This window comes from Haemorhous mexicanus, chromosome 4 (assembly GCF_027477595.1).
Source record: "Haemorhous mexicanus isolate bHaeMex1 chromosome 4, bHaeMex1.pri, whole genome shotgun sequence".
NCBI lineage: Eukaryota > Metazoa > Chordata > Aves > Passeriformes > Fringillidae > Haemorhous > Haemorhous mexicanus.
The window spans coordinates 75,425,136-75,545,316 of NC_082344.1; the positions used below are offsets into that span (position 1 = coordinate 75,425,136).

General features: G+C 44.2%; 1 protein-coding gene and 1 long non-coding RNA gene across 2 annotated transcripts; both read right to left on the minus strand.

Moving 5' to 3' along the window:
• Positions 1-24,559: 24,559 nt before the first annotated feature.
• LOC132326799 (uncharacterized) lies at positions 24,560-28,023 on the minus strand. The gene is made up of 3 exons (XR_009486342.1): positions 27,855-28,023; positions 27,267-27,363; positions 24,560-25,572 (listed from the first exon to the last, which is right to left on the minus strand). It is a non-coding gene; the product is annotated as an uncharacterized LOC132326799 (long non-coding RNA).
• Positions 28,024-40,163: 12,140 nt separating this feature from the next.
• Positions 40,164-113,288, minus strand: DNAAF9 (dynein axonemal assembly factor 9). The gene is given in 38 exon segments (XM_059845471.1): positions 40,164-46,684; positions 48,064-48,157; positions 48,467-48,532; positions 50,122-50,324; positions 50,780-50,854; positions 51,539-51,645; positions 53,046-53,132; positions 53,480-53,615; positions 58,470-58,507; positions 60,478-60,603; positions 62,398-62,574; positions 64,548-64,636; positions 65,439-65,556; positions 65,813-65,908; positions 66,140-66,228; positions 68,789-68,935; positions 71,490-71,593; positions 73,704-73,791; positions 74,540-74,590; positions 75,347-75,417; positions 76,287-76,398; positions 76,680-76,725; positions 77,254-77,298; positions 77,563-77,639; positions 78,075-78,162; positions 80,747-80,783; positions 81,758-81,839; positions 83,787-83,922; positions 85,000-85,040; positions 85,042-85,068; positions 85,809-85,907; positions 87,083-87,160; positions 90,726-90,832; positions 92,528-92,624; positions 95,844-95,968; positions 96,766-96,885; positions 103,391-103,470; positions 113,175-113,288. Coding segments are annotated over 38 exon segments (3,555 nt in total). The 5' UTR covers positions 113,258-113,288; the 3' UTR covers positions 40,164-46,571.
• Positions 113,289-120,181: the final 6,893 nt, after the last annotated feature.

The following is a 120,181-nucleotide window of genomic DNA, read 5'->3' on the forward strand; positions in this document are numbered from 1 at the left end:
CACAGACAGGGATGTAATTAGCAGGGATTTAATTAGGAGCTTGCACTGAGAGGAGTGAGGATCCTCAGCTGCCCTCCAAAGCTCAGTGGCTGTGGCATCACCTGGTTTAGGAGCTGGGGAAGGGTCTGGAGCACCAGGAGCAGCTGAGGGGGCTGGAAAGGGGCTCGGCCTGGAGAAAAGGGGGATCAGGGGGGACCTGGTGGCTCAGAAGAGCATCAAGGAGTGAGCTTTGGCTGGAGAGGAGCTGCCAGAGCATCCCAACTCAGACAGACACTGGAGATCCCTCTGTTTCTTTTCCTCCTGCCAGGAAAGACAGATGTGCAAAAGGGGAACTCTGTGGAAAAAAAATAAAACAAACCAAAAACTGAGAAGAACTGCTCCCAGCTAGAATAATCCATTTGGGAAGCAGTTCCCACAGGCAGAAGCAGAGCAGAGGACTCCACAGGAAAGGCCATGAGATAGCTCCCTAGGAGTGGCAGGGAAGAGAGATTACAGAGATTTCCTCTGTTTGTTATTCAAACAATGTGAGGAGACTCGGTTCCACTGGGAGCAGCAGCACCACTGCCCTCTCTTCGTGTGCTCCCTGCTGTCCCCCTGTCCCCGAGTGTCCCACGGGACAGCAGGGAGCAGAGGTGAGGATGGAGATGGACTGGGGGGGCTCCAGGGTGGTTTGTGAGCTCTGCAGAGGGACACCCAGGGTGATCCCACACAAACTCTGCTCTCTGCTCTGGGACAGGGACAGCAGCCAGGGAAGGGCTGGAGCTGGGTCAGGGCAGGTTTGGTTTGGGTAGCAGGGAAAGGTTCCTCATCCACAGGGTGCCCCCAGGCTCCCCAGGGAATGGGCACAGCCCCAAATCTCCAGAGCTCCAGGAGAGTTTGGATAACCCAGGGATGCCCAGGGTGGGATTGCTGGGGGTCTGTGCAGGGCCAGGAGCTGGATCAATGATCCTGGTGGGTCCCTTCCAGCTCAGGATCATCTGTGATCCCATGAAACTGTCTGTGTCAGACCTGGGGTGTCACCCTGCTCTTCTAAGTTCTTCCAAGCCTTTTTGTAATGGAGTTTCTCAAGCACTTTTTTGTCAATAATTATTGGGTTTGCATTCCTCTCTAGAGGAGGAGAAATTTGATGGACGGTTGGTTTGTCCAGTGCCATTGGAGAGGTGGCAATTTCATCCTCCAGTCCACTGTCACTTTTGAAAGTCTATAAGTGTTGGAGTCAGGAAATAAATTATTCCTCTTCTTCTTCTTCTTCTTCTTTTTCTTTTTTTCTTTTTCTTTTTTTCTTTTTCTTTTTCTTCTCCTTCTTCTTCTCTTTTTTTCTTTTTTCTTTTTTCTTTTTTCTTTTTTCTTTTTTCATTTTTCTTTTTTCTTTTTCTTTTTCTTTTTCTTTTTCTTTTTCTTTTTCTTTTTCTTTTTCTTTTTCTTTTTCTTTTTCTCCTTCTTTTTCTTTTTCTTTTTCTCCTTCTTTTTCTTTTTCTCCTTCTTCTTTTTCTCCTTCTTCTTCTTCTTCTTTTTCTTCTTCTTCTTCTCCTTTTCTTCTTCTCCTTCTTCTTCTCCTTCTTCTTCTCCTTCTTCTTCTCCTTCTTCTTCTCCTTCTTCTTCTCCTTCTTCTTCTCCTTCTTCTTCTCCTTCTTCTTCTTATTTTTCTTTTTCTTTTTCTTCTTCTTCTTCTCCTTCTTCTTCTCTTTTTTCTTTTTTCTTTTTTCTTTTTTCTTTTTCTTTTTCTTTTTCTTTTTCTTTTTCTTTTTCTTTTTCTTTTTCTTTTTCTTTTTCTTTTTCTTTTTCTTTTTCTTTTTTTTTTTCTTTTTCTTCTCGTTTCTCCTTCTCCTTTTCCTTCTCTCCTTTTCCTTCTCTCCTTTTCCTTCTCTCCTTTTCCTTCTCTCCTTTTCCTTCTCTCCTTCTCTCCTTCTCTCCTTCTCTCCTCTCCTTCTCTCCTTCTCTCCTTCTCTCCTTCTCTCCTTCTCTCCTTCTCTCCTTCTCTCCTTCTCTCCTTCTCTCCTTCTCTCCTTCTCTCCTTCTCCTTCTTTTCTTCTCCTTCTCCTCCTCCTTCTTCTCCTTCTTCTTCTTCTTACCTTGGAGTTCCAGTGTCCACATCATTTTATTTCATTGGGGGACTCTAAAAACACCACCTGAGGGAAGGAAGGAGGAAAGCTCTTCCCCTCCCACAGGGAGAGCTCTCCAGTTTCTCCCACGACCTCCAGCCGAGTCAAACACCTCTGTGCAGATCCCTCCTGCCTTTTTGTTTCACCCCACCTGTGGTGCCAACCCCCCCCTGACCCTCACTGCCCTGCACAGGCAGCTACAAACAGTCACAGGCTGGAGCAGAGCAGGAATCCCCACAAATTCTCTGTCAGAAAGCCTCCAGGAAAAAAAGGAAATAGTAGGAAGGGGGTCAGGCTGTGGGAGAGCCTCTGACCCCTACCAAAATCCACAGTCACACCCCCAACCCAACCCATGGCCACATCTGGAGCCCTCACTGGACACCAAGGCTCAAAAGCAGAGCAGAGGTTCAAGTCCAGCTTAGCAAAACCTCCCTGGAGGGTTTAAAAGCCCTGTGGATGTGGCACCTGGGGACATGGGGCAGTGGTGGCCTCGGCAGTGCTGGGGGATGGCTGGGGTGGATGATCTCAGGGGGGTTTTCCAGCCTAAACAAATCTTCAATTCCATGTTTCCCAGGCATTGTCCACAGCTGTAAGTGTCCTTCTGAGGCTGAGGTCCTGGTTCTCACCTCAGGGGCTGCCTGCAAGACCTGGAGATGCAGTCCTGGGCCAGGTTCAGGAGTGCCTTGGAGCCTCTGCTCATTTTCTTTTCCATGGGGAGGAATGCTGCTTCACACATTTACAGAATTCTGGAATGGCTTGGGTGGCAAGGGACACTGAAGATCATCTCATTCCACCCCTGCCATGGCAGGGACACCTTCCACTGTCCCAGGGTGCTCCCAGCCCTGCCCAGCCTGGCCTTGGGCACTTCCAGGGATCCACAGGAGCATCCACAGCTTCTCTGGGCACCCTATGCCTCCCCACCCTCACATCCAGGAATTTATTCCTATTTCTCCCATGTTCCTACATTAATTATTCTTGTTTTCATCCCTGGCAATGATTTTATGGACTTAAGCTGAGATTTTTTCAAAGCAGAGGTTGTCCTCTGAATATTTTCAAAGCTCCTGCTCCACAGGAGGAGCTGCAGCTCCTACAAGCCAGTGATTAAACATGGATCAATCACAGGATCATGGAATGGTTTGGCTTAGAAGGGACCTTAAAGACCAACCTGTGGCTCCAACCCCCTGAGGAAGGGACTCAGTCACTCCTGGGCCCTTTCTTTGGCTGAAAAATGGCAGAAAATGGATTGTTTGATCTCCTGGGGGTGTGCCTGAACCTCCCAGCACAGGTTCCATGGGTGCTGCAGGTTTATCACAACTGCAGTTTCTCAGGAAAAAAAAATGAAGTTTTGGCAAGACTGAAAATTTCTCTTGGAAATCAATCAATTTTACAGGAAAAAAAAATATAATAAAAAGATTTTAAAAAAACAATTGCACCTAACAATCTGCCTGGGACAACAGCTGGGTGCCAACTTCACCTAGGATTTCTCCTGCTTGCCTCCCACTCCAGCTCCTCATTTTTCTGCTTTTCTTTTCTCCTGCTATCAATTTTCCACAATATTGCAAGCAGCTCCTGCTCTAATGAAACATCTTATCTGCTTGTTTGAGGTGTGTCTCGCTGCTGGGAGTTGTTTGACATTTTGAATTAGATGGGTAAAGAAGCTGTTTCACTCGATGTTAATTAGACCAGCAGCTGGTTGTGCTGGGTTTTTTTTAACACAACACTAAGAGTAAATTAAAAGAAAAATAGTCTGGTCTCCCTTAGAGCAGCTCAAGGTGAAATAGCTGAGAAAAGGAGTGCTGGTGTTTTATTTCAGTAGTCCTGTTTTCCTAAGATTTGGTAATTCTGAATCACTGTTTTCCAGAGAACTGAACTTTCCAGTAAAAAGGAATGTCTGAGTTTTGCCTGGTGGTAGTTACAGGCACTGCTATTAATTTTCTTATCCTCCAGGGACCCTAGAGATTACAATGGGGTTTAATGGGTCTGTGGGGACCCATGAAGAAGAAGAGTTATGATCACAGAGCTGCTGGTTACACCAGCAAGGATAATCAATCCAATAAAACCTGGGCTGAGGACGTGGATCCACAGCTGAGCCAGCCAGGATCACATCAGACCTTTCCTTTGAAGCATCCAGAGCTCACCCAGCCCTGCTAAATGGGGCAAACCCCTTGGAAAACAGCATCCATGGGCACCCACAAATCCTGCCTGATCCAGTGTTAGATATTAGGGATGTAGTATTGTCCACAGGGGTCCCAGGATGAGGGAAGAGATGAGAAAGTTGACTCCATGTATCAGAAGGCTGATTTATTATTTTATGATAGATAATATATTAAAACTGTACTAAAAGAACAGAAGAAGGGATTTCATCAGAAGGCTGGCTAAGGATAGAAAAGGAATGAATCACAAAGGTTTGTCTCTGACAGAGACAGTCTGCACAGGTGATCTGGGATTGGCCATTAAATAGAAACAACCAGATGAGACCAATCCCAGATCCACCTGCTGCATCCCACAGCAGCAGATAATCATTGTTTACAGTTTGTTCCTGAGGCCTCTCAGCTTCTCAGGAGGGAAAAATCCTAAGGAAGGGATTTTTCATAGAACATGTCTGTGACATGGGGAAATTCTTCCTCGGGCAAGGGATGGAGAGACAGGACAAGGGAATGGCTTCCCAGTGCCAGAGGGCAGGGATGGATGGGAGTTTGTGAAGGAATTCTCCCCTGTGAGGGTGGGGAGGCCCTGGAATGGAATTCCCAGAGCAGCATGGCTGCCCCTGGATCCCTGGAAGTGCCCAAGGCCAGGCTGGACAGGGCTGGGAGCACCCTGGGACAGTGGAAGATGTCCCTGCCCTTGGCAGCTTTAAGGTCCCTTCCAGCCCAAACCATTCCATGATTCCATGGTGATTCCATGGTCACAGCCCAAGCACAGCCAGTGCCTGCTGTGCTGATGGCCAGGCCCCTGTGGAAGAGGCTCCTTCCTCTTTAACCCTGGCAGAAGGCCTGGCTGCTTCTCCCAGAGCTTTCTCCTGCCTGGCTTTCTCTTCTCCTGGCTGTGCCAGGATGAAAATCTCCCATTTTTGTGGTGGTGTTTGAGCATCCCCAGGATGAGGGAAGAGAGGAGAATCTTGACTCCATCTTTCAGAAGGCTGATTTATTATTTAAGCTATATGTTATATTAAAAGGAAATGATACATTAAAACTATACTAGAAGAATAGAAGAAAATATTTCATCAGAAGGCTTGAGAGGAAAGGAATGGAATGATAATAAAATCTTGTGACTGACCAGGGTCCCAACACAGCTGGACTGGGATTGGTTATCAAGTAGAAACAACTCACATGGACCAATCAAAGATGCATCTGTTGCATTCCACAGCAGCAGATAATTATTGTTTTTCTTTTCCTCTGAGACTTCGCAGCTTCTCAGCAAAAAATATGTCCCTGACACATTTTCCTTATAAAATCACCTCTGAGCCCAGTCATGCTTTAAAATCCAGGCTTGCTGCTTTTCAAGCCTGATCTTGCCTTAAAATCCTGTTTGCTTCTTCCCTCCCTTCCAATCTGCAAGGACAGATCATTTGCTCTTCCCACACAAAGCAGGGATGGGTAAAAATAAATAGCAGCACATTTCTGTGCTTGCAGCCTGCCCTGGCTGCTCTGAGTCAGGGAGGGTGAAAAGGAGACAGGAACCAGCAGAAAACCAGCAGGCACCACGGGGTGACACAGCCAGTGCAAGCTGGAGGTGCCTTTGTCATCTGTGGGAAGCTGCTTCTTGTTGGTGGAGTGACAAAATCATCCTTTGTCTCTTAAAAAAGGAAAAAAGGCCAGAAGTTTCTCTCCTCAATAAAAACACACCTCATAGGACCTGGGGGACTTCACCTCAAACTTAAGGATGGCCAATGGGACAGGAGACTAAAAGTCCCACCTGAGCAATTCACTAGAAAAAGAAGAGAACAAAAGGAAATAATCACTTTTGTGAGGTGTTTTACCTGGAGCAAGAACCTCTTGCCCTGGCTCAGGTTTTCTCTGTAAAGAACTTTGTTATTTTGCCTTTTATTAATTTTTTTTTTGTTTCCAACACTGCCACAGAAGCCATCCTGCTGATTTTAGGCCATCTGAGGTGGCTGAGGTACCTTGGGTGTGATATAAACCTCCAAGACTGAGAAGAGACCCTTACATCAGTCATCCCACTCCTGGTGGTGCTCACACCTTAGCTCCAGGTCTGGGAACCTGATGTGGGATCCACATGGATCCCTTGGACTCTCTGCCTTTGGCAAACAGACCTCAAGGAACTGAAGGTTTGGTCAACAATTTTTTCACCCCAGAAGTTGCATTTGGAAATTTTCCCAGCACTAAGAGCCTTGCTGGACATCCAGCACCTCTCATTTCTTCTGGGATACAGCATAAAAAGACATTAATGGCCTTAAATTAAATTAGGTTTTAGCTGTTTAGATTAGAAATTAGGAAGGAATTCCTCCCTGAGAGGGTGGGGAGGCCCTGGCAGAGGTTTCCCAGAGAAGCTGGGGCTGCCACATTCCTGGAAATGTCCAAAGCCAGCTTGGAGCAACCTGGGGTAGTGGAAAGTGTCCCTGCCCTCAAGATGATCTTCAGAGTCCCTTCCATACCTCATGGCACAGGGTATAAAATCATGGAAAAGCCTCAGGAATCCCATTTTCTCTAATTCTCTAGTTCTTCCCACTGCTCCAACATCCTCCAAACAAAAAGGTCACTCCCATTGCTCCTTCCCTTTGTTCTGACAGCTCCAGCAGGGTGACACGGGCCAGCTCAGTGATGTCAATTAAACAGGGTGACACTGGAGCCAGGAGCAGGGGACAGCTCTTTGCAGAGCCCTTAGGAGCTGCTCAGACACATCCTCCTCGTGGTGTGGTGCCAGCCCTGAGCTCAGAAAGCAGAATGAGCCCAGTCTCTGCGGGACATTTCGTGCTTTTGATCCAAAAAAAAAAAAAAAAATAAAATAAAAAGAAGAAGTTGATTCATTTCTGGTTCAAGAATTCACCTGAAAGAAATGGCAAAACAAAGCAAAGGCAAATAAAGGAAATGGTGACTGAGGGGAAGCGTCACAGGCGCTGTGTCCCTCCTCACTTGGCAACACATAACTGCTCATTGAGAGAAAGCTCTTGAGAAAGGTCACCAAAGACAGTGAGGCATGAGATGGGGCAACCTGGTGACAGAGGTGGCTGATTTGCTATTCCTTTGTTGCTCTTTGAGTTCCTTGGCCCCACAGCAGCTCCTGGTGCAGAGGGGTGAGCTGGACCCACCACAGCCAACATCTGGTTGGAGTGGCCAAACCCCTGGGCAGATCTTGCTGTGGCCTTCCAGGGCCTGAAGGGGCTCCAGGAGAGCTGGAGAGGGGCTGGGGACAAGGGATGGGGGCACAGGACACAGGGAGTGGCTCCCTGTTGCTACAGGACATGAAATAACATGGGCAGACACACAGCTTTCTGATGGTGAAAAGAGAATTTTTAATTTCTGACTCCAACATTTACAGATTTCCAAAAGTGACAGTGGGTTGGAGGGTGACAGTGCCACCTCTCCAATGACACTGGACAAACCAACAGCCCACCCAATTTCTCCTCCTCCACAAAAGAATGCAAACCAAGGAGTTATTGACATAAAGTGTGTGAGAAAGTTCCTTACAAGAATGCAAACAGCAGAAGGCTTTGAAAAACTTAAAAAATCAGGGAGACAGCTTCCCACTGGGAATGGGGAGATTTGGGTGGGATCTTGGGAAGGAATTCCTGGCTGGGGGGGTGGGGAGGGGCTGGGCTGGAATTCCCAGAGCAGCTGGGGCTGCCCCTGGATCCCTGGCAGTGCCCAAGGCCAGGCTGGATGGATTTGGATCCACCTGGGATGGTGGGAGGTGTCCCTGGTGGGGCTGGATGGGATTTAAGGTCTCTTCCCATCCAAACCATTCCAGGATTGTGGAGCCTCTCTGCTCTGGGAGAGCTGGGAATGTTCCCCTGGAGAGGAAAATGCTCTAAAGAATCCTCAGAGCCCCTTCCAGAGCCTGGAGGGGCTCCAGGAGAGCTGGAGAGAGACTGGGGACAAGGGACAGAGGGACAGGAGGCAGGGAATGGCTGCCACTGGGAAAGGGGAGGTTGGGCTGGGACCTTGGGAAGGAATTGCTGGCTGGGGGGGTGGGCAGGGGCTGGGCTGGAATTCCCAGAGCAGCTGGGGCTGCCCCTGGATCCCTGGCAGTGCCCAAGGCTGGACACTGGCATTGGAGCCACCTGGGGTGGTGGAAGGTGTCCCTGCACATGGCAGGGGCTGGAATTAGAGGTCTTTAAGGTCCCTTCCCACCCAAACCATTCCATGAGTCCATGATCCAAGATGACCTTACAGCCTCAGGTGGAAAAGCAGAAATCCCAGCTTTCAAATTTTGATTTCATGAACAACATTAAAAAACCCTTCAAAATACAATGTTACACAGACCTCCAAATGAACACATCATGGGGCATCACTTACTCATCTCTTCTTTGTTGCTTGTTTGTTTTTTGCTTATTCTTTTTTTTACATTTCCTGCTTTCAAATACAGCCCCAGGACACAAATCCTTCCCCAGCTGGGATTTCTGGAAACACAGACAGGAGCAGCATCCCTCAGACACTGACCCCAGCCCCGCAGGTGTGGTGCAAACAGCACACCAAGGTGACCCTGACCCACAAACCTGCACATTTTCACAGAACATTTTCACAGAATCAGTCAGTCAGGCATAGCCCAGTGCTGGTTTTCCAGCTCTGGATTTCCCTGCTTGGATCTGCCAGGTGAGGAAAGCTTGCAAAGCCATCCCACAGCTGCTTTAGGTGTGAAGGTGCTTATCTGGAGGGTTTTAAAACACTGGGTTTGATTTATTTCCATTTATTCCTCCCCTCTTTCCAGGGAAATTCACTGCAAGAGTGGCTTGCTGCCAGTGTCTGAAGGGTGAGCAATTCTCTCGTCTCTTAAATTCTGGATTCCTGCTGAGCTCTTTATATAAATAAACACCAAAAAAAAAAAAAAAAAAAAAAAAAAAAAAAGAAAAAACCAGCTCCCAGCTTTGGAGCCAAGAGATTCCCTGAGTCTGGAAGGATGTAAAAGTCAAAGAAAATACTGCAATGAAAATGCTGCAGGACCAGGATCCACAGCCTGGCTTGGGAGCCCACAGCTGGGCACGAGCTGGAATCCCAAGTTTCTCTTGGCTCTGCAGTGTTTGTCTGCCTGAAATTCCTCCTTGCTCTGCAGGATGAGCCAAGCTCTGGCTCTGGGATGGGGATATCCAACCCAAGAGGGCATTTTTATCCTGTTCCATGCCCTGGAACCAAGGTGGGCTCAGCACAGCTCTGTTTATGCCAGCCTGATCTCCAAACACCCACCTACAGCTCCACCTGAAGGGAGAAATTCCCTTTCCTGTGGATAAGGAGGATGAAACCCACAGCAGCCTCAGCTGGTGTGGGCAGGTTTTCTTCCATCCCTTCATCCTTGCCCCTGGAATTCCAAGGCTCTGCCCTCCCAGCAGCTCATCAGGGCTCCTGTTCTGCACGGGGTCACTGCCACAGCCTCTCCTCTGGGCTCCTCTGGTGGAAATTTGCCTCAGTTCCTCTCTGCAAGGGGGTTTGTGGTGGTCAGGTCAAGGCTGGTGTGTCCTGGCCCCCTGAGAGAGGAGGGAAGAAGGGACTGGTGGCTGTTCTCTAAAGCCTCTGTGTCCCCTCCTGTCTCACCTCAGGTCCCACCTCCATCTCCAGGCTCCTGCTCCATCCTCTGTGAGCTGCTGCATCTAGAACAAGGGATTGATTTTGTGCTGCTTTCCTGTCTGGCTTTGTGCTGAGGAAAGCCCCCAAACACAAGCACAGCAGCACCTTCTCCCTCTGTTTTAAACCCTCCTTGACAATTCACCTTTTCCTGCCACCCCCTCTGCCTCTCCTGGGTGCTCAGCAGAGCTGCCCAGCCCCTCTTGGCTCATCACCTTTTGGTGAAGCCCTCGGTCAGTCTGCTGTGGGTTTTCCCTTCAATTTCCATGGCAAAAGCTTTAATTCACCCTTCAAACACCATGGAATCATGGAATGGTGGGAGTTGGAAGGAACCTTAGTGATCATCCCGTTCCACCCCTGCCATGGTGGCTCCAAGCCCCATCCAACCTGGCCTTGGAACTTCCAGGGATCCAGGGGCAGACACAGCTTCTCTGGGCACCCTGTGCCAGGGCTCAGCACTCTCCCAGGGAGGAATTTCTTCCTAATTTCCAATCTAAATCTCTTTTACTCATCTGGTAAAAGAGCTGCTCAGCAAGGACAGAGACAACTTCCTGTGCATCAGAGTTCATCCTCACCTGGTTCTTTGGAGAGCATGGATAAGCCAAATCATGGAATCACAGAGTTGTTTAAGCTGGAAAATCCCTCTAAAATCATTGAACCCAACCATTCCCCCAGCACTGCCAAGGCCACCACTGCCTCAGGATCAGGCAATACAGATTTCAATGTCAGAGGTCTTTAAAGGTGACATTAAGTTGTTTCCTTTGATGGCAGCAATGGAAAAGGCAAAGTGGATGCTTACATTTCAATGCAAGTATTTCTCACAACTTTATACTCACTAGAAATGGTCACTGCTTTTACTTATTAAAAACAAAAACCTTATTAAGCACCTAGAAATTCTAGCTGTGTTCCCATAGTTGTGTGGAATAACACTAGCTAAGACCCTGCAATTGGCTGTGTGTATTTCTTTTAGAACTGATGAGCATGGATAAGCCACATCAGGGAATCACAGAGTTGTTTAAGCTGGAAAGTCCCTCTAAGATTGAGTCCAGCCTTTCCCCCAGCACTGCCAAGGCCACCACTGCCCCACGTCCCCAAGTGCCACATCCACATGGCTTCTAAATCCCTCCAGGGATGGGGACTCCACTGATGCCTTGGGGTTTCAGTATTTCTGTTCTGTTCTGGTGTGCAGCTTTAGCTTTGTATTAAATGTTACTGGGATCTTGTCACAGGGGGGTGAAGACAGAACAATCCTGTTCCAGCTGGAGACTCAAGGACAAGCTCTTCAAACTTCAGGCCCAAAGCACAAACAGCATGAAAAGAGGAGGGTGGGCAAGCAAGGAGGATGAAACTTCATCATCTGAAGCTATTAACTGGGCAGTTAACTCCTATATGCAAATGGACTAAAACTTACAGAAATGTGAGATCTTGTGACCAGTCTCTCTTTTGCTTCCACCTTGGAGCCATCCAGGCTCTGGTACTGCCAGGGTGGGGCCTTTGAAGGGAAATAAATCAATAAATATCAATAAATATCCACTGTATTCCTCTTAACTCCCTCCAGCCTCTGTTCCAGCTCCTTAAGGCATCACCACCACTGCCCTGGGCAGCTGTGCCAGGTCTGGACAACCCTTCCCAGGAAGAAATTATCCCTAATATCCAACCTAACCCTCCCCTGGTGCAGTTTGAAGGGTTTTCCTCTCTTCTTTTCCTCTCTTCCTTTGCTCCAGAACCTCTGCAGTGTTTCCTTGGCCCTCTGGACTGGGCAGAGACCAGCACAGGGTCACTCACTTCAAACCAGACCCATCCCTGCCCACACATGACTGGAAACATCTTGGAGCTCTGGAATCTCATTCCCTCTCCCCAGAGGCTCTCCCTTTGGCAGCCTCTCACTGCCAAAACCCACTGGCTGTGAAAATTTCATTTTGAAAACATTCTCTGCAAATGAGAAAGGTCTCAGGGCAGGGGCCTGAATGACACAGTGGCTGCTGGACCCAGGACAGAGCCAGCCCTGCACTGGGGGAACCTGAAGGGTCAGGAGCCACACCCCAGGCAAAAGGAGCAAGCCAGGAGGGGGCTTTAAATGAAATGTTTCTCTTTTTTATCCCAAGGCAATTGTTTCTCCTTTTTTTTCAGTCAGAAACTGGGAAAAAATTCCTCAAAAAACACATTTCCCTTCAACTGGCAAAGATTTTTCCTCCCTTGATAAAGAAAATTCTCAATATTTGGAGACAGAGTTAAGATGAGGGAATAGAAACAAGGGATATGATGCCACTTAGTGGAACATGAATAATAATAAAGAACAATATTCCAACATCCATGGTGCAAATTTTTGGTCACCTCTATGAGACTGTGCTCCTAATCCTGATGAGCAGTGGGGACTTCCCAGAGTACAGGGCTTTCAAAGCAGCTTGAGCTGTCAAAACCAGAAAAAAGTCTTCCCTGCAATCCTGCAGGTGCAGCCTGATGGCACTGGGGATTTTGCAGAGGAGTGGGAAAGTCAGGGATGCAATAAATTCAGGGATTGCAATGATGAGTTGCTCCAGGGGCATCCCACTAGACATCAAGATCTTTCCAAGCAGTTCTAATGAGAGGGAGAAAGGACAATCACACCAGCTCATGGCTTTCCTCAAATCCCTACCAGGGCAAAGCCAGGATGATGGAACTCAAATCACTGTAAAAACACAGTGAGAGATGCTCAGAAATTAAACCAAGGCAGGAGGAGCCCTGCAGAAATACCCAAACTGGCTGCTTAGGCAGCTGCCCTCCCCAGGCAGGGGGCATGGGCATGAGCCAGCCAGGCTGTCCTGCCAAAAACCTGGCCACTGATAAGGGAAAACCTCTTATCTCCCCCCAGACCCCCTGCAAATACAGCCCTGTGCTCAGCACAAGTGCCAGGGCTGCAGAGCTCTGCTTGGCAGCAGCTCTCTTGGCACATCCCTCCATGCTTTACAGCATTTTCAGCCCTCCTGACATGAGCAAGGCACAAAAAAAGGAAGAGAGGTTTGGTTTGGCACCTGTATAAAAGGGACAGAGGCTGGCAGGGGTCTCCTGCCTTCTGCTCCAGCCAGGGAGCCAGGGCAGTGTCAGGAGCAGGGGGAGGAGGAACATCCTCCTTTTCCAAAGGCTTTGCTGGCTCTGCCACTCTGGATCTCCCCAGGGTCTCCTGCCAGCTCACAGACCCTCTGGGGACCATCTCCCAGGGGTTTGTCACCCCTCTGCAGTTATTCCCTGGGCTCCATCCACTTCATTCCCTGTGCCACAGCAGGAAAAATGTCACATCCCCGTGTGGAGTGGGATCCAGCCTGGCTCTGCTTTGGCTTTGGTGCTCTCTTTATCCCAGAATCACAGAATTACAGAACCACAGAGTCACAGAAATCAGAGGATCACAGAATTCCCAGAATGACTGGGTTGGAAGAGACCTTCAAGATCACCCAGTCCAGCCCAGCACCAACACCCCAACTCAACCCTGGCACCTAGTGCCACATCCAGGCTTTGTTAAACACCCCCAGGGATGGGGACTCCACCACCTCCCTGGGCAGAACATTCCAGAACTTTATCACTCTTTCTGTTAAAAACTTTTTCCTGCTATCCAGCCTGTATTTCCCTTGGCACAGCTTGAGGCTGTGAGCTCTGGTTGTGTCAGTGCTGCTGGAGAAAGAGCCCAGCCCACGATGGTTTGTGTTTGAAGGGACCTTAAAGATCATCTCCTTCCCATCACAGCTCCTGACCTCCTCCACCTTCCTTGCCCCAAATCCTCTGCACCCCAGCAGGTTTTTTTGCCAGCTCAGCCCTTCCCAAGCCTTCCCCTTTTCCCTCTCCACCTCTTTCCAGGCTGGCTCCCACAGCAGGGATGCTGCAGGGATGTCAGATGGCCTCTTCCTCTCATCTTGGGGGGGTTTTCCACTTGATCCACTTTACCTCTGAGCTGCTGCCATTCCAGCCCACAAAAGGCAAAGCAATTCCTGTGCTCCTGACACTGCCAGCACACAGGGCTGCCACGATGAGTGCTGCCCAGGGTGCTTTAAAATTGCATTTATCTGCTCTGAGCAGACTGGAATGCTGTCTGGGATTGTGAGTCAAGAGCCTGCTGATAGCACAAGTGTCCCTGGGATGGCACCTGTCCTCTCCAGCCACAGATTAAATTTGTGGGGAGAGGAAGGAATCAGCAGTCCCCTGCTATCCTCAGCTCACTGTTGGCAAGCAGTGATTTAGGGATTTCTCAGCCAGAGGCTGTGTGTGGAGCACGAGGGGGAAGTCTTCAGGCTGATACCAAAGTGGTGCTTCTGCCTGAATTCCTTTGGGAGCCACAGATGCAGAAGCAACGTGGAACTGAATTGAAATATTAGTTCAAACCCAAGGAGAAGTGCTCAGATTAAAGGATAGAACCAGGCAAAAAAGTGAGGATTTTCACATTTTTCAGTCAGCAGAGAGAGCACAGGTTTTCCAATATTTCTGAGATGGGCTAAGTGCTGTGGGGGCATCTTCCACCCTGGTCCCAAATTGCTTATCCCAAATGCCACGAGGGAAGGCAGGACAGAATCTTGTGCTCATAAAGCACAGCTGTGAAAAAAATTTGGCTTGAAACCTCCAAATTCCTCAAACAGAGAGTAAAACTCTGTGATTGTCCTGCAAAGAAAACCATCCCATGCACTCAGGATGGATCCAGGACACATCCTGCCACTGGGGCACCCTCTGGGTGCAGAATCATGGAATCACAAAGCTTGGAAGAGACCTCCAAGAGCATCAAATCCAAAGTTTGACTGCTCAGGAAGTGAACCTGAGCATCCAGCGTGGATTAACCCTTTGGAGCTGTTGGAACCCTCTCAACATTTGAATGTTTGAGTGAGTGTTAATAACTGATGCCTTGGGAAGGCTGACCTAGGACAGAGGCTGGACAGAGTTAAAGAATAAAGCAGGGATTTATTAAAAGGCCACAATGGATGCACCTTGGGCAGCACAGGAGCCCAGCCAGGGCTGCACCCAAGATGAACCAAAATGGTCCCAAAATGGACACCTGGTCATGGGGTCTCTCCCTGGGATCAGTTCTGCTCCATTTGCACCTTGCAGTTCATTGTCCCATCCCAGCTTTAGCCCAGGCAGTCCCATCCTGCTTGTTTTTCTCTCTCCAGCCCACAGGGTTTGTGCTCCTGGGCTGAGATTTGGATCATTTGTCCTTGGTCCCAGCTGGAGCAGGAATTGTTTTGTCTCCCTGCTCTGTGCACAGACCTCACCATCCCCGAATGTGAACCCAGACCCACACACTAAAGCAGCACAGAACCTGAAAAATATAAAAGCCAAAACCTGAGGCATCATAACAAAAAAAAAAAAACTGGCCAAGCCTGGACAGCCACAACCTCTTATCCCTCCTGGACAAGGCTGTGGAAGCCTGCATCCCAAGCAGGGTGGTGCAGAGAGGGATGAGTGACACCGCGCTTTCCTGGAAGAGCGCGGCCGGCGCCCCAGTGCAGCTGTTGAAAACCCAGCATGGGAGAGGCTGGATGAATGTGGAGAGTGACATTTCTGGGCTCTGCTAAGTGGCTCACAGCAGGCTCTGCTATTTGCATTGCACAAATAGTCATTTTATGATTAAAAACAACAACAGCAAATAGAAGCGAAACCGAGATAAAACTGGCGAGCGCCGTGCAGAGGTTGAGGGGGTGCAAGGGCTGGCTCTGCCCACAGCTTTAACCCCTCACTGATCCTGAATTGAACCTTCCCTTCCACTGTTTCATGTGTTTTCCCCTGCAAGCTTCTCGCCCAGCACACCCACATTTCAAGGGCGAAGAAATAATGCCAAAATGATCAGGTTTTTTCTGCCTGAGTGGCAGAAGTGGATCAGAGCAAAACAGAAACATACAGGAGGGGAGGGAGGTGGGATTTCTCCTGAGAGACAGATTTTCACAGAAACCCAGAATCCCTGAGGCTGGAAAAGGCCTTCAAGATCACCAAACCCATCCTGTGACCAGTCCTCACCTTGTCACCAGCCCAGAGCACTGAGTGCCACATCCAGGAGTTCCTTGGACACCTCCAGGGGTGAGGACTCCAAACTCCCTGGGCAGAAGTTCCCTGTCACTGTGAGAAGTTGCTCTCCAGCCCTCCATGATGAAGAAGGGTTTGGCAGCTTGGGAGAAGAGAAACAGGCTAAAAATTCCCAGAGGAAGAGCAGGAGGGATTTCTGCTGTGACTGGAAGTTTTTAAGCCATGTAGACACCTGCTGTCCTCCACATGGGCCAGCATGGATGTCCTGGTGTCACTCAGCAGGAGCAGAGATGGTGCCACCAGCAGACACAGTCGCTGAATCATTAAAGGTGGAAAAATCCCCAAAGATCATCCAACCATTCCCCCAGCACTGCCAAGGCCACCACTAACATGTCCCCAAGTGCCACATCCACATGGCTTCTAAATCCTTCCAGGGATGGGGACTCCAACACGTGACCACCTTTTCCATGAAGAAATTTTCCCCAAATATCCAGTTTAAACCTCCTCTGGCATAACTTGAGGCTGTTCCCTCTCCTCCTGTCCCTGTTCCCTGGAGCAGAGCCTGACCCCCCCCAGCTGTCCCCTCCTGGCAGGAGCTGTGCAGAGCCACAAGGTCCCCCCTGAGCCTTCTCTGCTCCAGGCTGAGACCCCAGTTCAGATGGAGAGCTGGTTTCATCACACACAGGAATCTTCCAGGGTCCCAGACAGGATTGCTGGGGCTGGAGGAATCCTGGAAAACCTTCCAGAAAACTGCAAGAAGGAGAGGGAAGGAAGGAACACAGAGCTCAGGATACCCCGAGGCAGCACAGGCTGTGATTTTCCAGTGTCCTTGCTCCATAAAAACCCCACGGATCCAGCAACAACCCCTTCATCTCTTTTGCAGCCCAAATCCTGTTTTTCCTCGAGGAGGAAGCATTGGCTGTGTCCTTTCAGGCTCTCTGTCCTTACGTGATGCTCCCGCTTTCAGGATGCTCGGGAGCCCGGAGAGAGGGAGCTGGATCCTGTAATTCCTCCTCATTCCCCGACCCAGGCATTGTCCGTGTAATCTCTGCCCCGGGGTCAGCACAACCTCCTGAGCAGCAAACGCTGAACCTCTGCAGCTCCCGTGTCAGCTCATTAGCGACAGCCGAGAGGCACAAGGGCTAATTGTGCTCTCCCTTCTTGTCAAACCTGCAATTTGTACCTCGCCCGAGGCCAAATATCCCTCGGGGAAGAAGGATGCTTGAGGATTTCAGAGTCTACCTAGTCTATTAAAAAGAGAAGAGAGAGGAGGAGGGATTGGGAAGATAGGAACCAGAGGGTAACAAACAACCAAAACGTCCAATAAACAACCAAAAATACCTCCAGGGCAGCGGGGAGTCATGGGAACAAGTTGTTTCCCTGTTTATTCAAAGCTCCAGCTGCACTGAAACCTGGAGCACTTTGGAGTTATTGGAGCCAAGAGCAGCAGTGGAGGAGTTTACTGACCACCCACGAGTGGGGCATTGCACCTCTGCTGCCTGGCTCTGGTGCTGTGGGGCACGGGATTGTCCCCTGTCCCCACCAAGCTCTGCTGCCACTGCCCAGGGTGCTGGAGGGAGAGCCCCGGGCAGTGCAGGTGCAGAAGGGGCTGGGCTCTGTCTCCAGCAGCACTGACAGAACCAGAGCTCACAGCCTCAGGCTGCACCAAGGGAAATACAGGTGGGAAATCAGGAAAAAGTGTTTTACAGAAAGGGTGATAAAGTTCTGGAATGTTCTGCCCGGGGAGGTGGTGGAGTCCCCATCCCTGGGGGTGTTTAACAAAGCCTGGATGTGGCACTGGGTGCCAGGGTTCAGTTGAGGTGTTGGGGCTGGGCTGGACTCAATGATCTTGGAGGTCTCTTCCAACCTGGTCACTCTGGGAATTCTGTGAAAGCTGAACCTGTTTCTTGGCCATCTGGGAGTAGTTTCCAGGCTGCTTGCAGCCATCCATCCATCCTGACCATGGGAAGGGTTTCAGCAGGATCATTCCTGGGTGGTTTTGGAGGAAACTGCTCCATCCTTCAACTCCACACACTGGACCAGCAGCTACTGCAGCACAGAATGCTCTGCCCCATTTCTTCAGGATCTTCCAAGTCCACCTTCTAGTGGAAGATGCCCCTGCCCATGCCAAGGAGGTGGATCTGGATGACCTTTCGGGTCCCTTCCAACCTAAACCCTTCTGTGATTCCATGATAATCAAGGCTGGGATTACTTGGGAATATTGCAGCTCTCACCTCAAACCTACTCCTCACCACCAGCATCTGAAACAAAGAACAGCCCAGACTGGGGATCAGTTTGAGATGTTCAGACAGGCAAGGAGGCAGATATTGCCTGGCTGAGTAATAGATTTTTTCCTTGGGAATAACTATTATTATTTGTTTGCCTAGCAGCTGCCAGCTGTGCCACAAGAGCCTCATGACAGAATCGTGGATGAGCAGCAGGAGCATCATCATTTAGGCACAGGTGCTCTCCTGGCTGCATTAATTCCTTTCAAAACCCACATCCCAAGGAAAATCTTCGGCCATTACAACACCAACATTTCCCAGAAGCTAAAAAGAAAGGAATTTCCATCTGTGTGAAACTATCTTACAGGTGGTTGTGACAGGAAAGTCTTTGAGGAATGAAATAGCAGAGGCAGGACATTGGAGGAATGAGCTGGACTAAATTTAACCCAGGGAAAGAAAAGCCTGCTGCTAAAATTGCTTGTGCTATCACAAAGGAGGGAAGAGCCCAGAAATGGGAATGTTTGAATGGGAGGAAGGGGCAGGAAGGCTTTCTTTGGGTTTTTAAAAAGTGAAATTTTAGTGGTAGGGCAAAAAAAATCCCTTTCCACTCAGTTTGGTGCATGGGTTTGAGTGAGGTTTCACAGCCTCAAAAAAAAAAAAATTAAAATAAAAAACAACTGAGCCACCAGCCTGGTTCTCTTCTGCATAAACACAAGGAGATGATAATTGGGGAAGGGCTGGAAGCCTTCTGGCACTGCTTGAGTGTTGCAAAGTAGCTCCAGTGGAGAGATCCATGTGCAGGACAAGCTATTCTGGGCCAGAGGACACGCTGGAGGGACAGAGAGGGCAGCAGAGCAATGGCACTGCCAGTCCCAGCCAGCTGATCCAAAGGAGTGGGAAATGCCACCTTCATCTCCTCCAGTCTGCACCCCCAGCCCTGAGGCTTTATAAAACCAGGCCTAGAAAAAGGGGGGAAACACCCCATTCTGCCATAAATTGTACTTTTCAATTTAAATTCAAAGTGTGGAGGGGAAAAAAATGCAGGTTTGGGGGTTTTGTGGTGTGCATTGTTTTTCCAGCAAATCCAACCCATGGAACAGTCACCCACCCACCCTGTTCCCTTTGACTCACCCATCCTCCCCTCTTCAGGTGAAGTCTGGGTGTTCCAGGTTGTCCATCCAGGCCACCATCATCCCACTGATCCCACATCCCAGAGAGAGATGGTGTGGGCAGTATGGTCCATGGTTTTGTCAGCAGGAAATGTCCCTTTTGTCATGACCCACCTCCTGGGTTCAGGCTCTTCGTGTCCTGCATGGAATCATTTAGGCTGGGACAGACTTTTAGGATCCAATCCGAACAGGGAGAGCAGAACAATCCCTACAGTATTCCTGCTGCAGATGTGAATTGTAACGTCCCCCTCTCGAATTCAGGGAAATGCCTGGAGCAGGGATTGATTCCCACCATGGAACAACCATGATTGCAGCCCTCAGGTGAGCCCAGACCCCCAGAGACACCAGCAAAGCCCCCCTGCTGCCCCCTCAGTGCACTGGGGGTCGTTTTCCTGATAGTGGGAATGCAGCAGGGCTGGCAGCAGTCATCTGGGGACACGGGAATGGCAGCACAATGCCAGCTTTGTGTCCTTCACCCTATGACATCCATGTGTGGCAGACAATGCCAGTGTCCTGTGCTCCCCTGAATGGGGCAGGGCTTGTTCACATGGGATCTCAGCAGCCCCAGGGCCTTGGCAGCTCTTTGCTCCTTGAGTTATGATGGATGAAAGAGCTCTCGTGGCTTCCAGGGTGGGTAGGCACAGAAATAGGGCTGGGCAGAAAGAACGGGATCGTTTTGGGAATAATAGGCTTTATGTTGGCCTGAAATTGAGTGGTGTTTTCCCTTTCCTAGAATATGATGTGGATGGAATCTTGGGTCTCTCTCCCAGAAGATCCACACATCACAACAGGCCCTGCAAACCTCTGTGCTCTGGGTGTGTCCATTTTTGCCAGGAGATGTGCAGGTAAAGCTCACCTCAGGCTTTCCCCTCCAGGCCCTTGAAGGTCTGAGGAGGGGACACACATCTGACATTCTGTGTGGCATTTGCCACACAGCCAGAATAATTTCAACTGGCAGAGGGCAGGTTTGGGGTTAGATATTGGGATGAAATTCTGCCCTGTGAGGGTGGCACAGGGTGCCCAGAGCAGCTGTGGATGCCCCTGGATCCCTGGAAGTGTCCAAGGCCACTTTGGATGGGGCTTGGAGCAACCTGGGCTAGTAGGTGTCCCTGCCCATGGCAGGGTGGCACTGGATGATCTTTAAGGTCCCTTCCAACCCAACCCATTCTGTGATTTTCTGGACCCACCATTTCCTTGGGCAAAGCAGCTGCCTCCCTCTTCCTCCTCCTCCTCCTCCTCCTCCTCATGGATGGAGGAGCCCATCTGGCTCTGAGAGGTTAACCAGAAGCAGGAACAGGAGGGATGAGGGTTGGGAGTCACTGTGGGGACAGAAGGACCAGAGCTGAGCTCGTCCAAGAGCACGAGCGGGGTCGTGGCTGTAAGGAGGAGGAGGAGCTGTGCTCACCATGAAGGTTGGGTTGCTCTCCAAGAAAGCAAGAACAGAGCAGGGTTTGGCCTGCATTTGTGTCCCCTGCTGGCTCTGATGGAGCTGTGTGGAGGTCCCAGGGTCGGGCTGGAGCCCAGGCTCCCGTGGGGACGGGGGGTGCCAGCAGCAGGACAGCAGGACATCTGGAACGCCACGGAGCCTCCTGGTGACACCCCTGCAGGGTCCCCAGCACACATGGACAAGCTCATCCTGACTTTGGACACATCCCAGAGTGTCCATCCCAACCCTTCCAACACCCTCTGGAATCACCTGGAGACCCAGTTTTCAGGGAAACCTCCAAGAAGATCCATGGAGTTATTCTGCTCATCCTCAGCTGTGGTGGAGACTCATGGAAACATGGATCATCTCCATGGAAACATCACCATTCCTGGGGCAGGAACTTTCCAGATGATGACCTTCCCCCTGCAACTTGTTTTTAATCTGTGGTGAGTGTCACTTACAAAGTGACAAATCCTCATTTTCACAGCAGCTCTGCTCTGATGTGGCTCCCTATGTAATTGCCTGGGATTCCTCAGCCCATGTTCAGCAAATAATGACTCTCATGGAAGTTATTTGTAGAACTTAATAATTTCCATTAACTGCATGATGGGATTGCATTTTTAATTTTTTTTTTTCTCTCTCTGTAATAATACATAATGAAATAATTGTGGAATTTCTAATAGGTAATTATCTTGCTGAGAGCAGTTTAAAACACCAGTGAGTGTGGGTTGTTTTTAGCTGAGCATGGGGAAAAGAGAAGCAGAATGAAACATCACCTAGAGCAAGAGGCAGAGAGAACAGCTCTCCGTGGGTCCAACAGTGTCCTCAAAACTTCAGGTCAACAGGACTGCACAGGATGAACCCCAGAATCCATGGGGTTGGAAAAGACCTCCAAGATCACCAAGTCCAACCTGTGACCAACCCCACCTTGTCACCAGCCCAGAGCACTGAGAGCCACATCCAGGTGTTCCTTGGACACCTCCAGGGATGGGCACTCCCTGGGCAGCCCCTGCCAATGTCTGACCATGCTTTCCACGAGGAAATTCTTCCTGATATCCAGCCTGAACCTCCCCTGGCACAGCCTGAGGCCCTTCCCTCTCTTCCTGTCCCTGTCCCCTGGGAGCAGAGCTGACCCTCTCCTGGCAGGGAGTTGTGGACAGCCAGAAGGTGTGAAAAGTCAGGCATAAATTGAAATCTAGAGAGCTTTTGATTATTAAATCACACATAAATTCTTGGAAGAGCTTTAAACCGGGATCAGATGGAATATTGGAATATGTCCTCAGTGAAAGGCCTGGGTAGGGGAAGCACTCCATAAAATTATCTCCTCTGCAGGTCATCCCAACAGGCTGCTGGAGAGAGCTGGGAACTGCAGTCTCTGGGCATCTCCATAAGAAAAACACAGGGAAAAACAAGGGCAGGAGAAAATGAGGGGCCAAATAGGAGCTCAGTCCTCCTTTGCTGAAGCTGGTGAAGCTCTATGCAGTGGAGGAAGCTCCCCTCCCTTTCCATCCTTCCCTCAGGACCCCTCGGGATGCTGAGGGTTTTCCTGCTCCTTCCATGGTGCCTTCTCCTCTCACCCTGCAGGAATGATGATTTTTTTTTCTCCCTTTCTGACCCTGAGCTCTTCACTGAGACCCAGTGTCCCTGAGAGCCCTCACTGGCAGCTCCCCCAGCCCTTCATGACATAGAAAACTTTGAGCAGAGAGTTTTTAAAACATCAGAGCCCTCCAGACTTCAGCTCTGCCTCCCTTCTCCAGAAGCAGGTAAGTGAAACACAAGGGCTACATTGGACTGATACAAAATCTCATTTGGAAAACATTTCTCCCTCCAAAATGGCCCATCTGCCTATTTTTATGCACATGTTTAACATCGAGCAGAGCAGAGGCACATATTTAAGCAATTTCTGAAATCAGGGCCATTGTGTGATACTCAGATTAGTAAACTGGGAATTAGGGTTCATAAATTATAGCTAATTGAACCAAATCACTTGAGCCCTTTTGTGCCTGACTTTTCCCATCTAAATTCACCACCAGTAGCAAAATAGCTCCGACATACCTGGGACACAATCCTCATTGTGTTCCCAAGCTGGGAAGGGAGACTCCCAGATAAACCATGGCCTGAAACATTCCTGCTCCAGTTTTTTAAAATGAAAGGAGGGGGGTGGAGTTGGTTTTCTGCGACTGCAGCTTTATAATGATTTTTCAGATGAAATCAGCACAATATTCATTTTCCCCAGGCACCCTTTGTACATCCACTCCCCTGGATTCTCCTGGGAGTATATGGATTTTTCCTGTAATTTATTTCAGCAAGAGAGCAAAGTGGGAGATAAAGCAATCTCAGGTTGAGGGGAGTCATCTGCCTTATAGAAAATAAATGTACAGCAGACAAAGCACCCTGGCAAGCTTTTGACTGAGGGAGGTTATCACTTAGCCAGAAATCAAACTGCTCCAGTATTTCCAGGAGGCCAAGATGGGCTGTGACAGAGCTTTTGAGCAGAGAGTGGCCCGTGCAAATCAAATTAAATTTGGAATGGCTGAGAAGTCAATTCTGCCTTTTGTGTCAAGTTCTGGTGGTGCTTCTCCACCTCAGAGCATCCCAGGGAGGGGATTCCACCTCTCACCCAAGGTCACCTCTGTGGCAAAAGCAGGAGACCTGGAGAAGCTCCTTCCAGGCCCAGGTCTCCAGGGAAGATCCCAGGCAAAAAAAAAACAAACAACACAATGTCTGTGACCTCAGAGGGAAAAGAGGAGACCAGGAGTGCAGCCAGTCCCTCCAGCCGGGTGCCAAAGTGATAAATTGCAAAACTCAGACTCTCACCCGCTGCCATTGGTGGTGCCTCAAAAGCCTGAAGGGAAGAACGAGGGAAGAGAAGTATTTTGTTATTCTGTCCCCTCCCTCCTGTGGGTTTTGATACTCAAAGGACACAGAGATGGAGCCCAGGGGCAGCTGAAGGCTTTGGGTCCTTGCTGGCTGCAAGAGATGCCAGGGGAGCAAACCTGCCTGGCACATCCCAACCTCATCATTCCTTGGAACCCCTTTGGCTGGAGCAGTGTCCCTCAACTACAAAATTCACTGGGCAGCAGGCACAGTTTCCTTTCTCCCCCCAAAACTGAGGTGAAAGGAGATTGTTCCATTAGAAGCAGGAAAAAAGATAAATTCAACTTTGTTTCCCTTTCTCCTTGTGAATTTCTTACCTTGTGGAGGGAAAGAACTGTAATTCCTGGACTTAACCTGAGCTGTTTCACCACTGCAAGCAGCCTCAACAGTCTGCCCCATACCAGAAATTTGCTTTAAAGAACAAATTGCAAACTCAGACTGAGGAAAAAACACCCCAGATGTCTACACCAAACCCCATATCAGAAATGTGCTTTAAAGAACAAATTGCAAACTCAGACTGAGAAAAAAACACCCCAGTTGTCTACACCAAACCAGTTGTTGATCCAAAATTATGGTTATATTGATCTAGGCTGATGGGAGCAAGATATCACCTCACAGGGCACACTTGAAAAATCTCAGTCTAAAAACTCTTGAGATCTTCAGTGCAAAATCAGCCTGGTTTTCCTCTTTGACTACTGTGGATCAATTCCTGCTCTGTTAAATTTGAGCAGTTCCCATTTGCTTCAAGTGCTTCCAAACTATCAGCCAAGATTCTTCCCACAAATCACCCTCTGATGGGACCTGGAGCTGGGACACCTCGAAGAGGGACCTGATTTTCAGGAAATACCTGGCACCCACCTGCTGGATGCTCAAACCTTTTCATTTTTAACACGGCCTGGGCAATTAGGGTTGGGAGCTGCAGCAATGCAGGCATTCAGTCATGAGATTAAGATATTTATTTTGTATAGAAAGGCTGTCATTGGCGGCGTGCTGTCCATACAATAGCTGGGATGGGAAAAGGGAAGAGTTTAAACAAGGCTCTGAGAAATTAGAAACATGCCTCTACTTTAATGGTGGTTTTTCTCCCCCCACAAACAATTAATGCAACATACATTAACCTCCCACAGCCCTGGACGTGCTGACATGGGAAGACATGCCCAGCTTCACCTGGAAACCAGGAATCTCCAAGGGATGGCTCGAATTAACTCAATAAACCAAACAAATGTTTGTTTTAAAACGTAGCAATTAATTATGTCCTTGGGTCTCCTTCCCCAGTGCTGGCTTCCCCATCACCTCATCGCTGGCTGTGCTGCAGACAATGTTCTGTTCCTTTCTTTCTTCCTAAAGATCCTAATGGGATGCAGCCGGCCGGGCCAGCAGCTTCGGAAACAAGCACAGAGCGAATTTAATAACAAGCAAACCTGCACTTAATAAAGTCTGTCATCAGTAATGTCTCCACTGAACACTTGCCAGGAGAGAATTGTTTGCACTTACTGTGTGAGCCAAGTCACAGCTTTAAGAGGCAAGGCACAAATAAAACCCAGCCTTTCCCATTCTTTTCGCATCTCTGTTTCAACCTACCAACAGAAACTCCGGGGCAAACAATGAAAAAATCCAGATTCGAGCAGGGGAAAAAAAATTAACATAAGCCAAGGTCCCCCCCGCCATTATTCATTACATTATGAAACACATTTCATAATCTAATAATTAGCAAGGGGACAATTTTGTTCGGCATGAATCTGGAGTCTTTTGTCATTTGGTGTTAGCACCCAGAACAAATGGACATTGTGCAGAGCGCGGGTGCCGGCCCGGCCGAGGGCTCCCTCCTCCCCTCTCTCCAGCAAAACCGTGGTGAGGATGGGAGGATGCAGAGCAGCCACACGCTGGATGTGGGACAATCCATCCCTGGGCACCGGGGGAGCCAAGGGAATGCAGGGCAGGCTTCATCTGCACGGGGTCGGGGCACGCGGCTCAGCCCTGTGCCACTGCCAGGCTCTGCTGAGCCCAAAGGACTCCAGGCCTTGCTCTCTGTGCCTGTTTTCCCCATGGGTTTGGTTATGCCTGGAAATAAAGAGGTCAAAAATATCATTTAACAATGGTTTTCTTGCCAGGCTGCCCCATACCTGTGGCTTCGTGTGGGATATGGAGCTCATGAGGTGTTCGACCTCACCTTCTTCAGGGCTTGTGAAAGCTTTCCCTGTCCCCATTGCAAATTCAGCCAGGTATCCCTCCTGCCCAGGAGCTGAGGGAAATCCCTTGAGAAGGCTCTCTGCACCCAAAACTGGTCCCTTGTACTGCAGGGTGGGTTTGTGGGGAGCAGGACACGGCACACGGAGGGTTGGGGTGAAACCAAGGCCCCCACAACACTTCCCCTCCACGGTGACATCCCCACAGGTTCTTTGTTTCTGCTGGGAAGGTGGGTCCAGGGTGGCTTTAAAGCCTGGAGGAGCAGAGTGAGCTGCTGCTGGTGACCGTGGGGTGGTGAGTGGTGACCCTGAGCTGGAGGTTTGATTTTGTCCACCCAAGGAGCAAAAATCTTTGGGAAAGAGCCCCAGCATTGCTGTGCCACCAGCTCCTCTCCTTTGGACCTCCTGCTCTCCCCTCGTCCCTGGGCAGCACACACACCCCCAGCCAGAACCCCTTGTGGGTTTCTGTGACTTGGGGAGGCCAAAATTTAGAAAAAAATTACTTTAATAACACTGCTAATGATAATAGCAGGGAAATTAAATTAATTCCTAAAACATGGCAGTGATTTGGGATCTCCTACGAGCAAGGAACAGGGTTCACCTCCAGCTCTCCAAAATCCAGGACACCACAAGTGGTGGAGAGGATGTTCATGGGATGGTGATGGTGAACAAGTGACCATCGAGGTGACTCTCCCAGCCAAGGGCCTGTTTGACCTCATGGCTCCCAGGACAACAGCTGGGTGTGCTTCTACCAGATCCAATATCTGAAGCCCCAAAACAGAGAAAACTTGCCCAAAACCCCTTTTAATTTCTGGGGTTTTCACTGAAATTTGAGAGATTTTGGCATCAAGGAGAACAGCCCAAAGGGGAACTTTGCTCCTGACTCTCCAGATTTCCTGACCTTTTTCTGGCCATGTCTGAGCTGGTTAATAAAGATTCAGATGCTGCTCCGAGCAAGAACTGCCCGAGGAGCTCTGGCCTCTCCAGGGTCACTCCCAGCTCTCCGTGTTTGTGCAGGATTTAGGAGGCACCACATCCAGGAACGTGGCCAATTTCCTCACTCCTTGTTTGGGACCCGTCAACCAGAAGAGGCTCTTCCCTTGTGGGCTGAGCCTGGACTGCAGGAGTGGGATCAGCTCCAGGAGCCACAGCCTTTCCAACCAGCCATTCTGCCCCCAGTGTCATCTTCCACGTGTCCCCAGTGCCAAGGTGGCCACCAGCTCAAGCAAGGACAAACCACAGCCACTCTGCCCCCATTGTCACCTTCCACATGTCCCCAATATCAAGGTGGCCACCAGTTTGAGCAAGGACAAACCACAGCCACTCTGCCCCAGTGTCACCTTCCACATGTCCCCAGTGCCAAGGTGGCCACCAGCTCCAGCAAGGACAAACCACAGCCACTCTGCCCCATTGTCACCTTCCACATGTCCCCAGTGCCAAGGTGGCCACCAGCTCCAGCAAGGACAAACCACAGCCACTCTGCCCCGTGTCACCTTCCACATGTCCCCAGTGCCAAGGTGGCCACCAGCTCCAGCAAGGACAAACCACAGCCACTCTGCCCAGTGTCACCTTCCACATGTCCCCAGTGCCAAGTTGGCCACCAGCTCCAGCAAGGACAACACCACCAGTGCCAGCTTCACCTGGAGAGGCCCATCCTTGTCACCACCTGAGGAGGAAAGTCAGGGTGAGCTTTGTGCTCCCACATTTGGGCATCTAGAAATTGGGAGAAGGCCAATTTTTAGAAGGAAAATAAGGAGTTAGAGGAGAAGGAAAATGAGGAGTTTAGAAGGAAAAGAAGGAGTTGGTTGAGATCTGTGACTGTTATCTGCTGCTTCTCCCAGCCCAGGTGGGATCCCTTCCCCAGGGAATACAGCCCATGGAGGAGAGGGGGTGTTGCTGGAACAGAAATGGGAAGAGGACGTGTTCACACATCCAACTGGTCAAACTGGGAGCCAGTGCTGCTCCTCCCTGGAGGCCATCCTGGAGCTGGAGGTGAGGGATGGCTCACCTGCCTCCCTGAGGGACAACCTGGATATGCTGGGAAGGATCAAAAACCCCAGGGAAGGAAGCAAATGCTCTCAAAAGTGGAGGATGTTGAGGAGACAGGGACAAAAGTCCCAGATTTTTTTTTTCAGGGGCAGTCAGGGTGTTACCCACAGAGCTTTTCTTCCCACAGGATATCCAGATCCTCACGGGGTCCCTCTCGGAGATGCTGCCGCCGTTCAAATCAGCACCAACATATGGAAGGCTCCTCATGTTGTGCTTCTGTCAGAGGAAACCATTGTTCAGCTTCTCGACAGGAAGGATGTCTCACTGCTTATTACCAGCCTGAATAATTGTTTGGAATGTTTTATTTGACATTTATTCAAGGAACTTGGAAACCCGCGCGGTTTCTTTCTCTCCAGAGGATAACAACAACAACAACAAAAATGAATTAAAAAGAAAAAAAAAACACCCAAGAAAGCCCAAACTGGAGCCAGCAGCTTCAGATGGCAGCAAGATTTTTTTAAATGTAAATATATAGTAAAAGGAGTAAAGCCTTCTTGTTTGGGCAGAGGAAAAGGGAAAGAAAGTGGAGATACAGTATTTTATCATCTGTATCTTTAAAATATCTCCCAAGCCTTCATTATCAAGGATGGTGTGTAAATCTTGAGGATTCATATAAAAAGGATTGAAACAAAGAGAGGGAACAGGCAAGGAAGCAAAACCTCCCATGACTGGATAGAAATCACAGGCAACTCTGCCCTTAAACTCTGACCACCCCCAAATTCCTGAAAGACAGCCCCATGTTCCTACTTTGGTGGGTTAAAAGATGCACAGAGGGAACACTGCTCCATACCTGGCCTGGATTGATGCTTCAAAGGGGGATTCTGGTTGCAGTGAAGGAAAAAACATTGGGCTGTCTTTGGATGCTGCACCAAAGGTAGTGGGAGCACATGGTTTGCTCTCTCCAGGTCTGGCAATTTAAATTTGAGTTGTAGCTAAAGCTCAGGTAGGTTTGAACCTTTTTTGGGTCAGGAAATAATTATTACAGGTAAAATAGCAGGATCCACATTGGACATGGAACCTGCTGGGGCCACTGTGGCTGCTGTGTTGGAAGATTCCCCTGAAGAACAAAGTACAAGGACCAGTTTCAACCAGGGGAAGAGCTTGTACCAGCCAGGATGAGCTGAACTCCTGCCTGTGGTGCTGGAGAAATCAAGAAGTTCCCCAGATCTTTCTCTTCTCAGCCATGTTCTCAATATTCCATATCAGAATAAGGGATAAGGGAAGGAGGAGCACAGTGGGACTTCAGACCCCGTGTGTTTCTTTCAGAATCAGACTCACAGAATCCTTTATTCCATCATTCCACTCAGATCCCTGAGTCCATCTATTCCCCCAGCACTGCCAAGGCCACCACTGACCATGTCCCCAAGTGTCACATCCACAAGGTTTTAAATCCCTCCAGGGATGGGGACTCCACCACTGCCCTGGGCAGCTGTGCCAGGGATGGGAATAACCCTAGACAAAAAAACCCCTCTGCTCCCCACAAGGCTGAGAAGACAATCCAGCCCTAAAATTCAGAGCCTGGAAAACTGCTGGAAGTGGCTGTTGTCCTCCAAACTCCCCCCATCAGCTGAGTACCTGTGCATGAGCCCTCCTTTCCAAGGAGAAATGGAATGCTGCTCCTCCTCTGGGAGCTTCCCAGCTGTTCATTGTCCAGGGGCAGCTCTGGAAGGGAAATTGCACCTGCAGACCCAGCAGGCTCCCAAAAACTGTAATTTCTCTTGGGTTTTGTGGAGGAATTTTGTCTGGGAGAAGAAAAATGACTGGCACAGGGTGCCCAGAGCAGCTGTGGCTGCTCCTGGATCCCTGGCAGAGCCCAAGGCCAGGCTGGGCAGGGCTTGGAGCACCCTGGGACAGTGGAAGGTGTCCCTGCATGGCAGAGGTGGCACTGGGTGGTGTTTGAGGTCTCTTCCAACCCAATTCCATGACTCTCAGTTCCACTTCCATCTCCCTCTCCATGTCCTTTTCCTTCCCAATCCTTCCTTTCCCATTAACTGTTGTCAGCTGTGCTGCCCAGCCCTCCGGAGCCTCTCCTGTATCTGTGTTTCCACACACGATTTTAGCTCCAACTGTCCCATCTTTGCCCAAATTTCAGCAGGCAGGTCGTGACCACAGGCCTCCAGGGAACAATCCTGCTTCCAGCTCAGTGATTAATTCCTCTTTATCCATCATAATGAGGTCCAGATTAGAGTTACCTTGAGCTGTGGTCCAAACAACTTATGTCAGAATATAATTACCTGGAGGTGCTGAGAACTTTAATGACACTCCCACGGGGGATTTTTTTTACTTGAAGTATCTGAAGTCAGTCTACTCATATTTCCTCTCTGCACACTCGGGGAGAGCGTGCAACCTATTTTAAATGTCATCCTTATTTTTTTATTTAGATTTATGCACCTCAAAGCCCCAGAGCTCGAGGAGCCTCTGCAATAAACACGAGCACCAAACTCTCCAAAAATAACAGCCCTGGGCTGAGCGTCACTGGTGCAACAACAATGAGAACAAACCCACACATCTCTGCTCCTCTCTGCCCAGCAGGATTAAATCAGGGGTGAGGAGATTACAGCGCATACCTGCAGCTATAAAACACACCTTGTTCTGAGCAAACCCGGTTCAAAAAGTCAGGAGGCACCTCCAGGCAGGCCCCGAGCTGTGCACGGCCAAAAACGGAGCAGGAATCACTCACCAGCTGCTGCCATGGGTGAAACAGACTCAGCTGGGGGAATTAATTTGATTTATTCCAGCAGCTTCCCAGAAGCCAGCCCTGTAGCCCCTGGCTAGCAAAACCTGGCCACACAAACCCAATGCAAGGTTTCACCCCACTCTGGGCTCCATTTGGATGAGAGGCTCCCCTGTGCTGCTCCCACAGCCTGGGGGTGATGGAATCACAGAATCCTTAAGGTTAGGAAAGACCTCTGAGGTCATCCAGCCCACTCATCAAGTGTGGGATACAACAGCAGCAATATCTGCACAGGGGTGGGACACACAGCTTTAAAATACCAGACTAAATAAAAGCCTGCACGTCATCAAAAAAGTTCCAAAAATTGTATGAGAACAGCACAAAAACTTTGGTCAATCAGGTCAGAGAATGTGCTGGGAAAAACAGGCCTAACATCGCCCAAAGGACTTCAAAATACAGAAAGATGAAAAAAAAAAAAGTTAAAAAAAATCATCCACTTCAAGTTAAAATTCAAATAGGCTTCAAACTTCCCCTTGTTGGCCTGACAACTGGGATTTTGTGTGAAAATGTAAGGGAAAAAAAACTGGGCATAGACAAGAAAAACAGGTGTAAGAAGTTTATTTCTGAAAGCAGAGCTAAGCTCTTCTGTGCAGTCACCAGAGACTCTGTGAGTGAGAACAATCTTGTTCAGAGAGCTCCCAGGGGATCTGCCTTGGGAAGACGAGTGGGAGGCAGGAAGGGTTAAAAATATTTTTTCAGAGAAAGCTTGGCTGTGAGATGTGTCTCCAGAGGGCCTGGGGCACAGGAGGGGCTGGAGATAAACAGACATCTGGAGGTGCCATCCTCCTCAGCAGACTGGAGACACGACTTTGGGAACAGGGGAAAGAGGAGTCTGGAAATTCCCTGAGGAGGAGAAGGAGGAGACGGCACAAGTCACAGCTCTGGCTGTGGAAGTCGCACTTCCAGCAGGAAAAGGGAGGAAATTATGAGCAGGAATTTCTGCACGGGTCAGGAGAGACCTTCCAGAGCCAAAGGAAAGCCACAAAGGGGCATTTCTATAACAGAACCCAGGTATTGTCCTGGGTAGGCTGAAGACTGGGCAAAAATACCTCCCAAATCCAACAGGATTAAGGATTTAAACCACAACAACCCCTTTTTTACAAAGCCATCCGAGCATGGACACCTCGTTAGCATTTCCACTCAGAGGTTGTTTCATCTCCAGGAGCTACAAAAACAATTCTCCACAGGAGGTAAAGCTGGGCAAGAACAAAGGGGAGAAGGAACAGCTTCTCCTTGTATCAAAGAGTGGAATTGCTCAGGAGGGACTTGCCAAGAGCACTGGAGTGATGAGAACCCCGTGACACCCACTGACAACACTTTCCTTGTCTCACCAGAGTCCTCCTCGCCTCCTTGCTGTGCTGCTTCCCCTCCGTGGGTACATGGAGTGCTCGGTGCATCTGTGGGGAAAGGGCTTCTCCTGCCAGCCCAAATGAAATGTGGTCACCAGGGTTACTGGGGTTCTGCTCCTGTTGGGAGTTTTGTTCCCAGAGAAAGCAAAATTCCCCCTCCCTCTTTTTGGTGGGGCGCTGATGGGATGGGACAGGGCTCTGCACAAACCCTGAGCACGGGAAAACACATCCCACACCCCAAAGAGAGCAGCCTGTAAATCACAGAGCCATGGAATGGCTTGGCTTGGAAGGGGTTTAAAGACCATCTTCCAACCCCCTGCCATGGGCAAGGACACCTCCCACTGTCCCAGGTTGCTCCAAGCCCTGTCCATCCTGGCCTTGGACACTTCCAGGGATCCAGGGGCAGCCACAGCTGCTCTGGGCACCCTGTGCCAGGGCTCAGCACCCTCACAGCCAGGAATTCCTTTCCAAAATCCCACCTATCCCTGCCCTCCCTCAGCCTAAGGCCATTCCCCCTTGCCCTGCAATTCCATCCTTTGCCCAATGTCCCTCTCCATTCTTCCTGTAAACCCCTTTAGGTCTCCCCAAATCCTGCTCTCCACAACCAGAGCTTCACCTCTCCTCGCCCTTCCAGCTCCCAGCACCCTGCATCCCCACCCTGGCACACACCAAATTCACCTTTCCATTTGCCTTACTGCCTCCTGAAGGAGAAGTTCTTCTCCAATTCTTCTGCACCACAGCAAGAATTCCTGGGCTGGACTGCAGGTTGCTCCCAAGAGAACCCCAAGGGACCCCAAGGGTATCTCAATCCAGCCCTGCTGGGAAATACTGAGATATTTAATGTAGGTTTTTTATCTCAGGGCAGTTCCTGCTGCAAGGAATGGCTGGGAACTGACCCAGTCCTCACATGCAGGGATGGTTTGGTGGCATTCCTGATTATCCAGCTGGAGGAGAGGGTGTGGCACTCCTGTTCCCACCAGCCAGGGGAGGACCAAGCACCCCTGAACCTCCTGGCAAGAGGCTGCAGATCTCAAGCAGCAACAGGGGAACCAGTGATCAAAAAACTTTCTCATTTTGCACTTACTAGCCCCAGGCTCCAAGGATGTGTCCAGTTTCCCCTTTCCAAGAGCTGAGAGAGGATCCAGCTGCTGTAACCAGAATTTTGTTCACCTGTGCTTAGAAAACACAACAGAATGGATTTTTTTTCTTTTTTTTTCTTTTTTTTTTTTTTTTTCTTGTTGTTTTAGGGGGTTTTGTCTCCAGAGATTCTCCTTTCCTTGGAGAACTTGGTCACCTGTGGTCGAGGTGGCATCACAAGATGGTTCAGCCAGGCTGGGGGTCCATTTCCAGGTCACGTTATTAACATTTAAATTCAGGTTTTACTTCAGTAACTTTACTAGAAATGTGCTGAATCCATTCTTTTTTTTTTTCCCTGAGCCTTCCCCTGAGATATTCTGAACTGAACATCTCAGGTATCTCAAAAAGGGAACAAAACACAGCTCAGATCCCAAAATAACCCTCAGCAGAGGCAACACAGGAGCAGGGGATCAGCTCTGCTCTTGGTTTTCTTTCTCTTATCCTCTTTTTATCTTCACTTGGGAGGAAAAACAGAGGAGTTTCTGCTCCTTGCTGTGCTGATTTGGGGCAGGGGCTCCATGCAGGGGTCTGCAGCCCCACAGAACTTCTCACTGGGGTTTTTAAGCACTTTGACCTGGATTTAACCAGAGGAATCAAGGCTGTCCCCTTCCTTTGCATCATCTGTAACCAAAAAGCAGCAGCAGATGGGAGCATTTTGGTGTTCAGAGTCTTCCTTAACTGAGCTTTTCCCCCCAAGCCTGAGAGGGCATTCACTCTGCATCTTTTTCCCATTATTTTGCTTTTTTCCCCCACTTTTTCCTACAAGAGGCAGCTCCACAACAGCACTGAGGCCAAGAATGGATTTTTAACACAACAGAAAAGTTCAAAGCCCCCTCTGTGGAGCAAGTGACCCCTGCAAGGAAAAGAAGGGTGAGGCTCCATGGAAGGAGGACTCCAGAGGGTTTTCTCCATGCAAACCAGCAGGGATACAGCAGCAGAAAGCTGCTGGTGAAGCAGAGGCACAAACAGCTCAGCACCAGGGCTGGGCTTTGAACCAGAAACCACCATTTCCCCCAAAGCCCAGCAGCTTTTCTTTCTGGACAGGGTTCACCAGCTCCCTTTTCTTCCCCTGGAAATGGGAGGAAATCTGGCTTCACATGATACGTAAAGAACTGAAAGCCTCTGACCTAGAGACAAAAGAAAGAGGAAAAAAATAGAAAAAAAAGGCAATTCAATTAAGTCACAATAATTTATCTGGTGTGATGCCCTGGTTGAGACAGGTTTTCCCTAAATTTGAGTGTTGTGCAGGTGTCAGTGAACTCATCAAGGGCTGACTGACAGCCTTGAGGATGTTTCCAACCCATTGAGCAATGTGTTTTCCTTAGGAAAAGCTAAAAGCATCCTTCACCTTTTGCTTTAGAATTCCAGAGTGGGTTGGGACCTCAAGGATCATCTCATCCCACCCCATCTGTGGGCAGGGACACCTCCCACTGCCCCAGGTGGCTCCAAGCCCTGTCCACCCTGGCTTTGGGCACTTCCAGGGGCAGCCACAGCTTCTCTGTGCCCACACTTGGGGGGGAACAGGAAGGAAAACAAGTCTGGATGAGGTTGCACAGACAACTGCCCTCCCAGAGCAGAAAACCAGGGATTAAAATGATCACAAAACCTCTCCCATGTCCAGAGCACAAAGAAAATGTTGATTTGCTCCTCGCTGCCCTGTTAGTAGGGTGGGAATGGGGAGTGCAGGCCTGGGCAGCAATGGGAAACCTGCTGGGAGAAAGCCACGAGTGCCAAAGCAGTGTCCTCATGGCTCAGCCTTTGCAGGCTCTCTGCAACAGTGCAGGAATTGTGCTGGAAGTGCTGGATGGACTCCCAAAGGCACAAAAGGGATGAGGACACCTCCACGGAGAGCAAGAGACACTCAGCCACGGCAGGCTGGCTGCAGACAGTCAGAAATGTTCACTTCCAACACAAGATTGGGCCAGGACAGAGGGAAAACTCCTCCCTGGCCCACTCCAGCAGCCATCCCCCAGCAGGGGCTGTGCCAGAGGAATCCTCGGGGCTCTTTGTGCACACACCAGGCTTGGATTGAGAAGGATTGCTGTTCCTCCCCTCCCCTGCTGCCAAGACTGAGCAGATGGGTGAGCTCAGCTCTGTCTGGGAGCCAGAGGCAGCAGGAGCTTCCCAGGAGCTGAATTCTGCATCCCAGAGGGAGCAGCGAGTGCAGGATGGAGTTTTGGAGATCCTGGATGGTACTGGGCGGTCCCAGGAGATCCTGGATGGTGCTCAGCTGTCCCAGGAGATCCTGGATGATGCTCAGCTGTCCCAGGAGATCCTGGATGGTGCTCAGCTGTCCCAGGAGATCCTGGATGGTGCTGGGCTGTCCCAGGAGATCCTGGATGGTGCTCAGCTGTCCCAGGAGATCCTGGATGGTGCTGGGCTGTCCCAGGAGATCCTGGATGGTGCTCAGCTGTCCCAGGAGATCCTGGATGATGCTGGGCTGTCCCAGGAGATGCTGGATGGTGCTCAGCTGTCCCAGGAGATCCTGGATGATGCTCACCTGTCCCAGGAGATCCTGGATGGTGCTCAGCTGTCCCAGGAGATCCTGGATGGTGCTCAGCTGTCCCAGGAGATCCTGGATGATGCTCACCTGTCCCAGGAGATCCTGGATGGTGCTCAGCTGTCCCTCCTCGTGTCCCCCAGCACCAGATAGAGGGGCTGGCTCCTAGGAGTGGTGTTAGCAAGAAACCCTCTGCTGTAAGACCCTGGCACAGGGTGGCTGCCCTGCATCCCTGCAAGTGTCCAAGGCCAGGTTGGACAGGGCTTGGAGCCCCCTGCTCTGACCTGACCAGGGGATTTTTCTCTCCCTGTTTCAACCAGGCTCAAACTACAAAGTTTTCTTCCTTAAATTGTAAAGATGGAATGGTTTGGGTGGGAAGGGACCTTCCAGATCATCCAGTTCCACCCCTGCCATGGGCAAGGACAGCTTCCACTGCCCCAGGTGGCTCCAAGCCCTGTCCTTGGACACTTCCAGGGATCCAGGGGCATCCACAGCCCCCCTAGAAGGCAGGAAGGTGCTGTATGGACCAACCAAAGTCCAGAACTGGATGTATATAAAGCAAATATTGAGCTAACTTTGATAACACAGAAAAATGGAAGATTTTTGGTGGGGTTGAGCAAGGGCTCAATTGGAACCATCAGAAATTTCCTGTTTCACTCCTGTGGGAGGTTCTGCAGGGATCTGTACCATGCATTGTGTGCCTGCTGAATTCCTAGCCATGAATGGGTCACCCACATTTTCATTTCCATGCTTTTTTTGTTGTTTTGTTTTGATTTTCCCTTCTTCTCTCACTCCACACTGGTTTAACCCCTTCAATGACTTACCTTGGCAGGAGGGCTGAAAGGACCCTAGGCCCTTTTTTAGGGGAAAATTGCATAATTTTAGGGGAGAATTTAGGGGGAAACTGCATAATTCAAGGAGACTCTTTAATCCAGTGATCCTCTCTCCCTGTGAGGAGGATGAGACACTCACAGGAGGGAGCACATCCCAACTCCTTCTGTGCCCACTCCATCCCCCCACATCCCCCCCAGGATCCCATCCCATGCCTGCTGCTGCTTTCTCCTTTTTCCCTGACCTCTCCCAAGGTGTTCCCAGGAGAGTTTATTGTTAGAACTTGCACCCACCTCACCTAAGCAAACAAACAGCAGCCAGAGGAAGGGACACCCTTCCCAAAGCCAGCCAAGCCCAAAACATTTGTGTTCCATTGGCTTTGCAGCAGTGATTTTAATCTGCAGCACTCACCAGGCCTTGCCTTTGAGAGGAGAAATCTCTTATCAGCCCTGCTCTGTCATGGCCACATCCCACTGCCAGGGACAGGGCAGGGGACAGCAGGACCTTTTAGATTTTAGGGGAAAATTGCATAATTCAAGGAGGTTTTTTTACTCCATCTTTAGGAGAACGTTGCAGGGAATGCAGGGAATCATGGAATGGGTTGGGTTGGAAGGGACATTGCAGATTGTCTCATTCCACCCCCTGCCATGGACAGGGACACCTCCCACCATCCCAGGCTGCTCCCAGCCCTGTCCAGCCTGGCCTTGGGCACTGCCAGGGATCCAGGGGCAGCCACAGCTTCTCTGGGCACCCTGTGCCAGGGCTCAGCACCCTCACAGGGAACAATTCCTGCACAATCCCCCACCCATCCCTGCCCTCTGACAATGGGAAACCATTCCCTGTGTCCTTTAATCCCGTGGTCCACCCAGGATGGAGCACAGAGAATGGGGCAGGGCAGCTCTGACAGCTCAAGGCATTTGGGGGGCACCACCACAATTTGCAATTCTTTGTGCCAGCAAAGGGAGGAAGGATGTGTCTGCTGGGACAGGAGGAGCTTCAGCACTTACCTCAAGAGGTTCCACAGGGAAATGGAACAGAATTCCCCATTGGTGCACAGGAAACACATCTTCAGGAGTCTTCAGCCTCCAGCTGCCTCTGGGACCTTCCCTGAGGGCTGGTGACATCCATCCTGACCTGGAGCAGGGAACTCCCTCCTCATTCCCCTGGGATGGGCAAGGGCTGCAAAGAACCCCAGAGCACGGGGAGGGCAGGGATCCCAATCCAGCTCCACAGCTGGGAGGGGCTAGGAAGGATCCAGATCCTGGAGAATGGTCTGGGGACACCTTCAAACCATTCCAGTACCTGGAGAATGGTCTGGGGACACCTTCAAACCATTCCTGGGCCTCAAGGGTCTGGGGACACCTTCAAACACCTTCCAGGGCCTGAAGGGGCTCCAGGAGAGCTGGAGAGGGCCTGGAGACAAGGGATGGAGGGACAGGACCCAGGGAATCCCAAAGGGCAGGGATGGATGGGATATTGGGCAGGAATTGATCCCTGGGAGGGTGCTGAGCCCTGGCACAGGGTGCCCAGAGAAGCTGTGGCTGCCCCTGGATCCCTGGAATGGCCAAGGCCAGGCTGGATCCACCTGGGATGATGGAAGGTGTCCCTGCCCAGGACAGGGGGTTGGAACTGGATGATTTTTAAGGTCCCAACTTCTGGTTTGATGCACTCAAGCACCTTGGATATTCCAGATCTCTGTCCCAAAAATCCTGTGACCCATCCCTACGGCTCCTGTAGCCTCTTCCTTCTTTTCCAGCTCCTCTTTTATCCTTTCTCCAGAGCTTCCCAAAGCCAGCAGAGGCCCAAGGAAAGGCTGAGGCCAAGGCTGACAAGATAAAGAGTTAAAGCAGGCAAAGCCAAACCTTTGGAAGAAAAAGGGCTCTGCAATAAATCAGAAATTAGAAGGCAGGAAGGTGCTGTATGGAGGAGTCCAAGTCCGGAACAGGATGTATATAAAGCAAATATTGAACTAACTTTGATAACACAGAAAAATGGAAGATTTTTGGTGGGGTTGAGCGAGGGCTCAATTGGAACCATTAGAAATTTCCTGTTTCACTCCTGTGGGGAGGTTCTGCAGTGATCTGTACAATGCATTGTGTGCCTGCTGAATTCCTAGCCATGAATGGGTCACCCACATTTTCATTTCCATGCTTTTTTTTTGGTTGTTTTTCTGTCTGTCCTGGAGCAGTAAAGCTATTGAAATCCTCCAGGCCTTGCCTGTTGGGTGTTTTCTTTCCTAGCAAGACATCAAACTGCCCTGAAGGTTTATTTTAAGCCAATTCAATAGGAGGGATCACACAAGCACCTTGTGGGACGTGTACAATGGGAGCCTAACCCAGGGCTATTCAATTAACAAGTGCTCCCATTTCCATGCAATTCCTCTTGGGAATTCATTACTTTAATTAGGCTGGTAATTTATGAAGTTGGAGGCTCCATTTGTTGGTGGACACGTAGGCAAAGAAATTCCAGATGAGTTCACATGGAAGAGGAGCTCGTGAAAAGCCAAGGAGAGCTGGAAACCTCTCCAGATACAACCAGACTGACCAAAATGGGATAATTAAGAGCAAGAAATGGGACTAAAACCCCTGATTTGGGGTATGCTCAGGAAGATCCACCTCATCTCTGTTAGGAAATGAAACTCAGAGGGTTCCCCATCATCTGAAGCCTCTCAAAGCATTTTTAACTTCCATTTTTTTCATGGGAAGGGTGTCCAACCCTGGCACAGCTGCCCAGGGGGTGGAATCCCCATCCCTGGAGGGTTTAACAGTCCTGTGGATGTGGCACTTGGGGACATGGTCAGTGCTGGCCTTGCAGTGCTGGGGGAATGGTTGGACTTGGTAACCTTGGAGAGCTTCTGAGCAATGAGTAATAACCCTTTCCATGAAGAAATTTTCCCAATATCCAATCTAAACCTGCCCTGGCCCAGCCTGAGGCCGTTCCCTCTCCTCCTGTCCCTGTTCCCGGGCTGTCCCCTCCTGGCAGGAGCTGTGCAGAGCCACAAGGTCCCCCCTGAGCCTCCTCTGCTCCAGGCTGAGCCCCTTCCCAGCTCCCTCAGCCCCTCCTGAGGCTCCAGACCCTTCCCCAGCCCCTCTGGAGCCCCCAGAACCACCCCCAGCACTGGAGGTGTCCCAGCAGTGCCAGCACAGGGGATTGCCCTGGTCCTGCTGCCACCCAAATTCCTGATTTACAGCTCAGGGCTCCTTCCAAACCCAGCTGCACAGCAAGGGAAAACTCCTGGACTCCAGTCCAAAACCCAAGCCCCAGAAGCTGCTGCTTTATGTGCACACCTGGAATATGCAAAGCAGGCTGGATTTACATCAACTGTCCATAAAAACCAAATCAAGCCCAAAACCTCCCCCCAAAATGCAAAAGTGATGTAAAACAGAGACACAGAATCAGCTGCAGGCTGAGCTTAACCAGCAGAACTCTGAGTCATGCCCAGCCCCTCAGGGAAAGCAGGGTAAGGTGGGATTGCCTCTCCATGGCAGCCAGACTGGAGATCCATGGATCCTGAAGCTGCATCCTCGTTTCTGTGAGCACAAGGAGGAAGGTTTAGCACCTCCTTGCATCTGTAAATCTGTAAATATCAATTTTTGCTCACACACAGCTGCTGAAAACAGAGCAGCACAAAGCAGATGAATCTCCTTCGAGTTTGAATTTTTCCCAATTAAAAGCTCGAGCAAGAAGGTCTAAACTGAAAATAGCAGCTAAAAAATACCCCACAAAACCTTAAATTTTTATATTTTGATTTGAATATAAACAACTCACCTTTCTGCCAGTTTAAAAATTTTCAATGAAAACCATTCAAAGTTTAAAACTTCCAGTTTAGGAACCTGTGAGTTTACTAAGGGAGTCAAAGCCAGGCAGTGGATGGATACTGTTTATTGGTTCTTTCCATCACATCTGAGTTACAGGTGTAAAAGTCACACAAACTGCAGGTATAAACATGTAAAACAATACAAAAATAAATGGAAAGGTCATTTTATATTTACTGAATCAAGTTGTGTAATAAATACGAGAGGCAAAAAGCTTCAATCACACCATTCAGCTGAACTGAAGTTACAGTAGTGTTTGTAAGGAACACGTTTTTCACTTCGACTTGCAAATATTAAAGCATTGAGAACTAGTATAAAAGTGAATTTTGGCACATTGTAAAGTGAGAAGTGTTACATCAGGATCTGGCTGTTGGGTAAAAATGAAGCAATTTCTCAGGAGCTTGCTGAGGTACATTTTTAACAACCTAAGATTAGATCAACCTTGTGGTTCTACCAACTCACAGTTCACAATTCACTATACTAGTCACAATGGTTTTTTTCCCTTTTCAAGAATAACAAAGTATTCCAGAGCTTAAATCTGTGCAAATTCAGACAAGTTTCAATTAAAAAATAACAATAATTTAAAAAAAAAATTCCAACTTATTAGGGAACCCTGACTTGCAACTCAACTCCTCCCTGCAATCAGGTGTGTTAATTGCAAAGAGTAAAACTGGATTAATCCCAAATTGCACAGCTTAAAATTCAAATACTCCCAGATTGCAGAGCAGCTCAAGTTGCAAAGGTTCCCCTGCTAAGTTTGTCACATTTGAATCCTATAACTTCAGTAACTTCTGATCACACTCATTCTCTGTGAGGAGAAAGAAAAAAACACCACCACAAGCTGCTAACAAAGGTCAGCAAAGCGTGGAAACCCCTTGAGGACTCTTCAGCACTTCCCAAGCTCAGCAATGCCTGGACACAAATTTTTCCAAGTACAATAAAAGAGAAAAGGAAAAGGTGTAATGGCACTTTTGCTGGATCCAAACATCAGTGGGTTAGAAATGGTGCTTTTTTGTTGGTTTTTTTTTTTTTTTAATTATACAGTAGCAAAAATTGTTCAAACCTCGAGCTCCATCCTCACCTCGACTTCCAAGGAGTGAGGACACCAAATCCCCTGGGCTGGGGATTCCATACAGTACAAACAGCTCTGACCAGAGTACAAAAGTTACACTCTTCTAAAAAACAAAAATAAAATAAAATAAAATTCAAAAAGCGCTGCTGATCGTTAGAATCGACTCCCAAAAAATCAGCAACTGCTCTTCAACAGCAGCATCAGGCATCTCAGTCCTCAAAGAGTTTTCTTTTAAACAGTTTAACCATTTGTGCTAATATTTGTCACTAGGTTAAATTTTTTAAGTCCTTTCACCAAAACCGTTATTTTCCTTTAAAAAAAAAAGGGGGTTGCAACCCCTGACATCCATTTATTTGGGAATAAATGGTGTCATCTGCAAGGCACTACTACTTTTAAAGGATTCCATTGTCACAGTTTCACTATTTCGGTATTTTTCTTTTTTTTTTTTTCTATTTTTTTGTTGTTGTTGTTGTTGTTCTGTTTGAAAGTCACAGTTCAAAAATAAAGGATAAAAATTGAGGTAATCAATTTCTTTCAATACCAAAATACATGAATTGAGCCAGTACCAGTCTGGTGAAAGGTCTTTGTAATACACAGCTATGACCATAGAGCACATGCAGCACAGGACAGGAGGGTTCTAGGCCTTTGTTCCCAGCTCTTCTGCTCCAGTTTTTAAGGAACAGCTCAATTTGCACACTCACAACCCAATTATTTCCTTTTTTTTGTTGTTCACAGGGCTTAGAATTCCAGCTGGATCAAGCCCCATCCATATTGATTTGAGAGCTGCACAAATTGGAGTTCTTAAAAAGAGTTCAGCAGAGCAAAAATCAGCTACAGCATCTTCATCTATTTTCAATCAATTGCACTTAAATCTACTCTGTAGAGTTGAGACAAAGCCTCCACCACGTGCCTGCTGTCCCAACCACTGGAATTTCTTCCCACATCACATCCCACTACTCTATAAAATATGGCTTTGCAGGTGAGAGAACTGGGACTGGAACAGCTGGGTTTACACTGAGTTCATTGGCAAAGCAATTCCAACTGGAGCTCAATTTCCTAATGCCCCTTTTGATTGCAGCTCCACCACCAGAATTTGGAGATTCCTAAAAATTCTGGGCTGTGAAATCATTTCATGCAACCAACTGGATTTAGCTGTAAACCCCTGGCAGCCCCCCCAAACCCACTGCTAGCTACCTTTGCTCTACAGGCACTACAGGATATTAAGACTAAAATTTAGCCATGCATAGATAAAACTCACGAGCTTTATCAGGATGCTCCACACTTGTGATCCAGGGAATACCCCAGGAAAGCCTAAAAACACAAACTAATTGCTGGCTTTTACTGGCCTCTAACAGGATACAAGTAGTTTTTATATAAAGTCTCGTGGTGTGCAAAAAAAAAAAAAGGAAAATAAAATATTAAAGTCTTCAGACAGCTTTTTAAATCTAGGAGGAAAGCATGGAATGAAACCTTATCAATATTTCTATCCCAGCCTGCAGCACCTGGAATTCCAACTCTGCACTGTGCAACACTCACAGGACAGGCACCCAGCCATGAAGACCAAAACCACCTAAAATGTGTTTGTGCTCACTGAAATTTCACTTATTTCATATTCCAAAGGTAAAAAATACATCTCCTTAGCAAAGCATAAACTCTAATTCAGCCTCAGGTTTGATGGCAGGGGTTAAATCTCATTTTCCTGCCTCAGGATGAGGCTGTGCAGATACATTTGAAGTATTTTAAGTGTCCTGCAAGAGATTTTTCATTCCATTTCTTGCTGTATCACAAACATCTGGTCAGAAAGAAAAGCTGCAGTTGCAGTAAAAGATTGAGCTGTCCCTAAGGCAAAGGAATATGAAAATAAAAAATTCCTGCTGGGCCGCTCTCACCTAAATTCTGAACACATGCATGCTACAATAATCTGCTTATTCAAATAAACTCCAATAATTACCTGTAAGTAGCTGCTAAGGTACTTTATAATCCTTCAGGCAGGGATTTATAAAGCCTCCTTTAAAATGATTCTGAATTAAGTCAGGACAGGCTGCCAGCATTCCTGCTCTATCATGTAGGAACTATAAAAATTCTGTTGCAAGTATTTCAAAAGTTGATTTCTCACCAGCACAGTGAAATGTTACGGCGTGCAAACTCTTCTGGAAGCTCCACAAACAAGTTCCTGCCTCCTTCAAGTAACATCCTTTGCTATTTTTTACCTTTGGAAATCATTTCTCTTCATGAAAAGGAATTCTTTAGCTGAAGAATCTCCCCCTTGCCTTGCCTAATTTTAAGGACTGCAATAGGAATCCTCCAGGGATAATCTAAGCAAGGTGCACATTGCAGCCAGCCAGGAAATATTTTCCAGAATCCCAATGAGAGCACTGGGAAGAAATTAAGATTTCTCCATTGATTTCACCCTGAAATGTATAAATAGCTTTTCTTTAAAGTCAGAATTTCGAGTGCAGACTCAAACTGTGCTGAGTTTGAGATGGGCTGAGCCCTGGCAAAGGTGGGGGTGGGAATGTTCCCTCTTCCCTCTCTTTGGGAACACCCTGACAGCTCTGGGATTGGGGACTTTTTTGAGTTGTTCCCACTGTTCCCACAATTTTCCCTTTGGGATTGCCCTGACAGCTCTGGGATTAAGGACTCTGGAAAGTGTTCCCCAATTTCTCACTTTGGGAACACAACAACAGCTGTGGGATCAGGGATCCAATTCTGAGTTTTCCCCACTGTTCCCCCATTTCTCACTTTGGGAACACCCTGACACTTCTGGGATTAGGGACTCTTCTGAGCTGTTCCCACTGTTTCCATAATTTTCACTTTGGGAAGACCCCAGCAGCTGTGGGATTAGGGACCCAATTCTGAGTTTTCCCCACTGTTCCCCCATTTCTCACTTTGGGAACAGGAACATCCCAACAACTGTTCATTAGGGACTCCTCTGAGTTTTTCCCACTGTTCCCCCATCTGTCACTTTGGGAACATCCTAACAGCTGTGGGATTAGGTGCTCATACTCCCCCATTTCTCACTTTGGGAATGCTCTGACACCTCTGGAATTAGGGACTCAATTCTGAATTTTTCCCATTGTTCCCCCATTTCTCACTCTGGGATCACCCAACAGCTCTGGGATTAGGGACTCTTCTGAGCTGTTCCCATAATTTTCACTAATTATTCACTTTCCATAATTTTCACTTTGGGAAGACCCCAGCAGCTGTGGGATTAGGGACCCAATTCTGAGTTTTCCCCACTGTTCCCCCATTTCTCACTTTGGGAACAGGAACATCCCAACAACTGTTAATTAGGGACTCCTCTGAGTTTTTCCCACTGTTCCCCCATCTGTCACTTTGGGAACATCCTAACAGCTGTGGGATCAGGTGCTCATATTCCCCCATTTCTCACTTTGGGAATGCTCTGACAACTCTGGGATTAGGGACTCAATTCTGAATTTTTCCCATTGTTCCCCCATTTCTCACTCTGGGATCACCCAACAGCTCTGGGATTAGGGACTCTTCTGAGCTGTTCCCATAATTTTCACTAATTATTCACTTTCCATAATTTTCACTTTGGGAAGACCCCAGCAGCTGTGGGATTAGGGACCCAATTCTGAGTTTTCCCCACTGTTCCCCCATTTCTCACTTTGGGAACAGGAACATCCCAACAACTGTTCATTAGGGACTCCTCTGAGTTTTTCCCACTGTTCCCCCATCTGTCACTTTGGGAACATCCTGACAACTGTGGGATCAGGTGCTCATCCAAGCTTTTCCCATTCCCTCATTTCTCACTTTGGGAATGCTCTGACAGCTCTGGGATTAGGGACTCAGTTCTGAGTTCTCCCCACTGTTCCCCCATTTCTCGCTTTGGGAACATCCCAACAGCTGCAGATTCAGGGATTCTAAATTTTTTCATCATTCCCCCATTTCTTGCTTTGGGAACACACCAAGAGCTGTGGGATTAGGGACTCAGTTCTGAATTTTTCCCATTGTTACCCCATTTCTCGCTTTGGGAACATCCCAACAGCTCTGGGATTAAGGATTCCTCTATTTTTCCCACTGTTCCCCCATCTGTCACTTTGGGAACATCCTAACAACTGTGGGATTAGGTGCTCATACTCCCCCATTTCTCACTTTGGGAATGCTCTGACAGCTCTGGGATTAGGGACCCAATTCTGAGTTCTTCCCACTGTTCCCCCATTTCTCGCTTTGGGAACACCCCAAGAGCTGCAGATTCAGGGATTCTAAGTTTTTGAACCATTCTCCCATTTCTTGCTTTGGGAACACACCAAGAGCTGTGGGATTAGGGACTCTGAGAAAGTGTTCCCCCATTTCTTGCTTTGGGAACATCCCAACAATTGTTAATTAGGGACCCAGTTCTGAGTTTTCCCCACTATTCTCCCATTTCTCACTTTGGGAACATCCTAACAACTGTGGGATTAGGGACTCTGAGAAAGTGTTCCCCCACCTCTCACTTTAGGAACACCCCAACAGCTGCTGATTAGGGACTCAGTTTTGAGTTTTCCCCACTGTTCCCCCATTTCTCACTTTGGGAACACCCTGACACTTCTGGGATTAGGGACTCTTCTGAGCTGTTCCGACTGTTTCTACAATTTTCACTTTAGGAACACCCCAACAGCTGCTGATTAGGGACTCAGTTCTGAGTTTTCCCCACTGTTCCCCCATTTCTCGCTTTGGGAACAGGAACACCCCAAAAACTGTTCATTAGGGACTCTTCTGAGTTTTCCCCATTGTTCCCCCATTTCTCACTTTGGGAACACACCAAGAGCTGTGGGATTAGGGACTTTTCTGAGTTTTCCCCCCAGTTCCCCCATTTCTCGCTTTGGGAACATCCCAGCAGCTGTGGGATTAGGGACTCTCTTACTTTTTTAAATTATTCCCCCATTTTTTGCTTTGGGAACACCCAAAAAATTCTGGGATTGGGGACTCTTCCGAGGCTGTTCCCCCATTTCTCACTTTGGGAACCCCAATCCCACATCCTGAGCTCCCCCCTGTGCAACAATGTCCAAGGGAGGCCCAGGGACTGTTTGATATCTGCACCATGGCCCAATTCCACAATTACATTCTGACCTTTTTTAGGAAATAAATCCAGTTTTGCTTCTTTTCTCCTCCTTCTTCTTCTTTTTCCCACGTTTCCACCACAAGCCAGAGATTCCAGGTGATGCTTTGTACAGTCTGGAATTAAGGTGAAGTGGAAGCAATCCTGACAGTACAAACAGCTAAGCAGTTACCATGTTAAATGCCAACCTTAGGGGAACAATCCCTTAGTTTGGGAAGGAGTGCTGAAAACAGACATTTCACTCGATTTCTTGTGAGCCAGAAGGACAAAAGAGCATTTTTGGTTCCTGACACAAAGACAGGAACACTCAGGAACATCCACGTGCTTAAATCTTCTGCTCAAAGAGGTCGTGGTACTCCTGCTCCTCCAGCTCCCTGTTGTACTTCTCAATTTCCCTGTTGGCTTCTTCCAAGTAATCATTCATGAACTGGTCCATTACTGGTTGGGAAAGGTGAAGGAAGAACACTTGTGCAAATGGAATTTAGTAGAAAAGAACATCCAGGTTTGAAGGAAGTGCAGGTTCTGGGACACTCAGTGAAAGTAGAAATTCAATTTATTACTTTCTGGAAGTTCTACAGCAGAGCTGCACAAGGGATATTTCCCAGCCAGGAGATCTAAGAACAGCAAAACCATAGCAGGGTTAAATGGGATGTTGGGAAGAAATTCTTCCCTGGCAGGGTGGTGAGGCCCTGGCACAGCTTGCCCAAAGAGGTTTTGGACTCCCCATCCCTGGAAGGTGCTGGAATGAGATCAGCTTCAAGCTCCCTTCCAACCCAAACCATTCTGGGACTCTGTGAACACATTTCCAGCTGTTCTGCTGAAGCACAAGTCTAAAACTCAGCCCAAAACTCAAACCCTCCAGAAAGGCTTAACCAGGCCTGCAGCTTTCCCTGCCAAACACCAAGGGGGAGGTGGAGTGAAGAATCCTGGAATGGTTTGGGCTGGAAGGAGCTTAAAGTCCACCTCATCCCACCCCCTGCCATGGGCAGGGACACCTCCCACTGTCCCAGGGGGCTCCAAGCCCCATCCAACCTGGCCTTGGACACTTCCAGGGATGGGGCATCAAGAATTTTCCAGTGAAGTCCAAGTCTGCTGTTGGGTTTTGTGTCCTGCAGACAGAAATCTGTTTGTTTAAAATTTTCAAGTTGTCCCACAGGGCACAGAAAATAACTCTGTTCTTATTCCAAAGCAGCATCACCTGGATCTTTACCAACTTTGGAGAAGTTACCGTGAAAAGTAAACTGGGAATATAAAACCAATTTGGAAGTTGATGAGCAAAGACAAAAGCAAAAGGAAGTGATGAAAATGAGAGAATCACAGAATCATTAAGGCTGGAGAAGCCCTCTGAGTGCAGCTGTTAACCCAGCACTGCCACGGCCACCACTGACCCAGGTCCCCAGATGGTGACCAAGGGCAAGAGGAACCTTGGCAAGGAATCCCAGGGTAAAACTGAGGACAAAAATATGATTGTTTTCACTTGAGTGTGTGCACATATGAAATTCCATTCATTTGGAAGTTTTATCAGTCGTGCCCAGGCATTCAGTGCTATTACAGCACTATTTGGTTTGAAAAATGTTTCTTTGACAAGCTGTGGTCCATAAATTATTCCCTGCATGAGCTCATGGGCAGTTTGGGGTTTGTTTTGTTGGCTCTATTCTGTTTCTGAGATCTTATCTCTCAAGAAAGGCTTTAAAACTAAGCTTTAGCTGGCAAGGAACTGGTTCTTTACCATATCTGCTTTGGCAGTTAACATTTCAGAGCTGCACATTCATTGCCTACCTAAAACCTTCCCCAAAACCCCCCATTTTAAAGGATACATGGATGATAATCCATTTTGTCACCAAAAAAATTCACAAATTGAGTCCCATTGTAAAAATAACCAGCTGGGAGTGGATCCAAGTGGCGTTTCACCTGCAGCAGGAGAAGAATTTAAATTAAACACCTGTAGGGACAGTCCTTACAAACTCAAAGAGATAAAAGAGAATGAAAGGGCCATCACAGCCACCAAAGATGGTCAATTTTACACCTTCTCCTGCTTTCCAGAGTGAATTTGGAGCTCTGAGATCAGATTTATACCTCTAATCCCTCCTGGACAGCTCCAAAAGTGCTGCAATAATTTAGTGCTCAGCACACTTGTTGTGGCAGGTGCTCTGTCATCCAGATGGATATTTAAGGGAAATCAGCCAAAAGAAGGGTTTGTAAATTATTGCTTCTACTCACGTGGATGTTTTTGATTTCCTGAAGGGTTAACATTCCTCTGGTTTTCAGGGCTTTCCTCTGAGGTTTCTGTGTGAAAAAGGAGATTCCAGTTATGTGACTACAGTGATAATGTGATACCACAGCTTAGTTGGTTAAAAAATAAATAAAAAACCAAAAAAACCCAAACCACCACATAGAAGCATGTATTAAAAAAAAAAAATTTAAATTATTGAGTTCCATGAAGGCATTCACAACTATGTTCTGAAAACAAAAGTAAAAATTCACTGATCTTAACAGAAAACACTCAGAAATTTAAAACTCTGTAAGTATTTTTAACAAGACAATTTAAATACAGCTTTACTGTAAGAAAGCTGGCACAGGAACAGAAAAACAACTTCGTTTTGAGCCTGAGAAATTCTGTAATCCCTTTCTTTCCTGCAGCATGTGGCAACTCTTAGAGCTATCTGAAACCCTCAATTAGCCATGACTGTACAAAAAGTGTTTATAGTCCTGAATTGCTCAAAGAGGAAACACTTCACACTTGAGATAAGCATTTAAGTTCCAAGTTTTCATAAAATTTAAGGAGTATTCCACCAAGAGCTTTCTTACATGGCAAAGCATTTGTCTCCATATTTTCCCCCTGTGGTAAGCACAGAGCATGAGATAATCAGCACAGAAAATGGATTAATTCCCTGAATTAACACAGGGGAACAGAAGATGAGAACCTGAGCATCTCAGAAATTCAAAAACCTCAGAAATCTTGGAACCTTAGCAACTGCTCCAGCCACAGTCTGCAGGAAACACTTTTCCCTTCCTACACAAATTTTTGGAGGGAGACACTGTGCAAATCCTAATCCATACAGAACTAACATGGAGTATTTTTTTGAACTTATAAATGTTCCAAAAAGTTGCCCAGAGAAGCTGTGGCTGCCCCTGGATCCCTGGAAGTGTCCAAGGCCAGGATGGACAGGGTTTAGAACAATCTGGGATGGTGGAAGGTGTCCCTGCCCGTGGCAGTGGGTGGAACTGGATGAGATTTAAGGTCCCTTCCAACCCAAACCACTGCAGGATTTTATGGATCTGTGATTCTGTCAATCAGCTGTGGCAATCCCTCTGTGCAAACTCTGCCTTCTGAGCTCCCTGCAACAGCCACATTCCCTGCTCCCTACTCCTCACTGCATGGATACATCAGCCATGCAGAAATCCACTAATTAAAGATGACAAAATGAACAGGACTCTACCCTCCATTTCAGTGGATTACTTCCAAGGAGGTTTAATTTAGTGAATCAAAACAAATTTTCAGCTTTGCCAGCATTCAGGTACTGGAAGAAGATTTATTTCACAGCACACTTCAGCCCTTGGCAATCACAGCTCAGCTAAATCACCCTGTGTTTATCCTGGACATAATCCATTTGCTCAAGCATTCAAGAGCAAATCAATCCATGAATAAGCTGTAGCAAGCACTAAAACAATACAGAGATTACAACACACATTTGTAAACTCTTAGTCCCCTTCCTGAAATCCATTTGCACCCTAGAATGTCAATACCTTGGTAGAAGAAAAAAAAAAAAAAGAGATTAATTAAGAAACCCAAATGTTTCACTGAGCCACTCAGATTTTTCCTTTGGTTGTTAAGAAATGCCAAGCACTGAACAAAAGGAAACCTGCCCACAAACCTGTTTTGCAGTTTCTCTGAGCCAATCTTTGATGTCCTCTTCCTTCAGGGAGCAGCCAATGAACACAAGGAAATATTCCTGTTGACTGCTGCAGTCTCTGGGATCATTTCTGGAATCAGGAGGAGTTGGCCCCTCTGGAACAGGCACCAGGCTGAGGGAATTTGCTGCTGTGTTGTGACACACTTCAATGACTTTGTCAGCATCTAACAAGGAGAGGACAGAAGGAAGGGCCTGATAATTGCTAATCTAATCTAACATCAGCACAGTGAGACAACAAAAAGCTCTTCTCTCATCCAGGTTAATTCTGCATCAGCCCAGGACCTCTCCTCCTGAACCCCCATGGCAGGAATGCCCCTCTTAGGTTTGGCCTGGAGGGTCCATAACAGACAGTTCTTACCCTTTTGATCTTTCAGAACCAAGCTCAAAATTCCAGTCCTTGGAACTGTCTTTATCTGAAATGCCTTTAAACCCAGGAATTTGATGTCCTGTTTAGCTGAGAAGGCAGCTACAGCACCACCAGACATTCACTATAAAGCATTGTTAAAGTAAACTCAGGTATGTAATGGAACTGTGCAGACAGAAGCCAGGACAGAAATACTTCTTTAAACACCCACAAGGTGCAGTGTGATCACAACACCTCAGAGCAATTTGCCCTTACCTGAAAACTTCACTTTGCCCATGATGTGATAAATGTTTCCAGAAAAAGGACTTGGCTTGAGCAACGACTTAATTGCTGTTTGAAACAGAAGATAAACAGATTATCTCAACTTCTTTTTCTTCTCCTTGGTGGAGCTTCTGGTAAAACCTGTGCAGCTGATCCCTAATCCACATCCCATGGCTTCCAAAGGAAAAGCTGCCATGTGCCTTGGAGTCCCACTATGAACATTTATTTTTCTCATTCTTTGCCATGGATTTTGGGAAATAAGGTGTGTTTGGCATAAGGAACTCTCACAGTGTGGGGGGGAGGTAAAATCCTCCTCTTGAACACTTCTTGGCTAAGCAGAGGAGGAGAGGTTTGGTAATGTATCTCCTCTAGAGCTGAGCCTGTTTTCTAGGAGCTACAAACAATTATTTGGCATAACAAGTAGAAGCTGATGGTCACTTATAAAACTGTATTTCAACACTACCAAATACAATGAGACATAAAATAAAAAAGCAAACACAGGAAGTCGTCTCAGTCCTAGAAACCAAAAATTCAATTAGATTTTCATCTGAACAAAAATCATGGGACAGTTTTCCAGAGCTGACACTAAGGAACAGAATTTACTGTACTTTTAGGAAGGAAAGCTGAGTTTTCAATTAGAAGTTAACTTCAGCAGTGATTAAATAACTGTGTTACGTCAGTGCCTTCCTTCCCCTCTATCCCTCAGCATCCCAAACTTGGATTTCAATCAAGTCAGGCAAAGTTCATTGGTACCTTTGCACTTGGTGACAAATCTTGTTTTCTCCAGAGGGCGGCTGAACCACACACAGATCTGAACCATGGGAGGGAACACGGGCCCAGCCCCATATCTGCCCTCATACCTGGAGACAAAACCAAACACCTTCAACAGACAGAAATCACAGCAGCTTCTGCTTCTCATCCAGCAAAAAACATCTGTTCTTTCACCACAGATGAGCCTTGCTCAGAGGAAGGCAAATACAGAGATTTCTTCTCTGTGAGAATGTGCTTTCAACAGCATCAGGTTGGTCAAAGCACTCAGGACTCCTTTTCATGGAGTCTTGAAATGGTTAAAATCAGAATGGACCTTAAAAATCATCTCATTCCCACACCCTCCACTAGCCCAGGGTGCTCCAACCTGGCCTTGGACACTTCCAGGGGCAGCCCTGGGCACCTGTGCCGGGGCTCAGCACCCTCACAGGGAAGAATTTTCCCTCACACCTTATCTAAATCTCTCTTCTTTTAGCTTAAAACCCTTCTCTGTGTCCTGTCACCATCTACCCATGTAAAAAGTCATTCTATTCCTTTTTTGAGCACTCTTTAGGTACTGCAAGGCTGCAATAAGATCTCCCTGGATGCTTTTGATGCTCTTCTTGCTTCTTTCCTTCTCTTCCACACCACCCAGATCCAATTCTTGCATACTGTCATCAAATAGATTAACAGCTGCCCAAAAGTTTGAAATATTTTCTTTTCCTGCTCTCTCTCTTTGGCTCCATGCAGTCCACCAGCAGCTCTGATGATATTAATTCAATATCCTCACCCCAAGCCTTGTGCTTCACTCCAGCAGCTGTACTTGGCTACTTGCATCCAATTCAGAACCAAATTTATTAATAAAGAGATACAGAGGACTGCAAGGTATGATAAATAAATGTTTCCAGCACAGAGCCTGGTCAGCCAGGAGTTGTGAAGCCTGAGAGCTGCAGATTTCTGCCAAAAAGGTGCAGCAGAGAGAATTGCAACAAGATGTGTGAAGAGCCCTGAGCCAGGAGAAATCTCCCTGGATGTTCAGTGGAAATTTGGTGCCACGTGGGTTTGTGCCTGAGCTGTGCCAGGGCTGTCACTGAGTTCCTGGCTTTTGTGAAGAATTGCTCTGCTAATGGCCAGACTGACAGAGCAAGTTCATTCCAGTAATGCTGAATAGCTGTCAGGATGAAATTACTCCAGTCATTATTGACCTCACCCATCCCAATCCTTCCCAGTTTATTCCCACAGGGTTCTTGCCTATTCTTCTGCAAAGCAACAGTAATCTTGCCATGGATTTAAATGGTGCCCAGAAAGGAGTTTTTTCCCCCCATAAAAGGGCAGCAATCTTGTATCCACTAAGAATAATCATCAGCTCTCTTAAAAATGATTTACAAAGCTGCTGCCTGTTCCAAACGAGTAGTCTTAGGGAAAAAAAAAATAAAAATGAAGTTAGTGAAACATTTTAATCTTCAAGTTAATTAGAAAAATAGTTTTAATACTTCTCAGTCTAGATACTTGCCAGCCAGGGTACATTAAATATCGAGCTCTCATCATCTGAGGACTTGAGAAACTGCTTTCTGAGAGAATGAGTTCAATATCCTCGTTCCTGTAAAGAGATAAAAATGGAGATTTTTAATTTTCTAAGTTAAATAAAGTGGCCACTATCTACTTACATAAAACATAACGTGCTAGTGACAGTAAAATTAAGAGCACTTTTCCTTTAGTATGGCAGTAACAGCAACATAAATCACACTCTGCAAACAAAACACATTTCCTAATCCCTGTATTTATATGCCCATAAAAGTAAAGGGAAAATCCCTTTTGCACGAGAAGCAATTAAGAAAAAAATCTGCATTTCCTTCCTATAAATCACCAGAGTAAAACCACGAGAACAGAAGTTTCTGAGTGCTGGTGGCCCCTGTGCCAAAAGCAATAAATCCTGATGGAAGTTACCTTGTTACAATCCCATTTTCTGCCAGGATGAAGGAAACTGCAGGATTTGCTGCTCTGATCAGGCTCTGCAGCTGCACCAGCAGTGGGTGCCTCTGCTCTGTGGCATGACTTGTGAAAACCACGTTACTCACCAGTCCTGTGGAAGGAAATCAGGGGATATTTTACACAGCTCAGGCATGTAAACAGTGACTAATCAACCATTCACTGATATTCCAACCATTCTTCTCTTATTTTCCTTCCCTCTCACTGCATTCTTTCATTAAAAACAAAAAGAAAATCCACTACAACAAAAAAACCAAGCAGAGAATCTTTCATCTAACAGAATCAATCTGGACTCAATCCATAGAATCAATCAATTAAAATAACAAATCCACACAGGAATCAATTTGAGCAGGACTAGTTTAACAAAAAAAAAAAAGAACACTAAGGTGTAAAATCTCTTGGTGAATTCAGTGTGCAGTAAGAGACTGAGCAGCTAAAAATCAGAATTTTGGACACTCAGTTGCCACAAGAGAAGAGTGTTTTTAAAGACTCCAAAAGGTTATTCAGACAGCAAGGCTGAACCCATGAGACATCAAAAAGATAAGAGAAAACCATCCAGCTCATTTCAGTTCTAGGATCCCTGCTTTCCAATTATACATGATTTGACTTTCAGCCCAGTTCCTCAAAGAAACTGCAGTGTCAACACTTGGTGCCTCCCTAGGATGTCTGTACTGTCCTCAGTGTGAGGGATGGAGAGGAAATGGAAAGGAAACAGCCTCAAGTTGTGCCAGGGGAGGTGTAGATGAGATATTAGGAATATTTCTTCATGGAAAGGGTTGTCCAGCCCTGCCCAGGGCAGTGGTGGAGTCCCCATCCCTGGAAATGTTCAAAGAACTCGTGGAGGTGGCTCTTGACAGGGGTAATGGGGAACTGGGCAGTGGTGCTGGGTTGGTAATTGGATTTGATGATCTTAGAGGTCTTTTCCAAGCTAAACAATTCTGTAATTTTACAATAAATGTTCTTTCTTTGCTCAAGATGTGCAGGCCTGCTCTGACACTTTCCTGTGACTGCAAGTGGAGTGGAAGGAAGAACAGAAAATCTCCAATATCCAGGAACAGCTGAGCCAGGATGCATTTCCTCTGCCTCCAACCACTCAAAGCAAAGATGAAACAACTGATCACACCAATTCCTGGTCTTTACACAAGTCTTAAATCACATTAATCCATGCAAAGGCTGCTTTACACACAAATTCCTGCACCAAGTATTTCTGGGGCACTTCATTGCATCTCTCTGCTCTTTGCATCACTGACCCTTCCCAGCCAGAGCTCCACTAACAGCACAAAGCTCCATCACTGCATTTCTCTTTTAACCTTGCAAAGAAGGCTCCACTCCAATTTCAGCAACATCCCTGTCTTCTCCAATGCACAGGGGGAAGATGGGGGGAGAACAGCAAGCACCCTTTGAAATGTAAGCCATGTGCAGGCTTGAAATGATATCAAGTTTGGGGCTATTAATCATGAAATTAGGATAAAAATATAAATAAGATAATTATACCATGAATAAGATAATCATTCCAGCCCTGGACTATTCCAGGTCAGGCTGGATGGGGCTTGGAGCAGCCTGGGATGGTGGAAGGTGGAAGGGGGTTGGAATGAGTTTTGAGGTCCCTTCCAACCCAAACCATTCTGGGATTCCTGAATCACCCCCCACCACCCTGTGGCTGTGCCACAGAGCTGCCACTGAGTCCATGTGACAATGCCTTGGAGAGGATCCATAACTGTCAAGGACTAAGCTGGAAAAGCTCTCAGTTAAAAAGAAAAGGTTCAGGGAGAATGAAACCTAGCAAATCCCACAGCTCTGCAGCTCATCTCCTCTCAGCACCCTGCCCCTTCTCCATCAATCCCTGGCCCAGGGCACCCCTGTCTCTCCTGACTGGATCTCCCACACCACCCTGGAAGCAGGAGAAGCCTGCTCAGAGCTCTGGCTCTGCTCACACCCAGCCATAAATCCTGGAGGTGTTGGGGTCACAGGCTCCAGTTCATGACCCTGGATTGATGCACAGGGAGTGCAATCCAAAGAAAAACAACTTCCTGAGAACTGGAAGGTGCCTCCAAGGCTTCAGGAATGAACAAATTTAACCTTTTCTATTTAAATTGCCACTGCCATCTCTGTTTCTAGGAGATGCATTTTGAAGACCACCCAGTTTTGTTTAAATCCTTATTTATACACTCCTCTCAAGAAAAGAACCCTTGCAGCCTGGGGAATAGCATGTTCAATGGAAGCAGGAAAGGAACAGGAGGGATGGATTAAAAATACATATGCTGTATGAAAATAATGGCTCCTCTTTGCTCCCAAACTTACAATGGGAATATTTAACAATGGTGATGTCTTAATTTGTGTTCTATATGAAATTGTTTCACAAGGGATGCCAGGGTGCCCTTGGACTAGGAAGGTATCATCTTACAGCTTCTGTGCAAGAAAGGAAGGACAGAAAGACAAAAAGAAATAAAGAAAAGAGAGACAAAAGGGAATTACAGCACACAGATGGTGGCAGGAATTTTTGGAGAAGTTTAAGGAAGTATGCACAGGATATTCCTGTTGGTCTTTGGCTTTGTCAGTTCTCCCCACTCCCCATCTGCCTCTGTCAGTCCTGGGGCTCTCCAAACAGAAATTCTGGAAAATGTCACATTGATGACATGCCCAGGAACCTCTGTGACACAGAGGAAGGCAGCAGAAGGCAAACCCAACTCACTCCCCACATTTGAAGATAGAAGGAAAAAGCACAGATCCAAAGTCTAATTAATTCCTACTGGCCTAAGGCTGCACTTGGCTTTTCCTACACCCACAAAGTTCTGGATTCAGATTTGTACAAAGCCCAGTTCAGCACTCTTAGAGTTCTAGATACTGAGAATTTTAGACTTTCTGCACTAACAGACCCCAACTCCCAAGAAAACACTACATTTGACTTGAAACCATAAAGAAAATTTCCAAAATTAATTAATAACTCTAAAGTGTGTAGTTTAGTTAAAAGCATATAATGTCACAAAGTAAAAAACTTAGAGTTTAGAGCTTTAAAATATAGTAATATATATAAAACAAATAAAAGTTTTAGAACAAAAGCTTCTTCTTCACCTTCTTCTTCATAAGTTTGAGTAGGATTTTGTAATTCGACAGAAAAGTCTGCATTGTGGACTTCAAGGAATTCATTATTAAGTTAAAAGTAAAAACAATTTAAGTATCATTTCTTAATTAGATAGTTTAACCTTAAAAAACCTTATTAAAAAATAGTTACCTTATTAGTAAGATACTAAATACAAAACTCACTGCTTATAAAACTGTAATATAAATTTAAAAATAAACATTCAAAACTAAACACAAAGTACCATCTCAAGTACCTTCAATCCCAAGTTCTAAAAAAAAAAAATCCAAAATCCAAGACAGCTCAGTCCTGGCCCTTTGGTGACACAGCAAAACAAACAATATTGGGGTGCACAGCATACAAAAAATATGAATTAATATCTCTGTGTGAATGTCTCGTTAAGTCTGGCTGTTGTTGCACCAGAAGTGAATTCCCAGGTGTGTGAGACCATCAGGAATTCTCTCTCAGTTGTTCCCAGAGCAGCTGGGGCTGCCCCTGGATCCCTGGCAGTGCCCAAGGCCAGGCTGGACAGGGCTTGGAGCAGCCTGGGACACTGGAAGGTGTCCCTGCCATGGCAGGGGGTGGCACTAAAATGCACTTTAAGGTCCCTTCAACCCAAACCAGACTGTGATTCTATGAATTATGCAGATGTGAATTCTCTACTATTGCACACGTGGCACAATTCTGCATCTGTCTGGAAAGTTTCAGCGTGCCACATCTCACTTCAAAGCACACTTTTCCTCCTGAACCTTTCATACAAAAATTACCCCTATTTTTGTGAAACAATTTCTTTCCACAAAGGGACCTCTCAGGCATCTGATGTCACATTCTGTATCACAGAACTGGATGACAACACTTTGCAATGGGCAGAAATTATTCCCTGCCACAAGAACATTCCTCTAACCTCCAGTATTTGTAATTCTTGAGGCATTTTGACTGCAAGAAAATCAGCTACTCTTGTCCTGGGCATTTTGCAGTTTCTCCTTCAACAATGACCAATTCTCACCCAACCCACTCTGTACAAATTCACTTTAAGAAAAACAAAGCTTTGAGTGTTTTATTTACTCTTTCACAAAACAATTTGCACCTTTAACTTCTCTGTAGTTTTTAATAATTCTTCACATTCTTAACATTCTCCTGCTCTCTCCAATTTTACCAGTTGCTGTACACGTGGTAATTTTCCAATTTGGAGCACCAACACTTTTCTCTAAATAAAATATTGATTTATATAACAGCACCCACTTTCTGTCCAGCTTGTTCACAACTTCATTCTTTAAGGTTCTCTTCACCCATGAAAAAGAGGTGGCAGCACTCTGGCAGCCAAGCAGAGCAATCAGAGTTGAAGCAGCCACAAGAAGAGCACAGAGTCCTACTATGATTTTCCAACAACTGCATTTAAATATGAAGACAAAATAACCCCAAAAATAAACCCAACCTGGCCTTGAGCACTTGGGCCAGGGATTTGAGGGCATTTATGCCAGGAACTCCAATCCAATCCATCTCACTCCCAGTTACAACAGCTCAGTGTGAGCAGTTTAATTAATGTTTAATCATGATTTTAAGAAACCCATCCTGCACATGAGGACTTCAAAATGGATCATGCTCCAGAATTTTTTCATTTCCTGCCTATCATGTTTGACAGAGATTGTTCTTACCTCCAAGAGTTTATCATGACCTTTAAGCTACATGTACTAATAGCACAAAATAATAAATCCAGGTATTTATTTGGCCACATGGCTCAGGTATTTGTAATTCTTGCAGCATTCTGACTGCAAGAAAATCAGCTACTCTTGTCCTGGGCATTTTGCAGTTTCTCCTTCAACAATGACCAATTCTGTAGAGCTCAAAGTCGGGAAAAGTGACACATACCTTGTGAACACTGGTCCAAGAACTTGGGAAAAAGAAGCCTAAAAAACCAAAAAGTTCACATATCAAGAATGGATATTATTATTGAAGTAAAACATTTACATTCACTTGGATGCTGACAGAGTCTCGCAAACCAAACCATTTTCATGCTTCTTTTCCTCAATCCATGAAACTGCAACATCCTCACAGCTTATGTCTTTCAGGACTTTTCCCCCAAAAATCAGTTTTGGAGATGGTTTTAATTCTCCAACAGATTTAAGAGCTAATTCCCACCGTGCAATTTCTTCTGTACTCTAAAAAATAGAAGCAGAACTCAAAGAATTGAAGCAGAAATGCTTCAATGGTATTTTAATTCTTATTTAAACAATAGAAATTTAAAGTTTGCCCTAAAGAATTGTGCCTTTCAAAGAGTGAGAACTTTCCATAGAAAGCCTGGATGTACAGAATGCCAATTTCTGCTGCTGTGTCAGACAAGTGACAATTATTTTCAGGAGCTTTATCATGGACACAAAACCTCAAGAAAACCATTTTACCTGTTCCCTTCAACTCCCTCTCCCCTGCCCTGGTCTGCTAATTAAAAATGGGGAAAAGCTTCATGCCATGCTCATGGAAGAGCTGGATCTCTGCAGTGATGAGCTCTGAGGCAGGAAATGGGTTTGATTTTCTTGAGTGCAAGTTTCAAGCCAGACATGAAATCCACTCTGTTCCATTCTCCCAGTGAAGTCACCAAAGCTTCCCAACTGCAAGGTTTGCCACTGGCACTGTGTGGCTACTTGGGAAATTCTTATCAGAACAAACTCCAAAGCAAAATAGAAATAATCTCCAGCACAGGCTGAGCCTCTGCCTTCAATTGCTTCTGCACTTGAGGAGAAAAACAGTGTGAAAGGACTGCAGGCTGCTGCTGCTAAACACTACACAGTACCATGACTAGTAACACGTTAGTAAGTTAAAAATAAAACAGAAATGGAACTTGTCTTTCCTAGAATTATGGAAAGAACAAGTTTAAACAGCACTCCAGCATCAATTCACCAATTTTTTATGTAGTCTTCAATATTTGTTTGGTGTCTTTGTCACGGAGACAAGAAGAAGCAGCAAGGTAAAGTCTATTTATTGACTACTGCAAAGCACAAGCAGCACCTTGGTTAGTGTTTAAAAACAGGCAGGAAATGTCAGGAATGCACTTTTAGAAACTGCTTGGGCAGTTCTCCTCTAAGCTGTGATGCACAGTTTGATCACAAACAGAAGCAGTGCTACCAACTCCAAAAACTCTAACTGCTGGAACTTACTTTTATCAAATCAGCTGCAAGGCATAATTAAAACATTGGAGTGTTACAATTTTACAGGTAGGTCTGAGAAATGATTTCCATGTTTGTAGAAGTCTGGAGCACACACATTTACTATGAAACCAAACTATTTCCAAAGGTCAGTGACTTGGCTCTGTGACCATTTCCTCCCCACCCTGGCTCTGCAGTAACCCAGGATATCAGATTTTAACACTTGCAATGCTTTGGCTTCCGTGCTTTGTCATTCCCTTCCCCATTTCAGGGATTGTTTCCCTTCAATTCCATATCTGAAACCTGTAAATTCTTTTTAAACATCCAAAAGTAGTGGCAGAATCAATAACCCACGAGATGCACATCTCCATTTTTAATCTGACTGACTACAAGATTGCAAAAAAGAGAATTACTCAGAGGACAAATGACTGCCCAAATGTTACAAAGCCCTTAACCAGAGGATTTGTATTTAAACAATCTTTGTTTATTCTTCTAGGAGCTGAACTTCTATTGGAGCTGAACTTCTATTGATGTTCTATACAATTATATACCCAGTGGAAACCAAGTGCCATCCTGATAAACCAAACAGCACTTCCAAGTTCCTCCAAGATGGATTATTAAGCAATTTTATGGGATTTGAGTGGCTTTTAAAAATCACAAATCACAAATTATTATAAAAGAGATACCAAAAATCGACATATTTGCTCTTAAACTGGTAAGAATATTCCAAAGCACACCTGTGCTCCATGTAGCAGCTCAGAGGCTCCACACAGGTGTTGACTGCTCCAATGATGAAAGAAGATTTCACATCTGGGTCAGGGTGAGTCTGCAGAGCTTGCACAACATCAATAACATCAGTGTACCTGCAAGAATCCAAAATGAAAAATGGGTTCAGAGAACCAGAACAGTTCCCTACCCAGGAAGAAATGGATGGCTTGGAGGAAAACTGGATTTCCAAAAGAGCTACCAAAAGAGATGGAAAGCAGCTCAGAGTTTGGCACATCCAAACAAATTAAGCAAATCCAGACAAATTAAGCAAATCTAGCAAATAAACTGACTGGAATTTACATTAAAAATCAATTATTAACAATCCAGAGAAAAACAGTGTAAACTTTGCACTGAACAACTGGCAGCTTGCAGAAAGCACAATATAACACAAACAGTTAATGCCTAATGCCAAGCAAATTAAGCACAATTTGAGTTAAAAAAAGGAATAAAATAACAGCCTCTCTCAGTTATCAGCATCCCAATTTAAACATGTTTCTACCACTAATGCTTCCATTTTTTATCAGAACTCCAACCACTGTTGTATTTTATCTCTGTATCACATCAAGGCTTAGGTGAACCTGAGTTTTAATTTCAGGTATTTATTTCTCAGCCAGTTATAAACTTTTCTCTACTGTCAGTTATCAGCTGAAGGGAATATTTAGAGAACTCCAGCTACTCTAAAGCTCTGCACCAACACCCAACTCTCCATAAAGAATAAAAAACTTCCAATTATCTGTTCCTGAAGCCAGTGCTGCTACCAGAGTATCACTTATTTTGCCCATCAATGAATTTAACACCATCCCTACTGATTACACAAAAAAATTAAATCAATCTGGCTCCAACATGGAAAAAAATGATGGTTTTTAACACTATCAGAATGAAGAAAATGCTGAGCTCCATTTGCACATCCCCAGTGAGAACCCAAGTCAGGGTAGTGCCTCCCTCACACTGGTTTGTGTCACCTTCTCATGACTCAGAAGATGATCCTGGTTCTCAAATGCTACATTGGAGATGGAAATGTCAAACACAGGTAGGTGGCTCAGTCTTCACCTTTATCCCACGAGGAAAATGGCATTTATCCAGAACACATCACTAAGTCCTCCTCTGCTATCACCTGCTCCATCAGGCAACAAGATTTTTGACAGTCTGATCTCTGCTGGCAGTTCTGGAGTCAGAATCACAGAACAGTTTGGGGTGGAAAGGACCTTTAAAGGTCATCTTAGTTCAACCTCCTGCAACAGCCAGGGACATCTTCCACTGCCCCAGGCTGCTCCAACCTGGCCTTGGACACTTCCATGGATGCAGGAGCAGCCACAGCTGCTCTGGGCACCCTGTGCCAGGGCCTCACCACCCTCCCAGCCAGGGATTCCTTCCCAATATCCCACCCAAATCTCCCCTTTTCCAATCTGAAGCCATTCCCTGGCTCCTGTCCCTCCACCCCTTGTCCCCAGTCCCTCTCCAGCTCTCCTGGAGCTCCTTTAGGCCCTGAGCTCTGCCTGGAGCCTTGTGAGCACTCCCAGCTCTCCCAGCCTGGCTCCAGAGGGGCTCCAGCCATCAGAGCAGCTCTGGGGCCTCCTCTGGGCTCTCTCCAGCAGCTCCAGGTCCTTCTGCAGTTGGGACCAAAGAGCTGGGGTAGCTCTGCAGGTGAGATCTCACCTGAGCATGGCACAGGGGCAGAATCCCTCCATCCCTGCTGCCCAAACTGAGGGATCAGCCCAGCACAGGGAGGTTCTGGGCTGTGAGTGCACCCAGAACATGAAAGGAAAGCTAAGCACATCTTTTTTACAGGAGCAACAAAACCAACAGGGACAGAAAAGCTGAGTTTGGGCCGTAAATAAACCAGAATCGCCTTATTCTACACAACAGTTCTGAAAGTTTGGATTCTTTACCCTTGCAGCACCACCAGGAGCCTGTTGCTCTTCCCAGTGGGCTTCCCAGTGCTCTTCAGGGTGGGCTGATGGACCCCAAGGTTCTGCTGGGCCTCCAGGAGCCCGGCCAGGAAGCGCTGGAAGTGGGAGGCACTGAAACACTGCGGGCTGTCCATGGTCTGCCGATACACAATCCACCTGGGGCACACACAGGGAGCAAGGCAGGTCATCAGCTGGCACAGAGCACCTCTGGATCCTCCCTGTTGTCCCAGACTGCCAGGCAAGGTGTGCTCTATTTGCCATCTGTCAGAGGTGGGGCACTTATCTGCTGTTCACTGGGCAGTTCTCTTTATCTCTTGCACAACCAATCCTCCCTCCAGGAGATCTCTTCTGCTAATGGACCATTAATTATTAATTATGTTTGTGGTGGTGTTCACAGGGGTCCCAGGATGAGGGAAGAGATGAGAATTTTGACTCTATGTTTCAGAAGGCTGATTTGTTATTTTATGATATATATTATATTACAACTATACTAAAAGAATAGAAGAAAGGATTTCATCAGAAGGCTTAAAAGGAAAAGAATGGAATGATGATAAAATCTTGTGACTGACCAGAGAGTCTGAGACAGCTGGACTGTGACTGGCCATTAATTAAAAACAACCACATGAGACCAATCCCAGATCCACCTGTTGCATTCCACAGCAGCAGATAATCATTGTTTGCATTTAATTTCTGAGGCCTCTCAGCTTCTCAAGAGAAAAGATCTTAATGAAAAGATTTTTCATGAAATATGTCTGTGACATATGTTCTGTTCATGGGCCATTAATTATTAATTATCTTCTGTCCATGGCCAGTGAGTGTCCCTGCATGGCTGATAAAATGCCATCATCCCATGGGGAGATGCTCCACGCAGGGGGAGGAGCCAAGCATTCCTACCTGGATACAATCTGAGACTCTGGGACAGCAGATCAGCCTTTCCACTGCATTCCCAGAGGAGCAGCTGCCTCTTCCAGTGGATCTTTAGAGGAAGACTCCACCCTTCTACAGGATCCCTGCTCCAGCAGAACCACACCTGGCACTCCAGGAGGACTGCAGCCACCATTCCAACTGGCTGTCAGGTTGTATTCTGACTCTCTCAAGGGTTTTTCTTTTGTATTATTGCATGTATTTGGGGTTTTTTTTTTCCCTTTTCCTAATAAATTCTATTTCTGACTTGGAGTCTCTCACTGCTTTCAAACCAGAACATCTCTTTTCAAGCAACAGACCAAAATGAAGTTTGACAAGCCCAAAGATTTCACATCTCTCATCATGATCTCATTCCATGTGGCCACGTGGGGAAGGGGAATTTATTTGGCTTTCTATCATTTCCAGCACATGCACATTCCTTACATGGCTGCCAGAGGGGTCTGTGGGTGTTTTTTGTTGTTTTTCAATAAAACAATGTTCACCAGCTTTTTTCAAAGCTGTACATCATATCAGTAATTCTGATCACTGGCAGTGATGCAGCAAACAAAAATTAGACAAATCCAATTCAAGACTCTGGGCATGAAAATATTTCACTGCAAAAATGGAAAGTAACAATGACATTTGCAGGAAAACATGAGATGTGCTATTACACAACCTTCAAAAGTCACCTTACGTGTTTGCCCTCTAACAGAGCCACAAAACTGCTCTGAATCAACCTGATAAAATTGAGTTAAAAGTAAGAACAGTGAAGAACATGGCTAAAATTAAATGCTAAGGTGTTTGGCTATAAGAATTAAAAGGATAAGATTTTTTTTTTTATTATTTTTCAGAAGCTCTATCAAGACACAGACTGGCAAATTCCTATAGCAGCTTTGTCTCATTGCCATACAACAGATGTCCTGAATGCACCTCAAATCAGGCTAAATTAAATACAATGCTGTGGCAAGGACTGTCAGTCAAGTCTTTTCTCAAAAAACAAATAAAAGCATTTTAGAATCAATAAATAGAAGCTCTTCACCACATGGAATAAGCAACAAAGAAATCTCCTGTGCTGTTTTTCTGTCTAAATGCATCAATTTAAGGGCAAATCTACCTGTCAGGCTGAAATGAGGTTTAAAAACCACCAAATGAAACAGGGATAATTTTTTTTTTGCCCTCATGCCAAGCTGTTTTTCAGTGATCAGTGTAAGCAGAGCTGCACCCACCTGCCATGCTCCTTGGTAAAAGTGACAAGGAAAGAACAGAGGTCGCTGGAACGGCACCCTGGCAGCCCAGTGAGGATGGTGATGATCACCTGCAGCACAGCAACAGGGGACAAGGGGAGTCTAAACACAAAATAACCACAGAAACACTGGTGCAGACACAAAAAGGCTGTTTCCTATGATTCATATAGATTTTTCTTTCTTTTTTAAAAATTCACAGTTAAACCAACCTTAAAATCAGATTTTAAAACGTTCCTAAGGGTTTATTAATTGTCAGAATGGTCTCTGAACCATTCTGTGAACCAGACCCCAGCAATATTGCAAGCAAAAATTACATTCCTGCTGCTTTGTTTTCAGCAGATTTCAAAAGCTGGGAAGCTCCAAGGAAATATTTTTTCTGAAAATGCTATTTAAAGCCCACCTTAAACTGGACAATTGTTATTGCCCCTATAGAGAAAGGAATGTTGTACAGATAATATCAGCAAATGTTAAATATCATGTGCTGCCTCAATGCTATTTAAAGGAGTTTTATGTTCCAGAGAACAATTCAGTTAAATTATTCAGCAATTCATAAAAACAAGCTGCCTGCTTTAGGACAAAGTCTCTCTGGGCATTAGAGAAAACACTTCACTTAAAGATCTACACCTCATTTTCTGCCTCTATTTCATCAGGTTGAAAGACCATTTGCACTTCCAAAAAATTGTTTAAATGGAAAAGAATTAAGTATATAACCAGAAAAAAAAAAAAAAAGACAAAAAACTGGTGGTAGAGGAGGAGGAGGCAGAGCATGACTGAACAGGATTAGTATTTTATCACACTACAACAGAACTACTGACAGAACATTCCAAATATTCTATATGAGGGCTAGGAATTACTGTGGAGTTGTTTCCTTACCTTATCACCTTCTGCTTTGCTGTCAGAAATGGTTTCTGACTGCTGGAGAAGGACAGGAAGATGTGCTCTCATCACTGGCTTGGTGCTGACACTGCTGACTGCGAAGTGCTGCACAAACCTTCCAAAAATAAAAAGTTTATTTCCTTACAATTGGCAGCAAAAGGTTTCATCCATATAAATAGCTGGGAAATTACTAAAACAAGAGTATGAAAAGGTCAAGCTAGAGAGGAAATAATTTATCTCAGAATAAAAACATCCTAGTGTAAAGAGAGAATTATTTAAGAAATATTTTTAGATGGCTATCACATCTACCAAAACATTTTTGTCTCATTTCTGACAGAATGAATCCCTTGAACACAAAAGTAATTTCTCACCTCTCCAATCCTGGAATGGCAGCAGACAGTTTCAGCTCCCTGCATCTTTCCCCAGAAGCAAAAGAGGCATTGAAGAGCTTCTGAACACTGGAATGCCTAAAAGAAGGAAATTAATTAATTAGTTAAAGGAGAAACCTAAAAAATTCTCTTCTTTACATGGGTACAGATTAAATGGTACCAAAGAAAAATTAAATTGAGTGTTGCACTAAGAATGCACCATTTTTTAAATTATTATCAGAATTTAATTGTTATTATCAAAAGCAATAAATGACAGCATTTTTCTGATTGCAGTTTCTGTGTAACTGCACTGCACTGGCAGGAACTTACAGCCTCCTTTGTTCCTCAGACAGGAATTCTTCTGGGACAACCCTTAAAGATAATCCTGAGTTTGCCTGGTTTTGCCACGAAGAGAAAACCTGGAATAAACCACATTTATGCATGAGCGTCATTATTTTTCCCAAATTTGCTGTGAATTTGTTTAGGAATTGGTTTTGCTCACCTAAAAAACCAGACCCATTGTCAGAAGCCATTAAATATTGCACAATAAAGGTTTTGCTGCAAGAGAAGCTGTGGCTGCCCCATCCCTGGAAGGGTCCAAGTGTTGGATGGGGCTTGGAGAAACCTGGCAGAGTGGAAGGTTCCCTGCCCATGGCAGGGGGGTGGGATGAGATGTGCCTTGAGGTCCCTTCCAATTTTAAAATTCAAATCCACTGATCAGATTTTGCAACATTTTCTTTGGCTAAGACTGGAAGAGCTTTAGGAATTTACTGATATGGCCTCGTTTTCCCTGATAGAAATGTAGGTGTTAATAGCCCAAGTGCTCTGCAGCAGGAACTGAATTAATTCAGGTCTTTTTGAAGCACTGCTGTAATTTTCACGAGGTGAGATTGCAGCAATCATTCCTCAAAATTGAAGAGAAACTCTGTTCCCTCCCAAAAGAAAAGGAAACCCTTTGTTTCTCTAGGGAATGTTCTGGCTCCCATCCAATTGCTCCAGCCAAGACACATTAATCTGAGTGGCACTGGGAACCTAGAAATCAGATTCAGATGAATCACAAACTCCTGTCAGTGTTTGGAATTTCCCTTCTTTTCAGAAGTAAAGGCAGCAGCCATTGTCATTTTTCACAATAACTGTCTGCAAGACAAAACAACTGGGGGGGACTGAGACTGCTTTCCATTAAAAACTCAGCATCCCAAACACAAGGGTAGGAGATAAAAACCATCAAAATAAAATGTACTTTTGATATTAACAAAGGCAATACTGCTGATGCAGAAGGATCCACACAACTAAAGAAACAACCACTTTAAAACACACAGAAGGGACTCAAAGGAAGGATGGAAAAAAGGAATGGTCAAGGGAAATTTGTGTTCTCTAAGAGTCAAAGGGTTGGGGATAAAGTGAAAACATAGGTCAGGCTAACAAGTGTTAGAAATATAGAAATATATCAGAACCTATTGTATAACAAAGAAAGTTTAAAATAAGAGCTGCTTTGGTATCAAAGAAAAAAAATGAGAGAAATCAACACATCCCAAAGCCTAAACAAATTCTCCTCCTGCAGCCTTTAGAGTGAGGATGGGAAAGGCATCACCTCATCCTGCACAGCAGATTTCACCTCTGTGGGCTCATCTCAGTCTTTAACAAACCCAGATTTGGGTAACAGGGCAGTTGCAATTCCCTAATTCCAGTGCCCAAGTACAGCTCCAGTGAGTGAGGTATCAAGCCAGATAATTGAGAAGAGTAGAAGCAGCCCCTAAATTTTAGTGAATCTTTGTAAGCTGTGAGGCACACAGACTTTCAGAAAGAAATTTGGAGGAAATCAATAAAGCCCTGAAGGTAAATACTGACAAAATACAATAATATATTCCCATGGTTTACACAATCAGGTAGAGTCAATTTGAAGAAGAATTTTGTTCATGAGAACATCCTGAAGACAAAAGATTTATTTTATCTGCTTGAGCAAAGCAACTGATGTGGTGCCAAATGAGAAACTTAAACTGCCCAAAATGAACCTCAGTGTGGAACTGTTCACCAAAAGAATTAACTCAAAGGAGGACAGGAATAAATAGAGAAAAAGCAACAGAAGAAACAAACACCCTCATCTCAGATACTACAAACAGTTTGGATATCTACAGCCAACAACCAGATCAAAAGAAAAGCATTACAACCATCAGAAGAAGAAAGAACTTTTTATAGGCATAGATTGAAAAGAATCTGGTTTTGTTTTATTAGGCCAAATAAAGCAGAAAGAATAGGTCTGAGATTTGTGAGTATCTCGAGGATGTGTTCTGGTAGAGAAAAGAAAAATAAAACAGATATAGAAGGAGAATTAATAAAATAGGCTGAAAATTCAAATGCAAACAAACAACAGATTGCCAACCATTCAGAGTGGAACAGTGGGAGGAATTTAAACACTTAAGATAAAAGGAGGAGACATTTTATGGGACCATTAATATGACCAGTGGGGACTACTCACTGAGCTAGGTGGTCTTTTCCAACCCAGTGTGATGAGCACATCCTAAAACCCTTGTGAAGCCCTAAAATCTCCAGGCTCATTTCCTCAAAAGCACTATTGTTATAAAGCTGGGTTTATTAAAAGCCTCTGCAGCACAATGCAAGGAGCCAATCTACTTAGGGAATAATACAATGCCATATGGGAGACTGAAAAACTTTAACTCCACTTCCCCAAGGATCAAGATCCAAATGTGTCTGACCACAAAAACACACAATGGAACCTCTGCCACTCCATACAATCCCTGCAGCAAATTAGACACCAGAAATGCAGCTCAGAAAAGCAGATTTTAGAGCCCTGGCTGCCTCCAGAAGGCAAAGTGAAAGCACATGGGAGCACTAAACACAACGAGCAGCACCATCACTGGAAATTCCTCCAGAAATCAGAGTTTTTCTCACACGTCTTAAACACACAGAGAGCAATTCTGGGGTTTCTCCCCCACCCCAACCAAACTTTTTCCACTTTACCTGGGAATAAAAAGCTTTATAAATCTTTCTTTTGGGGAAAAGTGCAATCATCAGGAAGTTGTTCTGGGTGTGGAATTCAATGGGGAGATGAGGAAGCAGGGAACTTTTGAAGTCTATAAAGAGAGCAGCAACGATGCTGTTGGAATCCTGGAAAAGAAAGAAACAGGACAAGTTCAAATTCATATTTTCTACTTTGCATGGCACAGAGATGGAGCAGGAGGGGTGGAGCACAAATATCTGCAGCTACTGGAGATATCACAAGCTCAAAACAAAGGATCTGAGTTTGATGAAAGCACTAAACTTTTGTCCTGACAACAAAGCTTAAATTTTAAAATCTTCTCTTGTCCCCACCAAAATCTAGACCCATCCTCTGCTACTGCTTCAAACAACAAATTCTTTGTCTACAGCCACATCTCCAACACAGACAGCAGATAAAAAATGAATTCAGTGCCACCTAAAAAGGTGACAAGGGAGGCTGAAGCCCTCAGGGTTGTGTTTCCCTCGGAAGAACTGAACTCAGGTTTAATTTTTGTTCTGAGAAAACACTGACTTGTTTTTCCTGGGTTATTTTTTAGTTTGTTTTGGAGTTTTTTTCCCCGAGTGGTGGGAGATGTCCCATCCCTGGAAGTGCTCAAGGCCAGGCTGGATGGGGCTTGGAGCAACCTGGGAAAGGGGAAGGAGTTCCAAGGCAGGGGGTGGAACAAGATGGTTTTTAAGGTCCCTTCCAACCCAAACCATTCCATGACTGTGGAATTCAGGACAGGATTTTATACACAAATCTGCAGGATGCTGAAGTGTTTTATATTCAAGGGCTTTTCACTTATAACCCTTTTCACATCAAAGACTTAAAAAATCAGAACAATTTAGAAGCATGAAGCCTTTCTGGGAAATGGGAATTCAATGATTTAGGGCTCAAATCAGAATTTTAGTGGCATCCCCTTCACTTTCAATAGAAATGGGCAAAGAAGTCACTGTACTCATTGTTGGGAAGAAAAAGCTCAAGTTGGGGAACTGTTACATAAGAATTGGTATCAACTCAGAGCCCTTTGCAAACAGAATCTCTCTGCTTTGCTGACTGAGGGATTAATCATAAAAATAATCCTCTCAAAGTCCCTGAGGTCACTGAAGAACATACAAAAATATTCTCCTCGAAGAGAACAATTTCTTTTGGAACAGAATCCACAGATCCTGGATTCTGCAGGATGGTTTAGAGATTTCCTGAGAAGAGACTCCAAGGCCAACTCATCCATGCTGCTGTCAGCACGAGAAGTGTCCAACAAAATCTGCTCCTGGAAAACATTTTGGGCTCCACAAATTGAAAAAAGCTGAAAAGCAGCAGCAGCAGCAATAATCTCCACAGACACAAGGTTGAAAGGAGCCAGCCCCAAGTTTTACAAGATGCTCATGTCATTGTGAACTCTTCTAAATATTGCTTGGTAATATTTGTTGCCTTGATGAATGGCCAGAATCTCCCCTGCCCTCCATGCAAGAGTGCCAGGGATTCCAGGAGCTCAGGGGCAGCTCAGTGCCCAGTTCCTCACAGCACGTGCTGGAGCAGAATTCCAGATGTTTCCAAGTGAAAAAGAAGAATATCTCGCAGGCATCATGCTAAAGCTGCTAAAAAAACTGCATTTTGCATCACTTCTAAGTTTGCTATCTTTTATTTTGATCAGAACATTCAATTCTCCTTTTTCTTTTCCATCCATATTGCTGCAGGAACTTTTGGAAAGAGCAACCAACGATTCCCCTGCTTCTCCTGACACTTCTTAACAGTTTCAAAACCCTCCACCCTCATATTCTGCCAAGTCAGTAGAACAATAATACACTCCCTGTCAAGGCTTAGCTTCACACAAAAATCTGGCAGCATTTCAAGAATGATGGCCAGGTCCCAGAAATAGCAACTTTTATGAAAGTGAGTGTCTTGACTCAAACAATGCCAGGAAGGTCAGTGTTAAAATAGCTTCTTAAACCAGGGGCAATCAACATGATGTCCAAGAAAAGGCAGCTAAGGTAAGACTCTCTGAGCTGCTGTGTTTTCATCTCAATTGAATCCCATTTTTATTGTATTTCACTGGTTTCCTGTATTGTGGGATGAAATCACCCAGCACAATGCTGCAGGAGGCCACTGATAAATGGGGAATACTGTACCTGAACAAAAGGGAAACTAAAGGAAACTGATTTCTTTTTGTCCCAGTGTTTAGGAAACAGTAACCAACACAAATAATCTCCTTTCCAGCCTGAAGGAGTGATGGTTAAGGCAGTGTTTCTGCCTCGAGGTGGACAGAGCTGAGTTGCCATCATTAACCTCTCAATTCCCACTGAGCCTGAACACTGCTCTGGTGGCCAAGTGAGAGATTCCAATATAATTTTAATAAAAGGCAGAATTTCACCCTCCATGACTTCACCACACCTTGAACTCTTCTCTACCCATCCCTTCACACTGTGAGATGTTTGATCAATGTCATGTTGTGTCATTTTCTCCTAACAAAAAGCAGTTCTCACACTGTTAACAGCACATTGCTAACTCCAATACCAAATTCTCTCCTCCTTACCCACTAATTTCAGTTAATCAGCACCAAAACTGCAGAGGTTTGCATCAGTTATTACAGCTGTACAGAAACTTCAATCTAAACTTTGTACCAGAACAGAATCATGGTTAAAAATTGATGGAAACTTTATGACAGAAAGACAAAATACTCACCCCATCATAGAGAGAAATGGAACTCATGTGGTTTTTGGAAATGGAAATGCTGCCGTGGTGGGGATCACAGAACAGAATTCCATCAGAAAAGAAATACAATTTGCCTGGAATTTGAAGGAAAAAGAATTGTATGAGGTATAAATCAACATTTCAGCTTCCCACGATGACTGTCTTGGCTTCCTGAGGAAGTAATCTGTGTTCCTGCAGGATTTTGTTGCATTTAACAAGCAGAAAATTTGATTTGGGATAATATTAGTGATATTTATTTAATTTTTATTATTTCTTTTATTTGGGATAATATTTACAACCATTCAGTCTTTACTGGATCTCACTACCAAGAGCAGGAATCATCACTACAACTTCATCTGAGTTTATCTGACCCCACGGAACCACTTACCATAAATATTCTGAGGCACTTTTTTTTTTAATTAAAAGCAAAAAAAAAAATTCCATCCTGTCAAATTTCAAACTTGCAGAAGTACAAAATGGACAATACAAGAACTTAAGTAAAGATTGCATCCCAAAACAACTGAATATTTAAATATTGTAACAAACTGAAGTGTAAAAATATATAAGTGGAAAAATTAACATTAAGTTTAATTTAAACTTAAAAGAAATCATTTAAAATTAGCCTTTTAAATGAAATTTTACTTGATCATTAATTTTTTTGCAGCAACCTGGGTTAGTGGAAGGTGTCCCTACCCATGGCAAGGGGTTGGATCTAAATGTTCCAAACTATTCCATGAATTTTATGCACCTTTTGCACCTCACAGGGCCAGCCTACAGGGCTGCAACCTCAGCAGAGCCCAAATTGGGGAACAAAATCATCTTCACTGTCATGTGACACCTAAAAAAATGTCATGTTTCTTGCAGGGTTTCCTAATGGTCTTTACAGCATTTATTTGTTATTCTCCAGCTCAGGAGTTGGTAAAACACTGAACTTCACAAATCTCAAAAAAAAAAAAAAAATTAAAAAAAATATTTAAAAGGAAAAAATTGCTCCTTTGGGGGCACACTGAGCCAGTTTTAACAAAGCCCAAAAAAATCAAATCAAATCAAATAGAATCCAGAGTTCTGCAGTTATTTACTGAGTGAACAAGTGCCCACAGCACTGCATTGCAAAACAGCTGAACATCACCCTCTGCATTAACCTCTTCTCTTTGAAATCTGATCAATTAGAGCAAAAGCAGCTGCCCTTGTGTGAGAGTTGCTGTTTAATTGCCTTGCACATCATTATTTATCCTCCACACTCCAGGGCAAAGACAATAAAGCTGAAGGTTCTCCTCTAAAGGCTGTCAGCACCAAGCACTTAATGTCAGATATTCAGCACCTCCTGCTGCACATCAGCACTGTGACAGCAGCACCTTCTCTGCAGAAAAAATATAGAAAATATACAGAAATATAGAATAGAATTATATCTTATAGAATATAAAGAATTAAAGTATTGTGCCTTACAAAGTATCTATTCATTCAGGGCACAAGGAGGGAGGGAAATCTACCAGTCCTATCAAATTGTTTTCAGTTTTATTCCTGGGACATTCATGTTGTTTAAGTTCTTGAAGGAAAAGGCACCCAAAAAAGAGTAATAATCCAAGAGTGCTGCCAGGGATCTTGTGTCAAAAAGCTGTAACTGGATTGGATCTGAGAAGGACCAAATTCAGGCATTTTTCTGTGCCACAGTGAGCAGCTGAGCTGCCAAACTCTGAATTCCTGAGAGAAAATGGCAGTGGCAGAAACCTGGAGCACATCAGCTCCAGGAGGAGGCTTTGGGAGGAATATTTCCCTTCTCCACCTGGCCTGGGAGCCCAGAGCACTTCTGCAATGGCCAATCCTTCCAAGCTCATGTTTGTAAGAGACAGAAAAAGCAGAAAACATCTGGCAGCACATCTGGCAAGGACAGGAGGAGCCAGGGTGTGCACTGGGGAAGGTGAGCTGTGGGGAAAAGCCTCCTCCCACCAAAGCTCTGCAAAGCCTCAGTGCCCAAAGCTCTGCAGGAACTCTCCTTCCAGGACTTCCAGGCAGAGGTTGGGGACAAAAGAACCAGAGGAATTAAAAACAAGAGACTTGGAAAGGCAAATTGGAAGTTTAAGAGGATGGCACAGTTTGGCTCACTAGAGTGTGAATCCCAGAACCTGTCTCCTGTTCAAAAACAAAACAAAACAAGAAAAAACAAGCCAAAAAAAAAAAAAAAAAACAAACCCAACTACATCTCACCTTCTGCAGGCATGGCCTGTGGATTGCTGGAACAGATATAAACACCATCACCCCCAGTGAGGAAAGTGCCCAGGAAAGATTTGTCCTCCTAAACAGGAAAATCCAAACAGCCACATCACAGACTGCATCAAGGACCAACCCAAGCAGGAACATTTTCTCCTGCTTTTGCTCCAAGATTTTCTTTTAAGAGACTTTTACCCTGCATGGATACAGAAGGACCAGGGAAAGAGAGCAAGGCAAGAGGGTAATTTTTTAAAAACCTTCCCCCCATTTTGGTTTTGCCAGCAGCAATGAAGTTACAAGTTATTGTCACAACCACAAGGCTGAGCTTTTTGTTTTTGCTTTGTCCATTTACTGAGCTAAAAGTATATTACATGAAAATAAATCTATTTATAATGAACATTCCTGGGAACCACAAATTGCACCACAAATGTGAAACTCATGTGATTTAAGATGTTTCCAGATTCCAAACTCTTTTTTTTTTTTCCTAGTGCTTAGAGTGTTTTCCTTTAGACATGAACATGCTAATTAAGTCAAAAGAAAGTTGCATCAAGTTTTAGGGGCTTTTGGAGACACATGAGCTCCATGAGTAATGTTCAGTGAGACTTCCATGAAATCAGAGTTTTATTAGGACTCTTTTTGCTCTTGGGTTTTATGATTCTTTGAAATAAAGAAACCCTCAAACTTTTACACACAATATATTATTTTGTTTGAAAAAGACAGGGCAGAAGTCCTGTAGAAGAGAAGTACCACACAGAATAAAAGGAGAGTCTGCTAGGAGCTCAAGTTGTTCAAATCCTGCTTCATCAAAGTGTAACAAAAATACTGAACTTTACCTTCAATACTTGCTGTGCCTTTTCAGACACTTTCACATCACTGTCTTCAACCTGCAGCCAGAAACAGCTTCCATTTGAATGGGGATTTATATAAATAAAGTAAGTCTAACATTAAATAAAAAGCATTTTAGAGGCCAACAAGAACCTCAGGTACCACAGAGAGAAAAAGCCCTGAGCCCAGAGTGTTTTAAAATCAATTTTGTGCTTTTAATACTGTGTTACCATGGGACCAAAATAATTTCTTGCACCACATTCTCCCCATTAAATTGTTTTATAGACTAAAATATTATCTAGATAGAAAGCATGCAGTTTTATGTTTTATTACTGTTCAAGCTTGCACTGCCAAGGGCAATGCCCAGCTTTGTTGTATTCTCTGGAATTCTATCTCATCAGAGGTCTTGAATCAAACTTTGCTTTCTTTTGGGCTGATCTAAAATGCCCCACAATAAAGAGAATTTTCCAAAGTGCCACTGTGCACTTCAAAAACAACCAGATCTTTAAAAAGATAAAAACCTGGCGAGGTGAAGAAATAATAATAATAATAATAATAATAATAATAATAATAATAATAATAATAATAATAATAATAATAATAATAATAGTAATAATAATAATTTAAAACTGCCATGCATGGAACCATCAGCTTAATTTTTCACTTATCATCCAAATCTAAAGAACCAGGGCATGTTAATATTACAAAATTGTATTTCAGTGCTCAGGTTCCAGATTTTCCCTCAGCCAAGCCCACTCCCAGAGCAAGTTTTGCCCTGTGGATGAGCTGAGCTGAGGCTCTGTGCTCTCACTCACCAGCCAGGAAGCAAATCTTGGGATAGCTGCAGTCAGGATAACGTGCCTGGAGTCTGGGTGGATGCTGCCATCTGCAGGGGAGCCACGGGAAGCAAAGCAGTGAAATCAGGGAATTATTAAGGTTGGAAAAGACCTTCAGGATCACCAAATTCAACCTCTGACCTAATATCACCATGGCCACTAAACTTACACCACCCCCATACTTCAGAATGCCCAGTATGTTACTGTTAAGAGCTGAAACTTCTAGAGAAAATATGAAAATCTTATTATTTTAAGGATTTCTGAGTGTTTAAATGAAACTTTCACAGCAGAGTAACTCCCAGTCCTCTTGTGCTCTGACATACACAGAGTTCCAAAGAAATCCTGATTTATTCTGATCCTTCCATGGCTGCTGCAGAGTTCTCTATAAATCCTGATTTATTCTGATTCTTCCATGGCCTCTTCCTTTGCTCTTAGTGTTCCAAACCCATCAGGGTAACAGCAAAAACACCCACTGGAATTCCTCTGGCTTTCCCATCACAGCAAAGCCAGCAGAGGACAAGAGTGGTGATGAAATTTAGAATTTTCAACCTCTGACCTAATATCACCATGGCCACTAAACTTATACCACCCACATACTTCAGAATGCTTTAAGACTTGAAATTTCTTTAGTAAATATGAAAATCTTATTATTTTAAGGATTTCTGGGTGTTTAAATGAAACTTTCACAGCAGAGTAACTCCCAGTCCTCTTGTGCTCTGACATACACAGAGCTGCTCCAGAGTTCTATAGAAATTCTGATTTATTCTGATCCTTCCATGGCCTCTTCCTTTGCTCTTAGTGTTCCAAACCCATCAGGGTAAGAGCAAAAACACCCACTGGAATTCCTCTGGCTTTCCCATCACAGCAAAGCCAGCAGAGGACAAGAGTGGTGATGAATTTTAGGATTTAAACTGCTCACCTTTTTCTTTGACCTGTATTTGTGATGTCAGGAAGGAGTCTGAAAACACAACAGATCCCAAGCATCCTCTTCCTGTGAGCAGGTCTGGAATGTCAAACACCATCATGGATGCCTGCAGTTGGAGGGAAGGGAAAGCAAAACTTGAAATATTTCAATTGAAAAAGCAAAATTTGTATTTTTCAAACATCCCAAACCAGTATTTCCATATTGTGGTTAAATCTGTGTTAAGGCTTTATCTGAATTCTGATTTCTTGTTAAACCTGGTCCAGCATCTGAATCTCACTCATGTCTCCTCTTATATTTGTATTCACATAAAAATGTCAGTATGTCCCAGAAAAACAGACACTTGAGCTCTATTTTCTAGTTAAATAAATAAATATTATTATTTCTTACCGTTTTAATCAAACTCAGGCTGTCCTCGTTATCTAAAGGAGTAATTCTAGAACAACAATGATAATGAAATATTTAAAAGTTAGATCATCTTTCTGGGACTTCACAGCCACCAAAAAAGCTGTTCTATTTTAAAATAAACACTTATTTGTGCAGGTCATTTCAGTCAATTAGTGTGAGGATTAAATAAGCACAAGTTCGTGATATCAACTAAGTTAAAAGCACTTTTAAAAGGAAATTGTTAATGAGCTCATGCTGCTTCTACTCATTAACAGTTAATAAAAATTAGTCTGCCCAACTGCTTTTTATTCCTTTTAATGTTTTTAAGATTCCACAGAATTACAGATATGAAATCACTGAACTACCTCACACACAAAAGCATTTAGCACAACTTGTGTGAAATTATCAAACAAAGGGGTTTTTGCAGGAGTACCAAGAGGAGAAAAATTTATTTATTAGTGTATGAAAAGCACTGTAATCAATAACAAGATAATAATGTTGTTGTTATTGTTATTGTTATTGTTATTAACACAATAATGGAATTAATAACAAGAAATTGTAAGACAGTGATACAAACCTGCCATGGTTGTTCACAGCCTGGATTTGAAAAGCAATTTTGGAGCTGTAGAATAGAAATTGTACAGGTGAAATGTGTGGTTTATATTTTTAAATGGAAAAAAAAAAAGCAGGAATACACTTAAAGCAAAAGAAGTGATTAAGAAAACTGGAAAATGGGATAATTATAATGATTTTTAAAGGCTGAATGCATTGTGAAGTCTTGAAATTTGGCAGTCAGGCAGGTTCAGTTTGAAATTAATATTTTTCAGTTTATAATTGATATTTTTCCCCCCAAAGAAGCCAAATGAGCAACTCTGGAGATACCCACCGTAAAGCAGATTTCAGCTGTGCTAAGCCAAGGGTGTCTAACACAGACAGCAGCACCTGCTCTGCCACCTCCTTTGCCTGAAAAAAGGAAATCAAAATTAAAATATCCTTTCCCATGGCCTTCCAAATCCCAGAAGCTCCAGGAGCACCCAAAGACCAACAGGAGACACTCAACAGTAACACACTGATGCACCAGGCTAAAATTTGCTCTTTCACAGATCTCATGTTCCTTACTAGGTCAGGAAAATTCATGAGAAGATGGAAACCCAACTGGAGATGGGTAAAAATTAGACACACTCTGAAATCTCTCTTTTATTGTATTTTTTTTTTTTTTAACAGAATTCAGAGCCTGCTTGGAGGGCAGGGTGTGAACCTTGGGTTATTCCATTGAGCGAAACACAGAATTCATTTTGGTTTTCCTTTTGCTTTGCACGTAAATCTCATCCTGCAAGCAATCCAAATCAACAGTGACAGAGAGAGAACAATTAAATTTCATTTACCAACTTCATTTACCTTGGATTCAGTGGAAGTTTTAGCATAGCACTCAATGCCAGCAAGCACAGCCTCTACAACAGCAGAATATATTTGCGACAACAGCGTACTGAAGAGAGATACAAACACAACATTTACTGGACAGGCAGAGTTTTCTTCCTCCTCTCTTTAAAGGAGCAGCTTTTCCTCTCATTGCACAACTCCCTTAATAATAAGGAAGGGGTCTTTGTTGGAATAAGTGAAGTAGTTTTATAGTTAAGCTTTCTGTTTAAGAAAATTAAATTAGAGCGAGGAAATTGCTGAGGTTACAGGATATTTTAGGGAAATAACTCTTGATAGAAATGTATCTGCTGCTTTTGTTAGTCAGGAATAAAAAATCTGGTTTACTGTTGCTTTTTGCTGCAGTTGGGTTTAAGAATCACATCCTAATTGCAGGGTCTGGAGTGACAGAGGGAATGGCTTCACACTGACAGGGGGAGGGATGGATGGGATCCTGGGAGGGAATTATTCCCTGTGAGGGTGGGGAGGCCCTGGGATGCAATTCCCAGAGAAGCTCTGGCTGCCCCTGCACCCCTGGAAGTGTCCAAGGCCACTTGGAAGTGTCCAAGGAGCCACTTGGGATAGTGGAAGGTGTCCCTGCTGTCCCTCCCTCTCCTGGCAGGAGACTGGAATGAAATGACCTTTAAAGATCTTTTCCAACTCAAACCATTTCACAATTCCATGCAATCTCCATCCCAGCTTAGTCCAGGGACTGAGAAAATGGCACAGAAATAAAGCAAAGTCAGGTGAAGCCAGGAGTGACTTTCAGCTACTGCCACATTTACAGCTCCAGAGCCACTGGGGACAAAGCCCCGAGTGCCCAACCAAGGAACATCAGCCTCTGTTTTCCTGCTAAATTACAATAAAAATAATTAACAGATCAATAAAATTACTCCCTAATTTTAAGTTTTCTCATTACTCCACTGCCTATATTGAGGGAGGGAAGAGGGGGGAGCAAAGAGAAGGATATAGCATTCAAGCCAAAGGCAAAGCACTCCTGAAGGATGGAAAAAAGCATCTGAAGATCCCAAACCTCAAAATGCACCAAAGCTTGTCTTGGATCATCCCCAACAGCAGCAAGTGATTTTAAAATTCAGCTTTTTCACTGATTTTTCAGGTTTCTGGATTGTAATTTCCTGTGCTTTCATATGTGCTCAGCATGTTTTCACTGCATTAAAGCAATGTAATTCCTTTATATTGTAATTCTTCCAGACTTTGACACCATTCCTATTTTCCCTCAAATTCCCACATATATTTGCAAGAAAACACTTCAGTGAGATGTCCTTTGTCTTATTCTTCTTCCCATTTTAACATTTTAAAGCTAGCAGTGAAAAAAAACAAAAAAAACCCCAGCACAGGATTTCTTTTGTGTTGCTTTTGAAGCATTGTCTTAAAATAAAAATAAAACACAAAACTTATCTCAGTTTATCATTCAGTTTTCAGAGCTGGTTTATGCACTCCAGGCAATCACTACAGCCAAATTTGGAATGAACAGTGTTCATAAAATACTTTTTATTTCACTTTTTTATAAAATATTGACCACTGGAAGAAGCAGGACACAACTGCAAACTAAGCTAAAAATCATGAGTTCAGGTTTGTCAAAAAAAGTCAATTATACTAACTGGTGTTGCAATTAGATTATTTGCAGCAATACAGGGATGCTTCCAAGAAAAAAAATATTATTTTCAAATTACTGCCTTTATCAACCCCTGCTTGGTTTGGAGCTTCCCTACTCATCTTGATTTAAATGTATTTAGTACAAAGGATTTTTGAAGGAGGATAAAAAATGTTTGAGCAGTACATAGATGTAAGAAAAAACACCTGTTGGAGTTCAGTTTTCTCTAAAAAATGGAAATTCTGCTGCTCAGTGCAGTAATTCCATTTTCATGTCTCAAAATTAACAATATTTAGTGTGACAGCACTGACACATCTTTAATATTTTTAGTATCTTGCTACCTGGTCATGCAGCTTTGCAGAAAAACCAGGCTCCTAAAATGATCCCAGCTAATAAGGAGGACAAAAATCTCTGAGGAAAAATCAGGTTTCTCAAGAGAGAGAGCAGAACCAAAGCAGATTTTCTCCTGTGTTCTCCAAGCTGGACAGGGATCTCCAACATGCACAGAAGTGGACAACAACATGGAGAAACAAAGTGGGGTTTTGAGAAGGTTAAAATGTGCAGAAGCTTTGCAGCTTCCCAAATTTTAGGAAAACTTCAGTTTGCTCTGACTTGAACAGAGTGAGTTTATTCACAGGTTTGAGTGTTCCCTGCTGGCATTTTCACTGAGCATCAGAAATTTTCCACATTGTGAATGAAACTGGTCCAAAAATTGCTTTTTCTTCTGTCTGTGCAAGATGCTGCAGTGTGAGAGACTTTTTCCCCTTGGTTCACATAAAGTATCTTTTAAAATTATTCAAGATTTTTTTTTACTACAATTTCAGCAAAATTAACTAATATTTCCTTTCCTAACAACTCCTCATGGACCCACTGAAACTCCCCACGAGGATTTTGCCTTTGCAACCCTGTCCCATGCACATTATTCTGAATAAAAATGTCCCTGCAGATGCCAACAGCCACTAAAAGCAGGTGTCACCTACTGCCACGGAGTAGAGAGAGAGAAGAGTTAAGGAATAATATTAAAAAATTGGCAGCTTACACTTGCTCAGCTTGCTTGTGCATCTCATTGTCATTTCCTGTGTTAAAACAGAAATTACAAAACAAAAACAATAAAAAAGGTTTGGTTTAAACACTCTGAGAACATTTCTGCTGCACATGTTACATGGAATTTATCCAGTATTTTATGCTACTAAGGCAAACACAGGCTGTAATTCCAATTTTCCAACCATCCTCTCTTCAGCTGTTCTGAGCCCAGCATATATATTTATTTTATATATATTTTGTATATATTTTTATATATTTATATATATTTTTATATATTTTATATATTTGTATATATTTATATATTTAATATATTTAATTATTTATTTTGTATTTCTATATTTTGTATATTAAATATATTTATAATGTAATATATAATACAGAATACATAATACATAATACATAATATATAATATATAATATATAATATATATATAATATGCAATATGCAATCTATAATATGTATTATATGATATATATAATATATTATATATATTTTATAATTTTTTTCATTTTTCTTTTTTTTCCTTTTTTTTTTTCAAGATAACCCTAAGGACTGACTTCATTCATGGACTCTTCCAGCCCTTCAAACTATATAAGAATATGGTTTTTTAAAATTTTACATTGGTTTTATTTGGGAATACAGCTACTGTAACTCATTACACTGAGGATAAAAGATGGAAGTGAAAGAATTTCCTTCATCCTAAAAATCCTCAGTTACTTGACAACTCTCAGTTTGAATTATGTATTTTGGAGACTGGTTTTTTATAAATCCATATGGAACATGGACTTTAATATTTGTTTAATGCTTTAAAAAGGATCTGCACACTGAGATCTGACAGATTTTATGTTCAACACTCAGCTCTGACAGATTTTACCCAAAAATCTGCTATGATTTCATGCACTGGCTACAGAATCCACCACTTAGAGAGGAAGCAAAGCCTGTAATTGCTACAAATTTTCATGGAATCAGAGGTAAAAACTGCCTTGGTGTATTTCATGCACTTACCCAGGAAAGGAATGTGAGTGGCTCCAAAAAAATAGGTCCTTGAACAGGCCAGGGGTCCCTTTGGAGATACACACTGCACTACCTAGCAGTCAGCATTAATGAGATACAAAAGACATCAGTAAAACAAAGGGGTGCAATAATTAACAATTAACTACATTCCCCTTAAGTCTTCTAAGCACTGACAGACTACAGAAGTTTACAACACAGAACTGGATGGTGAAAATGCAACTTACGTTTTCAAAGGTCTATTTCACTTTTGACTTGACCTGAATGGTTGAAAGACTTTGGAAAGGAGATGAGCTCTGACTTGTGTTTTCAATTTCCTATGTCAACTGCTCTTTTCATGAAGAGGAAAGTGGGTCAGGTTCCCATAACTAGGCTGGCACTTGGTCTTATTTACTATGTTCATGACACCCTATTAAAACAGTATCACCTGTACCTGTAAATAAACCACCTTTTTAAGAACAGCATCAGAATCTGAGGACAACAGATGGAGCAAGTACATCACAATAACACAGTACTTGCAAAGGTTTAAAATGGCATCTTATTGCTCACAAGGGAAGGAAAGACAGGACTGGAAGTGTTTTCACAGAAACAGTGTTAAGAGCAGCAAAAGGAGGATGAGATTTCACCAAGATGCAAAACCACTCTTGTCTCAGGCTCTGCACACGTGATCTGTGCCCAGAAGCCCCACGTCCATCCATCCCTGAAATGCTGACAAGCTCATCAACTCATGGCCTCACTCATGCTCTCACATCCACCTGCTCAGGGCTCACACCACTCCCAGAGCCCCTGGAGGCAGCAGGGAGCTCTCTCCACACTCTACCTCTCTCCTCCTTCGCTGCCAAGTTGCCTTCTGGAGCCACCCAGGCCCTGCAGCCAGAGGATCCCAAATCCCTGGGGTGATGGACCTCAGCACATGTTTAACAACCCAGCTTTTACTGGGAAATGGAAACAAGTTAATCATGTTCAACAACCCAGATTTTACTTGGAAATGGAAACAAGTTAAACATCTTTAACAACCCAGCTTTTACTTGAAATGGAAACAAGTTAATCATGTTCAACAACCCAGATTTTACTTGGAAATGGAAACAAGTTAATCATGTTCAACAACTCAACTTTTACTGGGAAATGGAAACAAGTTAAACATCTTTAACAACCCAGCTTTTACTTAGAAATGTAAAAGTAAAAGCACAAGTTTAACAAAACAAGTAAAAGCATGTTTAACAACCCAGCTTTTCCTGGGAAGTGGAAATAAGTTAACCATGTTTAACATCCTAGCTTTAAATTGGAAATGGAAACAAGTTCATCATGTTTAACAACCCAGCTTTTACTTAGAAAGGGAAACAAAAGAATCATTTTTAACAACCCAGCTTTTACTTAGAAAGGGAAATAAATTAATGATTTTTAACAACCCAGCTTTTACTTAGAAAGGGAAATAAATTAATGATTTTTAACAACCCAGCTTTGACTTAGAAAGGGAAATAAATTAATGATTTTTTAACAACCCAGCTTTTACTTGGAAGTGGAAATAAGTGAAGCTTTGCAACTTGATCAGAACAGTCCTGGAATTCCATGAAAGGTTTTTCAGAGTTTTGTCAGTAGCTGCTGAAGCATGCACTGGAATTTGGATACATGGTGGTATATCCCAGGTTTATTCACAAAATTTTTTTTTTAAATGGCTAAATAAATGTGATTCAAATAGAATCTGTGTGTCACAGTTAAGTTGATCACAGGAGGCCAGGACACAAAGAGCATTTCCCTCTCCCCCACCCATTTACAGCAAAAGTTGTCTTTTTCTAGAGAATAAATTATTTTAACTCTTTCAGCAGTCCTTGATTAAGAATCCAGTATGGTTCCACTTGGAAAGAGCAAGAAAAATCACATTTATTCCTTGAACTGATGGATTGCTAAGGTGCTTTATGTTAAGAAGAATTAGGCATTTAACTCATCAGAGACAAGCACAAAAAATATACAAAGAAAAAGAGAATATACTTCCAAATCTCAGATAACTTCTCCAAAGCCTTACCATATGCTTGGCAGTGCTCCCACCAAGGCCAGTGTTTCGGACCAGATGCCCTTCAGATGGAAAATTAAAGTTCCCAGTGTTCAAGTTTTCCTTTGTGGAGTGGCTGCCAAACAGGACAAAGGGCTGCCTGCTCGGGCTGAGGAGGAGACAGGGAATCAACACCAAAATACTTGCAGGAAGTTGACTAACAAATGAAATCAAAGCTTTCAACTGCTGAATTTCTCATTATAATCATAAAAAATTACTAAAGCTGCACAAAGCTTCACAGTGAAATGAGCAAGTTCAAAAGAAAAAATCTACTTGCATTTATAAAATGATAATTGAACTTATCTCAAGGTTGTTCCCAAATGCTCTTAAAATATTCTTTTATCTTAAGCTGCCTTGAAAAGCTGCTTAGTTTAAAATTTATTATCTTGAAAAGCCCTGAAATGACAGTGTTGGAAACAAACCAAACTATTTTGGGTTGAGTTCTGGCTTTGGGCCCAAAACTCAGCTGGAGAGGTCAAAGATTTTCTTTTCTTTAATGCAATGCAAGCATCAGAGGATGCTGCCAGAAATAAAGGGCATTAAACTCCACTGGTTCACTCCAAACAGAGGAGAATGTGCAGAGAGAACAGAGAATTGAGAATGTGCAGAGAGATTGAGTGAGCTAAACAAACCCTGATTAGCTCACAGCAGCAGAACGTGGATTCTGCAACAGAACCTTCAGCTAAACAACAACTTTTGGTTAAAAGTCTCTCCTGGAATCTCAGGATGGTTTGGGCTGGAAGGAACCTTAAAAATCCTCTCATTCCAACCCCTGCCATGGGCAGGGACAACTTCCTCTATGCCAGGTTGTTCCAAGCCCCATCCAAACTTTTCCAGGGATGGAACAAGGAAGGAGTTGATCATAATGAACAAAATTTTATGGTCTGGGCAAGAATTACAGCATTAAACCCTGGGAAAACTCAGTTTATCCTTCCAGGACATGAAGGAACTCTGCAGAGGCTTTTTTCAGTAGGAGATTTGATCTACTGAGGTGATACCAAAAAGAATTTTAAACATTATGGCATCAGGGATATGGAAATAAAATATTGAGGTACTAGTGACATCAGAGGGAGTAATGAGTAATAATAATAATAATAATAATAATAATAATAATAATAATAATAATAATAATAATAATAATAATAATAATAATAATAAAATAATAATAATAATGAGTAATAATTACCTGTTATCTGTTATATGGCTTGAGATCATGCCATGGCTGAATGCCATGGCTGAAATAACTTCTGAAGGGCTGTGAAAAATTGAAAACAAAAATTATTCAGAAGTACATGGACAGAAGTGTGAAATATCCTCTCATTAATTAAACCTGAATGATCCTTCTCAGAGAAAACTCCTGAACCCTCAAAAAACACTTCCAACCTCCACAAACAAACCCAAACACCACTAAATCTCTCCTTTCATTAAATCATTCAAAGGTGCAGGTTGGGAGGGACCTGAAAGTCCATTTAGTTCCAACCCCCTGCCATGGGCAGGGACACCTTCCACCATCCCAGAGGAAGCAACAAAATGCATCCAAGAAGCATCAAAAGGCTTCCAAATGCATCAAAATGCATCCAAAAAGGCAACAAAATGCATCCAAAAAGCAACAGCCACCCCCAGAAATGCTGTGCTTTGTTCTGTTCTGTTTTCTCAGTTCTGTTTGAGGTTTGAGATGTGCAAATTCAACTTGTTAATCCCTGCACATACCAGATTCCATCCAAATGCAAGTTAAATCTGCCTGCAAATATCTCCTGTGCAGACAGAAATTGAATTATCAGTGAGCAAACACTTGACTGAATTACCCCTGCAGTCCCAAGCCATCATACCATGGATTTTTCAGCTGGGTGGTGACTTTAAAATATTTAAATTATGTGGTTTTAACCCTCAAACATGAAAAGTGAAATGGAATAGGAAAAAAAAAAAAAAAACAAATTAATGGTGAATAATTATTCTTTCTTCATGGATACTGGAGGATTGCTGAAGCAGGCCTACCTCCCCAGCCTGAGATTCTGAGAGTTCCAGAATGAAGGGAATTTCAGTGTCAAAATTAGCAAAAAAGTTGGTCCACTGGTGTTCAAAAATCGTTAAATCCTAGAAGGAAAATAGCTGATGTTATTTTAAGAGAAATGAAGGCAAAGGTGACATTTCACTGGAACACAGACTGCCAATGAAACAATAAACTCAGGAAAATAAATGTATTTTAGAAGATAAGGACATTCTGCTGGATTTCAGGGTGTCTTTTTGTGGGTGTGTGGTTTAGGTTTATTGTTTTCAGAAACTTTAAGTCAATTTAACAATAACTTTCAGGTTGAAAACCTCAAATTCTAATAAATAGGTCTGCTCAGGGTGTAGGAGAAGTCCCAAACATTAATCTCACTGCCACCCAGAGAGGGGAAGTGAAATATCAGAGAGGTGATTACTTAAACTGAGAGCCTTGTAAAAACTCTGTGATATTTTAATTTTCATTCCAGCAGTTGACTGAACAACCAAATTGGTGTGAACTACCAATATGTTATTAATAAAGGATAATTACTCTGAATTTTGTATTAAATTGCTATCAAGCTAGGAACAGATTAAAAATTAATATACACCAAGAATTATAAAATTATATATGCTATTAAAGTATGAATAGTAATTTAATAAATTATAAATATTAATAAATTAAAATATTACATAATTAGATTGTAATACTTATAATAAATTATGATAAATCTAAATTATAATATAAATAGATATAATAAATTAGAAATCTAAATTATAATTACATATCCTAATATTTATACAATGCTTTCTCCTCTGAGATCAGAGCATGGCATTAATGTGAGAATCCCTTCCCTCTGTTTGTATTTCCCAAAGCACCAGGGCAGCCACTGAGTGTCACTGTTCCCCACTTAAAGGAGCTGCAAAACATCTGAAAAATGTTTTTTTTTTCTCCTGGAAGAACGGTTGGGTGTTAAAGGGGAATTTTTAACAAAGGAGGATTAACACACAAAACCACAGCAACTTCATGTCATTAAACCATGTACAAAACACATGAAAGAAAGTTTTTAGGAGATTTTCAAAGCAATAAATTCAAGGAAACCAAGTTATTTTAATGTTTTGCAGAGTTTGTGGCAGATTTGAGGAATGAGAGGAGACCCTGCAAGCAACAGCAGGCAGAGCCTGTAAATTGAACTCATAAACTTAATTAAAACCAAACAAAATCCAACTTTTACTCCGTGGTTCCACCAAGCAGCAGCTGAGGCAGAACATTTCACCTCCCTTACCTCAAAAAGCAAATCCTCCAAGGACACAGGATCCATTTTGCTGTAGGTCTTCCATAAATCAGCACTGACATCCATTAACTGAAAGAGATTTTAAGGACATTTCCGTGAAAAACATCACAAAGAAGGCCACAGATCCAGGCTGAAGCTGAGACAGAATTGGGGAACACTGCCCTAACAGTGCTCCTTAACTCTGATTTCACAAACATTTCCACTCTGATTTCACAAACATTTCCACTCTGATTTCACAAACATTTCCACTCTGTTACAAAAGGCCTGACCAGTGAGGGTCTGAACTCTGTGCAAAGCTTTCTCTGCATCCTCCAAACAAATCATTTCACAATATTTTTCAATTTAATAGCAAAGAACTGCATGAGCTGGTGCAGGCAAAAGGGCAAGATGAGTTTTCTGAGTGAAGACAGCCAAGAACCAATTCCAGGTTTAGTCATCCTGAACATCAGGCAATACTTGCCCCAAGCTGATGGAAATTTAGGCTAAGACAGTTTAACTTTGCAATACTAAATTTAGGCTAAGACAGTTTAACTTTGCAATACTAAATTTAGGCTAAGACAGTTTAACTTTGCAATACTAAATTTAGGCTAAGACAGTTTAACTTTGCAATACTTTATTGCAAGTAGCAGGACGATGTTCATGGAGTGTAATATTTAAAAATCTATTCTTAAGGACACTGGTATCTGAATAATTCTGCATTTACAGGGTTCCCCATCACCCACTAAGTTAAAAATGCAACACTGGCTAGAATTTTCCTAACCCACTGCTTTACAGTTACTCCAGGTATTCATGTAATAATGATTTCCCAGACTGCACTTCCGTTCCATGGCTATAAATAAAGGAAATTTTCTAAATTACAGGTGATGCATATGAGAGATGCATCTGGAGAGCAATATTTAAAAATCTATTCTAAAGGGACACTGGAATCTGAATGATTCTGCATTTACTCCCTGTCACCCACTCAGTTAAAAATGCAACACTGGCTGGAATTTTCTTAAGCAGTTTTCTTTACTGTTATTCCAGGTACTCATGTAATAATGATTTCTCAGACTTCACTTCCATTCCATTCCTATAAACACAGGAAATTTTCTAAATTACAGCATCATGAGCAACTCTGATTTATCCAGTAAAAGAGCAACTGCCTTTAAAATCTTGAATTATCATCCTTCATATATTCCATCTAAGAGAACACACAGAAGAGGAAAAATCTCAGAGGGAAAGTCTTGAGCTAAAAATGCACCAAAAACCTCCCCTTTTAATAATGGCAGAAGAATTCATTTATAGATGATTTACAGTGATCCCAAATGCACTCCCAGCCTGTTTCCTCCCCCCTCAGTGACACAGAACCACACAAACATGTACAAAGTTTAAAATGTCATTTCCCATTTGAAATCCCCTCACTGAGTTCAAGGAGGAAGCAGCAAGAACTCCAGCTGGAGCTGCCTGGAGTGCCAGAGCCAACATGATTGCTCTCAAAAAAGGAGTCCAGGAATTTTCCCTGCTCCTTTTGAAGCACTCAAGAGTGCCTGGGGACAGAATCAGCTCCCTGGATCACACAGGAGAGGTTCTGTCTGTGCCACCCTGTCTGAACATTTTTTTTCACAGCCTCTACAGATTTGTGAAATGAACTGGGGTAATTAAAAGGTAATTAAAGACCCAACAGCTCCTGAACTGCCAGTGGAATTTTCAGTAACTCATTTTATGTATCAGGAAGGGTGACAGACTGCCCTCCCCAAAGATCTCATCTGTTTGCACTCTGTGTTTAATGCTTTGGGCAGGTTCACACCACAGAGTGTTACAGAACCAGTGATGGAATAAAAAAAAACCTGAAAAAAACCTTGAGGCTTCAAATTTTCCACCCAGTGGGAAGAGAACAGTGCTCAGAAAGGCACAGGAACTCACAGAGAATATTTCTGAGCAGGCATGTACAATTATAGATATGATGAGACTTTAAAAATGGCACTATTAATTCTCTGGAGGTTTTCCAGCTATCAGGAGTCAGACAAAAGCCCATTGTGGCTGTAAAAATGGAGGAGTGATAAGAAAAATGGAACATCTGCATTGCTGTGGCAGAGATTCAAAACATGAAAGCAAAGAAGCTTTAAACAAGCACAGAAATGCAAAGCTGTCATCTGAAAATGCTGTTCAGAGCATAATTAATAAATGGGCAAATCAATGGCATAAGTTGCTCAGAGTTAAATCATTATTAAATATAGGAACAATTAAATCCTGATTGTTGCCCTATTGAGCAGGGTATGATGGCCCATGAATATACAATGTCAGGGAGAGAATAGGGGGCATCTCTTCACTCAAAACCAGTGACCCAAGCATAGTCTTTTCTTATTTTTTGAGCTCATCTCAAGGTGTTCAGCACTAACCAGCTCCTCTTGTTCTGCTCTTGAAGATCTAGAGCCCATCTAAAAAATTAAGGGTAAAAAAATCCATCTAGGGGTAAAAAAATTGGTTATTGGTAGAGGTGGCTCTAGAAGGAAGGGAAGGGAAAGGAGAAGGGAAAGGAAAGGGGAAAAAGGAAAGGGGAAAAAGGAAAGGGGAAAAAGGAAGGGGGGAAAAAGGAAAGGGGAAAAAGGAAGGGGGGAAAAAGGAAGGGGGAAAAAGGAAGGGGGGAAAAAGGAAGGGGGGAAAAAGGAAGGGGGAAAAAGGAAGGGGGAAAAAGGAAGGGGGAAAAAGGAAGGGGGAAAAAGGAAGGGGGAAAAAGGAAGGGGGAAAAAGGAAGGGGGAAAAAGGAAGGGGGAAAAGGAAGGGGGAAAAGGAAGGGGGAAAAGGAAGGGGGAAAAAGGAAGGGGGAAAAAGGAAGGGGGAAAAGGAAGGGGGAAAAGGAAGGGGGAAAAGGAAGGGGGAAAAGGAAGGGGGAAAAGGAAGGGGGAAAAGGAAGGGGGAAAAGGAAGGGGGAAAAGGAAGGGGGAAAAGGAAGGGGGAAAAGGAAGGGGGAAAAGGAAGGGGGAAAGGGGAAAGGGAAAGGGGAAAGGGAAAGGGGAAAGGGAAAGGGGAAACGGAAAGGGGAAAGGGAAAGGGGAAAGGGAAAGGGGAAAAGATGAAGGAAAAAGACAGATAAAGGAAAAAGATAAAGGAAAGGGGAAGAAAAAAAGGAAAGGAAAATGGAAAGGGAGAAAGGAAAGGGAGAAAGGAAAGGGAGAAAGGAAAGGGAGAAAGGAAAAAAGGAAAAAGGAAAAAAGGAAAAAGGAAAAAAGGAAAAAGGAAAAAAGGAAAAAGGAAAAAAGGAAAAAGGAAAAAAGGAAAAAGGAAAAAAGGAAAAAGGAATAAAGGAAAAAGGAAAAAAAAGGGAAAAGGAAAAAAGGAAAAAGGAAAAAAGGAAAAAGGAATAAAGGAAAAGGAAAGGAAAAAGGAGTTGTAAATCACAACAGAGGCCTGGGGTGAATGTTCAAATAATGGTTTATCCAGGAGAAAGTGCTGTGCAGCCCAGAACAGAACCTCAGCCACACCACAGGCTCTCCATCCTGCCTCAGCTTTACAAGATCCAAAAACCTCCATCCAATTTAGCAGCTCGCTTGAGCAGTGAGTCAGGACTAAATCATCTCCAAAAGTGCTCTCCAAAGAAAATAATCTCATGAGTAAGCTCTGCCTCAGGAAGGAGATGGCCAAGGGAAGCACTCACTTCATATTTCATGGTGAAGAAGCCGTCGCCCCCGATCCCCTCGAGCGCGAAGGCCTGGACGATCGGCCACTTCTCCACGATGAACATGTCAAATATCTGCAGGTGGCCTGCAAAGCAAGCACAGCAACCTTCCCTCACAAATCCTGGCATTTCAGCTCTTCCTGAGTTCTTGGGATTCAAAGATTCAGTTGTAGAAAAATCCCATTTTTGTACAGCTGAAAATCTTGAAGCGAAAATTATTTTTGATGCAGCGGGCAATTTCAGAAGCTCCTCTACACCCTGAATTTTGTCCCTTTTTTTCAGGATATTCCACATCTCCTTGCAAACTTCATTACATGCTGATTAACAATTAAAATTCAAGATAATAAACAGGAAGCTTTGCTTACACCAGTTCATCAAATACTTGGCCTTAAGTAGATACTGAAATACAACATCACAGAATCCCAGAATGGTTTGGATGGGAAAGGACCTTAAAGTTCATCCCATCCTCCCCCTTCCACTGCCCCAGGGTGCTCCAAGCCCCTCCAACCTGGCCTTGCTTGGATGGGGCTTGGATCCTGATCCCTGGATCCAATTCCAGGGATCCAGGGGCAGCCACAGCTTCTCTGGACAACCTGTGCCAGGGCTTCACCACCCTCACAGGGAGGAATTTCTTCCATCATCCCCATTTCATCAGGATTTTAAGTTGAGGGAGATTAAAACTTCCTCCTGGCACTTTCATTAATGACTTTTTAGGCAGTCAGAGCATATCAGCCTCCCCTAAGGGAAGCAATAAAGAATTAGGAATAAAAAAAGAATGCAAGATTACACTGCTGAGGCTCAAGGCTGGCTCCAGATCCCAACAGGAAGCTGTGCAGGGCAGGCTTTTTTCAGTTCTAAAAAAGGAAACTTGCATAAAGAAATGTTTATTCTCCCCTTCCATAAAGAAGGATTTCTCTGGAGCTCCCATGGGAACAGAGAAGTTCTGTAGCAGCTCAAGACACTGCTCTGAATGCAAATCATTGCTCTGCCTCAGGCTGGGGGCATTCCCTCCCCAGATGAACTCTGAGGGCTTCCAGCTCTCAGAAAGAAATTCAACTCTTAAGGGAAAGGATGCTAAAAGGAAACTAATGACTTACTAATCCTTATTTCTCTCCTAAGGCAAGGAAATCTTCATTCCCTGAAGCTGCAGGGTGCAAAACCACTTCTGCTCTGTGTTGGGACTCTAGATGCTGAGAATTTTAAACTTTTGGTTTTGAAAAGCACAGACCCACAAGAGAATCCTATATTTAACCTAAGGCTGTAGAGAAGGCTTCCAAAATTGATTAAAATTAAAAGTGAGTAATTTGAATAGGAGTGTGTGATATCACAAAGTAGAAAACTTAGAGTTTCAAGCTTTAAAATATAATAAAATATATAAAGCTATATAAGAAGTTTTGAAGTTGTTCTTCCTCACCTTCTTTTTCATGAGTTTCAGTAATATTTTGAAATTAGACCAAAAAGTCCACATTGCAGGACATAAAAGATTAGTTATTGAGTTAAAAATAAAAAGAATTTAAATATCATTTCTTAATTAGATAATTTAACCTTAAAAGACCTTGTAAAGAGAGTTAGCCATTTTATACCTTGTTAGTAAACTACTACAGAACTCACTGCTTATGAAACTGTAACATAAATTTTTTTTTAAAAATCCAAGTTTGAATGTGAAATACCATCTCAAGTTCCTTCAATCTCAACCTTCACAAAAAAACAAACCCCAAAAAAACAAAAAATAGACCCAAAAAAACCCCAAACCCAACAATTCTGAGCACCACCCAGCCTACCTTGGCAGCTGTAGGGGATCCCAATGCGGCTGCAATCCCTGACCATGTCCACAAAGCTGGAAATCTTGAATTCCTCTGCAGCTTCTTCATCTTCATACTGAAAGAAGCCATTTCAAATCAAATTGGATCAGGCATGCCCTGATTTGAGTGGTAGGAAAGAGAAGATGCAGCATTCAAAGCACTAAAATATCACCTACAGCCTCCTGAAGCTCAAGCATCTCTTTCTGTATTTTGGAAATCCCATCACGGCAGGGATGGACTCAAGCCAATGGAAAATTGAAAAAAAATCAAACTTCAAAGCAAGGTTTTTAATCATGACACATGAAGGCATAATTATAGACTTTATTTTCAGCTTTCAGTGAAGTCTTTCAACATCCAGATTTGAAAGATAAAAGTAATTGTGAGGATACCAACTGATGTGCCACGAAAAACGTGCCACCGAGGGAAAAAAAATTAATATAAGGTACTGAATTACCAGCTAAACAACACTGAGCAAGGAAAACCAATGACAGAATAAGCTCCAGGTCACAGATGAGGCAAGGAGAACCAGTTTTGGTCTGAGGGAGAGGTGAATTGCAGGAAAAGAAGGCAAGAGGAGGAGAAACCCTCATGCAACGCTGTCTGAAGGCTTCAGCAGACTGAAGAGCAAATATCCTAACTCAGAAAAGCATAAAAACCAGACTGAAGAGACAAATCACACTAAAGTCCATTTTCTAACAGAACACAAAGCTGCAAACACACTGACTTTGGCCTGAAAAGCAGTTTAGCAGCAAGTCTGGAGCCAACAGGTTTAGCCCTGCTGGCTTCCTCAAGAGCCACTTGTTTTCTGGAGCAAGATCAGAAGGCAGAGGTGTTTTGCCTATGTTATTTTATTTTATTTTTGTGTGCAGTGCTCTGAGCTTCTTATCAAGGCAAATGACATGATTATGAACTTCTTGGGAGCTTCAGGCTACACCCAACACATTTCTTTTGAGAACAAGTTCTTTTAAACCAAGCCTGAATTTAAGCTGCAGCCCCAGCTCCTCCATGGTGGGTTCCTCCTTCAATCCCAGATCAAAGCTGCAGCTCAAAGCCAAGCCCCAACCAACTGCCAGTTTCTCAAGACTTAAAAATGTCATTGGAACAAGAACTTGGGTTTTGGCAGGGTGCTAAAGGCTTGCTCACAATCTGCTGTTGCAGCCAGTTCAACTGTGACACCCCAGAGTTTACAACAGCAAATTTCTGTATTTTATCCTATTGGGCCACTTTGAACATGGGCATCTTTTTTTAGTAATATGGGATTTTTTTTCCCCCAATAACTAGGATATTCTCTTAAATTCCTGTGGTCTAGTTAAAACAAGTAGGAAGGAAAAAAAGAAGCAGAAGCTCTGTGTTTTGCCAGAGCCAGGTACAGTAGTGCTTTATTTATTTCTAAAATTCTTGTGCTTTTTTGGTTTCATTTTTATGAAGTCATTTCTATCACTAAAATACTTAAAAGCCACTGCAGTCAATTCTCCTGTAAACAGGATGCACTTAAAGCCTGACACAGCAAGGTTTTGCTTGTCTTTCAGCAGTAATCTCAGAAAATGGCAATTCTTATACACTGGGAATGGGACTGCAAGTGCTCAGTGCACTCACACCAAACAGCAATGAAGTAAAACTCTATTTTCAGCTTCCAAAACCAAACCTTTCCCCTCATTTCCACAAAGCACATGATTCACCTTGCCAGTCACATCATGGCAACACTGAGTGATTAAGGTTCTTTACCACAATAAATCATATCAAAGCCCATAAGCAGATGAAGCTTAAAATTCAATAGCTGAGATTGCAGCTGCACTGGCAACTGTGTGCTAAGAACTTCTCTGCTCCATGGCATCAGATTTGCCCTTTCAGCAAGGATTTTGGCAACAAAGAAGCCTTGTGAAGCCAGGCTTTGGGTTTTGCTGTGGCATGTTTTAACCTGGAGCTCAGCTGTTCTATCCTAACAAGAATTATCCCTCTCTGCCTGCACTCCTGGAATTGTATCCACAACAAATTTTGGGATCCATGGACAAGGTATTTATAAACTGGAGCAAGATCAGTGGAGGGCCACCACAGTCAGTGGGATGCAGCACTTGTCCCAGAAGGAGAGATCCAGGCTTGCTCAATATCTGCACCTCAAACCCACCAAAATATGACTGAGATGGCAAAGCCAGGCTCTCCACAGTGGGCATGACAAAAGTCATGATTTAAAACAAGCAGGTTTGGGTTTGATAAAAGGAAACACTTTTTCACTAGGAGGACAGTGGGAAAATGCAGCAGGCAGCCAGCAGAGGTTCTGCAGTCATCCTTGGATGCTTTCAACACCCAGCTGCAAAAAAACCTTGAGAAATCTGATCTGATCTCACCACAGAAACAGGAGGTTGGCCAAGATGATCTCCAGAGGTCTCCTGTAATCTAAATTATTCCCTAATTCTGTGATCTAAGCTATCAACCAGACACACAATCAGTCTATTTTAAGTCCCATCACTTCCAAGCTGAAAACTCAAGGGAACAAAAGATTTCTCTGCCTGACTTTCCCACTGGCTTTACTCACCATCACAGGCTCCAAACCCACTCCCTGCAGAATTCAGAACAATTCCAACTTAGAAAAGGAACTACAGAACTCAATGTAGGAAGAAGCATCTCCAGTCTCCACTGGAATGAAAAGGTCCTTATTCTACACCCAGACAAAGAGAATTTTCATTTTTTACTCCTCTAAAAATACTTCACAACAATAATGGACTTTTTCTAGAATACTTTGACTTTTAAGTTCAAGATGAAACACATCAGTCATGGAATGTAGTGGAAGTGAGGTTAATAGTTCTAAACAGATAGATTTAGTAGTTAAAATGAAAATACATAATGAAGTTTCTTGATTTTAAAGGACTTTCTAAGCCCATCTTTCCTAATATTCTCAAACTCTTGGCAGCCAATGCAAACATTGCTTTGGCAGCAAACAAGGCTGATGTGGGAAATCTCAGTGTCCACTGTGATACTTGATTCACATTTTGCATTTTTCACAAGCCACATTTTTTTCCTCATTAAAAGATCACTGACTCAGGTCAAAACAACAGCAGTTAGTGGGAGAGAGGAGCAATTTGTCCTCACACTCCAACAAATGAAAGTATTGACAACATATTCTTCTTTTACATTTTAGCAAATGATAATACCCAGATGTACACACATATCACTCCCCTGCTGAGGAGGAAAGAGAAAAAAAAGCTTCTGGAAAGAATGTTTTTAAAAGTTTCACTTTAAGGATCAGTTCATTACCAAGTTCATTGGCAAATCTTGTCTGCATTCATTTTTCACTTACCTCATTTTCAGTCAGACAGTGGAAATGCAAGTTCCTCCAGTGTGCCACATAGGGTAAAAGATGATTGTAATTCACAGGGTTACAGTACAGATGAACACTGTCAGGTTTTATTAATATGATTATATCTGCAACAAGCACAACAAAAATTCCAGCATCAGGACTCCACACACAAGAGAAACTGAACAGAAAACATTTTTTCTACTATGCACCTCATTAAAAAAGAAGATTGTTCAGCTATCTGAATGCAATTCCTGATTTTTTTTGAACAAACAGAAGGAGCAGTTGGCAGCCACAGACAGTCCCAAGCACAAGAGCACTTGTTACTGTTCCAGACAACTGGGGGGTAATTCCAAACTCTTGCTCAGGACTTGCATCAGCCTGTCCTTTGTGCAGCCAAGAGGGTCAGGATGAGCCTTCCCAGAGCACTTCCAGAACTCTCAACTCCAGCTGCTCTTGCCTGATGTTACATCAGAGCTGCTTCAAGTAAAAACTATCAACACCACAGCCTACAGGGGAGATATCCAAAACTTCCATGCAAATAAGGGAATAAAAAGCTGTGATCCCAGGGATTGGCCACATTCCAAGTATGACAAAGGTGAGCTAATGTGCTGAAGTGAAAAAGAGCTCAAGTAGTTTAGAAGTGCAGAGGTGTGATCACACATCAGTATTAACTGACTGAACTAACAGACTGTAATTGTGTAAGTTTACAACATTTGAGATAAATTGTGCAGTAGAAAACATATGAAATATATTTTTTATGTTTAAAAATGAGTCCTTTGGCAGTGTTTCTAAGAAGATATTTTCAGGCATATACAAACAACTTGAGACTTAATGACCTTTATTTTTATTTTTTTTTTGTATGTCCCTTTTTCTGCTCATCTTATGTCCAGAACAGGTAAAAAATATTGAGAACATTACTCACCATCCAGAACTTCCTCAGGAAAACCTGTCCTTTCAAAGTCATTGTTGTTCTGGTTGTACAAACCAAAGAGCAGATAATTTGCCAGCTCTCTGCATCCTTCATTGTATCGACTGTCTATGCCTGCAAAAAAAAAGCACAGCAGAACTGGTGTGTGTCCTAACACTGCACACCTGAAAAGTTTATCTTCTTCCTCAATTTATTAAACTTTAAAAAAGGAGTATGAACTCAACTCCCCTGCTGAACACACTGAGAGAACAGGGTAGGGAAAAGGAGATTTTGCAAGATCACTGCCACATGCTGACATCTCCCTTTCAACCTAAGTCCATGAGTATTCCTTAAAAATTTTAAATGTCTTGTTTTCTGCAGTGCTGTGCATTCAAAATTCTGTTTTTTCTAGTAATTCAAACATCTGCCTGGATGCAGGATGCATTCTAATTAATATGTTCTTGATTGAAGCTTCCTAACAAACTAATCCTGTGACCCAAATCTCCTGCTTTAGAATACATGATTAAACATTATCTTATCAGTGTTATAGAGCAATCCCTGAGTCACCAGAGAGCCACTGCAGACTTCTGACAATTTGTGAAAAGATGTTCTGACAAAAAATATGGGGCACAAAAAGCTTCCAAGGAAACCTTTCCTGGTCCTTGGGAAAATTAAATGAAAACAACTGAAAATCTGGAGCATGAAAAGATAAAAGATAAATTCAAGAAGAAAGGAATGAGGTCACAGATTTAGAAACTATTTTCATCAATCTTCATCTCTCTGGATGACAGGCACAGTCATAATTCTACTGGAATAAACCCAGTTTTTTCAAACAAGTACAAGTGCACAAAAAGCAGCATCCTTGCCACTCACATTTCAAGGAGGTCACCAGTCTTGACCGCCAAAAAATTCCTCTAATGGCAAATTTTCCTACCAAGTTAGATTAGAACTCAGTGGGACCCTTGCCAACAAATTTGGATTTATTACATTAGGATACAGTGGAATGGCTGCCAACAAAATGGGATTTGTTAGCACTGCTAAAAGAGAGATCAGCACATTGATAATGGAATAACATGGCCTGAACATCTGAGTCTCAGCACTGGAACTGGAAACCAAACCAGCCAAGAGTCACCTGGACTTGGCAAAAACTGGAACAAACCTCAGGTTCTCCTGTTTGTGCTCCTTTTTCACATTATGCTTCAGCTTTAGGGTGCTAACCAGATGATGTGTCTGCATCCAGCTACTGAATCCCACACCTTAAATTCTTTGTTTGCTCAGTAACTGTGGGAGCTCACATGTACTCCAAGGTATCTGATATTTGGGGGAAAGCTGCCTGACATCTGTCCCAGCCTTCTCAGCCCTCAAAAGGTTTTTTTTTTCCTGCCATAATCTTTGAACCCTCATTCTCCTGCTGTTTCTGACCTCTCACTCACAGGTGTCCCTGTATTTTATTTCCACTTTCAGCCCCATGAAAGCAGGCACACCAATGTAAGCTGGAATTTAATGGGACTCAACACACAAATACAGCTGCCAAAGCCCTTGTGTCTAGGTGGGATTTCAGTTACAAACAAGTGGAGACTCCCTTCTTCCAGGAAGAAACTGTCCCATTGTTTTAGGGAACTCCATTTCAATGGGATCAGCTGCAGCCTTGGGAAGTGAGCACACACAATCCCCTGAGGATAATCTGTTCCACTAATTACCTGCCTAACTGAGGCACCTTCTGAAGGCTCAGAGGAGCAATAATCTGGCACAGACAGACTGAAAGTGCTGGCAATGTCCAGCCTGGAAAAGAGAAGGCTCCAGAATGATCTCAAAGCTCCTTCCAGTGCTAAAGGGGCTCCAGAAGAGCTGGAGAGGGACTTGGGACAAGGGCATGGAGGGACAGGACACAGGGAATGGTTCCCAGTAGCAGAGGGCAGGGATGGATGGGATATTGGGAAGGAATTGTTCCCTGGGAGGGTGCTGAGCCCTGGCACAGGGTGCCCAGAGCAGCTGTGGCTGCCCCTGGATCCCTGGAAGTGCCCAAGGCCAGGCTGGACAGGGCTTGGAGCACCCTGGGACAGTGGAAGGTGTCCCTGCCCATGGCACTGAGTTGAATCTACAGAATTTTTAAGGTCCCTCCAACCTAAACCATCCTATGATCCTGTGATTCTAATTTCTGGAAGATCAGAAGAAAAATGAGAAACTGCCCTCACTTTAAAAAAAAAAAAAAAAAAGTTGATGTCACCATCCCTTGAAGAGTTTGAGATTTTATCTGGGTACAGCAGCTTAGAGCAGGGAAGATCTTCCAAGCCAAACTCCAAATCCCTGCTTTTTCTGTTAGTGACAGAAGGAGGGGAAGAGAAAACAAAAGATCTTAAAGGGGGACAGCTGACAAATTTAACTCTTCTAATAGAGGACACGGGTGAATTATTGCTTGCAGAGCACTGACAGCCATGCAGGGAAGGCATTTGTTTAACACAAAACCATGAATTCTGCAGAATATCTGGAATTTGTGGTTTACTTGGGTCTTTCAAGTATCCTGTCCAGAGAGGAGCTTTCACACTGAGGCTTTGGTGCTACTCTACAGCAACATTTGGAGTTAAAGGAAGAGATAATCTAGCAGAAAACAAACAGGAAATGAAACAATGACCAAGATAAGAGCATATCAGGAGTCCTCCCCAGAACAATGGGCAAGGCCATTAATTAGGAAAGCCCGACGCCTGTCTCCAGCTGAGCTGGGAGTTTGGAACTCCCCCTCCTGCTCCCAGCCCCTGGCAGGGCTGTGAGCACAGCCTGAGTCAGGCTGAGCCCGAGGTTCCTGCTCAGCTGCCCCTCAGAGAGCCCATTCGGTTTGTTAAATTGGCAGAAAGTGTGAAAATCACTTGTTTTAAAATTGTAAAAGTTTAAGAGTAATAAAACCGTCATAAAAGTAGTAATAAAAAAAATTAGAGCAATAAGAATTTGGACAATCAGAGTTAGGACAACAAAAGCAAAGAATTATGGACCTCTGGATGCTTCCTGGGCACTAAGCCCCAAAAAGCAGAGCTCTCTAAAAAAGGATTAACCCTTAAAAGCAGTAGCCTGTTGCATATTCATATATCTCATACATGATGCAAACATTCCTTTCAAATTTTTTTGTTTATTGTCAACTTCCCCCCTTCATCTTGTAAATCAATTGCCTTGTTTCCCTGGAGCCTGGGCCTTCCCAATAAGGGGCAATAATTCTTTTCCTGGAATCCTGCTGTACCTCCACCCAGAGAGGACAACGAGAAGAATTTCTTGGTTATCTTTTCCATGTCTTGGGTCAGTTACAAAAAAATACCTTACATCACATAGTTTCTAGTTTAGTATTATGCTATAACCTAAAAACTCCATTCCACACTACTTAAAGGAGATTAATACAACACAACTTTCCAACATAACCATTTTAATATTTACAAAGAGCCAATCATAAAATGTGCATTTTTCACAAAAGCTTTCTGGCCAAATGCAGGGGGAAATTTGTCTGCTGGCTAAGATCAAATGGGTGTGAGACATCCAGGGATGGAAAATGCACCTGGGGACAGCAGGAGGGAGAGGATGGAGGGAATGGACATTCACCTTCAGATATTGGCCCAAAAGCAACAGAACTCTGGAAAATAATCCTTCAAATTATGTTTGGAAAGGGAATGGGATAAACAATCAGAACAATGTGCTAAAGGTTCTCAGAATGTGGGAGAAACCCCAGCAGGGAGAGCTCTGTGTGGGATGGAGATAATGGAGAAAATATAGCCTAAAAAAGATTATGTGAACCTTATCTTTCTTGGTTCTGTTCACATATTGCTGTTTAGATCATAAATAATCTAGATTATTTATTTAGATTATATATTATATATATATACAAATACATTATATAAATGATAATATAATTTATGTATTTAGATGATATATAACTAAAATATATAATATACAATATTTAATATATAAGATACCACACATAATATACCATATTTATATCATCTATATTATAATTATATGTATTATATATTACATATTTCAATTACATATATAATATCATATATACCATACCATATATACTATATATTTCTATATTGTATATATTTCTATATTGTATATTATATATTCTGATTATATAATTATATAATACTATTCTATATTTTACATTTTGTATAATATTATCATTTTACATGTTATGTATTATATATTTAGATTCTAGATATACTTTATATTTATATAGTATATAAAATATATAAGCTAAATAAATAATCTAGATTATTTGTAATCTAAAAAAAGCAATATGTGAACAGAACCAAACTTAAAAAAAATCTTTACTGGAATGGCCTTGAAAGTATCCCCAGACTCTTTGAGGAGAATGGAAAATAAATATCAATATTTGCAAAATCAGCTCAGCTGAGCTGAATGGTGAAAGAGTTTAATCCACAATCAGAGGAGCTACAACTCCAGGAGTTACAGAGACCCCTGCTCACAGCACATCCCCAGAAATCACTGAACCAGGAGCTGAAAATCTCTGCTGAAAGGGAGGATACCTAGGAGCACCATTATCTTAGGAAATAATTTACAGTAGAATTTAAGTAGATCAGTTTGAACAGCAACACACTCAGCTAAGACATGACAGCTTTTTAAAGCCATTTGACATGCCAACCTCCAAATTCCATTTTCCTGTCAGTTGTGAGACCTTTTCTCCCCAGCAAAGAATGCAGGAATGTTACCATGCAAGCCCTTCAAAATCAGATTAGAGGATTCCTTTTAAAAATCAGTGTAACTCCATTTAAATACTTCTATCAACAGTGGGTCAGTTCTCATCTCTCTCTGGGATCTCACAATGCTGGGTTTAATTTCAGTACAAATATTAATGAATATGAAGTGAAGCTCTGGAAGTTTATTCTGGTTTTATCTCCCAGCCCAGTATGAAACTGAAGTTGAGGTGAGGGAACTGCATTAACTGCAGGCCATTAAAAGCAGCCAAGTGAAACAGAACATAAAAAACCTGTTGTGAGTATCCACTCTCCACACAAGCCAGGAGGATGTAAAACTACATGGGTTTTGTCATCAGAAGCCCGTGTTTGATGACAGATTTAATGCATTTACAACAGTGACATGCCTGTTTCATGGAAGTTATGCCAGAAATTCTGCAGGCTACAGGAGCCAGGCCAGAGCAGACAAGAGTCCCATTGTGGGTGCTGAGAGATCAGGGCAAAGCACAAATCTCCCAACAAAACACACCTCCCATATTTCCATACCACAAGTGCTCATTTATTAAGAGGTATGTTCTTCTGAAGAGAATTAAATCCTCCACACAACCCTGAGGATTACACAAAGCAATTCCTCTGCTTTCCTTAAAGCTGGGCCATGTTTTCAGCGACTGCTCCTTACCTGGGACTTTCTGCAGTCTCAGAGTTAATAATAATTAAGAAATACTGCAGTGTCACCAGTTAACATGTTTTATGGAATTAAATCAGCAGCAAATGCAAAACCCAAGGAGTTTATCCTGCATGATTCAGTTTCACTGGAAGGCTGACACAGTGACCTCACCGAGCTTCTGGCTGTACAGTTCCTACTTAGAGACTTAACCTCTTACCCCAGAGAGTGCAGGGTCATGTTGTACAGTTAACACTGACTAGAAGAGAATGTTATCTACTATAAATTACTATCTGTTTATAAATGTTATAAATTAGAATATGTTATAAATCAGCTTTTTATATATATATATATATATGTCATAATACGACACGGAATGAACGACACTCACATGCTGAGATATTTAAGGTAAAAAAGGCAAATTTATTTCTGGACCTTGATATTTATAGAATTCCTAAAGTGACTATGGATTGGAGGATGGAATTGCTACCTCTCTAACCACACTGATAAACTAAAAGTCCATCAATTCACTCCTCTTCTAGAAAGGAATGCAAAACAATCATTATTTACATGAAAAGTGTGTGAGAAAGTCCATTACAAAAATGTAAACATCAGAAAGCTTAGAAGAACTTTAGAAGACATCTATATATCTATTTATAAATTTTATTCTGTTGTACAGTAAATGAGCTTTAAGTTCTCATGCAACATCATTGAAAAACAGAATAAAACCCAAAAAAAAACCAGACTGTGGTATCACTTCCTACATAGAGCTTCTTTAGGGCTACATCAGATTTCTGCTATTTAACTGCAATATATTATTTAAACAATTACTCCTCAGTCCTTTTCTCTAAGCACTCAAGTTTTCAATCACAATGTCTGCATTTTTCCTTTAAGATCCTGACACTGATTATATCCTGAAACAACAATGAATTGCTATTATAGCAACACAAAACCCCTGTTATTGTCCCACAGCACACTTGCACGTGCACCTTTATTTCTGCTGCTCTTTTCTCCCAATCCCAGAAGAAATAAAACACTGAAACCACATGAATTTTATGTGCCAACATTTAACTCCTAACTGCTTTCCAGATTTCTTAGGCCACTCTTTAAAATTCTTTGCCCAAAATTAGTAAATAGAATGAAGAATTGTTTAGGGAGAAGAGAATGTAACATCAGCTGAGAAACCAGGCTGGGGCTTGGAGCAGCAAGATGAATTTCTTCTTTCTGAAACTCGTGGTATCTTTATCAGCATAATGAGAACAAAAATTGTAACACTAACCTAAAATGCAGAGGATTCCATCAGGCTGAGATTTGCTGCTCTGTGTCAAAATAGTCTGAATATTTCTGAGGCGGCTGCAGCTGCAAAACAAAAAAAAAAAGAGAATTTGTCCTCAAGGTCACTGCTGTGAAATGTCAAACTGGGAGGCTGAAGAGCTGACCCAGCTTTCTTTTCTTTGTTACAGAAAGTAAATAGACACACTTCAATTTGGGTTTTTTTTCCTTGAGATATGGACCTTAAATCAAGCCATTCCTGATTATTTTTGCCCACTAAAAGATGAAGCCCACAGCACTGAGAGCAGGCAGGAATTTTAATTATTCCTTTAACCCATGAGCTCTGTTAATCTCCAACCTACAAAAATTGCTGCTCAGGTTTGCTCTCACCTGGCCAACAGAAATTCCTTCTCCTACCAGAGAAGAAAAAACAAAGTAACATCAGAAGGGACCATGAGTGCACAAATACCTCAACAGGAGTTTGGGAAAGAGTTTTGGCACCTCCAGCACCATCAGGAGAATCAATAAGGTTGGAAAAGACCTCCAAGATCATCAGTTCAAACATTAAAGAGAAATGCAACAATGCCAAGTATCGCTGAGATTTTTTACCATAAAAATTGTTTATTATATAAATTTTAATTCAGCTGTCCAATATTTATCTTTAAACCAGGCAAAAATTCCATCTACAACAGCCAGACAGATTTTTTTTTTTCTAATCAAAGCGAATAGTTCATTACATAAATTTTAATTCAGTTGCCCAATATGCATCTTTCAGCCACACAACACAATTTGTGAGAGAGCAACACAATTTGTGCTTCCAGGCACCATTCTGGGAGTTTGTTTAAATACAGATAAAAGACAAGAAATTTCACTGTTGATATTACTGAATGGGATTTCTTGTTTATAGACTTGTTTATAGAACTATGAGCTGTTCAGCTCCAGGAAACAAATGTCTCTCACAGAAACACTCAAACAGAGCTAAATTTATGAGCAGTTCAAACAAACAATAAAGTAAGGTCAAATATTTCTATTTTCAGCATTACTTTAGCCAAGCAAAAAAGCAAATAGGTCTTTTCAGCAATACTACAATTTTTATGCTCTACTTTCTCTGAAAGAAAGAATGGACATGAAAGGTTTCCATTATGGCAAATCTGAGTGAAATTCAAACATCAGTGATAAAGGACAGACAACACTTCATTTGGAGATACTTCCATGGGAAGCACAAAGTCACTGCAGTCCCCAGCAGTAATTCTGCCCCTTTTTAGGTCAAATGTTTCAGTTCTGAATCCCTCAATTGTTCTTTTTACCTGGAATATTTCAATTTCTATTGGAGGATAGATGGATGAATGGATGGATGGATGGATGGATGGATGGATGGATGGATGGATGGATGGATGGATGGATGATGGATGGATGATGGATGGATGGATGGATGGATGGATGGATGGATGGATTCACTCCCTGCCTCCCTTTTTTTGTGGTTATCCCCAATTCATGCCTTTAAGAGCAACGCTCATAAAACAGGTTTTTAAGGCTCTGTAACATTTTTAGAACTTCTTATGCATCATAAAGAGAGCAATATCTTGATTTTCCCACTATTTTTTTCCCTACCTGTACTGACCACTTACAGAAAAAATGGTTAGAACTGAATTTGACAAAGAACAATCATGGAAACTCATGGGGAAAGACTTCTTCCACTTTATTCAAAAACATTACCTATGAAACAAGGTTAGCTATTCCTAAGATATTTAAATTTTAATTTCAAAGGCTTCCACGAAAGAGTGACCCAATAAAACACATTTATTATTTAAAAGAAGCAGTGTTAATGAGAAGTGCAAGAAGACCAGAGCAGAGAAAGCAAAATAAATGAGGTTTTTGTCTTCTTGAGCTCTGGGGAAGTATTTTCTGATCAGATCAAGTGCTGGGTAGAAAAAGGGAAGAACAATTGGGGGAGGAGAATCCTCACAGGCTGGGCATTTCCTTCCTTATTTTAAGTTTTCAGGTTAGCAATTTTACTCTCCTCAAATTACTTTCATTATTTTTCAAATAAATTATAACTTTGGTGCAGCCCTTAAAAATACCTAAAGATCTCAGATTAAACTGCTAAAACACTTCTGCCAGGTAAATCTGGATGTCAGTGCTGTGTGTCCTGACATAAAATGTGTAATTTGCACAGAGCTAATTACACATTCATTATTTCACAGTAAGATGTTAGGTCCAATAAAGATATTTATTTAATTCTCAATATTCAACAGACATTTAGCAGAATATTTTTCCTAGCCTTATTCTGCTATCCTGAGTGAATTCTTTGAAAAAGCTCCTTCACAGAAAAATTTTCAATGTCATTTCAAGTGAGGATAAATCATTATATTCAAAGGCTGACACTAAACACAGAAGACTTGTGTGCCTGAAGAAAGATGCCATTCAGAAATAGGGAAGAGAATAATTAAAATTCTTACAACATGCTTTTAAACAATACAGCCTAAACTGTGTATAAAGTCAGAGAGGGGAAAATAAAGGCATTTTCTTGGATTTCCCATTAAACAGTCATCTGCCAAAAACAAAAAGACTGTCCTGGGAACAAAAATCCATGACTTTTCCCATCTCCAAAACAAGCACTCCTTTTCATTTTGCTCCAGCAGCACAAATTCAAACAGAAACAACAACCTCCACAGCAACCTGTGGGCCTTGGGATGCTTCCCTGGAGGTTGTGGCTCTGGATCCACCATCCACATAACCACAGTCAAACCTAAATAACCTGCTGCTGAAACAAAAACTATAGGTGTGTTTGGAAACACGGTCCTAAGGAAGCTAAAAAATCCTGGATTCCAACAAGATTTGGGCAAGACAAGAGCTGGAAGTTATTTATGCACCTATGAGGCAACTTCTGGAGCAGGTAAGAAGTTGAAATAGGTGAAGTGGGAATTTTTGCACCACTTTTGAGCAGAAGCTGGGATTTCTCTGTGGGTTTAAGGCAGGATAAAATCTCCTGGTGCTGCAAGGAACAGTCTCAGCCTCCTCACCCCCTTTCTGTCTGCACTAACGATCTGGAAGCCATGTGTCAGGTCAGATCAGCTTATGGATCCAAACAACCTCCAGCCCAGGAATTAAAAAGAAAATAATGCTTTCAAACAGCAGCAAGCTGACCTGACTGCTGATGAAGGCAGGTCAAAAAGCAAAGCCACGTTTTGGGGTGACATCTGGCAATAAAGCGTGCTTGGGCCAATTAAGGAACTGTACCTTGAGGTACTTGATATTCCACTAATCTTGGACTAGATCCAGGAAAAAAAAGGGGGAGATAATTGACAATCATTAACTTCTAAGAATTAGTGCTCATCTGTTCACGTCTTCACACTAATTATGCAAAGTACCTTGCTTTACAACAGCCAGCCTGTCACAGCTTGGTAACAGACACGGCGCTGCAAGGCACGTCTGTTGGCAAATAAAGAGAATATTAACAACTGTGCCTTTCTCAACCACAAAGAACAAATCCATTTCCTCAAGAAAGCCACATGGTGCTTGAATTTCCATCTTGTTTCTTCTCCCACAATGCTTTTTCCCCTGGCTGCTGGCTGGATTTAACCAGAGTGCAAGCTGCCTTTTCTTGACGTGGTAATCCAGAACTGAGGCAGCATTGATCCCTGCTGGAATCCTGGATGCTGGGAATTTGAAATTTCTGTGCTGAAGGGCACAGAGCCACAAGAAAATATTCTATTTGACCTGATACCGTGGAGAAGACTTTAAAAATTGACTGATAGCACTGGGATTATGGGTGTGTAGCTTGATTAGAAGTGTGTAACATATAATAAAATATGTAATGTGTAATATATAATACATAATATATAATATATATTATGTAATATAAAATAATATAATATGTAATATATAATAATATAACATGTAATATATAATAATATAATATGTAATCTATAATTATATAATATGTAATATATAATAATATAATGTATAAAATATTATATATTTTATATATAATATATAATGACAGGCTGGAAAACTTAGTTTAACATTTTAGAATCTATTTTATATATATATATATATATATATATATATATATATATATATATATAAAACAAGATGGAGGTTTTAGGGCTGTGGCTGGTTGTTCTTCCTCACCTTCTCCTCCATGGGTTGGGTGGTATTTTGTAACTGGACAGAAAAATCCACACTGTGGGATATGAGTGATTAGTTATTGGGTTAAAAGTGACAATAATTTAGGTGTCATTTCTTAATTGGCTAGTTTAGCCTTAAAAGACCTTGTAAAAAAAGAGAGTTAGCCATTTTATGCCTTATTAGTAGAATGTTGTAGGACTCATGACTTCTAATATAAGTAAGAAATAATAAATCTAAGCCTGAACACAGAATAAAATTTGAAGTGCCTTCAACCCCCACCTTGACAGAGGCAGGAAAAGAAGCTGAGAATCCCCAGATTGGGATTTCTGTTGGATTCCCAACTCCCAGTGGATTCCCAATTCCCAGAGGATCCCCACAGCCTGGCAGGGCTGGATTCCCAATTCCCAGAGGATTCCCAGAGCCTGGCAGGGCTGGATTCCCAATTCCCAGAGGATTCCCAGTTCACAGAGGATCCCCACAGCCTGGCAGGGCTGGATTCCCAATTCCCAGAGGATCCCCACAGACTGGAAGGGGTGGATTCCCAACTCCCAGAGGATCCCCACAGCCTGGCAGGGCTGGATTCCCAATTCCCAGAGGATTCCCACAGCCTGGCAGGGCTGGATTCCCAGTTCCCAGAGGATCCCCACAGCCTGGCAGGGCTGGATTCCCAATTCCCAGAGGATCCCCACAGCCTGGCAGGGCTGGATTCCCAATTCCCAGAGGATTCCCAATTCCCAGAGGATCCCCACAGCCTGGCAGGGCTGGATTCCCAGTTCCTAGAGGATCCCCAGAGCCTGGCAGGGCTGGATTCCCAATTCCCAGAGGATCCCCACAGCCTGGCAGGGCTGGATTCCCAGTTCCCAGAGGATCCCCAGAGCCTGGCAGGGCTGGATTCCCAGTTCCCAGAGGATCCCCACAGCCTGGCAGGCTGCAGCTGTTTCCCTGTGCCCATTTCAGCTGACAAAGGCTGGCATTTCGCTGCTTTCCCTGCGTTTCACCTCCTCTTGGCAGATGTTTCACTCCTCCCCCACAAAGGCTTGGCAACCCTAAAAACCCCCACGTGGCTGAGGCTGGATGGATGGCAGGGAAAATCAGAGATATCCCCACATTAGAAGAAATCCTCACCTTGAATAGATCCTACCAAAGTCAATGGTTTTAGCATTACCAGCCTGATTTACCATAAATAAATTAATTAAATAGAATTATAAATCACGGTTGGTTTTTTTTTTCCCCAAGTCTCACTTTTTGTTAACTCGCTGTTCTGTTTTCATTTTAGTCCCTGAAAAATCAAGTTTATATTTCTTGGGTCTTTTGTTGACCTCATGATTTCTATCAGAAATGTTTGCTTGTATTAAGAATCCAGGATTTTCCTGGATTTCCCACAGTCTGACATTATCCCCACTTTACTGGGTAAGAAAACAGACACCAGAAGTCAGACTGAGATAAAGACTCTCAGAATTCCCTTGATTTCAAAATAACTCTTTCACTGCTAAAAAACAACACTCACCCACCCTAAAATATATGTCAATTTTCCACCTATTTTGCAAATTTCTCTACAGTGAGCATAGGGATATTGACTATAAACAGGAGATCAAGTAATTTTTTAGGAACAGTGAAAAAAATAAAAACTGGACAGAGTTAAATAAATTTTAACTTTGTGTACATTTTTCAGGACCAAATCTTCACCTTAAGTGAACAGGAATATTCAATTCTGTAATCCAGAGACCTCAAAGCATATGGGAACAAGCCAGAATCTCTCCTTACTAAACATCTGGAAGTGCCTGATGTCATTCTGCACAATCACAGACTTTTTGAGGATATTTATAAATGATGGGTTGCCCATCAGCCAGGCCCTCAGCCTTGATGTTCTCTCTCTTTAACAGGCTGAATTACAAAAACCATGTCTGTGTTTTCATTTTCTTATGCTGCAGCACATTATGGAGAGCATCAACTATTCCCTTCCAAAAATATTATCAGCTGAGAAAATGACAATAATTGAAAAAGTGACAAAGAGCAGCAGCTCCAGGGTGATTATTCTGCCCTCACTCACTCTGTGATTAAAGGACAGGGCACTGCCTGGCACTTGGGCAGAAATCAAAGCTGATTTTCAGCACCTCAAGACTAAATTCACCTTCAGGGCTCATTCCTGGGCCAGAACCTCTGCAGCCACAAAGCTCCAAATCAGATGCTGAGATGATCACAAAGGGAGAATTCCAGCTGAAAGGTTCACACCAAAGCTCTGCTCCTCTCCCTGGCAAATTTCCCTTCTTCCTCCTCTCTATTCCCATCAACCAAATGGCTGCACACCCCTCAATTCTCACTGCTGCAGACCCTAAGCATTCTTATTTCCCTAAGGTTCCCTAAGGTGGCACAAAATCATCCATATTCAAGGAATGGGGGTTGTTTCTCTTTTTTTCCTCCTGTACTTCAAGTTAAATCAGCTCTCTCTTTGCATTGCTAAAATACAGCACATTCCTTAAAAAAAAAAAAATAATAATAATTCCAGTGCAACTGTGCTCTTACAAAATCCTGAACCTCAGCATAATTACATAAGGAACACACAGGCACAGAAAAATTTGGTAATCTTTCATCACAGGCAAGTCCCCTACAAAAACTGGCTGGGAAAGCACAACAACTCTTTGGTCCCGTGCTCCCAAATACCCCATTCATGGGGAAAAAAAAAAAGGCACATATTTAACCATGATGTGATTAACAACAGAACAGTTCAGAGCAGGAGAATGTTAAGCACAGAGGAAGAGACAACAGAAAAATTAACCCAAGGACTCATTCTGCATTTCCCCACATGGAGACATGGTGAGAACTCATCTGTTTTATGTTACCAGCATAATGAGGATTTGCTTCCTCTGTTTTACATAAAGGTAATTCAGATTGGGTGGGTGCAGAGTGCTCTGAAATAGAACAAATCTGCATTGACTTTCTGATGCAGATATTTAAAACAAGCACCTCTTAGGAATTTTGTTCAGAAATGCCTGCATTCACAAGGAAAACACTCATTCCCCACCAAACACAGGCACAGGAAAGATGACATCACCCCCCAAAAAAACTTCCCCTTTTTTGGGCAGCACTCCTCTCTCACTTAAGGGATTTTTTCTTTCTATTCCAAACCTATTCTTTACTTGTTACAATGCTGAGGGTCGCCAGCTCCCAAGGTGCCACATGGCAGACCAAAACTCTCAAGCATGTGGAAGAACTCCAGGAATTATCTCTGCCTCTTTCTCTAGTCTTTATATAGTCTGAAGAATTTTTCCATTCCTGTTTGGGAACTCGGGGGCAGCGGGGGGAGGGTAACAGATTGTTTTGTTTTAAGTTATTTTTATTAACTGCCTGCTATCTGCTGACTGCCTGGGAAATTTATTGCAAACACTGGCCTCCATCTGGCCTGACAATAAAAAAAATTCTAAAAAGAACTGCACAAGAAATGAATGTTAAGGAGGAAAAAAATTAACAGATTACATGGCTCCTACAAATGCACCAAATTACAGTTGCTGGCTGCATCTCCCAGTGGAGCTCAAAAGCTTGCAGATGTTCAGAGAGTCTGAATGTTCTCATGACAACTCTAAAACAGGGTCTCAGATTACAAAAATCACTCAGGAAGAGGAAGGCTTGAGTGGAAACCATTTTCTCTTTCAGCATTTTTTTTTTAACCATCTTGGCATTTCGTTACCCATCATGAATTTTTAGATACTTCACAGCTCTAAAGAAATACTAAGCTCTTGCTAAAAAATTAATATTAATTTATTCAGTGAAAAAAATATTTGAAAAGGTCACTTTTCCTTCTGCCTTATTTTCAATTCAGAAAGGGAGAGAGGGAACATAACCAGCCATGTTCACGTGTTTCAAGCAAGCAGAACAACCTCCATTTCTCTCTCTCTCTCTCACTGCAGAATTCCTCCTTTCACTGGCAAATCATCCAAAAAGTGAAAATGCTTTTGTTCCCTCGTACTTAAGATAAAAAGCTGCTCGGTTTTGGTGTTTGTTTGTTTTTTAATTGAAAATCTCCAGCAAGCACAGAGGCAGGTAGCTTGGCCAAGTGTTTGTCTGCAATTCACGTGCAAGGTCTCCCTTCCCTGATTATCTGGCTTCCCACTGCTGAATACTTCCATGTATTGTGCTGCAACTATTGAAAGCATCAAGCACTTCAGTTCCTGGGTTGTCCTTTGTGGTCCCATAAAACAGAATCATGGAATCATTTTGGCTGGAAAAGCTCTCCAAGACCATCGAGTCCAACTGTTACCCCAGCACTGCCAAAGCCACCATTAAACCTCGTCACTAAGCACCACAAAAATGGTTTTTAACTGCCTTTTAAATACCTGGAGACTCTACCACTGCCCTGGGCAGCCTGTTCCAGTGCTGGACAATCCCTCCAGCAGAGAAATATTTCTTAATATCCAACCTAAACCTCTCCTGGCACACCTTGAGGCTGTTTCCTCTATTCAAACCATTTAAATAATGGGTTGCAGCATCATACACATGGGTGCACCTTAAGTCTCCAAAAGGAAACAGAACTCTGGCAACCTAAGGATACCTGAGCTGACACCTGAGCTCCCACAGAGCCAATGCCACCATCTCACATGTCCCCACACCCCAGCTCCTGTCAAGCCCTATCCAACATATTTTCAGAGCTCAGGAAATTTTATTACCTTTGTATCCACAAATCCCCCCATACAAATACAACCTCTTCTTTCTCTCCATAATCCCTCAGCCCCTCCCAAACCTCAGCCATCCCTACCCTAAAATTCACTTTTCCTGCCTTTCACAAGCCCTTTTTTTTTTTCTTTTATTGCCAAGATAGCCCATGCTGACCTCTCCCAAGTCAGTCCCAGGTTTATCCCCTACAGAAGCACAACCCCAAAGCCACTCTGTGCACAGCAGCCCCGCTCCAAGCCCCCCGTGATGTCCTGCTGCTCCTCACCCACACACCTCCTCCAGCACGACTCGCCTTTGACAATCCCTCCATCCACAAGGTCACATCAGGCCCCTGTCTGCCGGCCTGTACCTCCCTCCCGGTAGCCACCTGCCAAATCTACCTGTCCCCAGCATGGCCAATCCTTTCTTTCTCGTTCCCAGCCCCTCACATGCAGCTCCAGCCCCCCAAAATCCCTTTAATGATCCCAAATCCGACCGCACAGCTCAGCGCCGAGGCACGCCGGAAAATCTCTCCTTGATGCCCCATCCCTTCTGTCCCACCGCCATCCTTCCCACCCCAACGCCTCCAATAGGTGTTAAACCCTATTGTACCCCAAATCAGCCCCCTCAGCCCTGCGAACACCGCAAATTCTCCCAAATCAAACCACTCTAAACCCCATCCTAAGGCTTAAAACCTCTCCCCAACCCCTCTATTCCAGCGCACTTCAGCGCCTCCAAAGCCCTGCGCCCCCCATCCCTCGCACCCCAACGCCCCCAAACAGGCGTTTAACGCTATTTTCTCCACGAGCAGCGCCACGGCTGCGAAAACCTCAGCTGCTCGCACACCAAATTCCTTCTCAACTCATCAAAACCCTCCACACCCCCCCTTCAGCGCCCCTCCAACAGACCCCCCCCACCCCGCACACCCCTTCCCCACCCCACCGCCCCTTCAGCGCAGCCCTGCCGCTGGCTGTCACCCCTCTCCTCGCCTTCCCCACTGTCCCCTGCGGTACCTGACGAAGGGCCCCGGGGCTCGGGGCCGGGGCCGGTGCCGCGGGGGCGGCGGGAGGAGCGCGGAGCGGCCGCACAGCGCCATGGCGACCGCGATGCGCCCGAGCGACGGGGCGGCTCCGCCACTGCGGCCCTGCGCCCCGCCCCGCGCCGCGCGCACCACTCGGCCCGGGGGGGGAGGATATGGCACACCCGCTCCGGTCCCGCCGCTCCCAGCTTTTCTGTCCGCCCAAGATTTATCCTGAGTTTTATCTCGTCTCGCAGGAAGTGAGGTTGGGAATTCTTGGATACCGGCCCTAGCTTGGAGTAAATATAGCGGGCATGAGGTTGATCACCCCTTGGGCAGGAATGGGCTCGTCCAAGTCCAGCCCCCTGCTCACACACCCCTCACACCCCCCCCCCCCCCCCCCCGCTCTTGGGCGCGTCCAGCCCCCACCGCTGCTGATGTCCCCCCCCAGGATGGGGGGTGGGCTCGTCCGATGCCAGGGAGTCCCCGGGTAGGCGGGGGGGAGGACAAGGGACCCCTGAGACCCCAGGGAGGGGGACAAGGGACCCCTGAGACCCCAGGGAGGGGGACAAGGGACCCCTGAGACCCCCTGAGACCCCAGGGAGGGGGACAAGGGACCCCTGAGATCCCCTGAGACCCCAGGGAGGGGGACAAGGGACCCCTGAGACCCCAGGGAGGGGGACAAGGGACCCCTGAGACCCCAGGGAGGGGGACAAGGGACCCCTGAGACCCCAGGGAGCGGGACTCAAGGCACTCCTGAGACCCCAGGGAAGGGGAATAAAGGACCCCTGAGACCCTCTGAAACCTTTGGGGAAGGGTTACACGGAGCCCCCCAAGAAGGGGTGACACAAAAGCCTCTGGGGAGGGGTGACACGGAGCCCTGAGGAGCAGGGGGACACGGAGACCCCCGAGATCCCGCAGAGCCCTGAGGGATGGTGTGTCCTGGAGCTCCACAGACTGATTCACCCTGGTGTCCCCAAAGTATTGTCCCCAAAAACACCCTACAGCCCTGGCTCACCGTGTCACCCCAGCATTGCACTCCCCAAGGGACCCCATGGGTGTCACCAGCACCCCACATGGTCCTTTTTGTGTTATCCCCCAAAAATAACCCCCCTTTCCAACCAGCACCCCTCTGTGCTTGGCTATGTCCTCATAACCTGCCCAACCATCCTTACAGACACCCTTTGTTCTCTTTACACCAGAAATTCAGGGAGTTTTGCCTCCTCTGCCTTGTCCTGCTCTGCCCAGAGATCCCAGCCCTGCCTGGCCTCTGACACCCTTTCCCCAACCTTCCCTTTTCCTATTTCACTGTTGTCACCATTGCCAAACAACTGAGCCAGCACCCCCAGCTTCCAGGGAGCAGGAGCAGGGATTTTGGGTCCTGCACAGAAAACCTGCAGGGATTTCTGAAGGACTGGGGTGATCACAATGCAGGGAAGGATCTGGAGCCAGGCTTTGAGGGGCACATGGCTGAAACCCACTACTCACACATCCCTCAGCTGAGGGAACACATCCTGCTCCTCCTGCGTGCTCCTGCCTTACCACCCACCCCTGGGGGAAGGACTAGAGGTTGAGTAAGCATCAAGGAAAGCTGAATTTGCTCTGGAGGCTCTCATTCCCCCCCCCAGAATGTTAATCCCCATCCCCCAGTGCTAATCTGTGACGAGCTCCCTGCACCATTAATCCCCCCAGCTCCTCATCCCTGGTGGAGAGTGGGATAAGACCCCTTGTCTGCATCTTATTTTAATTACACCAGTATCTGCCAGCAGCAGTGTGAAGCCCCAAATCTGCAGCTTTGGGATGTGATGGAGACATGGGGCTGCCTGGAGCAAGCTCCTTTTCCCTTCCCAAAGGACCCCAATCCAGTGGGGAACACTCAGGGGCTCTCACTCCCACCTCGCTTTTAACCTGGCGCAGGTGAAAGCACGTTCCAAAGTGTTCTTTCCTTTTTTTCCCTAAAACCAAATCGGACTTTGCTCAGTGCCACAGAGCAAAAAGACAAGATAAACAAATATTCTGGGCCATGGCCCAGCTGCCCTGCAGCCACTGGGAAGCATTTTAGCTGCCCTTGATAAAATTTTGATGGTTCCATGCACAGACAAGTCCCCACGGCACAGGTTGTGCTGACAAGGAGCTGGCACCATCCCAATCCCAAATTCTTCCTGTTTTTTGAGCCCCTGGACACGCTTTGAGCTTGCTAAGGCAGCATCAGCAACAGGAGCTGAAGGCCTGGAAGGAAAGTGGATAGGATTGCTAAAAAACCCTTGGCTTCCCTCTAGAAGGATCCTCAAATGCATCCCTCCTGCTTCTCTTGTCCTTTGCTGAGTGGGACAGTCTCCTGCAGAGCTCCAGCTGGTTGTCCCGTGCCAGTCCATGAACCACCAGCTTTCAGGAGCCTTTCCCAAGCCCCCTCTACATCCAACACCCACATAAGGAAGGAGACATGTCCTGACAGCACAACCTTTCCCTTCAACATCTGAGTGCCATGTTGGCTCCTTCCATCTCCTCTCTTCCATCTCCTCTTCATCTCCGTGAGCCTGCCCAGGCACTCCAAAGCCCCAGGAACACAGCAAGGCTATGGTGGGAGAGGAGAGGGAAAAGGGATATGCCCAGGAGGGGATTTAGGGACATTTTGCCCCCAAAACTCTTTCAGCCAACAAGAGGAGATATTTCACACCACTGCTGCGGCCTGCAGCCTTGTATTTCCCTTGGGATGACAAATCAGGTCAACAACCTGGAAAACACCCAACAGAGAGGTCAGGCTTCCTGGAGAAGGAGTGAGGTGAGGTGGAAGGGGAAAGAACATGACATCAGCTATTGTTCCTGCTCTCCAGCTTCCTGAGCTTCCCTATCCCACCATTGTTGCACGTTTTGAGGGCTGCAGAAGCTGAATGAAACCCACAACAATTCCCAAAGAGAGGAAGAGGGGAGGCAGAGTGGTTTGGGGAAAAGCTGCTGATGATGTTCCTTGCTTGGTGGGTCCTCCTGACCCAGATGTTGTCCAAAAGCAAAGAGCAGATGTGGGTTGAGTCTGCTCATCCTCGCTGTGATTTCAGCTTGGGTACCTCAGCTTTGGCATCTCCCCATGGAGACAGCTGCCTGCACACCCTCTTCCCTGGATACCTGGTTATTTATAGCAAATCCCTGCTGGACAAAACAATGTTGTACACACAGAGAGGCCAAAATTAGCTGTTCACCCTGAGATGTGTGCCTGGAGAGGTTCTTTACTCCCCCATCCATGAGGAATGCCTAAACTTCCCACCCTGATGGTTGCTCAGTGAGGCTGGAGGCTGAATTTTATTTAAAGATTTATGGGAACATCCCATGCTACTGGGACCTGCACAACCCTTCCCCATGGAAACGTTGGCTGCTGGGAATGTGGGCTGTGGGATGGCTTTGATGTCCTGGTGCATGCCAAGGAACCATCCATGAGCCATCCTGCAGAACTTCCCAGGATGGTGGAACCCCAGGAAGACCTGTCTCCGTCCCTGATGGGCAAAGGCAACCCCAGAAATAACCCCAGAGTCAGCAGCTCCAAATAAATCCAAACAGAAAAGCTTTATGACTCACAAATCCCACCTGCAGCATCCTAAGAGCCAAGGATCCATCCTTTAGGGCTTTCAATTTGCTTTTTCCTTATCCCCCTGTAGCATCAAGGAGCTATTTTCCTACTGCAACAGCAATTTTAAGGAAATAATTCTGATTTCTTGGAGAGAAAACATGAATTGTGCTCTGCTTGCATGGTAAACAAACACGGTAGTCCCTTGCTGTGCTTCATAAGAACTGTTTTTCTTCCTTTTTGATCAGATTTCTGAGATCCTGTTGTATTTATGGGATCCCATGAATGTTTCAGAGGAGTCCACCCTCCAGGCAATGGATGTTCACTCAGAGAATGGACTTGCTGCCTACAGAGCTCTTACTGAAAAATTTATGAATAGCAAGAGAAAGGAATAAAATGAGACCATTTGAAAAGTTTCCCACTTTTACCTGGGGAAGGAAAATTAAGTAATAAATGATGATGGCTATAAAAAGCCTCCTACTCCATCTATCCAAGTTCTTCAGGCTAGAAGATCTTCATTCTTCTCTAGTGCTATTTTAGGAGGAGAGATATTAAAATTTCCTCTGCCCTGAAATTATTGTTTTATTCTTACCACAGAAAAAAGCAGCCCCCAGGTCAAAGAAAACAAAAGGGTGAGTTACTCCAACAAGCTGAGATCTGCTTGTTTATACCACCCTGAATCTGGCACCACACACCCATCAAACACAGGGTGGAGATGCAGGAGGTGATGGAGACACAACACACCAAGATCCTGCAAGCACAGGAAACGTCTCAAAAAAATAGCAGTGCTGACCCTGAGTTACCCAGACTTGTTTTGTTATAGCCACTGCTCTTTGTAAATGAAGAGTTTGGCTAAGAAATAGAGGGGGCTGAGAGTGACCAGGAAATGGAAAGGATTTTTTGGATGTTCTATTTACAGACTAGCTCCATGCAAGGAGGGATTTTGGCGCTGGTGGAGGTCACTGCTCAAGTCCTTTTTGGCTTTTCCAGCAGTGGATGGAGCAAAGAGATGTTTGCTGCCTGATGGGGGAACAAACCACTGCCCCTGAGAATATCTTGATGTCATGGCTTCTTCATTTCAACATGTTTTGGGACATCTCCAGGTGCTATAGGATCGTGGAATAATTTGGGTTGGAAGGGACTTGAAGACCATCTTCTTTGGCCATATCAGATTTACCAGCATGGCATTTGGTCTGCAGAAAATCAGGACATTGCTGTCTGGAGCTGTGTGCTGGTGTCTCTCCCCTGACACCCTGGATGCTCTGGAAAGGTTCTTCAAAAGAAGGAACAGTCTGGATATGGTTTAGGATCAGAGGGAAATTCATGTTGGAAGGGACCTCAGGATGTCTCTACTCCAACCTCCTGCTCAAAGCAGGGTCACCCATGAGGTCACACCAGCTTGCTCTGGGCTGTCTTCAGTTTGCTCCTGAAACCATCCAAGGATGGAGATGCTGAAACCTCCCTGAGACCCTCCCTGGGACCCCAGACCTCGAAGATCTCCCTGGGATTTGCTCCTCTCCCACTGCTTGCCCGAAACCTCCACCTAGCCACCCTCAGCATTCCAGGTGTGTGGCCACCACCTCCTGGAGCCAACCAACCCTACACTCTTTTTTTCTTCCCTCAGTTTTTGAGCCTCAGCTGAGCAGAGGAAGCCAGGCCCCAGAGCATTTGCTGTGTGGCCTCCTGTGCATCTCCTTATCTCCAGGAACAACTTCCCACCTCTCCCATCCCGCTTCCTCCGGAGCTCAAATCCCTCCCTTCTCTGTGCTGCCCTTCCAGGAGCCTCCTCTCAACACTGCCTGAGGATACACTGCTTAAAACCTGATTTAAGCCAGCACCACCAGATTTTGCAGCTCCCCAGCTCACTCTCAAGTCTCTGCCTGTTGGTCTGGGGAGAGGCTGTGACTTCAGGCAGTGCAGCATCTTCAAAGGCTGGATGTGCAAGGCAAGAGCATCTCCAGGCTTCTCCATGTTGGGCAGAGCTCCTCAGCTGGTGGTCCTGGAGAGCTCTGGGCTCTTCCTAAGGCATCCACAGCAGATGATTAAGAAAGCAAATTGGCCAGGATGCTTCTGTTCACTGTAACTCCCTTGTATCATACTGTGAAATTGTTGGGGTTTCTACGAAGATATGGATCATAGAATTCCAGAATGGTTTGGGCTGAGAGATGCCCTAAAGATGATCTTATTCCACCTCCCTCCTATGAGCAGAGCCAGGCAACCTGTGCCAGGGCATCACCACCCTCACAGCAAAGAATTTCTTCCCAATATTCCATCTAAGTGTCCCCTCTGCCTTTCCCCTTGTCCTGGCATTCCAGGCCCTTGTCATGAACAAGCCATAAAAATTTCTCCTGGTTTTCCTCTTCCAAACAGATCCTCAGAAACTCTTTCTCTCTAAGAGGATTTCCCTTCATCTTTCACCCACCATTTTTCCCAGAATGCTGCCAGAATTTCTCCTTAGCAGGAATTTTGCATTCCTGGACTCCAAATTTTCAGCTTGCAATGGTTTCTGTCTCAGAAATGTGAGCTGAGAATGCCAGGCATGTCAGGAAGGGAAAATCCATCTAAGCTTTTCATCTCCCTTTGTCAGCATTTCATTTAAGTAGGATTTTCATGCTGCTGATTCATCTCCAAGAGCTTCCCACCCACCTCCATGCTCATTCCAGAGCTTCCCACATCCTTTGCAAGGGGAGGGAACCACCAGCGCTGCAGTGGGATCAGTGACCCAAATCCTCTGAATCCCTCCTTTTTCTCCAAAGAACATTCATGTCCTCAGGCTCCATCACTGATTTCCACCCTGCAGAGTCACCACTGCCTCTCAATCCCCTTTTGAGCCTCCTCCATGGCAAAATGCAGCTCCTGAGCAGGGTCCCTGCAGCGTTTCCTGGATATCCGATGGAGCAGCACTTTGCTGACCACTTCACTGTGCACTCTGTTTGTTGGCTCCAGGGGAAGGAAACAACAATGAGATCACTTGGAAAGATGTTTTTTTTTTTCCTTCAGATTTTTGGCTTGCCCAGTGGAAATCCAGGAGTGTGGTCAACAAACAGCGAGCAGAGATTCCCTTCTCCCTCTGCGGAAACTGAAATTAAACTCATTTTCACTCATCCATGAAAACAAAGGTGATGGTAATTGCAACCAGCAGCACTCCATCCTCCTCCTCCATCCTGCCTCGCTCTGGAGGGAGGAAGGCTGAGCTCACAGCTTGGTGGAGGGGCTGTGGGAACCAGCAGGGACAAAACTGGGACAAAGCCAGCAGCCAGAGCACCGTGCCGGGCTCAGCTCCCAGGTTTTGTTCAGTGATGGATGGGGACGAACTCATTGTATCCCCTGGAGCCATTTAATCATGGATTTGATGCTCAGCATGGATCCTGGAGCTCTACCAGAGGCAGACTGGGACGTTCTCAGCAAGGCCTCTCTGCGTGGCAGCATTCCGCGCTCGCGAG